We start from the raw sequence: 144,179 nt of genomic DNA on the forward strand, positions 1-144,179 counted from the left end.
GACTTCATTGCTTTTGATGAAGACGAGGCTTCATTGCTTTTGATGAAGACGAGGCTTCATTGCTTTGATGAAGATGAGGTTTCATTACTTGGATGAAGACGAGGCTTCATTACTTGGATGAAGATGTGGCTTCATTGTTTGGATGAAGACGAGGCTTCATTACTTGGATGAAGACGAGGCTTCATTGTTTGGATGAAGACGAGGCTTCATTGTTTGGATGAAGACGAGGCTTCATTATTTGGATGAAGACGAGGCTTCATTGTTTGGATGAAGATGAGGCTTCATTATTTGGAGATGAAGACGAGGCTTCATTATTTGGATGAAGACGAGGCTTCATTGTTTGGATGAAGACGAGGCTTCATTGTTGGGATGAACCCTTTTCTTTCCAGAACCATTTTTACTTATGCATTATATCTTTTAGCAAGTAATTTTCTAGAATCTGGTTTACTTAGGACTTCTCCGATTGTTTAGGGCAGGTGGCCAGCCGTACCCCAATGTGTGAACCTTTTTTGAAGGTTTAAAGCTTTTATTCCTGGTGAGGAAGTTAAGCTGCCCCAGGTGATCGATTGTTTCCTATCTTTGAGGTAAATCGATCCGCCAGTGGGTCTTAATACTCTCCTTTTGAGAAGAATACTTGAGGGGTGTAAAGATCTCACGTCTGAGAAATTTTTAACCCGTCCCTGACGACGATCAATCGTTTCCTATCTTTGAGGTAGATCGTGTTAGTCCCTTATAAGGTTGCAAGTATAGTTCCAAGGGGGGGGGGGGGCGGTTAGGAACTATTTTACCTTTTAAAACGATTAGGGCAGATTTCTTTTCTTTTAGAAAAGATTATATGACAGCGGCGCTGATCAATCGACAAGACACTGGCTTAGTCAACTAGTGACTAGGTCAATTTCGTTGCTTAGATCAGGAAATAGCACTTAGAGTCTATTCCTGACTTAATTCGTTGGCAGCGCACAACTCAGCTTGACCTCTTTTACTTGGTCAGTTTTAGTTTGTTTTAAGCAAGCAATATAAATAAGGAGTTAAGGTTTAGAAATACTTCACTCAGCAGATTTATCCAGGTTCGGCTTCTTCTAAGCCTACGTCCTGTCCCCGGAACACTTCCGAGATTTCAAATCCTCTACTGAGCTCTTTAAAGGTAGAGCCTCAAACCTTTTACAATATCAGCAATTGAGTATGACAAGAGTACCTTCCTCTATACTTCTACTCAATCCTAATCTCTCCGCTGAGTACTTAAAACCGAGTACTCAGCCTCTCCTTTCTATTCCTAGAAATGATTAAGATTTGTCCTAAACAACAATTGCTAGAACACCTTAGATGATTGTTGTTCAATCACTCTAGACTTTTACACAAATGAATAAGCTTGTAGTGTAAGAATTTGCTTTGCTTTTGATGGAGAACTTTTGTACACGTTTGATCAGTGTAACGGCTTTTGCTCAAAGTTCTCTGTGGAATGTGGATTCTGAATGCTCTATTTATAGAGAGCTGTGAGAGCTTCTGGTTATTTCGAATTTCGAAATAACCGTTGGAGGGAAACGGTTACAGGTCGTTTTCACTCAGTCTGTCAGCAGTTCTCTTAGCCAATCAGATTCCAGCATCTTCTGTTCTTCGGTCAGTGTGACAGTATGTTCCTCCATTTTGGGTAACGTCAACCAGACAGCTTGCTGTGTCTTCTGATCTTTACTCGAAGAGGAAATACTTTGTCTGGAAGCTGTCTTGTGGTCAGCGGCTGTCTTGTACGTTTTGTCGAGACAGCTCAGCAGCTTCATACCGAAGTTGTCTACGTGGATCTTCTCGATCCTTCTTTGCTCAGCATGCGTTTCATTACTTCAACGGCAGCGTTTTGGAGATACGCGGGCTGAGTGATCTTGGGCTTGTTTGACTTAGGCCTTGACTTCCATATAGGGCTTGGGCCTTATGATCTTTATGTCTTATAACAATTATAAACTCAACATTGAACAAACACATTAGTAACAATAAATCAAAGCATTTAAACTTAATGTGTTATAGAATATTTAATTTCACTTAATTAATTTTGTCAAATCAAAATCCTGTGGAAAGGTGTTTCAACAAACTCCCCCATTTTGATGTTAGCAAAATTAATCAGCAAGGAACTCAGCTTTGAGCTCCCCCATGATAGTTGACCTTTTTAATTAAGTGAACTCCCCCGTAAGGGCTGAGCTACTGACTTAGTTTTATTCTAAACATTCTAAGGTTTAATTGAATAAGTCTAAGATCAGTTTTCAGGTATAGGTCAGCTTATGGGACATATTCTATTTTACTCAGTATTCAGCGGAAGTAATGTATAGTGACAGAGCATAGCGCTGAGTAATTTATTTGTTCAATGGTTTATATTAGACAAGTCCAAACATTAATTTTTAAACGCAGCATGCATTTCATATAATACTTAGCATTTGAAGGATGGATAACTAATAGTTAAATAGTAATGCAAGTATTCCAAAAGTAACAGAAGTTAGGCATATTGAATTTTTAAAAACAGAAGAGAATAAGGACATGGCATAAAATTAAAATTCTTCTTCCTAACTTCTAACTCTCTAGTTTCTAACTTAGAGTTTCTTCCTAACTTCTAACTCTCTAGTTTCTAACTTAGAGTTCCTTCTCCTTAGTTGCCACTTTTCTCCCCCGTTTTGCCAGCATCAGCAGTAGGCAAATTGACGGTAGGGGCAGGAGACTTGGCTTGTTCTTGCAGCAGACGAATTTGACCCTCCAACGAATTCATGTGATTGACCATAGTCAACATGAGTGCGGTCATCTTGGACATCTGAGCTTGTGTTGGTTGCTGCGTCTGAACCGAAGAGAAGTGGTTGATCATGTCATGGATTTCACGCAGAATTTGGTGAGTTACAGGTGGATGAGAGGACTGGTCATGGTTTGGTGGAGGATGAGCTTGTTCTTGAAGCAGATTGTTAGCTGAGGCAATGACACGCCGTCCTGATTCAGTAGCACCTAAGTGTGCAAATTTGGTAGGAGTGGGCTCGCACTGAGTGCCTTGAGTAGCAGCAGGACTACGGGGTGTGTTGACTTCAGGTGCTGAGTTGCTTTGAGGTGGGAGTTGAGCTTCTTTTGGACTAGCAGGGGTTTTGGCTTGTTTCTCACTTTGAGGAACAGAGGCTTGTTTTTGTGGAGAACCCTTTTGAGTAATGTTGGGCTCAGGGACAGTTTCTTCTTCTGTTCTCATTTTCTTCTGAGCTGACTCAGCTATGTCCTGATCAGCTTTCTTTTTGTTCCTTTCCATTAGCCGTACCTTTCTGGGGACAGTACGAATATCCTTCGAGCAGGCTCCCTTTTTCTTCTTCTTCTCATCTTGAGCAATCTGAGATGGCACGGTAGAAGTATACTCAGTTTGAGCAGTTTCAACCATAACATGAGCTATAGCATCATCCAGATCTGTTAGATTTTCCATTTCTCCAATGGGTTGCTCAGTGTCAGCCATAATATCCTCCTTCTTAGTGCTTCCATTTCCGTCATATCCTTTCAAGGGTTGACTATGTGATAGGCCATTCAGCACTCCTGCAGTGATAACATTTCCTAAGGAACTTATTTCACCTATAGTCTCTATATTCTTGTCCTGAATTATCTTTGTGATGAGATAACCCAAGCGAAGCTTCCTTCCACTTCGTTGAAAAGCTCCGACCAAAAAGACAGGAAGATTGAATGGAGTGCCTGTCAGCATATGCCAGATGAAACATTGTTCAAAGTTGGAGGTGGATGAAGGTGAGCTGAGTTTAGGAAAGATGAAGTTGGTCAGCATGAAATGGACCATCTTCTGATTTTTGCCCATGCAGGTGCTGGGTACTTCTCCTTTGTAGTCTCTGGGTTTACAGAACCCCTTCATCTTTTCTGCGATGGCTTTTGGTATGGGCTCCTTTGTTGTCCTGAACTGTATTCCTGTGTTTGGTATTTCCAGTAGTGTTGCTAGATAATCAGGAGTGATCACTATCTTTTGACCTTTAACTGTGGTCTCTAAGTAGTCGGAGTCATCTGCATCAACGTGCAGGTTGGAGTAGAATTATCTCACTATCGTGGGATAGGTTTGTCCGGAAAGAGAGAAGAGACCTTTCCATTTGTTCTTTTCTATCCATTCACAGAATGGTTTCTCAGAAGAGACGAAGCCAGAAGAAAAGTATCAGCTCCTTAGTACTTCTTGACTCTTGGCCCAAGAGTGTACTTTGATCATCCTTCTTACCATGCTAGTTGAAGGACCAACCTGATCAGTGGATTTTAGGTTTGGAGAGAAGGTACTTCTGTTGAAGGACATTTTTGAAGTTCTGAGGCTCTTAAGTGCTTAAGGAAAATCTGAAGCTTTCTAAATTTCAGTATGCGTGGAGAGTGGTAGTGGGAAAATACCTACTATTTATAGATTTTTAACTTAGGTTTGCGTTTGAATTTAAGTCGGTTTTGCCCTTGGGTTGTCCAATCGGCAGAAAATCTGACATTTATGACACTTTTAAGACGTATTCGGCGCATGCGCAGTACAGGTGTCATTACGCGTGTGGTGGCATTAAATGCTAATAATTACTTTTACTCAGTGTTTGATGATATAAACGTTTCATATTCTGAGTAGTCAGTTTTGTTCAACGGATAGTTGTAGAGGTTTAGTTACTCGGCATGAGATAACTCACTCAGTGTGCATTTATTTCTGGGCATGTGATTTTGACACTTTAAAATACTCAGCATGTTAACATTCATTCAGCATGCATCATATCACATTTTTACTTAGGAATTTAAGACAGTGGATTAAACATACCAATGGCTTCTCTCAGTATGCTAAATTGCTCTCGTGCTAGAGGCTTTGTAAAGATATCAGCAAGTTGCTCATCTGTTGGCACATAAGTCAGCTTAACTTCTTTTTTGAGTACATGATCTCTGATGAAGTGATGCCTTATGCTGACATGCTTCATCCTGCTGTGCTGGATTGGGTTCTTTGAGAGGTCAATTGCACTCTTGTTGTCGCATTTGACTTCAATTGTCTTTGTTTGAACACCATAATCTTCAAGCTGTTGCTTAATCCATAGGACTTGAGCAACACAGTTTCCAGCAGCAATGTACTCGGCTTCAGTTGTGGACAGGGCTACTGACGCCTGCTTCTTACTGAACCAAGATACAAGACAGCTTCCTAGGAAATGGCATCCTCCAGAGGTGCTTTTTCTTTCCAGCTTGTCTCGTCCATAGTCAGCGTCAGTGTATCCAATGAGTGTAAAGTCATGAGTATTTGGATACCACAAACCTGCATTTACTGAGCTTTGCAAATATCTAAGGATCCTTTTTACAGCTATGTAATGGGATTCCTTAGGGTTAGCTTGATATCTAGCACAATAACATACTGAGAACTGAATGTCTAGCCTACTTGCTGTTAAGTAAAGTAAAGAGCCAATCATACCTCGGTATAACTTGCTGTCTACTGACTTACCATTTTCATCAGCACAGAGGACAGTGTCAGTGCCCATAGGAGTGGATATTGGCTTACAATGTTCTAGTTCATATTTCTTCAATATCTCCTTGGCATATTTAGCCTGACTGATGAATATGCCATTCTTTCCTTGTTTAATTTGAAGTCCGAGGAAGAAGTTGAGTTCTCCCATCATTGACATTTCGAATTCAGTCTGCATTTGTTTGCTAAATTCCTTGCACATAGATTCATTAGTAGCACCAAATATAATGTCATCTACATATATTTGTGCCAGCAGGGTATCTTTACCCTTTCTCTTAATGAATAAGGTTGTATCAGCTTGACCCCTGACATAATTTCTAGTCAGTAAGAAGTTGGTCAGCCTCTCATACCAAGCACGTGGTGCTTGCTTGAGGCCATACAGAGCCTTTTTGAGTTTGTAAACGTGGTTTGGGAACTTAGAATCCTCAAACCCTGGAGGCTGATTGACATAGACCTCCTCGTTTATTACTCCATTAAGAAATGCACTTTTAACATCCATTTGAAACAGTTTAAAATTCATATACGATGCATATGCACATAAAATCCTAATTGCTTCTAGCCTTGCCACTGGGGCAAAGGTCTCACCGTAGTCAATACATTCTTGCTGACTGTAGCCCTGAGCTACAAGTCTTGCCTTGTTTCTGACTACGTTTCCTTGTTTATCCAGCTTGTTCCTGAAGACCCATCTCGTTCTAATGGTCTTTTGGCTCCTAGGATGTGGCACTAGTTCCCACACATTATTCCTCCTGAACTGATTGAGTTCCTCTTGCATGGCATTCATCCAGAATTTGTCATCCTCAGCTTCGGCAAAGTTCTTCGGCTCCTGTACTGAGACAAAAGCTACATTGCCGAGATACTTCCTTAGTTGATTTCTTGTCATCAGCGTATTTCCAGCTGAGTCAAGAATTGCATTTTCTGAATGCCCTCTTGGGACTCTTATCTCCTTGGGTAGATTTATGTCTTGTTCTATCTGTGTTTCAACATTCTCTGCAGAAGTAGATTGGTCAGTGAAAGTTATCTTAGGTTCACTCTTACTCTTGGTCAGCCGTTTTGTGAAGGACTCAGTAGCTGGTTCTTGATCAGCAGGTGCTGAGTTTGGTTCATCTTCTATCAGCGGCTGGTATCTTCCTGCAGGGTCAGTTTCATCGAATTGCACATGTATAGATTCTTCTAATACTTGAGTTCTCTTATTAAAAACTCTGTATGCTTTGCTGTTTGTTGAGTAGCCTAGAAAGATAGCCTCATCAGCTTTTGAATCAAATTTGGCTAAGCTATCTTTGGTATTTAAAATAAGCATCTACAGCCAAAGGCACGAAAGTATCCAATGTTGGGCTTTCGTCCTTTCCAAAGTTCATAAGGGGTTTTCTTAAGTATAGGTCTAACTAGAGCCCTATTCAGAATATAGCATGCTGTGTTAACAGCTTCTCCCCAAAAATACTTTGGAAGCCTATGCTCATCCAGCATTGTCCTGGCAATCTCAACCAGAGTTCTGTTCTTCCTTTCAACAACCCCATTTTGCTGAGGCGTTCTAGGAGCAGAGAAATTGTGGTCAATGTCGCTGGCTTCACAGAATTCAACAAACTTTTGGTTTTTCAATTCTCCACCGTTATCACTACGGATATGAGCTAATTTTAGGTCTTTCTCATTTTCAATTTTTCTAACCAAGTTTGAAAATGTCTCAAAGGTCTCGTCCTTACTGGTCAGCAGGATAACCCATATGTACCGAGAGAAATCATCTACAATAACCAAGGAAAACCTTCTTCCACCCAGACTCAACGGCTGGACTGGACCAAAGAGATCCAAGTGTAGCATTTCTAACGAACGCTTAGTTGCGACAATGTTTTTACTGTGAAAAGATTGCTTGGTTTGTTTTCCAGCTTGGCAAGCATGGCATAATTGATCTTTTTGAAATTTAAGTTCAGGCAGTCCCTCAACCAATTGCTTTCTTGCTAATTTGGCCAGGAGGTCCATGCTTACATGACCAAGTCTCTTGTGCCATAGCCAGGAATTTTCTTCCTTTGTTACTAAGCACACAGTTTTTGAAAACTTTTTCTCTAAGTCTAGCATAAAGACATTATCTATCCGAGGGGCAGTTAAAATTAACTCATTAGTTTTACCCTCGTATATTTTACATCCAGTAGCATCAAATATAACTTTTCTCCCATTGTCACATAGCTGAGCTACGCTGAGTAAGTTATATTTGAGTCCGCTGACTAGGGAGACAGATTCAATAGTAGGGTTACCTCCGATGATTCCTGAGCCTACTATCTTACCCTTCTTGTTGTCTCCAAAACTTACACTCCCTCCTCATTTACGTTCAAACGTGATGAACTGAGTTTCATCACCCGTCATATGCCTTGAGCATGCGCTGTCAATATACCACATCTTTGACTTCTCGGCACATCTCAGGCTTACCTGCATTATAACTAGTTACTTTTAGGTACCCAATTCTTTTTGGGTCCTGACTTGTTAGGTGCAACAGGTATAGCATCATATTTTATTTTATGGCGACATACATTGATAGTATGGCCATTCTTTCCACAGAAGTCACAACTGACCTTCTGTTTAGGATTTTTTACTGACTTGTCAGCACCCCAGTGCTGAGCATGCCAGCACACTTTAGTAGTGTGTCCTAACTTCCCACAAAAGTCACATTGGACTTTTCGCTGGGGATTTCGTCTCTGCTGAGTACCTTGGTACTGTGTACCTTGATACTGAGTTCTCAGCGGAAAATTGTTTTTGTTTGGAACCTTTAATTGGTTCTAAATGGTTGTGACATCCTTCCTCAGTTTCTTTGAAAATGACTGGACTTCAGAGACAGACTCATGAATGATTTTCATATTTTCATGCAAAACTGAGTTGTCTTGAAGAAGGTATATGAGGTCACTCAGTTTGACCTCTTCTACTTCATCACACCGCCGGCTGAGTGCTTTAATCTTCCTGTTACACTTTTTAACAAGTGTATAGAGATTACTCAGGGCGTTACCTATTTCATTTCTGAGTTGAGAGAGTGAGATTACCTCATTAGATTGCTCTTCATTATCTGACTCATCAGATTGGTCAGCATGCTCAGAAATGCATGGCTCAGCAAGTTCGTCAGCCATAAAGCATATCTTCGCTGACTCGGTGGCCTCAGTTTCTGTTGATGAAGATTCATCACTATCACTCCAAGTAGCCACCATTGCCTTCTTCCCACTTTTATTGTCTTTCCTCAGCGTGGGGCAGTTTGACTTAATATGGCCATCTTGGTGGCACTCAAAGCATGTAATGGGCTTTGAGCTGTCCTTTCAGTATTTGCTGTCGCTTGAGTCAGCCTTATACTTATCAAACTTTTTGTAAGGCTTTTTAGAATATTTGTCGTTCTTCCTGAACAGCCTCTTCATCTTTCTTGTGAACATAGCCATCTCCTCATCATCAGTTGAACTCCCATCAGTGGAATCAGCCTTCATGACAAGTGACTTCTGCTTCTTATCATCAGATTTTTCCTTCACCTCAAAGTTTTTCATGGATATCTCATGGGTCAGCAATGAACCGATGAGTTCATCATATTTGTAGGTGGTTAAATCCTGAGCTTCCTCAACTGCTGTCTTCTTTGCTTGCCAGTCTTTTGGAAGACTCCTGAGTATCTTTTTGACTTGTTCTTCCTCAGTGAAGATTTTCCCAAGTCTCTTGAGCTCATTAATGATGTTGGTGAACCTTGCGTTCATGTCTGAAATGCCCTCATCATTGTTCATCTCGAACAGCTCGTACAGTCTCATCTGCTGATTCACCTTGGATTCTTTTACTTTGTTTGTTCCCTCGTAGGTGACTTCCAGCTTTTTCCAGATCTCTTGTGCCGACTCACAACCTGAGATTTTGTTATATTCTGCAGCATCGAGTGCACAGTGAAGCATATTGATAGCCGAAGCATGGTTTTAAAGCTTCTTAAGATCATCCTCTGTCCATTCAACCTCAGCTTTAACAACTGACTGGCCAGCAACAACTTTCACAGGTACAAACGGGCCTTGGACTATAGATAGCCACGCACTCATGTTTGTAGCTTGAATGAAGTTCTTCATCCTATTCTTCCAAAAGGTATAGTTTGACCCGAAGAATAGGGGAGGCCTGGTAATGGACAGCCCCTCAGGTAATATCTGAGTTGTCTGGTTTCCAGGGAGAAACCGAGTGCTGTTTTCGCCCATGGTATGGATCAACTCAAGGTTGTTAGACCTTTAGTAATGAGCTTTTAAGCTCTGATACCACTTGTTGGTCCCTTGTAAGGTTGCAAGTATAGTTCCAAGGGGGGGGGGGTTAGGAACTATTTTACCTTTTAAAACGATTAGGGCAGATTTCTTTTCTTTTAGAAAAGATTATATGACAGCGGCGCTGATCAATCGATAAGACACTGGCTTAGTCAACTAGTGACTAGGTCAGTTTCGTTGCTTAGATCAGGAAATAGCACTTAGAGTCTATTCCTGACTTAATTCGTTGGCAACGCACAACTCAGCTTGACCTCTTTTACTTAGTCAGTTTTAGTTTGTTTTAAGTAAGCAATATAAATAAGGAGTTAAGGTTTAGAAATACTTCACTCAGCAGATTTATCCAGGTTCGGCTTCTTCTAAGCCTACGTCCTGTCCCCGGAACACTTCCGAGATTTCAAATCCTCTACTGAGCTCTTTAAAGGTAGAGCCTCAAACCTTTTACAATATCAGCAATTGAGTATGACAAGAGTACCTTCCTCTATACTTCTACTCAATCCTAATCTCTCCGCTGAGTACTTAAAACCGAGTACTCAGCCTCTCCTTTCTATTCCTAGAAATGATTAAGATTTGTCCTAAACAACAATTGCTAGAACACCTTGGATGATTGAGAATCAATCACTCTAGACTTTTACACAAATGAATAAGCTTGTAGTGTAAGAATTTGCTTTGCTTTTGATGGAGAACTTTTGTACATGTTTGATCAGCGTAACGGCTTTTGCTCAAAGTTCTCTGTGGAATGTGGATTCTGAATGCTCTATTTATAGAGAGCTGTGAGAGCTTCTGGTTATTTCGAATTTCGAAATAACCGTTGGAGGGAAACGGCTACAGGTCGTTTTCACTCAGTTTGTCAGCAGTTCTCTTAGCCAATCAGATTCCAGCATCTTCTGTTCTTCGGTCAGTGTGACAGTATGTTCCTCCATTTTGGGTAACGTCAACCAGACAGCTTGCTGTGTCTTCTAATCTTTACTCGAAGAGGAAATACTTTGTCTGGAAGCTGTCTTGTGGTCAACGGCTGTCTTGTACGTTTTGTCGAGACAGCTCAGCAGCTTCATACCGAAGTTGTCTACGTGGATCTTCTCGATCCTTCTTTGCTCAGTATGCGTTTCATTACTTCAACGACAGCGTTTTGGAGATACGCGGGCTGAGTGATCTTGGGCTTGTTTGACTTGGGCCTTGACTTCCATATAGGGCTTGGGCCTTATGATCTTTATGTCTTATAACAATTATAAACTCAACATTGAACAAACACATTAGTAACAATAAATCAAAGCATTTAAACTTAATGTGTTATAGAATATTTAATTTCACTTAATTAATTTTGTCAAATCAAAATCCTGTGGAAAGGTGTTTCAACAGATCGATCCGCCGCTGAGATTATTGTTCTCCTATCTTTGAGGAGAAAGTTTAGGGTGTAATTTTCTCATGTTTGAGATAATTTTAACCCGCTTTTGATGGTGACCAATATTTTTCCTGTCTTTGAGGAGAGAGTTGAGCTCATTTGAAAGCTCTTGAGGGTCTGTGTTTCTTATCTTTGTGGAAAGAGGATCCGCCCGTGATGGGGTCAATTGTCCTATCTTTGAGGTAATTGATCCGCCTGTGGAACTTTTCATTCGCCAGCCACTGGGCGTATATCACCTCTTTGATTACATCTGCCTTCTTCAGCTTTGCTATTTCTTCTTCTATAGAATTTGGAAAGATATAGAACAAAACTAGGCAAATGAATATATAAGAAGTATGGCAAGAAAGAATAAATTATAAAATATAGGATATTATAACAGTTTAATGCACATATAAGAATACGTAAAAATATTGATTTTTAGGCCCATGGTTTCGTCTTTTCTGAGCAACTAGGACCGCATCCTCAATGATGTTTAACTTATGAGTAATCACATCTGGGCTTACTCCTGTACGGATCTCATTCTCCCATGCAAACACACTTTCAGACTCAATGAGAACTTTCGTAACATCCTCATTGATATCAGGTTTTAATCCTTTGGCGATCCGCACCCGCTTTCCATCAGCAATAAGGAACATTCCTATGTCGCCCAAAGCTGTAGTGACAAGTTCATCTTCCTCACCTTCGTCCTCTTTGGATTGTGGGCGGATCGATAGTGACGCCGAGTAGGTCTTTTGAGCCACCTTTTGGTTCCCGCTAATCATTACTCATCCTTTGCTGGTGGGAATGTACAATGCCAGACGACGGATGGAAATTAGGGCTGCATCCTCTGAGATGAACGGCCGCCCAAGAATGATGTTATAAGCTAATTGTCCATCCATAATAGAGAACTCCAGATCACCAATCCACGCTTGATCATTATCCGCCAGCTTGCATTCCAAAGTTACCTGGCCCTTGGTCCGGATAGTGTGACCTGTCACTCCCATGATGTCAACAATGGTTGTTTCTATTTGGATCAGATCAACCTTTAGTTTGGTGAATGCACCTCTGGTGATGACATTGCAAGAACTGCCCGTATCTACCATTACTCGCTTCATTTCATCTCCCATCCTTCAATCGTCAACGCATCTGTATGTGCAGAGATTATTGGACCTGTTTCTGCAAAAGAGGCAATTGAGGGATGTTTTATCCAGAGTGGATATTTTTGCTTTTTTCACGGATGGCTGATACACTGGTCCATCTGCTATGACATTAATGACACTTTTGAATTTCTTTCTGGGATCTGTCTTCTGCTTGTCGTCTTGTTATTTGTTATTCTAGACAAATCTATCTAGTTTTCCAGCTCCCAGCAATCTTCAAAAATGTGGTGGCCATTTCTTCTATGGAACCTGTAATACGCTTTGGCGTTTCTTCCAACGGTTACATACTCCCATCCTTTGGGTTCGGGATATGTAATGTCCCGTTTATATTGCACTCTTCTCCTTTATATTGTGGCAAGTTGGAAGCTTTAAACCTTTTATCCGCCTCGTACCACATGATCCGTGCTGTGAATGGAGAATTCTTGTTAACTAGATGGCGTATCTTTCCGCATTGTTCTTTTGTGTATCTAGAGCGGCATACACTCACCTTTCAATCTCATCGTCTGTGTGTTCAATGTTGAATCATGGTGGTGAAGCCATCTTTTGATCTTGATCTTGATCATATTGGGGTTATGCTTGGAACTATGGTTTAATACGGATGGATGTCGTCACAACCGCCAAAGCCATTTTATCTAGCTTCGAATATCTTGTCTCCGCATCCTTCAACATTTTGCTAACATAATAGATGTCGAACTGTTGACCTTCTTCTTCTTGAATAACCACGGTGCACATAGCTTTATCCATGACAAATTGATACAAATGCAGGTCTCCCCTTCAGATTGGTCTGCTCATCAAGGGTGGTTCTGCTAGGAATTGTTTTATACCTTGATATGATTGTTGACAATCTTTCTAGTACGATGATCCACCCGTTCAACCTCTAGATCTTTCTCACCCATTGTGGAACTTTCATTCAGGCGCTCTTTTCACCTTTTACCTCGTAGGGCTTTTATTTTATCTGGATTTGCTCTAACTCCTTTTTGGCTAATGATGTAGTCAAGGAATTTTTCTGAAGTGACTTCGAATGTACACCTCTCTGGGTTGAGCTTTACTTTTCATGCCAGTGTTTGGCGTTTGTTACAGTATTAGTGATTCCGTTGTACTTATGGGTTAGTACTAAAAGAACTCCAGAAGTGGGGCATATCTTGTCCATTATTAAAAGATTTTGGTAAGGCATAAAAACTATATTCACTTACCTTGGGAATCAATGGCTTGATCCATGGAACTGACTTTATAGTGAAAGACTATTTGCATTGACCTTTGTTGGCAAATATCATGTACGATGCAATGTCTCTTTATGGAATTCTTAGTTCATCTTGGAATCAATTTAGTAATTCCTTTACGCTGGTCCCTGACTCTAGAATGAACTTAGTCAAAGGATAAAACCGAGTAAATATTATATGTCAAACAAATTCATAATAGAATTTTATTCATGATTGTGTTAATAATACCACATATAACGGTCATAACCATAAAGATTACTACTACACATAAATATCATAATGAATTCTCAATAAATAACCATAATGAAAATGGTTTAAGAACAATGTCCTTTTGTATTTCAATGCACATTAATATCCAAGATAGCATATTTATTTTAAACATCATAAAAGTTATGACATTCCATATTGGGTAAGATATCTTACATAGTTGGTATTTACTTGCAATCAATATTGTGCATCCATGCATTAATGGCATTCAGAGATCATTAATACCTTGTTAGGATGAAGTGTAATTAAACTAATATAATTATATGTGAAATTATTCTTATATCATTTCATTTGTATAAATAAAATAAATACAAAGGGTAATTTTGGAAGAAAAATACATGTACCATGATTCTCCTCCAATTTGGGGTGTAAGGAAAATTGTTCAAAATTCATCATCACCTACCTTCATATACAATCATCCAAACAATCTTTAAGGAATTCTTATGTATATCCTAAGAACTTTACATAAATTAATATTCTTATTCAAAACTGACACTTACACTCTTTTGTAGTTAGCTTAGGACATGAAAATTTTGTTTATCCAATTTGGTAATTCATCATCCCAGAATGGCCTTAATAGTTAGGGACAATTACATGATAATCACAAATAGATTCAATATGTTCAAGTCTCTTACGTTGGTAAAAGAAATTCTAACAATGTCAAATAAACAGTTTTTATATGAATAAACACATCCTTGTAAAAAAGGGGATGAAATAACTGTTTGACAAAACAATATTCAAAAATATGAATTTCTGATATTAAAAGTACTATATATGAGAAAAGTCATACATAGATGGTGGTGAATAGATGATGGTGAATTGTACCCTAAAAAACCAAATATGATTTTCTTTGTAATTTCTTCTAATAATTATATGCATGTTCATCCAAAAGACTGATCAGACCTAAGTGATCTGTAATTACACTAGCCTTTTTATGACATTTTAACATCAAATGACAAAATCACCTTGAATGGATGGATTTTTTTTTTGTTTTTTTGTTTTTTTGTAAATCTCAAGATGATGGGTCTTATACATGCATCTTGTACTAATTCAATGATAATGACATATTATACTCGTCATGCATAAAAATATAAGGCATATTGAGCATGCAAGATTTAATGAAAGATTTGTGTCTATTACTTTATCTTTCACAATTTATTAGATTTATCATAATAACATGTAATGATATTCATAGCACTTTATAAGAGTGAGAGATCTCAATTTTCTTTAATTAAAAATGGAATAAGAAATGGGAGGAAACTTATCTTTTTCATCATAAAGTTCCAGATTTAATGTAGAAAACTCTTTCCCACCAATATATGGAGAACTATATCTTTGGATAGATTTGTTGTACTGATTGAGCCAAGGTTTGAGATTGTGATTTCTATTCCGTTGACTCCATTGTTTTGTTCTTTGTGAAACTCTATACAATCAAGATTTTGTGATCTTCTGTTTGTTAGAGATCCACCTTCACCGCACCAATTGATAACTAGTGGAAAAAATCCTTGATCAGAGCACTTCCCTGTGAGGCGCCATTGGGATCGGCCGGGGACACTCCGATGCCAAAGTCAGAAATATTTCTGAGAATAAACTGTAAGCACAAAAGTAGAGAATCAGTAAGTGTACCTCAATAGCTTGGGATGCAAGCTATTTATAGTCATGTAGTTGTAACTCTTGGCAACTAGAAAGTCTCCATTAATGCCTCATTAATGGCGGTTACTGATCTTATTCAAGTATGACCATTAGCTCATTAATGGGTTATTAGTTGCCTTTATTGGGAATCGGCTTAACCGTTCGACGGGCGGATCGAGGCATGATGGCGAGTCTCCCGTAGGCTTGACTACGGATAGCGTGTGGAGGAATCTATGTGATCCGCCACTTTGATGGCTTGTTCGATACGCCATCTGGAGATTCATCGGTGGATCCTTATCCATAAGAGTATTGATGGCGGATCCTTCATTCTTTGTCTAATTATCCTTTTTCCCCATGTATGATATTTGGATGTTATGGAGATGTAGATGAACAGTCATGTCATTACTCATCTTTAATTGCTATCAATTCTCCATTAATCCCATCATTTATCCTTGAAACCCTCAGAGTTGGAGTATTCGAACAGTCAAGTCTTTATTCCCCTTTAATGGCTATTAATTGCCATTTAATTGTATTTATTTCCATTCATGGATGGTAATAAAGACGCCTTTTCGTATTCTTTGATCCGTCAAGGCGTATGTACGCTCTCCTTGAGAGCTATGGCGGGTCCCCATTACTTGCTCTCATCGGGCGTATCTCGTTATGACGTATCTCACGATGGTCCACGTGGTGTGGCATAATGCTAGAAACTCCTTCATTTTCTCCGTTATTTGCATATTCACCCCTACATTAATCCTGCAATAATTGTCATTAATTCCATATTAATCATGCATAAATATCTCTTTTAGAAGGAATAATGGTTTGCCATTATTTCTATTAATTTTCCCTTATTCCTTATTCAAGAATAATTTGGGTTGTGCTTCGTAGTTTACGATTTTTACGGAGCAAAATCACAACCTGCGAACCCATTGAGTTGGATATACCTTCCAAATTTCATTCTCACAAGATGCAGACTAACTAAAAATACATAGAACTATACTATATAAAGGAATTTAAATATGTAAAATCAACAAAATACTTACATGTGTTGGATGTATAGTTTGATATACAGGAATAATATGGAGATAGAGAGAGAGAGAAGTAATAGGCACAATAATATTTGAATCACTTTGAATGGTATTGGCTTTAAGACCTTGTATTTATAGTGAGACAATTGGAGTTTGTATAGGAATACAATATGTAAGTATAGGAATATTGAAACTCTACCTAGCTAGTAATATAGACAAATTGAGACTCTAACTAGATAGGAATCTCTTTACAGGATAATAGGAATATTATCTCTAAGAACATGAAGAGGTTAGATTTTGGATTGATGTATGAAATTGAAATTATATTGCATAATAGATGGGAAGTGAAGTATAAGTAGTATTAAGTGATAATATATATATATAGTAAAAGTATTTCGGAAAAATTATCATAAAAATATTTAATTTAGTAAGATGTTTTATAACAAGTTTTATTTGGTAAGATGTTTTATAATAAGTTTAAGAATGTAAACCGCCTGTCAATTAGGTCAGTTTTATAATTAACCCACATTGATTTTGTTGAGGGTAAAAAAAGAAGATTCCGCGTCCGCGATGGAAGCCGTTTCGAAGTTGGCTGCGTGTTAAAATTAATAGTATTAAGTTCAATAATGTAGTTAATAATTTAAACAAAAAAGAGCAGGGAGGGATCAATATTTATCGGAATCAAAAAGGAAAGTGAATAATAGCCGTAGATCAGATCCTATAAAGCTAACCAAAACATAGTTTGTTAATCAACGGAGCAGTTTAACGCTAAACCACACTCTCTTCTCTTCTGTTCTCTCTCTCCTTCCTGCTTTCTTTTCTGTTCTCCATACTCTCCGCCTTTCTATATTTAGTTCCTAATACCTTGGTATAAATAGTTCTATTCTACTTTTTATTTTTTCAATTTCCTCCATTCTACGGACACGGTATTTTCTGGACTCAGAATCTCGTGGTGAGTTCCTATGCTTATTTCAATAAAATTGTTTAATCGCCTTTTTTTTTTCAATGTTATGTGTAACAATTTTAATGGGGTTTCACGATTCGTTGTTTTTTTTAAAAAAAAATTGATTGATTTGTTTGCTTCCGATGTTTTCTTGTGCGTCAGAAATCGGAAAAGGGCTGAGAAAGTTTATTAGATTCAACAACTTGTTTCTTTTTCATGGTTTCGTAAAAGAGGCTTTTGTTGCATGTGTTTATAAATTATAATCTTTGAATATACCAATGAACATGACCATGCAGATTTTATTGAAGGAATTACCGATTACTGATTTTGTTTTGGTCTGTTCTTGTCTGCGAAATTTGGGATTGTTTGTAATTTGCAAGGTTAAGATGGTTTTGGTGATAAATTGTAGTAGGCGAAGGGCTGAGGAGTAGGATCAGAGTCCAGTGTTGGCCGTGGCTGTGATTTCTTCCTTCATCACCAGTAAATGGGCTGCTTTAGTTCTAAAGTAGCTAGACAATTTCCTGGACACGAGGACCCAATTGCTCTTGCTTCTCAAACAGCATGTGAGTATTTCTTCTACTGTTTTGTTCACTAATTTTGAATCCAGATTGTTACTGTAAGAAGAATCAGTTACAATCTTTAATGATTTTTTAATAATAATAATAAGGTTTTATTTGGGGTTTCTTGGATCCTTCAAACTAGATTTCTGTGCTCAGCTATCCAACGTTGATAGTCATTGACCCCTTTTCTTTGAGCCCCTCTTGTCCCCTTTTCTGTTTAATACGTGTACTTTAATGTTTATATTGCTCTAAAGGTCTATAAAAAAGGCTGAGAAAAATATTTCATTTTTATTTTGAAAATCTTAAGCATCAAAATATTTTTTTTCCATCTATATTTGGTGGTTTTCTGAGGGCGAGCCTTGGCGCAACGGTAAACGTTGTTGTCGTGTGACCAAGAGGTCACGGGTTCGAGTCTTAGGAGCGGCCTCTTGCCAAATAAATTGGCAGGGCCCCAGTACACCCTTGTGGTGGGACCCCTCCCCGGACCCTCGCTCAGTGGGGACGCGTAATGCGACCGGGCCGCCCTTTTTTTTTTTTTTTTTTTTTTATATTTGGTGGTTTTCTGATCCTATTAATCTTCGATCACACTTGTCTGAAGAAAGTTGAGTTACAAGGTGTTTGGTTAACATTGAATCTATGTTGCACGGAAAAACGGGGAAACATTATTTCTAAGAAAAATTAGCTAGGAACCGTAATGGAAACGGACAACGGACACGAAACGCAGAACCTAATGAAGAAGAATTTCCGTGCAACATAGCATTTAATTTAACCTCAAATTGATTTCAAGCTAGATCTGTGTGGTTGAAAAACTGAATTCTCAAATTTTCATTCCTATCATGCTTTTGATCTCCCATCATTTGTGTGCTTCAATGGGTAGTCTCTCTAACTATTTTCCTTTTCTTTTTTTCCCACTCAGTTAGTGTTAGTGAAGTGGAAGCACTTTTTGAGCTATTTAAGAGCATTAGCAGTTCTGTTGTTGATGATGGGTTAATAAACAAGGTACGATGCAATAATGATCCAATCTCGGACTTCTTTTTTTCTTCTTTGTGTCAGGGGCTTTTATAATAGAGATTGTAGTGCTTTTCCCCTATGTTTCTACTCAATTTTTCGATATGGAAATTAGGCTTAAATTCTTTGGAAAATGTATTGGAATGGTTTATGATATGCATTCGTTAATGTTTACTTAATTGATGGAAGGTGTTGAGGGAATTGGCAACATGGTAGTATGTCGGATTTAACTGTTGATTATTATTTCAATGATTTTTTTTTATTGTTGCTCTGGTTCTATTCTATTTTTATGCTGATTGTAGTTTGTTCTATCAACATTTACTGAAGTTAAGTGCCCCGCTTTACAGCAGGGGTATGATACTTGTGCTTAAATGATTGGAATAAGACTTATCTTTCAATGTCCATGTGGACTACAAAGACAGCATTAACATGAAAATGTCTGTTTGAATGTTGCCTTAAACGGGTTTTCCTTGTGTTTGTAGGAGGAATTTCAATTGGCTATATTCAAGAACAGAAAGAGAGAGAATCTGTTTGCTAACAGGGTATTCTTCTTACCCTTTGTATTCTCTTTATTTAATTTAAAACCTGGTGGAAAAGGATACAAATCTAATATATGCACTAATTTTCCTTTTTCCACACTGATGTTGCCTAAAATACTATGATCAGTCATGACATAGTAAAAAGTTAAAATGCCTTGTAATTTTTGTTTTCTTAGTATAGACTTTGAGGTAAATATTATTTTCATGCAGATCTTTGATCTCTTCGATGTTAAGCACAAAGGGGTAATTGACTTTGGTGATTTTGTTAGAGCACTCAGTGTGTTCCATCCAAATGCCCCCCAGGAAGACAAGATAGATTGTAAGTTCAACAAATATATGTGATGAATTTCAGTTGCACAGCTGCATTTTTGTCTTCCACTGTTATTTATATCAATTCTTGCACAGTTTTCTTAAACTTAAATTTATTGTTTGTAATCACTTTGCAGTTTCATTTAGGCTTTATGATTTGGACAATACTGGATTTATTGAGCGCCAAGAGGTATGATGACAGTTATTTTTATTTTCCTCTGTAACTTGACATTGCCTTCTTGCCATACAAGTATGAAACAATTGGCTTCAGAAAACAAAAATATCATATTGTTTGAGGGCATATTTCTAAAGGAAGCTTGGTTGTATCCCAGAAGGCCGCCATGCATATTAAAATGGTCTCATGCCCAGATGTAGTTTTCCCCAATATCTGACATCCTGAAATATAATTGCAGTACTGAAAATCATGACAAAACTTAACTAGGGCACACCTTTTGATGAGAGTAATGTAGGATTTTTTGTTCTTTTAGTTGTAGGTAGATTAAGACACTAAAGAGTTGGTGTCGGAGCAGGTTTATGTTCAGTTTTTACTTGTTGGAGGTTGGTAAAACGTTAGATTATGACATTATGTATCTTTATTATAAAAGTGGCAGTGTCTGTCAATTTCTGTATGCTTTACGGTTACTTGTGTGCCAGTTCATAATGCCTGTTTCGCCAATGTATTTTCTCTTATAATCATGCCATTGATTAGATCGTCACTTCATGGCTTGCTGTGTCCAGAAACAGTCAGATTTTTTTCTTATGTGATTAGATAGGAGATTGTTTACTTTTTCAAGAGACAAAAAGAATAAGTTCTTTCGCTGTGGTAATTTAACTTTCATCAGAAAACCTATTTATGCATATCAGTGTAGCAACTAACTTCAGAAGTGTGGTTTCTGAGGTCATAATGAATTGAATTCCTTGTCATCAATTGAATGTCTTGGAATATGTTTTTAAAATGTTCTTTTGATGTCTCTTCCTAAAATATAAATGAATCTTTCTCTATGTTAAATAAGTATTTACAAACACACGTTTATTATACGAAAAAAATGAAACAAAGAATTTTGACATGTCTCATTTAGGTGATGATTTGCTTTACTTAAAATTCTTTGTAGGCATCTTCATTGTATTTTATTTTGGCAGGTTAAACAAATGCTGATTGCACTTCTTTGTGAGTCGGAAATGAAGTTGGCTGATGAGACAATTGAGATAATTCTTGATAAGGTCAGTTCAATTTTTGTCTTTGGATATAAACTACTTATGTTCTCCTCTGTGGACTCTGGTCCTTGACGACATCCATTTTATAGCTTGGTTGTCCATTAATCATTTGAATGGAAGCTGGGATGTCAACCAAAGCCATATTTAAGAATTATAGATGGTTTACAGTGAACTAATGAACAATTAAGTTCAAAATTAAGTTAGATCCCTGCAGGTTGTTATGTTGTTTATGGGTCATGCTATATTGGAACAATCAAACATAGTTTCAATGGATGGTGATGAACTTTGATAATCATTTCCTACGCATGGATCACCTGTGTTATATATGACTAAACACCTATTCAATCAGCAAACAAATTATGTTACTTGTTACCTGTGTTACTTGACTTTTTCAAGTATGAAATGAGGAAGGGTAGTTATTAGTAAGTCTATGAATCAGATTATCCATTTTTCTGAACTGTTCAAATTTCGACTAATCTGACAACGTTCAAGTCTATATATTCGAGTATCCTTATTTCACATGGAATTTTTGAATTTTTTGACAGACATTCTTAGAGGCAGATGTTGACAATGATGGGAAGATAGACATTGCTGAATGGAAAAACTTTGTATGTAAAAATCCATCCTTGTTAAAGATCATGACTCTTCCCTACCTGAGGTAATACAATCCACTCTGCCTCTGGATTACTTTGGGTCTGCATTTTTCATGTTGTATTGTATTTTTTTTGGGTTATCTTTTAACTTCTTTTTCTTGTAAAATAATTGCAGGGATATCACAACGACATTTCCTAGTTTTGTTTTCAACTCAGAGGTGGATGAAATTGCAACTTGAAAGAGATGAGTAACTTCATAAAAGCTTAAATGAAAAAACGGGTTGGATTTTTCGCTGAGAAAAAGAAAAAAGAAAAAAAAATCCGTTACTGTAAAGTACCATTATTCAAATTAACTAACATCACTCCATCTTTCATTCATGTAAACAGTAGCTTTTTTTACAGTGAGAATTAGAGTTTTTTTTTACCAAAAAAGAAAGAGAAGTGAGTTTTTTCTCTTTTTTTTTGTTTTTTTTAATGTAGTTGTAGGAATTTCTGTGTGGTTTTATGGGTGGTTATACTACAATTGAAATCATGTATGCAGAAGGATATAGTGGAATTTTATGTTAGATTTTTCTGACTGGAAGTGTATCATATTGTATTATATGCCTGAGAAACTCCAAAATTCAGGAGGGTTAAACGTTCACCCCTCATAAAATTTTGTAATAATTTAATTTTTTGTTCTATAATAGATAATTTATTGATTGCAATTATACGAGTCATTTTTTAATGCAGGTTAAAATTCACCCATAATTCCAAAATTCCTTTTCCAAATTCATTGCTTTTCCAGTAAGTTTTATGTAGGTATGAAGTAGGAAAATATAACATGATATAAAAGAATGGAATTATATACTTGATATAATTATTAGACCCATATAAATGCCAAAGGATGTAAAATTGCAGCAATTAATCCTAACATCAGGCAATTATGACTTAGCAATACTTATAAGACTAAATTTTCAACCTCCACAAGTGGGGCAGTTGTCAAGGTAATTGAAAATAAATCAGCAAAATTTAGTGTAAAATCTAGAATTAAGTTTCAGAATAGTTGTTTGAATCTAGGATAAAGTTTCAGAATAGTTGCCACAAACAAAGCATGAGAAATTGGATAAGAGAAAACATGGGAGAACTTTAAGATTTCTTGACATTGATTGTAACCTTTTGAATTTCTATGTATTCTCTGAAAGACTTTTATCTTTGAATTCAGTGTCATGTATTTTCATCTAAACATTGATTGTAACCAAACAATCAAGAGAGAAGAATATTTCCTTAATAGTTTATACTATAGAAACATGAATCAATTGAACAAAAAAATAATTGATCAATTAAATGTCTCAACATTAATGTACAAGAGGAAAACTTTCACAGCTCTGTAGCTGAGCAACTCAATCAGCTGCACCAATTTGACAATGTACTCCTTGTTCCAGTATATGTATCAACTAAAAATGATGTGCAGACTGCAAAGGAAAGGATCCATTTCATCATTTTTGAATCCTGCGATCCTTGCGCGCAGTGAACTGATATGTAGACTTGCACTCGCTTCGATTCTCAAAACAGTCACAGGCGCTTTAAAAAGTTTACATCCAGATCCCGTGTCTCAGTTGCCTCGTAGGATGCAAGGTCTGACTACATCCACAAGGACCACAACATTAAAATTCTGCATTTTCAAATCATCCCATTTTTATAGGTCCAGAGCTACCACCAGTGTGATGCATAATACATTAAGCAAATAAAAACTGCAAAAAACTGAATATATATCATGGGAAAGTAAAAGTTCAAACAATTAAATTGATGTCATACCTGTATTCCTTGCTTATTTGTATTTATAGTTTCCGCATCACAGTCTCAATTTTCTCAGCAGCATCATACATATGATTTAGCTTCACTTTGTCCAAAAGCAAACGACAAGTCTGGTATTTAGGTGTCATATCTTTACCAACCATTTCCTCAAAGAGACAATAAGCCCACTCAATTTTGTTTACTTTACAGAGTCCGTGGATCAAGAGTTTGTATGCTGAGACATCAAGACTCAGATTATGCTTTTTCACCATCTCAACCAACAACTGCCTCAACATATTATCTGCCTGTCCTCTTCTAAGGCATGCCTTAAGCAACGGATAGTAAGTCTGAACGTCCGGCTTGCAAATCATCGAGCCTTCCATCTTTTTAAGAAGATTCAACGCCTTCAATTCTTCACCTTGGTGACATAACATAGCAATCATTGAATTATAAGTAGATGTATTAGGTGAAATTCCAGCATTTGACATCTCTACTTCGAAAACATGAATAGCTTCGTCTGATTTACCAGCTCTCCCTAGTGAATGGATCAAAGAATTGTAAAAAAGCGTATCAGGTTTACATCCTATTGTCTTCATTCTCACTGCTATTCCTATAGCTTGTTCATACTTTTCTGACTTGGCTAGAGCACTCATCACAGAAGTATAAGTAACAACATTTGGTATGCACCCTTGGGCTTCCATTTCATCAAGGAGCTCATAAACCTTGACAAAGTCGGATCTACAGCAATAGAACTTAATTATGGTGGAATAGCTTATAACACAAGGGGGAAAACCTTGTCCTTTCATTTCCTGGATGGTCCAGCATGCTTCTTCAACTCTATTTATTTTACACCAACCATGAATAAAAATGTTGAATGTGTTAGCATCTGGAGAAATGTGCGATTTCAGCACCGAGAAGATCTCACGGGCCAGCTCAACCTTGCGTTCTTTACAAAGTGTGTCGAGCAACAAGTTCATAGACTCCGTGTTCCTCTCTAACTGAAAAGTCCCTAACTTGTCAAACAACCTAACTGCTTCTTCCCATTTTCCAGCTCCAGAAAACCTTCTCATAGCCTTACCTACTGTCTTAAGTGTAACAAGACCTCCTTTCTGCATTTCCTCTAAGAATGCCTTCAGCTCATCCATTTGTTTCATTTTCCCCAATATATCAACCATGGAATCGTAAGCTTCTGGTGTATGTTCATAGCCGGTTCGTGATTCTGCCCATCTAAAGACACCAAATGCAGATTTCCAATCATCCTTAAACCGGAAAAGCAATTTTTCAACAAGATCATGTGAAATCTGTATGCGATTACACGCTTGATCATCCATAAGAGATAGGAAAATCTCATTATAACTGACCCCAACTCGAATTTTCTTTACCAGAATATCTATGTCAGATTGGCTAGCTATTGCTGAGTGTTGATTTTGTTCTTGACGATCAAATTTAGGTTTCTCAAATTGGGAAGTTTCTACTGTTTCCACAGGGGAAGAATCAAACAAAGAAGAAAGAGCAGAAGAATAATTCAAGGAAGCATGGTGAAGGGCACAAGAAAATGATGGGTCAAAAAGGAACCCTCTGGTTCTAAGACAGCTACGAATAAGGGATACCATGGAAAACTGCAAAGGAACACCTGCATCCCAAGTGAATTAGAGCATGATTGGTGTTTAATTAGGTGATTTTCAAATATACTGATTGAATTTAACCCAAGTAACTTGGCCAAGATTTCCAATTTTCATGAAGCGACCACTCATCTTAAACTCAAAATCTAGGAAATGAAGTAATTTTCAGATTAAAAAAAGAAGATAGCTTTCACAAAAATTCAGTAATAAGAAAACACTGCAAAAGTGTAGAACAAAATAGCATCCGAAGCCATACCTGATGAATAAGAGACGGAAGCTGGAAGTGGGTTTAAGGGGAAACGGTTGGTGGTTTTGGGGCTGAATCATGCGTTCAAGAAGGGAACCTAAAATGTCACATTTAGATTTTTTTTTTTTTTTTTTTTTTGGAATAAGATAAACTTTATTCACTAAGATAAAAAACGATAAAATCAAAAATAATCGGTGGTGGATAGGCTCACTCACCATGAACAGATCTAGATGTAACAGTCTTAGCTAAGCTATGAGCTGCTAAATTCGCTGAACGTTTTACATATGAGACTGAACATGAGTTCAAGGCTCTTAACAAATCACAACAATCATTCACTACATCCGATAAATAAGATAATTGACGTTTTTGCTGATGTATGGAACTAATAACCACGAGACAATCTGATTGGACCTCCACATGGCTGAGGTTAAAATCCTTAATCCAGGACAAAGCCTCTCTTACCGCCATTGCCTCTGCCAACGGGGGGTCCGTGACATCCGCAAGGTGCCCCATTTTAGCAGCAAAACATCTACCCTGATGATCCCTCAGCAGACACCCATAGGAGCTGAATTTATTCTGGTCATCCACACCTGCATCAATATTGCACACATAGCTTCCTTCCGACGGTTTCTTCCATTTTGCAATTACGATCGACTGTGGCTGGGGGTGTTTTAGATTGACGATTTGAGCTTCTCTCCAGTCGCGCAATTCCGATAAGGCCATACGGTGGATTTCCTCTGGTGTCTGTTCCCTGTTATTCCAAACCTTATCGTTCCGCGCTTTCCAAATACTCCAGCAAAGCATCGCTACTTCATTTCCCGTCCCTGACGCCCCTCCGATGCAATTTGAAAGCCAGAAGATGAGATCTGTGACCGTCGATACCTTATTGTCCTGAAAGAAGATTTGCCACACTCTGTAGGCTCGCGGACAGCTGATAAACACATGAAGATCGTCTTCCCCATAAGCGTTGCATATTGGACAACAGTTTGGGAGGGAGCTTCGCCGGGAAGCCAGGTTACTCATAGTCGGTAAGCAGCTTGTGCAGATCCTCCATAAACAGTTTTTAACTTTTGGGGCCACCTGTAAATTCCAGATTAAGTTCCAGTCAATCATAGAGAGATTTGTCGTGTTAGAAGGGTGGGATCCAAGTGCTTTGAGATAACCACTCTTTACTGAGTAATTACCGGACTTTTCGTCAGGCCAGAACCAGTCATCCTCACGCTGCCTCCTTCGCGCCGGAATTGAACAGATCAATTGGACATCCCTTCTATTAAAGATTCTACTGATGAGATCAAGGTTCCAAGCGCCATTTTCATTTAGCAGATCCTTCACCAGACCAGTAGGTAGTGTGGTATCGAGAGGGCTGGTAGGGAGAGGGAGGGAATCATCAAGAAGCCACGGGGAGCTCCAGATTGCGCTTGTTTCACCATTCCCAATTTTCATTCGGAGACCCATCACAAGCAATTCACGTCCCGCCAGGATGCTCCTCCACATAAAGGAAGGGTTATGACCCAAAGGAGCCTGCAAAAAATCAGAGTTAGGAAAATACCGAGCCTTAAGTATTTGAGTCGCCAGTGAATCCGGATTCTGCAATATCCTCCAACTTTGTTTTGCAAGTAAGGCAAGGTTGAATAGGTGGGTATTTCTGAACCCGAGTCCTCCGCTTGATTTAGGCCAACAAAGGTTCTCCCAAGATTTTCAATGAAGCCCAGAAGATGATGATCCTGATGAGTTCCACCAAAACCTGTTCAGCATTTTATTGAAGTCGTCACAGAATTCCTTTGGCATGAGGAAGATGCTCATCAGATAGGTTGGGATCGATTGAAGCACAGATTTGATGAGGACTTCCTTTCCGGCACGTGACAGGTATTTCTCTTTCCAATTATTAATGCGTTTCCATGCTCTATCTTTTAAGAAGCCAAATGTTTGCAGTTTGCTTCTTCCTACAACAATCGGTGCTCCTAGATAAAAGCCCATGTCATTGACTTCAGAGACTCCAAGTTCATTACACACCGCTGATCTAGCATCAATCTTCGTATTGTCACATTTAGATTTTGAATTTATGTGTGCAAACTATATCTATTAATGGGCTGTGCCGGACCGAATCTAATCGAGTTTTACACTAGTGTACTCTATCTTCGAGTACAATTCAATTCGTATTATATTTATATCGGACTTAATCAGATTGGACCAAGATAAGAAAACTAATTCCTAAAGTCAACCGGCTAGCCCACCCAACTAATATATATTTATGAGATAATGTGCAAAAATACCTATAACATTTATGGTTAGGAGCAATTTTATCTCTAACATCTAAAATGGTGCAATTTTATCCTTAACTTTGACGGTTAAGAACAATTTTACCCCTAACATTGACAAGTTGGATCAATTTGAAAAATTATTCATCAAATTGTCTTCTCAATCATGAATCTTGTTATCTATATTTCATATGTGCATCATTTTATCACTCCTTAATAACATATCACAATTGCTTTGCTTTGGGCTATTTGGGAAAATAGAAACATGACTATTTGGAATTGCCAAGATGAAGGCGTTGAGGGGGTGGTTCGACGGGCATATGTGACGGTGGCGGAATGGCAGGCGGCCAACACTAGAGTCGGCAGGAAGAGGAGGAGACATGGAAGTGCGATTGAGGGTCAATGGCAGGGGCCGCCGGTAGGATTTGCTAAGTGCAACGTGGATGCATTTTTGTTCGCATACGTGGAGCGGTATGGCGCAAGGGCAGTCCTTAGAGATCATTCGGGTAAGTTTTTGGCTTGCTTTAGTAGTGTTGGGGCGGGTGTTATTTCTGTCCCTCTTGCTGAAGCTATTGCAATTAAGAGTGCTTTGGATTGCTGTGAGTCTAAGCACTTTAGTAATGTAATCTTTGAGAGTAATGCGAAGGTGGTTACAGACAAATTACTTAGTACTGCTTCAGATCGCTCAGAGGTGGGAGTGGTTATTGATGATATCAGACATATTCTACTTAGACGTCCAGATTATTCTGTGACCTTCATCTCGAGATTAGCGAACGAAGCGGCTCATGATATGGCTAGGCATGCACGGTCCAATGCTAGTTTCTTTAGTGATTTTTCTATCCCTGATTTCTTGGTTTCTATAGTTTGTAATTAATCTTCTTTGATTTCTTCATACCATTTTGTTTGGTTTCAAAAAAAAAAAACATATCACAAACATATAATTAGTGTGACATTTAAAAAAAATTAAAAAAATATACTGTCTTTTGTACGAGTTTGACAAAAAAAATTCAAAAATTTCATCAAATTTATAAATATTAATCTCCAATTTTATTGTTAAATCACAAAAAATAAGAAATATTTTTTTAGAACCAACTCATATGCAATTGGTGCAAAATAAGAAACAAAATATATGTGTTTTATAATAATATCTGAAATCGATCTAACTTGTAAACGTTAGAGTAAAATTGCTCCTTGCTGTAAACGTTAGAAGTATTTTTGCACCTTAACCCTATATTTATATTAAAAAATTTAATTAAACATAATATTAAACTATAAATATGAACAACAAAAATACAACAAATTAAAATTTTAGTTAATTAATTCAATAAAACTTAACAAAGATAATCTTATGTAAGAAAAGATATTTAACAAAGTAATAAAAATTAAACAGAGGTAATAAAAACATTTATAAAATGTATATAATATAACCGCTGGTCGAGCCAGGTTATGTTCTTACTTTCAAAACAAATCTTAAAGTCACCCCAATCAATGTGCGAACTTGAGCGAGTTCGAACTGAGCCAAATCAATTTTCAAATATACATGTCTAAGCTTAACCCATGAGATGCGGATTTGGACAGGTTGAGTTCGGGCAAATCCCAAGCCCAACCCATTTTATATGCATGCTTGAGCGTGTTTGGACTAAACTCAACCAATTTTCAAATATACATATCTAAACTCAACCCATGAGAGGCAAGTTTGGGCGAGCTGGGAGATAGCGGGCTTATGAACAAGTCTACTGCAAACTAATTTTATTTTGTAAAGTTGCGTCTTAAGTTTATTCTGCAACTTAAATCGTTGCAACCGGAGTTCGTATGAAAAAGTTTTTATCAAAATACGAATGGTTGTCCAATTTGTTGACAATTATGAACAAGAATAAGAAAATCGAGTTCAACCCTTAACTCCAATGGCCACCAAATTAGACCAAAATGAAATCAAACAAAATTAATGGTATAAAACTTCTTAATGTTGGTTGAATTTTTATATAAAATGATTAGAAAAACAAGAAAAATAATAAAAGAAAAAAAGAAGAACAATTTTTAAAAACGTATAGAACGTGAGATTCTTTTTCCCTTTTCCTCTGAGGTTAAATGTCATAAAACCCTTTATTTTATTTGCTGTAATTTTTTAATGAAAGTTAGCAAAATATCCATCTTTTAAAATATTTAAAATAATTTATATTATTCTAAAAATTTGTGGATGTTATATGCACACAATTATTATTGGATTTTGTGGAGGTTTTTCATCACGGAAATGATGATTTATATATAAAACTACAAAGATATCATCGCTTTGCTTCGGGTAAGAAAATAACTCAAAAAATAATTAAATAATATGGTAGCAAAAAAAGTAAATTTTTTATAATAGAATTTTTCATAAAAATTACCTAACAAAATTAAAAAGAAAAAACTCGATAAATGAAATGTATGATTCTCGTCCGTATCAAATATGTCATTATAACGTCATCATATTGTTATCATTCTGCCCTGATATGTGTATATATCAAAACGTTGTCGTACAACAATCATCACCAACTCTAAAACTCCAACATTATATAATGTCACTTATATATCTCCCTCTCCACACGGCTCCGTTAACCAAATTGCATATTCACCACTCTTTGTCTCTCTTCGTCTACACATTTTAACTACTTAGATTCAATTTTTTTTTAAAAAAAAATCTGCGCAATGCGCTTACATTAAGAAGAAAGAAAAATCCCCACCAGATCCGAGTGTGATTCGAACCCATGACCTCCTAAGGCATAGGTAAGCTCTCAACCTTTGCCCTACTTAGATTCAATTATACTATATAAAATATTGTTAATTTATTCATAACATTTTAAATCAATATAATTTTGTTCCTAAGTTACCAAAGATTTAAACAACTCCTTGACGTATTGAACCTTCAAAATAAATTTATCAAAAAAATTAAAGTAGTTCAACACATTTTATATGAGTAATAAATATTTTAATCATTTCACAAATCTAATCTCGTGATAATTTATGTGTCAAATTTAATTGTTGTCATTTATAAATGTTTTTTGCAACTGTATTGACAAAACTGTATTAACAAAACTATGGATATTTTGTTGATCGGACTGGCCGAGATTCGGCTAGAATGATCAGTATCTAGCTCAGTTTTCTCTCTCGCTTTCTTGCTTTCGCTTTTGTTTTCTGTTTGCTTGTCCGGGCTTGTAAGCCTTCCATTCTTACCAAAAAAACTATGGATATTTTAAAAATAATTAATATTTAAAATGTACATGTTAAAAAAATATTTAAAAGGTACAATATAACAGCTTAATAAAAAACAAATACATCCATTAATTTTTTTTTGTTACATTGATAGAAAACTAATATTGAATGAAAACGTTAAAGTTAAATTTACCATCATTTTATACATTAAAATCAATTTTGAACGTATATAAATAAATATATATATCTTATTAATAAATTTGAAACAGATATACAATAAAAAGTCCTATAGTAAGAAGACCTTTTTACATTTGTTGATCTTCTAAAAATAAATTACCCATATTTTTGCACATAAGATATTCATATCTATTCATACTAACTTTTCTATCAATGAATTTTTTTTTATGTCTATCAACTTAATATCACTATGGTTCAAATTTACTATATACATGCACCTATATAACACTATTGTTGATTTTTTTTTTTTGTCCATTTGAGCCTTCAATCACAAACCTGTCTTTTTCCTACAAAATGAAAAAAAGGAAATTACATGGAGAATTAAGTTATTATATACTAACAACTTGCACCTATTTTACATTCACATTGTCAAGTCAAACCGTTCTTAAATAAAAAAAACTTGAAATTAAAATAACATGGCCATTCGAAAATATGAACTCATGAGATCTGAGTAGGATGTATGAAAAACTGCAGAATTAAAAAAAAACAAATGATTTATTAAAAAAGAGATTAAAAGAAAATAAATGGAGTGATCAATGTAGCAAACTTGTCAAGATGTAGAATTAACAGTTAGTTTGTTAGCAACTGATTAGAAATAGGAACAGTATACTTCCCCTTTTACCCTTCCTCTGTTTTAGCTATTATAAATAAACAGCTTGCAACTGTAACCTAATTCAATTTGATTTTAATGAATTCATCTTCTTCTCCATAATCTCTCTTTAGTTTTACATGGTATCAGAGCTTTGTGTAACTGATTCAAGACTTTAATCTCAAAACTTTTCCGCAAAATTTTTAAACCCAAGAGAGCATTCAACAATGGTGAAGAAGGATCATAATCGAAGAAGATTGAGGAATAGTGATTACCTCAATGATGAAGAAGATATCTCTGATTTTCAACATGAATTTGAAGATCGTTACCAACCTCAAGATCCTCAGACCATGAATTATCGGCGTGCTCTTGATCATCCAGAATCAAGCACTCGCCAGAATGATGAACTAAGAACAGAGGCTGAGAATGGCAAAAACACCAGGTCAACCGAAGAACAAAAATCAGGTGTCGCAAGAGAGAGAAATCTCAGATCTGAAGTTAGAACAGACGGATTGCGACCTGAAGTCGAAAGAGAGAGGAATTACCGGGAGAATGAAGATTTCCAGTTTGCAGACATAATGCAACTGCAAAATGGAGACACTTTGGGAGCTTCACTGGTAAGCATCCCTCTCACCACCACTAATTACCTTTCTTGGCTTCGTGCTGTTAAAACAGGCCTGGCTGTTAAAGACAAATTAGATTTTGTCTTGAGAGATGATATCAAACCTCCTCCATTTTCCGTGTTTTACAACAAATGGAAGAAGTGTGATAATATGGTGTTATCCTGGTTGATTGGTTCAATGTCAAAAGAATTATGTGAATCTTTTCTCTATTGCAAAACTGCTAGGGAATTATGGACTGAGATACAACAGCGTTTTGGTGAGTCTAATGGCCCTTTAATCTACCAATTAAAGAAGGAATTAAGTTTGTTAAAACAAGGCAATATGAATGTTTGCTTGTATTTCACCAAAATGAAGAAACTATGGGAAGATTTGGCTGAATTGAACCCTCTTCCAGTCTGTTATTGTCCAGAAAATGGAAACAAGCTTGCATTAATGGTTGAAGCAGATCATTTAATGCAATTTCTGATGGGTCTTGATGACTTGTATGATGCTACAAGAGACCAAATCTTGATGATGGATCCACTTCCATCCATCAACAAAGCTTATTCTTACATCCAGAAAATGGAGAAACAGAAACAAAATGTCACTGCTTCATCTCATAAGATAGAGATTGCAAATGCAGTAGTAAGTAGTGGAACAAAGGAAGGGGATAAAAAGAAGGAAGATCTTTTCTGCACTCATTGCAAGATGAGCAAGCATGTCAAAGAAAATTGTTTTCAATTGGTTGGATACCCAGAATGGTATAAACCTAAAAAGAAAGGGGTCAAGAAACACAACCAGGCACATATGATAAAAGTTGATGATGATTCCTCGGATAATGAAGATAAACAATTAGAAAAATTCTCACAGATGTTTCAGAAGGAATTCCAGAAGTTCATGAAAAAGCAGAATCAAGATGAGTCTGCCAATTTTGCACAGTTTTCTGGTTTTGCAAGTAAGCATTTCTCTCTTACTGCATCTATTTTTTCACAAACTAGCAGTGAAGATTCCTGGATTATAGACTCAGGGGCAACTTCTCATATGAGTAGTAAAATCTCACTTTTTAGTGATTATAAGAATGTTTCATGCTTGAGAAATGTTCATTTACCAGATGGCAGCATTCAACAGGTAAAAAACATAGGCACAGTGAATTTTCAGGATGTTTTGGTATTAAGTAATGTGTTACACATTCCCACTTTTCAGTATAACTTGATTTCTGTGGGGCAGTTGTTACAAGAGGGACAAGTCAGAGTGGTTTTTTATGCACAACATTGTTTGTTACAGGACCTGAAGACTGAAAAAGGTGATTGGAGTTGGATTTTACCATGAAGGTCTATACAAAATCACTCAGAAATCTTTTCAACAGTCCGTCATTTTAGATTTTTGTTCTAATTGTGTTAGTCAAAGTCAGGTTCAGCAGAGTAGCACTGATTGTAATAGCTTGCTGTGGCATTTCAGATTAGGCCACTCTTCTTTTGAAAAGATGAAACATGTTTCAGCAATTGATTTTAAAGAAATAAAAGATCATTGTTCTATATGCCCTCTTGCAAAACAACACAGATTGGTTTTTCCCACTAGTACCACAACAACCAAGAAAATTTTTGAACTACTACACCTAGATGTATGGGGTCCTTATCAACAGCCGTCTATGACAGGAGCCAAATACTTTTTAACCATAGTTGATGACTTCTCAAGAGCTTTATGGGTTGTTTTATTGAAATCTAAGTCAGAGGTTTATGAATCAGTGAAGCAATTTCTTCATATGGCACAGAATCAGTTTGAAGCACATGTCAAAACAGTGAGAAGTGATAATGGCAAGGAGTTTGTCAACACACCATGTGCTACTTTGTTTTCATCTCTTGGCATCCTGCACCAGACTAGTTGTGCCTATACTCCTTAGCAGAATGGCATTGCAGAGAGGAAACACAAGCACATTTTGGAGATAGCAAGATCATTGCTATTTCAATACATTTTGGAGATAGCAAGATCATTGCTATTTCAATCTAATACGCCTCTTGTTTTCTGGGGAGAAGCTATACTAGCAGCTACTCATATCATCAACTTGCTACCAGTCAAATCCTTGAACTGGGCAACTCCTTTTGAAAGGTTATATGGCAGAGTTCCAAAATATGACAATTTGAAGGTTTTTGGTTGCCTCTGCTACATCACAAACACATACCCCCACAAAGATAAATTTGATGCAAGAGCATTCAAATGTGTCTTCCTTGGCTACAAGCAAGGTCAAAAGGGTTTTTTGGTTTACAATACTGAGACTGAAACTATGACAGTTTCCAGAGATATTATTTTTCATGAAAATGTTTTTCCTTTCAAAGAAATAACACCAACAGATACACCTGACCCTAATATTACTCCTTTACCAACCCCTCCTATTCTCTCAGACAATATCCCATCTATCACAACAGATACTCCCATTTCACTGTTGAAACACCTTTCCACAGGATTTTGATTTGACAAAATTAATTAAGTGAAATTAAATATTCTATAACACATTAAGTTTAAATGCTTTGATTTATTGTTACTAATGTGTTTGTTCAATGTTGAGTTTATAATTGTTATAAGACATAAAGATCATAAGGCCCAAGCCCTATATGGAAGTCAAGGCCCAAGTCAAACAAGCCCAAGATCACTCAGCCCGCGTATCTCCAAAACGCTGCCGTTGAAGTAATGAAACGCATGCTGAGCAAAGAAGGATCGAGAAGATCCACGTAGACAACTTCGGTATGAAGCTGCTGAGCTGTCTCGACAAAACGTACAAGACAGCCGCTGACCACAAGACAGCTTCCAGACAAAGTATTTCCTCTTCGAGTAAAGATCAGAAGACACAGCAAGCTGTCTGGTTGACGTTACCCAAAATGGAGGAACATACTGTCATACTGACCGAAGAACAGAAGATGCTGGAATCTGATTGGCTAAGAGAACTGCTGACAGACTGAGTGAAAATGACCTGTAGCCGTTTCCCTCCAACGGTTATTTCGAAATTCGAAATAACCAGAAGCTCTCACAGCTCTCTATAAATAGAGCATTCAGAATCCACATTCCATAGAGAACTTTGAGAAAAAGCCGTTATGCTGATCAAACGTGTACAAAAGTTCTCCATCAAAAGCAAAGCAAATTCTTACACTACAAGCTTATTCATTTGTGTAAAAGTCTAGAGTGATTGATCCTCAATCATCTAAGGTGTTCTAGAAATTGTTGTTTAGGACAAATCTTAATCATTTCTAGGAATAGAAAGGAGAGGCTGAGTACTCGGTTTTAAGTACTCAGCGGAGAGATTAGGATTGAGTAGAAGTATAGAGGAAGGTACTCTTGTCATACTCAATTGCTGATATTGTAAAAGGTTTGAGGCTCTACCTTTAAAGAGCTCAGTAGAGGATTTGAAATCTCGGAAGTGTTCCGGGGACAGGACGTAGGCTTAGAAGAAGCCGAACCTGGATAAATCTGCTGAGTGAAGTATTTCTAAACCTTAACTCCTTATTTATATTGCTTGCTTAAAACAAACTAAAACTGACCAAGTAAAAGAGGTCAAGCTGAGTTGTGCGCTGCCAACGAATTAAGTCAGGAATAGACTCTGAGTGCTATTTCCTGACCTAAGCAACGAAACTGACCTAGTCACTAGTTGACTAAGCCAGTGTCTTGTCGATTGATCAGCGCCGCTGTCATATAATCTTTTCTAAAAGAAAAGAAATCTGCCCTAATCGTTTTAAAAGGTAAAATAGTTCCTAACCCCCCCTTGGAACTATACTTGCAACCTTACAAGGGACCAACAAGTGGTATCAGAGCTTAAAAGCTCATTACTAAAGGTCTAACAACCTTGAGTTGATCCATACCATGGGCGAAAACAGCACTCGATTTCTCCCTGGAAACCAGACAACCCAGATATTACCTGAGTGGCTGTCCATTACCAGGCCTCCCCTATTCTTCGGGTCAAACTATACCTTTTGGAAGAATAGGATGAAGAACTTCATTCAAGCTACAAACATGAGTGCCTGGCTATCTATAGTCCAAGGCCCGTTTGTACCTGTGAAAGTTGTTGCTGGCCAGTCAGTTGTTAAAGCTGAGGTTGAATGCACAGAGGATGATCTTAAGAAGCTTCAAAACCATGCTTCGGCTATCAATATGCTTCACTGTGCGCTCGATGCTGCAGAATATAACAAAATCTCAAGTTGTGAGTCGGCACAAGAGATCTGGAAAAAGCTGGAAGTCACCTACGAGGGAACAAACAAAGTAAAAGAATCCAAAGTGAATCAGCAGATGAGACTGTACGAGCTGTTCGAGATGAACAATGATGAGGGCATTTCAGACATGAACGCAAGGTTCACCAACATCATTAATGAGCTCAAGAGACTTGGGAAAATCTTCACTGAGGAAGAACAAGTCAAAAAGATACTCAGGAGTCTTCCAAAAGACTGGCAAGCAAAGAAGACAGCAGTTGAGGAAGCTCAGGATTTAACCACTTACAAATATGACGAACTCATCGGTTCATTGCTGACCCATGAGATATCCATGAAAAACTTTGAGGTGAAGGAAAAATCTGATGACAAGAAGCAGAAGTCACTTGTCATGAAGGCTGACTCCACTGACGGGAGTTCAACTGATGATGAGGAGATGGCTATGTTCACAAGAAAGATGAAGAGGCTGTTCAGGAAGAACGACAAATATTCTAAAAAGCCTTACAAAAAGTTTGATAAGTATAAGGCTGACTCAAGCGACAACAAATACAGAAAGGACAGCTCAAAGCCCATTACATGCTTTGAGTGCCACCAAGATGGCCATATTAAGTCAAACTGCCCCACGCTGAGGAAAGACAAGAAAAGTGGGAAGAAGGCAATGGTGGCTACTTGGAGTGACAGTGATGAATCTTCATCAACAGAAACTGAGGCCACCGAGTCAGCGAAGATATGCTTTATGGCTGACGAACTTGTTGAGCCATGCATTTCTGAGCATGCTGACCAATCTGATGAGTCAGATAATGAAGAGCAATCTAATGAGGTAATCTCACTCTCTCAACTCAGAAATGAAATGGGTAACGCCCTGAGTGATCTCTATACACTTGTTAAAAAGTGTAACAGGAAGATTAAAGCACTCAGCCGGCGCTGTGATGAAGTAGAAGAGGTCAAACTGAGTGACCTCAGATACCTTCTTCAAGATAACTCAGTTTTGCATGAAAATATGAAAATCATTCATGAGTCTGTCTCTGAAGTCCAGTCAGTTTCAAAAAAACTGAGGAAGGATGTCACAACCATTCAGAACCAATTAAAGGTTCCAAACAAAAACAATTTTCCGCTGAGAACTCAGTATCAAGGTACACAGTACCAAGGTACTCAGCAGAGACGAAATCCCCAGCGAAAAGTCCAATGTGACTTTTGTGGGAAGTTAGGACACACTACTAAAGTGTGCTGGCACGCTCAGCACTGGGGTGCTGACAAGTCAGTAAAAAATCCTAAACAGAAGGTCAGTTGTGACTTCTGTGGAAAGAATGGCCATACTATCAATGTATGTCGCCATAAAATAAAATATGATGCTATACCTGTTGCACCTAACAAGTCAGGACCCAAAAAGAATTGGGTACCTAAAAGTAACTAGTTACAATGCAGGTAAGCCTGAGATGTGCCGAGAAGTCAAAGATGTGGTATATTGACAGCGCATGCTCAAGGCATATGACGGGTGATGAAACTCAGTTCATCACGTTTGAACGTAAACGAGGAGGGAGTGTAAGTTTTGGAGACAACAAGAAGGGTAAGATAGTAGGCTCAGGAATCATCGGAGGAAGATACCAGCCGCTGATAGAAGATGAACCAAACTCAGCACCTGCTGATCAAGAACCAGCTACTGAGTCCTTCACAAAACGGCTAACCAAGAGTAAGAGTGAACCTAAGATTACTTTCACTGACCAATCTACTTCTGCAGAGAATGTTGAAACACAGATAGAACAAGACATAAATCTACCCAAGGAGATAAGATTCCCAAGCGGGCATTCAGAAAATGCAATTCTTGACTCAGCTGGAAATACGCTGATGACAAGAAATCAACTAAGGAAGTATCTCGGCAATGTAGCTTTCGTCTCAGTACAGGAGCCGAAGAACTTTGCCGAAGCTGAGGATGACGAATTCTGGATGAATGCCATGCAAGAGGAACTCAATCAGTTCAGGAGGAATAATGTGTGGGAACTAGTGCCACATCCTAGGAGCCAAAAGACCATTGGAACGAGATGGGTCTTCAGGAACAAGCTGGATGAACAAGGAAACGTAGTCAGAAACAAGGCAAGACTTGTAGCTCAGGGCTACAGTCAGCAAGAATGTATTGACTACGGTGAGACCTTTGCCCTAGTGGCAAGGCTAGAAGCAATTAGGATTTTATGTGCATATGCATCGTATATGAATTTTAAACTGTTTCAAATGGATGTTAAAAGTGCATTTCTTAATGGAGTAATAAACGAGGAGGTCTATGTCAATCAGCCTCCAGGGTTTGAGGATTCTAAGTTCCCAAACCACGTTTACAAACTCAAAAAGGCTCTGTATGGCCTCAAGCAAGCACCACGTGCTTGGTATGAGAGGCTGACCAACTTCTTACTGACTAGAAATTATGTCAGGGGTCAAGCTGATACAACCTTATTCATTAAGAGAAAGGGTAAAGATACCCTGCTGGCACAAATATATGTAGATGACATTATATTTGGTGCTACTAATGAATCTATGTGCAAGGAATTTAGCAAACAAATGCAGACTGAATTCGAAATGTCAATGATGGGAGAACTCAACTTCTTCCTCGGACTTCAAATTAAACAAGGAAAGAATGGCATATTCATCAGTCAGGCTAAATATGCCAAGGAGATATTGAAGAAATATGAACTAGAACATTGTAAGCCAATATCCACTCCTATGGGCACTGACACTGTCCTCTGTGCTGATGAAAATGGTAAGTCAGTAGACAGCAAGTTATACCGAGGTATGATTGGCTCTTTACTTTACTTAACAGCAAGTAGGCCAGACATTCAGTTCTCAGTATGTTATTGTGCTAGATATCAAGTTAACCCTAAGGAATCCCATTACATAGCTGTAAAAAGGATCCTTAGATATTTGCAAAGCTCAGTAAATGCAGGTTTGTGGTATCCAAATACTCATGACTTTACACTCATTGGATACACTGACGCTGACTATGGACGAGACAAGCTGGAAAGAAAAAGCACCTCTGGAGGATGCCATTTCCTAGGAAGTTGTCTTGTATCTTGGTTCAGCAAGAAGCAGGCGTCAGTAGCCCTGTCCACAACTGAAGCTGAGTACATTGCTGCTGGAAACTGTGTTGCTCAAGTCCTATGGATTAAGCAACAGCTTGAAGATTATGGTGTTCAAACAAAGACAATTGAAGTCAAATGCGACAACAAGAGTGCAATTGACCTCTCAAAGAACCCAATCCAGCACAGCAGGATGAAGCATGTCAGCATAAGGCATCACTTCATCAGAGATCATGTACTCAAGAAAGAAATTAAGCTGACTTATGTGCCAACAGATGAGCAGCTTGCTGATATCTTTACAAAGCCTCTAGCACGAGAGCAATTTAGCATACTGAGAGAAGCCATTGGTATGTTTAATCCACTGTCTTAAATTCCTAAGTAAAAATGTGATATGATGCATGCTGAATGAATGTTAACATGCTGAGTATTTTAAAGAGTATCTGTCAAAATCACATGCCCAGAAATAAATGCACACTGAGTGAGTTATCTCATGCCGAGTAACTAAACCTCTACAACTATCCGTTGAACAAAACTGACTACTCAGAATACGAAACGTTTATATCATCAAACACTGAGTAAAAGTAATTATTAGCATTTAATGCCACCACACGCGTAATGACACCTGTACTGCGCATGCGCCGAATACGTCTTAAAAGTGTCATTAATGTCAGATTTTCTGCCGATTGGAAAACCCAAGGGCAAAACCGACTTAAATTCAAACGCAAACCTAAGTTAAAAATCTATAAATAGTAGGTATTTTCCCACTACCACTCTCCACGCATACTGAAATTTAGAAAGCTTCAGATTTTCCTTAAGCACTTAAGAGCCTCAGAACTTCAAAAATGTCCTTCAACAGAAGTACCTTCTCTCCAAACCTAAAATCCACTGATCAGGCTGGTCCTTCAACTAGCATGGTAAGAAGGATGATGAAAGTACACTCTTGGGCCAAGAGTCAAGAAGTACTAAGGAGCCGATACTTTTCTTCTGGCTTCGTCTCTTCTGAGAAACCATTCTGTGAATGGATAGAAAAGAACAAATGGAAAGGTCTCTTCTCTCTTTCCGGACAAACCTATCCCACGATAGTGAGAGAATTCTACTCCAACCTGCACGTTGATGCAGATGACTCCGACTACTTAGAGACCACAGTTAAAGGTCAAAAGATAGTGATCACTCCTGATTATCTAGCAACACTACTGGAAATACCAAACACAGGAATACAGTTCAGGACAACAAAGGAGCCCATACCAAAAGCCATCGCAGAAAAGATGAAGGGGTTCTGTAAACCCAGAGACTACAAAGGAGAAGTACCCAGCACCTGCATGGGCAAAAATCAGAAGATGGTCCATTTCATGCTGACCAACTTCATCTTTCCTAAACTCAGCTCACCTTCATCCGCCTCCAACTTTGAACAATGTTTCATCTGGCATATGCTGACAGGCACTCCATTCAATCTTCCTGTCTTTTTGGTCGGAGCTTTTCAATGAAGTGGAAGGAAGCTTCGCTTGGGTTATCTCATCACAAAGATAATTCAGGACAAGAATATAGAGACTATAGGTGAAATAAGTTCCTCAGGAAATGTTATCACTGCAGGAGTGCTGAATGGCCTATCACATAGTCAACCCTTGAAAGGATATGACGGAAATGGGAGCACTGAGAAGGAGGATATTATGGCTGACACTGAGCAACCCATTGGAGAAATGGAAAATCTAACAGATCTGGATGATGCTATAGCTCATGTTATGGCTGAAACTGCTCAAACTGAGTATACTTCTACTGTGCCATCTGAGATTGCTCAAGATGAGAAGAAGAAGAAAAAGGGAGCCTGCTCGAAGGATATTCGTACTGTCCCCAGAAAGGTACGGCTAATGGAAAGGAACAAAAAGAAAGCTGATCAGGACATAGCTGAGTCAGCTCAGAAGAAAATGAGAACAGAAGAAGAAACTGTCCCTGAGCCCAACATTACTCAAAAGGGTTCTCCACAAAAATAAGCCTCTGTTCCTCAAAGTGAGAAACAAGCCAAAACCCCTGCTAGTCCAAAAGAAGCTCAACTCTCACCTCAAAGCAACTCAGCACCTGAAGTCAACACACCCCGTAGTCCTGCTGCTACTCAAGGCACTCAGTGCGAGCCCACTCCTGCCAAATTTGCACACTTAGGTGCTACTGAATCAGGACGGCGTGTCATTGCCTCAGCTAACAATCTGCTTCAAGAACAAGCTCATCCTCCACCAAACCATGACCAATCCTCTCATCCACCTGTAACTCACCAAATTCTGCGTGAAATCCATGACATGATCAACCACTTCTCTTCGGTTCAGACGCAGCAACCAACACAAGCTCAGATGTCCAAGATGACCGCACTCATGTTGACTATGGTCAATCACATGAATTCGTTGGAGGGTCAAATTCATCTCCTGCAAGAACAAGCCAAGTCTCCTGCCCCTACCGTCAATTTGCCTACTGCTGATGCTGGCAAAATGGGGGAGAAAAGTGGCAACTAAGGAGAAGGAACTCTAAGTTAGAAACTAGAGAGTTAGAAGTTAGGAAGAAACTCTAAGTTAGAAACTAGAGAGTTAGAAGTTAGGAAGAAGAATTTTAATTTTATGCCTTGTCCTTATTCTCTTCTGTTTTTAAAAATTCAATATGCCTAACTTCTGTTACTTTTGGAATACTTGCATTACTATTTAACTATTAGTTATCCGTCCTTCAAATGCTAAGTATTATATGAAATGCATGCTGCGTATAAATGTTTGAACTTGTCAAATATAAACCATTGAACAAATAAATTACTCAGCGCTATGCTCTGTCACTATACATTACTTCCGCTGAATACTGAGTAAAATAGAATATGTCCCATAAGCTGACCTATACCTGAAAACTGATCTTAGACTTATTCAATTAAACCTTAGAATGTTTAGAATAAAACTAAGTCAGTAGCTCAGCCCTTACGGGGGAGTTCACTTAATTAAAAAGGTCAACTATCATGGGGGAGCTCAAAGCTGAGTTCCTTGCTGATTAGTTTTGCCAACATCAAAATGGGGGAGTTTGTTGAAACACCTTTCCACAGAATTTTGATTTGACAAAATTAATTAAGTGAAATTAAATATTCTATAACACATTAAGTTTAAATGCTTTGATTTATTGTTACTAATGTGTTTGTTCAATGTTGAGTTTATAATTGTTATAAGACATAAAGATCATAAGGCCCAAGCCCTATATGGAAGTCAAGGCCCAAGTCAAACAAGCCCAAGATCACTCAGCCCGCGTATCTCCAAAACGCTGCCGTTGCAGTAATGAAACGCATGCTGAGCAAAGAAGGATCGAGAAGATCCACGTAGACAACTTCGGTATGAAGCTGCTGAGCTGTCTCGACAAAACGTACAAGACAGCCGCTGACCACAAGACAGCTTCCAGACAAAGTATTTCCTCTTCGAGTAAAGATCAGAAGACACAGCAAGCTGTCTGGTTGACGTTACCCAAAATGGAGGAACATACTGTCACACTGACCGAAGAACAGAAGATGCTGGAATCTGATTGGCTAAGAGAACTGCTGACAGACTGAGTGAAAACGACCTGTAGCCGTTTCCCTCCAACGGTTATTTCGAAATTCGAAATAACCAGAAGCTCTCACAGCTCTCTATAAATAGAGCATTCAGAATCCACATTCCATAGAGAACTTTGAGAAAAAGCCGTTACGCTGATCAAACGTGTACAAAAGTTCTCCATCAAAAGCAAAGCAAATTCTTACACTACAAGCTTATTCATTTGTGTAAAAGTCTAGAGTGATTGATCCTCAATCATCTAAGGTGTTCTAGCAATTGTTGTTTAGGACAAATCTTAATCATTTCTAGGAATAGAAAGGAGAGGCTGAGTACTCGGTTTTAAGTACTCAGCGGAGAGATTAGGATTGAGTAGAAGTATAGAGGAAGGTACTCTTGTCATACTCAATTGCTGATATTGTAAAAGGTTTGAGGCTCTACCTTTAAAGAGCTCAGTAGAGGATTTGAAATCTCGGAAGTGTTCCGGGGACAGGACGTAGGCTTAGAAGAAGCCGAACCTGGATAAATCTGCTGAGTGAAGTATTTCTAAACCTTAACTCCTTATTTATATTGCTTGCTTAAAACAAACTAAAACTGACCAAGTAAAAGAGGTCAAACTGAGTTGTGCGCTGCCAACGAATTAAGTCAGGAATAGACTCTGAGTGCTATTTCCTGACCTAAGCAACGAAACTGACCTAGTCACTAGTTGACTAAGCCAGTGTCTTGTCGATTGATCAGCGCCGCTGTCATATAATCTTTTCTAAAAGAAAAGAAATCTGCCCTAATCGTTTTAAAAGGTAAAATAGTTCCTAACCCCCCCCCCCCTTGGAACTATACTTGCAACCTTACAAGGGACCAACATTCACATCCATAAACTATTGATTTATCATCACATCTTCATGCTCAGCCAGTCACTAGAACAGGCAAATCAATTCATAAACCACAATGGCTCACAGATTTTGTTTCCATAGTTCAAACCCCAGGTCAAACCAGTACCACTTCATATGTTCCCGATTTTCACAAACATCACATGGCATTTTTGGCCAAAATTGTTGAGGAACATGAACCAAAGTCTTACAAAGAAGCCATTAAAGATCCCAGGTGGGTGAGTGCTATGAAATCAGAAATTCAGGCACTAGAAGAGAACAAAACCTGGACCCTAACAACTCTTCCACAAGGGAAAAAGGTAATAGCTTCTAGGTGGGTTTTTAGAGTTAAATATAATGCTGATGGCTCAGTTAACAAGTTCAAAGCCAGACTTGTGGCTAAGGGATACAATCAACTCTTTGGGATAGATTACACAGATAGCTTTTCACCTGTAGCTAAAGGGGTTACTGTAAAGATATTCTTGGCACTTGCAGCATCAAAAGGATGGCCTATTCACCAAATAGACATCAACAATGCCTATATTCATGGATACATTGATGAAGATTTGTACATGACCATTCCATAAGGATATGAAGTTCCTGATCAGACCATGGTTTGTAAACTTGTTAAATCAATCTACGGTTTGAAACAAGCAGGTAGACAATGGAATAAGGAGATGTTTTCTGCCTTAATGGAAATAGGCTTCAAAAGATCACCTCATGATCATTGCTTGTATACCAAGCACACTGAGAATGACTTTTTAACAATAGTGTTATATGTTGATGATTTGTTGATCTCAGGCACTTCTGAAGTACTTATTCAACAAGTGAAGCAATTTCTTCATATAAGATTCACTATAAAGGATCTAGGTTATGTCAAGTATTTCTTGGGAATAGAAATAGCAAGATCAGAAGTGGGTTTACTAGTGTCACAAACAAAGTACATCCAGGATCTTCTCAGAGATTCTAAGCTAATGGAAGCACAGCTAGCTGTTTCACCATTACCCTCTGGATTTCAGTTTCATGTTAAAACTGAGAAACTAGCTTCACTAGATGTATTTCGAAGATTGGTTGGCAGACTTTTGTACCTGGGATTCACCAGGCCAGACATTAGTTTTGCTACACAACTCTTAAGTCAAGCTATGTCTCAGCCATGCCAACATCACCTTGATGCAGCACTACATGTTTTAAGATACCTAAAAGGAACCTTAAACAAAGCTCTCCTCTACCCCAAACAACTTGATTTAACTCTGTCAGGGTATTGTGACTCAGACTGGGCAGTATCCAAAACAACAAGGAGATCAGTGACTGGTTATTGCATCTTCATTGGCAAAGCCCTCATTTCTTGGAAAACCAAAAAACAAGCTACAGTTAGTAGATCCTCAGCAGAAGCTGAATACAGAAGTTTAGCTGTAACAGCTTGTGAATTGAAGTGGATTTCCTACATTTTACAAGATCTTCTCATCTCTGTGCCTTTACCAATTTTACTACATTGTGACAACACATCTGCCATTGCCATAGCAGCTAATCCTATAGACCATGATCGAACAAAGCATTTCGACATAGATGTTCATTTCATCCGGGATTATGTTGAGCAAGGATTCCTGATCACTCCTCATATCAGTACAGAAGATCAACCTGCAGATCTCCTTACTAAGCCTTGGACAGGCTCACAATTTACAGAATTCTCATCCAAGGTTGGAATTGTCTCTTCACCACTTCCAACTTGAGGGGAGGATGTAGAATTAACAGTTAGTTTGTTAGCAACTGATTAGAAATAGGAACAGTATACTTCCCCTTTTACCCTTCCTCTGTTTTAGCTATTATAAATAAACAACTTGCAACTGTAACCTAATTCAATTTGATTTTAATGAATTCATCTTCTTCTCCATAATCTCTCTTTAGTTTTACACAAGAGTTATCAATGTACACCTAAGGATATTAACTACAAAAACTTTAGCTTTGCAAGTTTCATCTATGCCCATTCATGACTTGAATCAAAGCCAAAGGACCTTTGACAACAATTTGGGAAAAAACTAACACACCTCAAATGTAAGAATAAGAGAAAAGCAAAGATAGTAATAAAGATCGTTCAGCAAACAACCAAACTCTCATCTTGATTTTATTACATCCTGGACAACATAATGAAAAAAAAAATATGTTTAAAACATTTTGTTTTAGGGGTGACAATAATATAATTTATAGAAACAACTCGACTAACCCGACATGGTTATAGTACTTCTTGCATCCTCTCCTCTTTCTCTATTATCTATTTATCTGTGGCTGGTCGTGGCTGCCGACATCGATCCCATCTTTCTACTAAATACTACTTCCAGTTCAACATTAAATACATTTCTCTAATTACGACTATTCCTCTCCTCCCACCTTGGTGAGCCCCTCCATAGCTCCTACTATTCAAACTTAATTTCCTCTTCTTTAAACAAAAAAAAAAAAAAACTGCTAGCTTATTCACTTAATCTGTTGGTTATTTTTCAACCTTAATTAAGTTGTCTAGCTAAACTTTAAGCTATACTTCATATATGGAAGCATGATCAGTTGATCCATTTCCTTGTTCACACTTGCTCATTTAATTTATCAAGCTTCCTACTTGTCAAAATGAAGCAATATCCTAATTCCAGAGAGATCAAAGGTTGAGATATAATTAAATTACATAAAAATGTAGAAAGTAGTGTATATAGATTATCCTACCCGAAGTTAATCTCATCAAAAGGATGTCGTATTTATGATGCTTAGTGCATCAAAAAGCAACATGTATCTCTTCTCATTACTTCACTCTTTTTGTCGTTCTTACAATTGCCTTTGCTTGTATCGCATAATTCAACTGAGTATGTTTCTAATCTCTTTAATGTCTGCATATAAATTGCAAGCAACCCATGAAAGATATAGATAACGATTCAAATACCACAAATATTTGACATGGAAAAAAAAAGAAAAAAAAGGAATTACCGATTGAGAAATCGAAAAAAATATAATCCTATAAAAAGGCATAAACGATCACATATAACAAATCTGAAAATATTATTTCATGCCTAATATAGATTTTGGAAATGTTATTTAAATCTTAATATAACATATCTAGAAATAAAACACATCACAAACAGAGCTAAGAAATTTCAAAAGAATGAAAAACCTTAAACATATGTTTTCTTAATCTCACTTTCTTTGATGTTTGCTCAATCACTTGGCAATCAAACAAAAGCTATGAAATTGAGTCCAAAAAGAAATGAAAACCAAACTTCCAAATTATCAAAAGGAAACTCTCAAAGAAAATTAAATAAAACGAGTTGACATTCCTAATAATGAAATGGGTGAATTCATTTATGATTTTCCAGTTGTAACCAAACACGAAAAGATCGCTAATTGTCCTTATAACGACGATGTGCACATTTCTGTAAAAACCAATGCTTCTTTTTCCATCAAGATATTCTATCATCTACTTAATCCCTCTTGGATAGATTTTAATTCAAAAAATTTAAGCGGAAGGAGATAAAGATAAAGCAATAGGGAGTATTTAATGATATGTATATGATGGCATATAATTTATTTTAATTCATTTCTCTTAGTTATATTTGAAGTGGAATTACTTAATGATATTTTCTAATTCTAAGAGGAGTGACCAGTTGCAGGAAAAAGGAGTTTGGCTACAGCCATCTGAGAGTCAAGAAAATGGTAGGGAAACATATAGAAATAAAATGAGAAACCAAGAGTAAGATTGAACTAAATAAATATAGAGAGAATAGGATGGGGATTCAAAGGTGAACCCTGAAGTAATTACAAAATATAAAAAATGCAGAAGTTAGATAAATTGAATCCAATTCTTCAACATATGAAACTGAAAAATGTCTTGCTTGGTAGGCCCAAGCATTATCAAATCCCTCAATTTACAACAGTTTATTAACATCTAAATGCAACACATGTGGAATTCAAGCCAAACCAAAATTCAAATTCACAACTCCAAGATCCAATCTGAAACCAACATTAACAAAATCCAAAGTTATACTGCATATCATAAACTTATACTGCAGAATCATGTTATATAATTGTCAATAGTATAAAATATTAATATATGAAACAAAAAACTGGCATAAAAAAGAATTAAAAGAAAAAGTAAAATCTAGGGGCAGAAAATGTAGAACTACAAAGCTAGAAATAATTACCTCTTTAAAAGTCCACATATCCAAAGAGGGGAACGAAGTGAAAGGGTACAGACCTGCAAAAACAGTAAAACAATGAATGCTATGAAAGATCCAAGAACTGATAGAGTTTGGTTGTCTAAATGAAAAAAGATAGTAATCGTTGTTTTGCATGTTGGATAGTCCAAATTCCTGGATTTACAATGAAAGAAGCTTACAGGGCAACCCAAACAATAAATTCTAAGCATTTGAAACATCTAATTCAGTTCAAATTGAAAACCCTAAAATCTGCAATTGAAAAAAGAGTCCCAAAATTGAACACGCAAGACCAAAAAGAAACGCTCTTAAGAGTCAACATAAGGAACTTTACCTGTTGAGATTGTGAATTTCTGAACCACATCAACAAATTAGAATCAACAAAAGAGAATGTCTAAGATATGCCAAGGCAATAGCAAGAGGAAAAAAATAGTAGCATAAAAAAGCATAGATTTAAGGTAACCTTCTGCTTCTATAAATTGATCAAGATATATCCCAGCTAATCTTTTGCCACTACGAATCAATCAGGATATATCAAACAATCCTTCTTCTACCATGAAACAATAAGGTACACCAAAGAACTCTGTTAGAGACAACAAAAAAATAGATGAAAAAACTTAGAAGAAAAAAATTAACCTACAACTCCATGAATCCCTACAAATCTTCATCTGCAGTAACCCATAAAAAAACAGAACCCATTGAATTCTGGAGAAGAAAGAAGTCGGTAAGAAAGAGCAATTGAGAGATGGATTAGGAATGAGAGAGAGAGCGGTGGAAGAAGAATAGCTAGGAATCAGAGGATAGGAACCTTGGTGAAAGGACAGAAACGTCCTGAAGAGACGGCGTCGTTTTGGAATGCACTGAAAGCAGAATGAAAGGTCATAATAAAATGACAAAAAAGGACAGCTAAAGTGAAAGAAATAGAAGGAATAAGGGGTGTAATTGAAAAAATTTGACAAAATTATTCAATTGTACTGTATAACCTATTCACTTTTATAGTATATATATAATTATATAGATACCTCAATTATGAATAGGTATTATGTAAAAAGTTGCAAGAAAAATATTTCTACCACTGTATCTTAAGGCCTTTTCAATTTTTGAAGACTATTCAGATTTGTTGTTATCTTATGTATATACTGGTAAATCTTACAAAATTCCATTTTGCGCTGTAAGTGTGGAAGGTTTTCCTCATCAGTTAGTAAAATATTGGCAAATCGCAAGTCTTATATCGCAAGCAGAGCATCAAACACACATAAAGTTCCTTGAAGTGAGGTTTTTTACGAAATAAATGCTTGTGGTTGTGGTAGTCCATAACTAATAGATATGATGAGCCAGAACATTATGACGTGCCATAGCCAATACCATAAAGACAAGTCTTTCTAACTTAGTTATTAGTCCGGTTCGACTTCCGATCTGGTTTTTAAAACATTATTTATTCCCATCAAATACTTATTGTCTGTATTTAAAATATTTGAATTTTTTTACATTGAAATTCCCTTTTAAAAACTTATTTATAGTTATGTCAAGTCATATGTCAAACTAATAAAATCATTTTTTTTATTATATTTTAAGAATTAAAGTATATAAATTAAATGTCTAAAATATATTATTTAGGAATTAGAATTTATGGAGGTTCAGAATTTTTAAATTAATATATAAAAATATATTCTATTTATAATATAAAAAAATTAATAATTAAGTTTAATAATATGATTGTTTCAGAAACAAAATTTGATAATATGATTCCTATTGGTATCAAAAGCCCAAAATATTTTATGTGCTTCCTGGCCAAAGCCCATACCGCTTTCAGACCAACACAAAACCCGAATCATATAAATATCGAGAGAGAAGAAAGAAATACTAGGAAAAGAAAAATGCAGGAAACACTGAAGAAAGAAGCTATGGATAGCATGGTGGAGAGACTTTCGACGATTGAAAATCTCTACTTTCCTCGCGCTCTTCAATCCAACGCTGTCAATCCCTCTCAGCGGAAGTCTCTCCTTCTTGACCTCCTCTCTCGTGATACCGCCGTTTTCTTAGGTACTTCTTTTTTTTATCAATTTGCCTCATCGAAACCCTAAAAGTTTCTGCTTGGATGCCATGAGAATCGAGTTAAGTAGAAATTTCTATCAATTTATCTAGGTTTTCTTAATTAATGCGATTGTCATATTTGCTGATTCAGAGCGATATGGGTCGCAATTGAATTTTGAAGAGCTTCGGGAATTTGATATGCTAAACAATGATTACGAGATAAATTGGCATCTAAAGAATCTCAGAAGCAAGGTGAGTCCGACTTCTGAAGAGTTGAAATCAAGGTCGGTGAAGGTTAAGAATAGGAGGCTGGCTTATTTGAATAAATTGATACGTGATGGTAGTTATTTTTCCGAGGACTCAATGAGAGAAAGAGAGCCATACTTGCATCATGAGTTTGTGGGCAAGTTTCAGGATCAGAGTGCCAGGGGTATGGCCAGGCCAGGAGAGCGGTGGTCGGAGACATTAATGAGAAGGTGCGAGGAAGCTATTTTGATTTCAAAGATTAGGGACGAGCAACAGAGATTGGGTGTGGCTGAGAGGGATTGGGTTGGTCAACCTAACCGACAAGTGGAAGAGCAGGAAGAAGAGGAAGAGGAAGAAGAGGAAGAGGAAGAGGAGGAAGAGGGAGAGGGAGAGGGGGAGGGAGAGGAGGAGGAGGAGGAGAACGAAGCAGTGAAGAAAATTGATGGTGTTGTGAACTCAAATGAGGTAGAATATTTTCTTTTTTCTTGCTTTATCCAATTATTTAGGTGTGACATTCACACTCTTTTTGTGTGTGTGTATTATAATCTCATGATCAAACCTTTTTTGTCCACTACTTTTACTAAGTTAGAACTCATGGTTTCATAAAAGAAGTGAATTCGAGGATGAAATTAAACCTAGCGAGGATTTAGTCTTATTTCTTGTTCTTTTTTAGTTAGAACTCATGGTTTCATAAACTGCAAGACTTGATGAATCATGTTCACGGTTTGAATGTAATATTACTATATTAAAGTCTAATACTTTTATGCTGTGTCTTTCATGGAATACCTAAAAGAATACAGCTCATATCTGACTCTGCTTTTGTTGCTTTGATATTTGTCTACTGACTTATGTCAATTTGATCCTTTGGGTGAATATTTTGCCTTTTTTACTGATAGGATGCACAAAATTAATAATGTTATTCTTGAGGAAAAAACAAAAAAACACAAGAGCTCTGTTTTGCTGCAATGTGGTTTCAATCTGTATGTGCATACTGCATAATATTGCGTCTCTGATTGATATTCTCTGTAACTCATAACTCTCCTCAGATAATGTTGTGAAGATATTTGATTTGAATGCTATATATTTGTTGTGTAGAACTCTAATGGTATACAATGTAAAGAAAATTGTATAATCTATAAGCAGATTTTAACATTTATCACCTCCAGATGCGAAATGATGCCAATGGTGGCCAATCGAGCAGAGAGCAGCAAAATGAGGAAGCAACTATATCAGTAGAAGAGAAAGAAGATTTGATGAATCAGTTTACATACATGATGCACCAGAAGTTTCTTTCCGGGGAAGACACTCAGCATTTAGATTACTCAAAAATAGATGATGATGAGACCTTAGATGATCACTGGCTTAGAGAAGCCAACCATGATGCTGAGGATAAGTATTTTGCCATGGATGAAGATGATTAGGATCAGGTATAAGCTGCATCGACGGCTTTTGTTTCCATTTCTGTAACCTTTTTCTGACATATTCATTTTGTTTCCAAATAGAAGCTTATGTATATAGTATTTTCTTTTTGTTTGGAGTACTCAAAGTACATTATGTTGTAGCCATTTTCTATGTCTAAATGCTTAGTGAAACATGTGGTTGGAAGATGAAGCTTGAAATTGTTACTGCCTATGGATTAGAGTCATTTGACTGAGCTGAAAAGAATACCTTCCTTTTTTACTGAAGGTAAGTAACTGAACTAAACTAAAGCTACTTAACTGAATGCTGAATAGATATAATTATAATAAGGGAAAATTACAAAAATGAGTCAAATGGGAGGTTTATTTACATATTTAATCCATTTACTCACCCTACTACATATCTAGACTGATTTTGTGTGACTTTCCTATAATACCCTCAATATTTACGCGTGTCTTCCTCCCTCCCGTCTGACTCCGCAGATTCGCTATTATGTGAAGCTAATGTTTGGGTTTACTTGATGAATTTAATTAGCATATGCGAAACCTGCGAAGCTAATGTTTGGTTTACTTGATGAATTTAATTAGCATATGCGAAGCCTGAATGTGTTTTGAAGCTAATTCGCGAAATGGTATATAACAAAAAATGTCAAACAACAACGGATTCTAACATTAAAATCATAACATTATCAAAATTTACAACAGATTGCCACAATAACAACATTAAAATCATATCATTATCAAAATTTACAACAAGATTGCCACAATAAACTCCTAACAAATCACTTCAAAGTGAACCTGACTAATCTGGTACCAATTTTGAAGCGGATGAGTAATCTCTCTCTACAGGAAGTCCAAACCTTTTGGGATGAGGAATGGAAGTCCAGACCTTTTGGGATGGACGTGTTCCATGGTGCACACCAAGATTGGCACAATCTCTCCTAACCAATCATTTTAAAGTGAGTGTGTCAATCTTGAGGGAAATTTCTCCATATACTGGAAGGAAAGTCATCTCCCTTGCAGTCCAATACGCCGCCTTCTAGAAAGGAATGTTATGTAATCAACAACCTTCAGGAAAAATTAATCGTGTTAGGCAGAGAAAAAGACGATTTTGGGTTCGCGAAATGAGGATTAGCGAAGCATGCGAATGTAAATGTGCAGGGAAAGAGGTGATTTTACTTCGCTAATCGATGTTTTCGCGAGGTATGCGAGGTCTGAAACGTGACGATCTACGTCGCATATCGATGCTTTCGCGAAGTCTGCGAGGGAAATCATGAACTTTTCTACTCGCAGACTTCGTGAACTAATCGATTCACGAAGTAGATCGTCACGTTTCAGGCTCTTTTTCTTCGCAGATCTTCGCGCAATCATCGACTACGCGAAGTGTATTAATGAAAAAACGCAGAAAAAACAGCAGATACTTACATTTTTCGCGCCTTTCACCCTTAAAAGCGATGATAAACTGGGAAAAAAGATGGAAATAACGTAGAATAACCTTTTTTTTTTATGGTAACAAGAAGAAAGAAACCAAGTAACGAGCAGGAACAGGAAGATGAAGAACCATGGCTTCGTTTTCTAGGATTAGGAAGTTGCAGAATCAAGAGATGAAGAGAGGAAAAAGAGAAATTCATTGTGATTTGGCGAAAAGGTGCAAATTTCGTCCAATTTAAAGGAAGATAGGAAGATCAAAAGTCTTCATCATTAATGGAGGAGCCAACAGCCGTTCGCACACCCAAGGCGAAGAGGGGAGAGAACGTTCGCGTAAGGGGAAGTGGGAAGATTAGGGGTATTATGGGAAAGTCACACAAAATTAGTCTAGATATGTAGTAGGTTGAGTAAATGGGTTAAATATATAAATGGACCTCCTATTTGACCTAGTTTTGTAATTTACCCTTATAATAAATAATAAATAACGATGAATAATATATAAATAATACTAAATTATAAATTATATATATTATAATAAATAATAGTAATAAATTATATATGGATAATTATAATTATAATTGTTATCCCAAAATAAATAAATTTTATTTTCATTTATATAGAAAGCTTATATCTAATTTTAGGGTATAGTTTCCATTTTTCTAAATAAAAGAAATAAAAATGATGAAAAATATGAAAAATTAAAATAATAAATATATATAAAAACTAACCTCCAGCTCGGCGAGCTAGAGGTCAGTCCTCGCCCGGAGCCCGTTTTCGGTCACCGACTTCTCCAAAAGCACCCGGACACAACCACGAGCTAACCTACGAAGCCTAGCCCATCCCCACACCTAGGTCCAAGCCTTAAAAGTCTCTCTAACCACAAGGTAGTGGGGTGATGTGGCATGGAAGTTAGTGGCGGTTTGTGGAGGTTGAGGAAGTTAGTGAGGTGGCAAGTTAGTGGTCAAAATTAGAGAGAAAAATAAGGGTTAGTTGGTGATTAATTACTCAAATTGCCCTCTCAAAATGCTATAAATAGACCCTTCATTCTTCATAATTATTCACTCATTCAACACACAAAACCCTCTCTCAAAGCTCCAGTGCTTAATTCCTAGTTTTTGTTCTTTGTTCTTCAAGTTCTTAGTTCTCCTTTCCTTTTTCTAGCTCTTTTAGTGTGCTTTAGCTTTAATTCAAGCCTCTTTTTAAGTTTTTTAATTCAATTTAGCATTGCTAAGCCTTTAGTTTACTCAATTCCTTAGCTAGAATTATTTTCCAAATTAATTTTCCAGATTCGTCCAATTATTTTCAAAGCCCGATTTCGTCCATTTAAAGTCAGTTTTTGCTTTAAATCCCCTCAACAAAGTTGTTCCTGACGTCCTGAGGTTCAATCTAGTATATTTATTTTTCCAATTCCGTGCTCAGAAACTATAGTTACAAGCCAATCTTTACAACCCAAATTCTTGTAGATATTCTGTTTCCAGAATTTTCCAGATTCAACCAGTTATTTTCAACTCCCAATTTCATCTATTTAGAGTCCGTTTTAGCCTTCGGTTCCTATAGAAGTTTGTTCCTCACTTTCTGAAATTAAGTTTAGTCTGTTTACTCGTCCAATTCCGTGTTCTTAAGTACTTAATTAAGTCCACCAAAGTCAAGGGTTAAATCTGCCCCATTTGCCTACCACACGTTTTGATATTGCCAAGATCGTATACCATACGGGCCCAACCGACCGTGGTGCATCCAAGGATTTCAAGCCGACATCAAAGTTCAACGTCCAGCCGAGATAGCTATTGTGGCTCCGAGTTTGTCGTTGAATTTCAACTTTATTTTAATTGCATTTCAATTCCTTGTATTGATTTGTTTTTTTCAATTTAATTGATTGTTTATATGTTTAGTATAGAAATCTTTCAATTGTAATTCATTTTCAATTTCATGCTTTTTGAACATATGTATTTAAACCTTGATCAAATCAATAAAATACAAATTTTTTTCACCAAATCTCGTGTCAATTTCACACCTTTAATTTTTTTATTTTACCTGTCTTCAATTTATACGCTTAGCTTAAATCAAAATAATTAATCTAGCAAAGTTTTTATAACGGCGCTAGAGACCCAAGAGGGAATTTTTCAATCCTTGCGTCCCTCGCCAATCGCTTCGATTAGAATTCATGTTTTCGGCGCATAATTTCACAAACTTAACCGTCTTTAATAATTGAGAAATAATTTCTCTGGCACCCCCGCACCCTAACCACACGTGACAAGGTTGAAATTAGCATATTTCGAAAATATCGCTAACAATTTTTGGCACGCCCAGTGGGACATTTTTATTTTTTTTAGCTTAGCCATAAATTTTAAAACCTTTTTTTAAGCTTGTTATTCATGTTTTACTTTATTATTGCATTAATAAGTAGTTATTTATTTGTCAATGTTCTTGCTTAATTCCAATTACTAATTCAATTTCATCATTTTTTTACCGTTATTCACGGAGAATGCCTCTGAATATCAATAGGTGCAAAACAATCAAACCATGACGAGGACAACGTATGAAGATGCAAGGGATGCTACGATACCAGTGTATTTTGGTGGTTTCAATCGAGATCGACATTTTACAATAAGTGCAACTGGATTGTGGGTCCATTGGTACACCGTCTTTAGATGCTACAACAATGGCTATATTCAGTTCATTCATAGTGACGAACATAATATTGACTACAAGTGATATGCTTATGTTCAAACTACGTCATTCTATGATGATCGATATGGTTGTTATATGGAGCAAGTCCAGGAGTCCCATAAAAATCCACATGGTCCTGATTATGTTGAAGTATGGGAGCATCTACGGATGAGTAATCCTTATTGCCGAAATAGTTATATTTGCAATTATAGGGATGAAAACCTCCATTCTCATCGTCCTTTTCAGCAATCTTGCTTTGAAAGAAGTACGGTCATGGCTCCAATCGAGCATAAGACATATGAAAATGTTGTGTGCTCTAAAATAAGCTACGACCAAAACTCTCTCGAGGATTCTAGTCATGTGGCAAAGATGGAAGCAGTCCAAGTTGTTGAGGATGATGGAGAAATCGAATCATTACTTATGGAGGAGGAACAATCAGCGGATGATGAATATCATCAAAGAATGGATCAACTCGAGAAACAAGCGGCTAATGTAGCAGCTTCATTAAGAGCCTGCATTGAAAGCTATTGGATGGGCATCCAAAAGGGAGAATTTCATCATAGTACGAAGTTAGAGGCATCTCCCACATGCCCAACTCCTCCAAAAACAAAGATTCCTAACGGTGAGACGACAATAGAAAGTCAAGAGGATGAAGACGACTCCTACGATTATGATTCTGAGTCCATGCAAGAGGATGATGTTGTTTCCAAGGATCTTGATTCGGGGGGTATCCATGAAGCACCTACGAAAATTCAAGAAGACGAAGGAGGTGTTTTTAGGAGCTACATTTTAGAATCCAACGAAAAGGACAATGTCGTGTCTCGTGATCTTGATTCGGGGGGCAATAAAGAGGAAACAATTCAGCAAGAACCCACTCTAGAAGCATTGCCCATAGATGCAAAACCCCCAAAGTCCATAGAATTTCCAGGGAGTCCTGACGTGAACAAGAAGATAGTTGTACAAGCCCAGGAAGAGGAGGAAAATATATCTCATAACCTCAATTCGGATTTTAGTCGGGAGGGTGACGATGCATCAAGCACTTCTAACTCGGAGGGAATCCACGAAGGACCTGTAGGAATTCAAGAAGATGAGGAAGACGTTTCTTGGAGCTATGATTCAGAATCTAGTCAAGAGGATGAGGTATCCAACCCAGGGGGCATCCAACTGGAAGAGGTGCAAGAATTTATTCTAGAAGAATCTCTCATTCTTGTGAAGTCTTTAAAATCAGAAGATTTTATGAAAAGTTGTGATATCAAAGAAGAAGCGGCTTCAGAAACTCAGGAAAATAAGGAACATATTTTCTACGACTGTAATTCGCAACTCAGTCAGGATGAAGAAAACTTCTATGATCATGGTTTGGGGGGCAGTCAATATCAAGAGATTAGTCGAGAATCCACCCCAGAAATACCTCTAATGATTCTTCCAACAACTCATGTTTTTCCAGAGCCTATGATCACTATGAAGTTTGTTAACTCAAACAGGGGACCAAGTTTGCAGACCATGATTCTTCTTTTTGCCAGTCTACTTCAACTTTCCTACCATCCGGACAAGTCACGAGGTTTCTACTTCTTAACCTTGTTTATTTATGTAGACTCTAGTTTACAATTATACTTTATTATGCAGAAAGAAAGTCATAAAAATAAGATCATCGACATGGAAACTCGCATCCCTCTTCTAGAAATATTATTGGGCATCTTATTATATGAGGCTATAACATGATTTTGTACTTACAACATAGCCCATAAGACCATTCATGGCCAAAATAAGTTGGCGTTTTGCCAGCACCAAAAAAAAAAGAATCATAATATATATATATATATATATATATATATATATATATATATATATTTCAGTTTTCAAAATAAATTATTTATGTTCATGTTTCCATTTGGTTCATATTTTCTACTTTTGTTTTCGCATCTTCTTCATTTGCTTCAAACTCTAACTCACAAACCGGAACGTTCAATTATTACCATTTCTAAATCGTATTTGTAATCTATTAGTTGATTCCGGTTAATTAAAATACCCAGAACCAAGCTTTTGGTAATTATTGATCTCAAAATCATAATTTCCATCAAACAACTGTTCAGGTTAGCTATTTTTTTCCCAAAATTGATTTCATCCGCTATAAGCTACATTTTCCTTCAAAACCAATCTCAATCTTTTCATTGATATCCAAATTATAACTCTCAACTTTTGTTTTGTTCAAAACGATTTCCAATAACCTCAATTTTCTCACTTGAAATCACCCCATTGTCATTTGATTTTTCTTACATCAGATAACTCGTGTATTTATTTTTCAATTAATTGACAAAATTTCATTTGAGTCCCTCAAATTTTAAAATCATTCCGACACGTCCAATTTCTACGTCCAATTCAACAAATTCCAATCTGATTATTCTAGAAGTCCATTTAACTTAGATAAACATTATACATTCCTCAATTCAAGGCAATTGTGTCCAAATTAATTTTCATCATCATCATAGCTTCAAGTTATTTTTTCATTAACCTGGAATCCTTCAAGCCATTTCCATATCATTTTCAGAAGCAATCTCTGATTCTAAAGTATCAATTATCTCAGAACCAAGCTTTTGGTATTTATTTGATCTGAATCAAATTTAATCCCATCAAACAACTGTTCTGAACAACCGTTTTGATCTCAACCCATTCATCGGTCACGAGGTCAAGTTTGTTATTATTTATTTATTTTTGCACAATTATCTCCATTAATTTCGTCGTACATATTGCTTTGTAATTTTCCTGCTTTATTTCTCACATTTTCACAAAAAAAAATCATGAGCTCAAACGAGGCTCTTATAAAAAAACGAAGCAAAATTTAAAAAAAAAAAAGAAAGAAAAAAAAATTGGTTCAAAAAATCCTAAATACATTCTTTTGTGTACAAATTTTCAATCATAGTCAATTTATACACAAAAGAGGGAGGCAATTGTTGGCCCAAAATAAATAAATTTTATTTTCATTTATATAGAAAGCTTATATCTAATTTTAGGGTATGGTTTCCATTTTTCTAAATAAAAGAAATAAAAATGATGAAAAATGTGAAAAATTAAAATAATAAATATATATAAAAACTAACCTCCAGCTCGGCGAGCTAGAGGTCGGTCCTCGCCTGGAGCCCGTTTTCGGTCACCGACTTCTCCAAAAGCACCCGGACACAACCACGAGCTAACCTACAAAGCCTAGCCCATCCTCACACCTAGGCCCAAGCCTTAAAAGTCTCTCTAACCACAAGGTAGTGGGGTGATGTGACATGGAAGTTAGTGGTAGTTTGTGGAGGTTGAGGAAGTTAGTGAGGTGGCTAGTGGTCAAAATTAGAGAGAAAAATAAGGGTTAGTTGGTGATTAATTACTCAAATTGCCCTCTCAAAATGCTATAAATAGACCCTTCATTCTTCATAATTATTCACCCATTCAACACACAAAACCCTCTCTCAAAGCTCCAATGCTTAATTCCTAGTTTTTGTTCTTTGTTCTTCAAGTTCTTAGTTCTCCTTTCCTTTTTCTAGCTCTTTTAGTATGCTTTAGCTTTAATTCAAGCCTCTTTTCAAGTTTTTTAATTCAATTTAGCATTCCTAAGCCTTTAGTTTACTTAATTCCTTAGCTAGAATTATTTTCCAAATTAATTTTCCAGATTCGTCCAATTATTTTGAAAGCCCGATTTCGTCCATTTAAAGTCAGTTTTTGCTTTCAATCCCTTCAACAAAGTTGTTTCTGACGTCCTGAGGTTCAATCTAGTATATTTATTTTTCCAATTCCGTGCTCAGAAACTATAGTTACAAGCCAATCTTTACAGCCCAAATTCTTGTAGATATTCTGTTTCCAGAATTTTTCAGATTCGACCAGTTATTTAACTCCCAATTTCGTCTATTTAGAGTCCGTTTTAGCCTTCGGTTCCTATAGAAGTTTGTTCCTCATTTTCTGAAATTAAGTTTAGCCTGTTTACTCGTCCAATTCCGTGTACTTAAGTACTCAATTAAGTCCACCAAAGTCAAGGGTTAAATCTGCCCCATTTTCCTACCACACATTTTGATATTGCCAAGATCGTATACCATACGGGCCCAACCGACCGTGGTGCATCCGAGGATTTCAAGCCGACATCAAAATTCAACGTCCAGCCGAGATAGCTATTGTGGCTCCGAGTTTGTCGTTGAATTTCAACTTTATTTTAATTGCATTTCAATTCCTTGTATTGATTTGGTTTTTCCAATTCAATTGATTGTCTATATGTTTAGTATAGAAATCTTTCAATTGTAATTCATTTTCAATTTCATGCTTTTTGAACATATGTATTCAAACCTTGATCAAATCAATAAAATACCAATTTTTTCACCAAATCTCGTGTCAATTTCACACCTTTAATTTCTTTATTTTACCCGTCTTCAATTTATACGCTTAGCTTAAATCAAAATAATTAATCTAGCAAAATTTTTATAATGGCGCTAGAGACCAAGAGGGACTTTTTCAATCCTTGCGTCCCTCGCCAATCGCTTTGATTAGAATTCATGTTTTCGGCGCATAATTTCACAAACTTAACCGTCTTTAATAATTGAGAAATAATTTCTCTGGCACGCCCGCACCCTAACCACACGTGACAAGGTTGAAATTAGCATATTTCGAAAATATCGCTAACAATAATAAATAATGATAAATTACTGAATGTTGAACTGAACTGATATTACTGAAATTAAGTGATAAAGAACAGTGCTTTATAAGTTGGTTCTCCATTGGAACACTTGCACATTGCTTAATAACTTTCTAAATTACTTACATTGATTGGAACAACATTATTTCAGGATGATTTGTAACTTTACTTCTTCCAAATAAAAAAGTTGGATGGAATTAGTATCAAAATGAAAGTTTTCAGACAAGCTTACACTCCCAGTTATCAGAACCAGACCGTATTGGCCGGATCAACCCCGTTCAATCGAATTCAGTCACTATTTCAATAAACTTAAGGTTAGAAATTTCTATCTTTGAAAATCGGTCAGTAGTACAACCAGATGGGTTAACCGTGAAATACTTGACCTAGTTCTGGTTTGTGACCTAGTTCCAATTAGGTGTGGAACTAGTTTGGTGTTGTTAGTTCTAACTCCTAATCCACATTTAATTTAAAAAATATATGTGTAGTAAGTGGATAATCTATCAATTATATAAATATAAACCATAAAATGTGTGGCACAAACACGAATCATACACCAAATTTCATGTCCTAAGACTCCTCAATAAAATGGTAGGGTGGAGAGGAAGCATCAAGAATTCATGAACACGACTATGACACTAATGTTACAAGGTTCAATGCCTAAGAACTTTTGGTCAGAAGCTAAAGTACACGCATTCTATCTCCTGAAAGGTTATCACACTTATACAAAATTAAACTCCGACTATGGTCATTAGGATGTCTAACATACGCTTTTACTGTTGACATACACAAGGAAAAATTCATAAACATGGTGATTAGATGTGTCTTTCTAGACTACATGAATGAGATTAAAGGTTTCAAACTATTCAATCTAACTATGAATGCAATTTTATTTTCCATGCATGTGAGATTTTTTTAAGATCACTTTCCATATGCAAACAACTTCCTCTTCCGAATACAGAGACTGAAAATACTGAAACACCATCAAAGAAATTCTAGCCTTATCCCAATGCCAAATGCTTGATTATCCTGAAGACCTCCCATCTTATTTTGTCTACGACGAATCAAGGTGGACATATGAAAAAATAAGTATTTTGATCATCCAAGTTTAGCCAACTTACTCGACACTTTTGGAATCAGATAGTTTCCTCTTGCTCTAGAATAGAATGAAGTTCCATGAGGAGCTGTTTTTCCAGACGTAGTAGCCCAGAAAATGACTGGATTACAAGCGCACACTGAGTTCCTTCAAGCGACGATAAACACTCGCCTTCCACACTTGAAGACTGCAAAAAAGAATAGAGTTCCAATTCTTAAAAGCGGGTGTTAGGGTCTCGAGACCATCACAGATAGGAACTTGCAGGTTCCATGTTTCCTCAAAAAAAATTTGGAATTCCCCATGTTGAATCCAAGCTGTCTGGAAACGTAATGGCTGAGAGACTAGAATAGTATCTATACCCGTGACATTCAGAAGGATTGGAGTATGATTTGAGCGGTTTTGTAGAAGATGCCGGATGAAAGCCTCCGGGAAGCAGGCCCGCCAGGAAAGAGAGCAAAGAGTGTTAGTCCCTTGTGATATGAGAATAAGTTCATAAGGGGGGGGGGGGTTAAAGGAACTATTTAAAATTTTAAGTATTTGAGGCAGAATTGTTAACGTTGTGAGTTATAATTTTTCACACAGATTAATAGCACAATGATATTGAGTGTGGTCAGAGGCAGCTTTAGTTGGTCAGCAACTAAAGTTGTTTCTAACGTTGATTCAGGAAATAGCACTTAGAAGTCTATTCCTGAACTTAGCACCAGATCACACAACTCAGTAGGCTTAAGTTAAACGTTTACTTGGCCAAAATAAAAGCAAGCAGATAAAGAGATAAGGGATAGAAAATGTTACTCAGCAGGTTATCCTGGTTTGGCCTCCTGCCTACATCCAGTCCCTAAAATTCCTTTTCCGAGCTTTAATCCACTACTGAGCTCTTTTAGGTAGAGCACAAACCCCTTACAATAGTCAGCGAGCAGTTACAGAGTACCTTCCTCTATAAACGTATACTCAGCACTATCTAACTCTGAGTGCTAAATACCAAGCAACTCAAAGTCTCCTAACAATTTAGTGATTGATAAAGTTTTGTTCTATAACAAAGAACACTTGAAAGATCTAATCTATTGGTTTACACACAAAAAATAAGAGTTTGTGTAAATGTCTTTGCTTTGCTTTCAGAGGGAACTTCAAGTATGAATTTGCTCAGAGTTTCGGCTTGTTGAAGATCAAGTTCCAATGAAGCAAATGCCTTTTATAGTGACACTTCAAGGCATCAGCCATTTCAAATTTCAAAATAACCGTTGGAGGGAAACGGCTCTGCTGTCCCTTTCATCCTCAGCGCTCGGTGTCACAGCCAATAAGAACGAAGTCTTCTCTGTCGTTGATCAGTGCTTCAGATTCTTTACTCAGTAAGCGTCAGATTGTCTCTCCATTTTAGGCAAAGATTCATGGACAACACATCGACAACTCTTCTATTGCGTCTGAACCTTTCCTCAATTGGATAGCCTTTGTCTGCAAGTTAGGAAGTCAACTTTCGTCTTGTCTCCTTTCCTTTTTGTCCTTCTAACTCAGTAGCTTCGTGTTGAAGGAGTTGGCCTTTCTTCTGGATCCTTCTTCCTGCCGGGCTGAGTGGATCAAAAACCTTTGATCGTTTGACTTTCTTCTTGGCTTTCTTTGGGCATTGACTTAGCTTATGGACTTGGGCTTTGTCTTTAATATCTTTTTGCACTTATAATTACTCCAGAAACACTCAACAAACACATTAGTGATAATAAATCAAAGAATTTAAATTTAATGTGTTGGGAATTTATCTTAGGGTTTTAATTCTAATTTAAATAAATTTGTCAAATCAAAATCAATGTGGAAATGTGTTTCAACAAAGAGCACGATCCAAATGACACACAACCCGAGTCCGATTTGAAGACCCATTGTACCAAGTAAACCTAGGGCTCTGAAATCCAAGATCCACAAGCCCCATTCTGTTAATCCTGTTAGCAAAAAAAGAGCATAGTTCCAAGGTCCTCACTGAGCCCCATTGCTTCTCCTCCCGAGCTTTGATACAATTAAAATCTCCAATAATAAGCCATGGTCTTGACACGGTCTGCTTTAATTCAATCATGTCACTCATGAACTAACATTTGAAAACCATTTGGGGACGAACATAGACAAAAGTTGCATCAAAACATCCATCTCGCTTAGAACTGTCAATGCAGCTAATTTTAGTATGAAGATATTGAGGGTTGCTCATTTTCACTTCCACATCAACCCGCTCAGTATGCTAGAAGACCCAAATGCCTCCACTAAAACCATTTGTTTCCACAATTTCCACCCTCGAAAATTTCCATTTCCTACATAAATCCAAAGCTTTAACGCAAGGTAAACGAGTCTCCAATAATACAAAAATGTCGCGTCGCTCTGAAAAAAGGCGTGCACTGAAACAATTCTAAGAGATGATTTTCATTAGAAAAATGAGAAGCATAGAACAACCTAACCAGGCAAGACTACAAGCGGAAATTAGCAGACGCAGTCAATCCTTCTGTGCCCCTAACCCGATTTGTCACAGCTTCTAACATTGTCCGACCACCGGAAGAGTCAATAGACTTTCCATCAATAGAAATGTGTTTATCTGAACACTGTTTGGTACCATCTAAATTATTCTGGTTCAGTATCTCCAAACGGCTTCATTTTCCTCGATTTTGAAAAGTTGGAGCATCATCTCCAAACACCATATTTTCCACTGGATCTGAATTTAGAACAACAAAGGAGTTAGCAACTAAAGTTGCCTTAGGTCGAGTTATACGTAGATGGTTATCTCGTTGTCCCCCTCTCGCGGGCTTGTGTTTTGATGCAAAAAATATAAGCTCGGCCTTGGAATTATTGTCTCGCTCCAACACACAAGTGACTGCATTTGATGTTCTTGCTCCCATGTCCAAAGTTTGTATTCGAACTCCAGTATCGCTACTGATTTGCTGATCCAATACCTCTTTGAGCATCAATAGTTTACCCTTGTTAACAAATTTCTTACGTGCCACCATCATCCACGACCCATACTCGGGTTCTGCCACACCCATAACTTCCACGGATCCCACATTCAATGGTACTTCAGGAGGGTCTACTTGATTAACGGTAGTCGGGGCCGATGCTTGGTGAATTACATTTCAATCTTAAATGACCATACTTTCCACAATTCGTACATGCCACGTGTAATCCCTCATATTCAATATGGTACAACTTGCCATTGACTTCGAACTCTGGCGAACCTTCCTATGAAGGCCTTAATTGTGACCTTCCCCAATGAGTTAGCAATGGTGCGTATAAACTCTTCGTTATAGAACTGAACTGGCAAATCTGGGAAGCGAGCCCAAACCATCGTGGACACAATAGTAGCACTGTGAGCTGCAAAATATCCAACCAGGTTCTAACCGTGAGATAGTGACCATGCACAATCCATGGTCCCTCCTGAATCACCCTCGCTCTATCCTCCATTTATCAAATTTGACCCGATGGAACCCATATCCGATGTCCAAAATATCAACACTATTCTTCGATTTTCAAATTTTCATGGCTCGCTTCTGAAGAGCAATAAATCCTATATTTCTACCCAAGATTTTTACAATCAGAGCATCCCTCTAAGATTTACCCCATTTTGCCATCAACTCCGGACCAACCATGAATTTAGGTTTTAGCGGATTGTCTAGAGAAACCTGCAATAGGCGATAAGCTTGTAAACCGATTGATTGCGATTCCGCAGCTACTTGCATATCTCCAACAACAGAACCATGATACGAACAAGGTTCTTCATTGTCAACGAACATTGGTGTTCCATCGCCTCCGATGGATTCTTAGCAATTCAGGCATAGGTGACCGCAACGAGTTTGGTTAATTAAATTTAATCTAATTATTAAATATTATGTTTTTAATTCTTCATCATGATGGCGATTTTTTTTTTTTTTTTTTTTTTATGATTTTTGCGACACTTTCTAAATTTATCATTCTTCTCTTTTTATACAGACTATGGAATGTGTGAGACTTCAACTAGTTTTTGCTTTTTATCTAAGCAATTATTGTAGCTTATTCATTTTCTCCCATATTTGCAACTGTACCCCTCGCTTTCAACTATTTTCGAAATCACAATGATACATACAGAAATATTTGCGACTCTGGCCCTCATTTTCTTCTAAATTTCTAAATGGACCCAAGCCCAATCAAGAGATATTTTTTTAAAATTGAGAATAGCTTAAAGCTCACAGTCCTATCTCTCTCTCTCTCATCCTTCACCGAAAGGAAACCCATAGATTTTGGGTTATTGCATCGTTAATTTCGCACCGGACGTCATCATCGTCGTCGATTGAAGAATCGCCGACACCGTCGCCGTCTTCATGTATAGAGACCGAGGGCTTGGTGGGTCCAAAATGGAGGTTGGTCCCGATCGGAAACGAATTAACGATGCTCTTGATAAGCATCTCGAACGATCCTCTCCCTCTACTTCTAGAGCAATTAATGGCAAGGATTTTTCCTCGCAGTCTCTTATGGGGAAGCAGCAAGCTGATCATAAGGATCTCCTTTCCAAAACCAAGGCTTCCGATGGTATTTTTCTTTTACAACGGTTTTGTTATATGCATTATTTTGCTTCTACTGTGATATTTTTATTTGTTTTGTTTGGTCATTGCTGAATTTTTAATCTCATCAACATCTTTCTGCTTTTTGAAAATATATATACAAGTATTTATAGTATTTTGGATAATTTTCTGTTATTTTTTATTATGTAACGGTGTTCTTCGGTTTGAGAAATTTTAATTGCTACTGTTATTAGTATGGTACTAACAGGAACAAATTTTTTGGTTGACTGTTGAATCTAAAATTGCTAAAGAGAGTACTCATTATTGCTATCGTTTGAGGCTGATTTGCATTTTCTTAGCTAGATAACATGTTAATGACTACCATAATCATTAGTCCTCAGAGAACTCTTTTGAGTTTATACTTCTTTTAAAGTTACCAGGACACCTTTGATTTGGACTTTAGAGTGTTTTTAATTTCTCTTTTTCCAATTGGGAGAAAAAAAAAAGTTTGTGCTGCTGGGAGTTACTTTGCTGAATGAAACGATGGTTGATGTTTATTTAATAATGTTTTTCTGCAGTCTTAATCGTGAGGCTATATTAACTCACATGGAAATGAAGTATGTGTATATTACATGAGACTGCAAGTGCAAACGATGAATTTTCAAAACAAATCATTGCTGGATTTATTTCCTGAAAAGGATAAGAACTTAATTATAATACTTGAACTTTGTAACTACATATGTTTATTGTATCACTGAAACAAATTAAGCACTCTACGGTCAGATACTTTGTAGAGAGTCATACCTTGAGGCTTGAAGTTCTTGATTGTTACTTCTTAAAGTTTTCTTCCTTCAGCCTACCATGCGAAGGCCGACAAGTGATGTATTATAATATTTTTCATGTGTAAAAATTAAAATACCTACCCTATGTTGCACTGAAACGGAAACGGATACGGAAACTGAAACAGAAACAGAAACGGATACTGGGAAACGTAATTTCTGGAAAACATAGGAAACGGAAACATGGGGGAAACGTGTAAATATTAAAAACATATGGGCATATTTATAAATATTAAAAATATAATAATGCATTAAAAAAAAGATTGAAGAACAAGAGGAAGAAAGTCCAAGCTCAATCGAGATTCAAGAGACAAAGATTATAGGAGAAAGAAATATGGGTAAGTTTCTTAAATTGAAGGATACAAAGAAGGAATTATCTCTCAAATAGGAAGTTTCAATTTTCCTAATCTTAGATTGAATAGAAATTGCAAAATAGAAAGTTTGAATTTCCAGAATTTTAACCGAAATAGGTAGTGAAAATTGTTTAAAAATTAAGAGATGCGTTTCATATTTTGGATAATTACGGAAATGTGCCCGGAAACGTTTCGTATCAGTTTCCGAGAGTTTCCGTGCCCACATCTTCCAGAAACGGAGAAATGCATGTCATGAAGAGTTTCCGTGCTTCATAGTACCTACCTAAGACAAAAAAACATCTCGAGGCCCTTGATTTTTCATTTTTTGGTGCATTAAGCTCCTCAACTTTCAGTTGGACACATCAAACCCCCGAATGTTTATTTTTGGTTGTTAAAGAACCTCAACCATAGTTGTCAAATCGAGATTCGACTCGTGAATTGGAATCCTCATTTTGTGACTCGTGAATCAACTCAAATTGTAAGATTCAGTTCAAATTCATAATACTATAAAAAAAATAAAATATTGATCACCTTCAAAATTTTGGACTTAAAATATTATAAAAATTAGTCCAGAAATGCAATTTTGATTTGTCAAGAAAGAAGTCATATCAACCAAGTACTTTGAATTCAAATTTAACAAGTATCAATATGCAATCTCAGAGGAGAGTTTGAGTTTCTGACTCTGTGTTTTTGCCTTGTTGTTGTTGATAACTTGATAATGATGGAACTAGTTCGAGTTGCTTAATGCTTAGTGAAGGAGGAGAGTGAGTTGCTTAGTATTTAGTATTTAGTGTCGTGGTGGAGAATTTGAGAATCTGTATTCTGTTGATCTTTTTGATGAACGATGATGAAGAAAATTTGTTTCTGATCATCTGATGCATCCATGACATGGAAAGAACAAAAGACGTTGATGGAATGGGATTTTTTAATTTTCTGATTGGTTCTTTTGCCATTAATTTATCTCCTTCCTTAATTGTTCTAGTTTTCCTAAAAATGATCTGCTGCAGTAATTATTTTAGGTTTATTTAACTTATTTCCAGAATCGGTGGAATCAGCTGACTCAACCGATTCGGCCGATTCACCACCGATTTGGACGATTCATAGCCGATCCATTACCAATTTCGATTCACACTATAGAGCCCGCTCGAAATAGAGCTGGCTCGACTTGTACGATTGTAATCGCGAGTCGTACTATTTTTATAACAGTGCCCTCAGCTAACAGAACAAGCAGCTGTGTGATGCACCTCTCGTCAATGGTGCGTGAGTCATCATGCTGTCAATTTTTGACATTTCATACCAATAGATCGTGACAGATGGCGATGAGAGACCAAAAATTTCTCTTCCTCTTCGAGCCAAGCCCGTGAAATCAGATTCATTTGGCTATCTGTGTTTTTGAACGAAGCCACCTCTACCAAGCGATTTCTCATCTTTGTCGTTCTTCCCCTCTTTCGTCTTCCTTCCCTTTTTTCTATTTTGTTTCTAAAAACAAAGTAACTTTGAAAAAGCTGAAATTCTTTCAAACATCCATAAATGCCAATCAGTCAAAACCACCATTTTGAAATAATGAAATTATCTGAAATCGATTAATGTTAATTACAAGAATTAATTAGTCCATATCTATTTATTCTTGCCCTTAGCTGTTGAAGAGCTGTGGGACAACCTTGCAAAAAGTAGATAGCTAAAGCTATGGCTACTGATGAAGTTTCATGGCCAGAAAAAATGAAGCTCAATACCAAATCAAGAATTTGCTCTGTAGAAAAATTGGAATTCTTCAAAACACATCCAAGAAGATCGTCTTCCTCTGCTAATGATCCTTTGTTTTTTTTTTTCAATTCTCTCCATTTTCTGCTCTAGAACTTCAAAATGGTCGATCAAGACTACAATCTGAGTTAGGAAATTAATTAATTTAATGCTTGTTTTCTTTTACCTGTACGGCCCTTCTATAAGCGGTTCCAGGCATTTATTGATTCAGTAAGTCAAGAAAATGCAAAAAATTATTCCTGGTTTCAGCAATTCTGTGAAATTGCTGAAGGAAGAAGAAAGACCAAAAGAGGGGAATGAATTTGATTTCAGGCGCTTGGCTTGGAGAGGAAGAGGAAATTTTTTGGTCCCTCTTATTTCCACATGTCGCAAAATTATTGGTCCTAAAAAGTAAAAAACTGGCGTTATGACTCACTTGCCATTTGACGGGAGTTGTATCACACAGCAGCTTAATCTGTTAGTTGAAGGCTTGAAACCACTAATAATAAATGATCAAGGGTTTAGTGTGTCTAAATGAAAGTTGAGGGGCTTAGTGCACCACAAAATGAGAGTTCAAGGGGCTCGGGATGCTTTTTTCAAATACCTAATGTGGTATTACCATTTGATGGGAGTTGTATCACACAGCAGCTTAATCTGTTAGTTGAAGGCTTGAAACCACTAATAATAAATGATCAAGGGTTTAGTGTGTCTAAATGAAAGTTGAGGGGCTTAGTGCACCACAAAATGAGAGTTCAAGGGCCTCAGGATGCTTTTTGCCAATACCTAATGTGGTATTCTCTGAGCAGTTGCAAATTATTTCTTTTTATTTTTCAGAACATTTCTTCATTAGATTTTGGAGCTGTATTTTCCTCCTCTTTTAGTGGGTTTCGACTCCATAGGACTCCCCTTCTTCTGTGGGGGTTTGGATAAATTTTTGTCTTATTGTTCGTTCTGTTTATTTGATGGATTTTTATCTTTTGCTTATTAGCATCAGCAATTAATTTTGTGCATTGGCTGATACACTGCAGAGGAATCTGAAACAGATGCTGAGGAGTCAGATGTAAGTGGTTCTGATGGGGAGGACAATTCTTGGATCTCATGGTTTTGCAATCTGCGAGGAAATGAATTCTTTTGTGAAGTTGATGAGGACTACATTCAAGATGATTTTAACCTGTGCGGGTTAAGCAGTCAAGTTCCTTATTATGATTATGCACTTGATTTGATATTGGATGTAGAATCCTCTCATGGTAAGCATGATATATTTCGGTGGATTGTCATTTTCATATTGACATGTGATTTAATTATAAATGCTCTCTCATCGCAAAGCTTGTGTTGACTATTGAGGAGTGTGATGTAGTCATGCAGATTCTGCAGTTCATTTATTCATCCTTCATATTATTTTGTTTATTTAGGCACAATGCAATTATATTGACTCTATATCTACAGCCTAGCAGAGTGTTACATTATCTCCATGAAGATTTTATAAAAATCCTTAAGTCCTGGACCTTGGCAGTATATGTATTTATGTTGGAGTTGCATGTTTGTGGCCTTGGTCACTTATTCGATTGTTTCTTGCAATTGATTGGGATAGGGGATATGTTTACAGAGGAACAGCATGAATTGGTTGAATCAGCAGCAGAGATGCTTTATGGTATGATTCATGCCCGATACATATTGACTAGCAAAGGGATGGCAGCGATGGTAAGATTTCGTGATTAAGATTTTTTGATATTGTTATAATTGGGTAACTTCAATATTGAGGAACCTGCTACACTACTGTTGTTATTTCTATAGCTGGACAAGTTTAAGAACTGTGACTTCGGAAGATGCCCAAGAGTTTACTGCTGTGGGCAACCATGCCTTCCAGTCGGTCAGTCAGACATCCCTCGGTCAAGCACTGTCAAAATATGTTGCCCTAGATGTGAGGATATATACTACCCGCGATCCAAATACCAAGGTAGTATCCTTTTTTGGTCAGGTCATCTTTTAACAGCTACTGTTATAAATTTGCTTTTCTTAAACTACTTTAGTTTTCACTTTGGTCTATATATGTGTGCTTTCTAGCTGAAGTGAACTTACTTATAGGGGTTAAGAATGTATTTTCAAGTTTACTCATTCATTTGCTCGTATTCTAGTTTTACCCATTGAGTTGCTTTCTTCTTGGAATTGGTGAATGCTCTTCTAGATTGCACTTCAAAGGTCAATAATGCATTAGTCTAAGCTGCTTTTATATGCATCATATATATGGTTCTGTGGTTTTAAAATTACCAATTCTAGTACAAATCTCTCTTAACCTTGTAATATATTTCTCTTTTATGTATGCATCATTAGTCTAGCTTGTAAGAACACAATTTTGCTGATTTGCCAGCTGACTTCAAAATCAAACATGGGCTCATTTGTTATAGTCTATGTTGCATGGACACTTCTCTTTAGTAGCATTTTCATGTCTGTTTTTTTAAGGCTATTTTATGAAGGTTATGGTTTAGAAATAATGCCGTGTCTGTATCTGTATTTGTTCCCGTGTCCATGCAACATAGGTTATAGTGCTTGATATGAGCTTTACCTGCAACATTGTTCAAGCTTACATACTACAGTTATCTATACTTACTCAATGTAGTTATAGCCATGCTTACATTACACAAGACATGCACCTTGAATATACTAATTTCAACCAATACTTAGCTGCATGTTCCTACCTGCCATGCTTGTGGATATTGTGACATTGGGTTTTGAGGTATACTTTAGGCAATAATGACACAACACATTGCTTATGCAGTGGAAGGTATTTAAAATTTCACGGTTAAACTTTGTTTAGCAACTGAGATGATAAATGTTTTAATGTGCGTACGTCTTGGCTGTTTGAATATTTCTTAATTTTCCTTAACTCTCTTAGACGTTGATGGAGCTTACTTCGGAACAACATTTCCTCACCTATTTCTGATGACATATGGGCACCTGAAGCCGCAAAAGCCCTCGCAGATGTATGTTCCAAGAGTATTTGGTTACAAATTGCACAGACCATGACATTGAAAGTTGAAGCTCCTTTGATTGAGAGTTGGCAGAGGTGTTACTGATGCAGCGTGCTAGAAATCCTCTAGTCTTGACCCTATAATCTGCAACTGGAAAAAGATGGAATGAGCCGGACTCCAAGATTCAAGGAAGCACTAGAAAGAAACATACACAGGCATGTTCACTGGATAGTCTTTAAGTCTTAGCTTTTCTAATTAGTTAGCTTATTCATTTTGTTGCAACTTGCCGAGTTGCAAATTAGCAAGTTCGGTTTTCTTGGTAAACGAATTTATGACTTGCCTACGGTGACTTATACTTCCTTAATTAGCATCGGCATCAGCTTGACAAACTTGGAACTTTGTCCTTAAATTTCATAATTTTTGCTTATGCATTTTTATTATTCATTTTAACCATATGGATTTTATTGCCCAAATTTATATATATTTGAATGAGATGACATGCTCAGCACTTCCCAGATTATCATCTTCTGAAGATATGATAACTGTAGAATGTAGAGATAACAAGTAGATCATGAAGGATTTATTTCCTCTCTCAAATAGTTTTGGTTTGACCAACAACTCGGTTCAAGATGCTGGATTTGTTTACCAGCTACACTGTTTTAACTTGGTTCAAAATGTTGTTGTTTTATACCTTTATTTCAGTTAAACCGAATAGAACTCCGGTGAATAATTTAGGTACCGGAAAAAAAACTTTTATGGTTAACCAATTTAAATAGAGATGAAATTTTCCATTGTGTGCTGTATCAAATCAAAATGGAGAAATTTTCTCTGGACAATTAAATTTGATGTCATGACAATGAGTATTTTCATTTAAAATTTATATATATATAGTAATTCTTTCTTTCTCTCTTTTTCATCCCCATCCTCTCTTTTTTCTTTCTGGCTCTAATCTCACTCTGAGTTTCGATTATTTTTAATTGATTTTTTTTTTTTGTTGCTTTATGATCCGTTCATTTATTGAAAAATGTTGTGTTTTGAAAAATAGTAGGCAAGGAAAATTTTACTATTTTCAGTGTTTTTCTCTTTGCATAATAGCAAGGAGGAATAGGATATGATTCCAAAACTTAGGAAAATGTAAAGAGATACATTTTCCTAACTTTATTCGTAAATTTTCTTATGGACTTGTCTTCACTTTTCATTGATTTATTTTCTAAGCAAATAAATGGTGAAAAATTAGGAAAAAAATCCGGTGGCAAACAAATGTGCTCTAGTTTCAGTTTTTAATTTTTAACATGATCTCTCAAGTTAGTTTGAAAGGATCCAAACCCTTATTATTTTAAGGATTAAGCCCATATTTGATCACGTGGTATTTAAAATGTTGCTATTTGTTTCTTTGTAATATCATTTAGTAATTTTGCCCTATTAAAGTATTTTTAAAGTGACATTTAAATCCATTTTAGATGTAATATTAGCCGATTCCATTTTTTGACATGTAAATATAACTAATTTTTAATATAAATTTAATATGTGAATAAATAAATAAATATTAAAGGGTTAATTTTAAATATAATCTCTGTGGTTTCAAGTTTTGACAAATAAATACTCGTGATTTGATTTCGAGCAAATAAATATCTGTGGTATGCTTCGTTTTTAAAAAAGCGGGAACGGTAAAGACACCGTCTATATGCTGACGTGGCTAAGGGTAATTTAGTCAATAAGAGTTAATTTCAAATAAATTGTTGTGGTTTGCATGTTTTTTGCAAAAAGGTACACGTGGTTTGCATATTTTTGCAAATAGATATCCGTGGTTTGGATATTTTTGCAAATAGGTATCTGTGGTATAACAAACCATAAACAAATGTTTAATTTAGGCAAATATTGTGGTTTGTTATACCATGGGTACCTATTTGCCTAAATTAAGCGTTTTTTTTATGGTTTGTTATACCACAAGTATTTGTCTAAATTAAGCTTTTGTTTATGGTTTGTTATACCAAATGTATCTATTTGCAAAAACATACAAACCACGTGTACCTATTTGCAAAAATATCCAAACCACATGTATCTATTTGCAAAAAAAACACGCAAACCACAACAATTTATTTGAAATTAACTCTTATTGACTAAATTACCCTCGGCCACGTCAGCATATAGACGGCGTCATCATCCGTTTCCGCGTTTTTGAAAAATGGAGCATACCACATGTATTTATTTGCTCGAAATCAAATCACAGGTATTTATTTGCTAAAACTTGAAACCACAGGGGTTATAGTTAAAATTAATCTAATATTAAATCCTTATTTATCTTAAAATTAAATCTATATGATAAAAAAAAAGTCAATTGTCACATATAAGGATTTATTTATTTTTATTTATTCACATATTAAATCTATATTAAAAAAATATTAAAAATTAGTTATATCACGTGTCAATAATTGTGTTATATGGTGATTTTTTTAACAAATTTATTTGTTTTATGTTGAAAATGAATTAAATGTCACCTGTAAAAATATTTAAAGTACCAAATGTTATCAAATAATAATAACAAAATTTTAGATAACACAGAATATGAGTTTAATCCTTATTTTAAAGACCATAGCTTTGTATTTTTCTTCCATTTTCATCTTTTCCATTTCCATGTTCTGCAATTTCATGTCTTCTTCATGTTGTTTCATCCATAAACAATTTCTCATAGCTACCAATGTAACCAAATTCTGATTTGGATTATTACGAACCATATTTTGGGTTCGATTATTATCAACCAATGTATTATTACGCCAAATGGAGAAGTCAATTTGACCAAACAAAAGTCGAACCCAAAATTTCTCAATTGCAAAAATAAATAAAAAAGAATGAATTTTGGTTGATTTTAATTTGTGGATTAAAAATCTCTTGCTTTTCTCTCGAAGATATTGGATTAGTCTACAGAATTAGGCTGAACTGGACTTTTTTCTAACGAACTGGACGATTGAATTTACTGATATCTTATCCATAAAGGATAGCTAAATAAATCCTACAATTTTTGTTTTATTTTACAATTTAGTGTACTACATTTAATTTTGCATTAAAAAATTATACAATTTTTTTTAGTGATTTCTCACTAAAGTGTACGACCGGTAATTTTGACTGATCAACACGAATTCAACGCGTCACGTTAGCAATTTTACTTTTCTAAAAGCCAAAAGTTGACCGGTCAACACGAAATTAACGCGCCACGTCAGCAATTTTGACTTTTAGGGAGGGCAAATTGCTGACATGGTGCATTGACTTTGTATTGACCGGTTATAATTACCGGTTGTACATTTTAATGGAAGGTAACCAAAAGGTTGTAGAGTTTTGTGTGCAAAATTGAAGATTGTACACTAAATTATGAAAAATGACAAAAATTATATATCACGTATGTAATTTACTCCAAATAAATCGAACAAATTACAAAGTGATAACCTTGATCAAAGAAATTATCAATTTATTTGGTATGAGTATTATATTATATAGTTTTCTTTTGTCTTACATAAGTTTGTCACGGAGGTTCAAACTGAGTCAAAGAAACTTAGAAAGGATGTCACAACCTTACAGAACCAAATAAAAGGTTCAACTAAGAATAAACCACATGCTGAGTACTGGTCAGCATAAACAGTTTACTCAATGTAGCTGTTGTGGGAAGAAAGGACACACAAAAGCTGTGTGCTGGCATAACAAACAGACTGTCTAATGTGACTTCTGTGGTAAGAAAGGTCATACTACCAAGGTATGCTAGCATGATCAGCACAACAATGCTGACCACACTAAACATCACCCTCAAAGGGTAACTCAGTGTGGCTTTTGTGGTAAAAGTGGCCATACTACAAAAGTATGTCGTCACAAGTTAAAATATGACTTTGCACCTGTTTACACTAACAAGAAAGGACCCAAAAAGAATACCTAAAAACGAATAGTTTAAAATGCAGGTCAGCTTGATATGCGTGGAGAAATCAAAACTTTGGTATATAGACAGCGCATGCTCAAGACACATGACAGGTGATGAAACTCAGTTCATCACACTAGAACTTAAACGAGGAGGTAGTGTAAGCTTTGGAGACAACAAGAAGGGAAATATAGTTGGCTCAGGAACTATCGGAGGTAACCCTAAAATTGAGTCAGTCTCCTTAGTTAAAGGTCTCAAATATAATCTTCTAAGCGTAGCTCAGCTTTGCAAGAGTGGAAGGAAGGTTATATTTGATTATACTAAGTGTCAAATACTCGAGGGAAAAACAAATGATTTGATTTTAACAGCCCCTCGTGTAGAAAAAGTTTACATCTTGAGTTTGGAAAAACAATTTTCAAAAAGTATATGCTTGGTGTCTAAAGAGGACAACTCCTGGCTATGGCATAGGAGACTTGGGCATGTCAGCATGGACCTCCTTGCCAAACTAGCTAGAAAGCAATTAGTTGAGGGATTACCCAAATTAAAGTACGAAAAAGATCAACTTTGTAATGCTTGTCAGCAAGGTAAACAAACCAAAAAGTCTTTTCATAGCAAAAAGGTTGTCTCAACCAAAAGACCATTGGAATTACTACATTTGGATCTTTTCGGACCTATCCAGCCACTCAGCATGGGAGGTAAGAAATTTTCCTTAGTTATTGTAGATGATTTCTCTAGGTACACTTGGGTCATCTTGTTGAGCAGCAAAGATGAAACATTTGAGATGTTTACTACATTAGTGAAAAAGCTTGAAAATGACAAAGACCTAAAAGTAGCTCACATTAGAAGTGATAATGGTGGAGAATTCAAAAACCAATTGTTTGATGAATTCTGTGAAACTAATGGTATTGACCACAATTTCTTTGCCCCTAGAACTCCTCAACAGAATGGAGTTGTTGAAAGGAAGAATAGGACAATAGTAGAAATTGTTAGGACAATGCTGAGTGAAAATAGGCTTCCAAAGTATTTTTGGGGAGAAGCTGTCAATACAGCATGTTACATATTGAATAGGGCCTTGGTAAGACCTATATTAAAGAAAACTCCTTATGAACTTTGGAAAGGACGAAAGCCCAATATTGGATACTTTCGTACCTTTGGGTGTAAATGTTTTATACTCAACACTAAGGATAATTTGGCAAAGTTTGATGCCAAAGCTGACGAAGCAATCTTCTTAGGGTACTCAACAAACAGCAAAGCATATAGAGTTTATAATAAAAGAACCCAAGTTGTAGAAGAGTCAGTCCATGTAGATTTCGATGAAACTGACCCTGCAGGTAAGACAACTCAATCCATGGAGGACGAGCCAAACTCAGCTCATACTGACCAAAGTCGAGGTGCTGAGCCATCAGCACAAGAGCTGACCAAAGGTAAAATCAAAACTGAAATTACCTTTGCTGACCAGTCTGTCCCTACAGAGATTGTAGAAACACCTGTTCTAAACAACTCAACATTGCCAAAGGAAATAAGGATTCCAAGAGGACACACAGAAAAGTCCATCCTTGATGCGGTCAACAACAAGTTGATGACCAGAGATCAGCTTAGGAAATACCTCGGGAATGTTGCCTTCATCTCAATGCATGAGCCAAAGAACTTTGCTGATGCTGAGCAATATGAGTATTGGATCAATGCCATGTAAGAAGAACTTGACCAATTCACCAGAAATGAGGTATGGGATCTAGTACCTAGACCTAGGAATCAAAAACCCATAGGAACCAAGTGGGTCTTTAGAAATAAACTAGATGAGCATGGAAATGTAATTAGAAACAAAGCTCGACTTGTAGCCCAAGGCTATAGTCAGCAAGAGGGTATAGACTATGGAGAAACGTTTGCACCAGTTGCTAGGCTAGAAGCTATACGTATATTGTGTGCCTATGCTAGTTTTATGAATTTTAAACTATACCAAATGGATGTAAAAAGTGCATTTCTTAATGGTCTTATAAACGAAGAGGTATATGTTAATCAACCTCCCGGGTTTGAAGATTCAAAGTTTCCAAACCACGTTTATAAACTCAAAAAGGCCATGTACGGCCTAAAGCAAGCTCCAAGAGCTTGGTATGAGAGGTTGACCAATTTCCTGCTGACCAGGAACTATGTCAGAGGAAAAGCTGACACAACCTTGTTCATTAAGAAAAATGCCAAACATACCCTACTTGCACAGATATATGTAGATGATATAATATTTGGTGCTACTGACGAATCTTTGTGCAAAGAATTTAGCCAACAGATGCAAACTGAGTTTGAGATGTCCATGATGGGTGAACTCAACTTCTTCCTTGGACTTCAAATTAAGCAAGGTAAGAATGGCATCTTTATAAGTCAGTCTAAGTACACCAAAGAAATGTTAAAGAAATTCAGCATGGTAGATTGCAAACCCATATCAACCCCCATGGGTACTGATACTATCCTATGCAAAGATGAGAAGAGTAAGTCAATTGATAGTAAACTCTATCGAGGTATGATAGGCTCCTTACTTTATCTCACATCTAGTAGACCTGATATACAGTACTCAGTATGTTATTGTGCAAGATATCAAGCTGACCCAAGGGAATCTCACCTAATTGCTGTAAAAAGAATTTTTAGATACTTGCAGAGCTCACTTGATGCAGGTCTATGGTATCCAACTTCAAATGACTTCACACTCATTGGATATACTGATGCTGACTATGGACGAGATAAACTAGAACGAAAGAGTACTTCGGGAGGATGTCATTTCCTCAGAAGCTGTCTAGTATCTTGGTTCAGTAAGAAGCAATCATCCGTAGCCTTGTCTACAACCGAAGCTGAGTACGTGGCTGCTGGAAGCTGTGTTGCACAAGTCCTATGGATAAAGCAACAGCTTGAGGATTATGGAGTTAAAACAAAGACAATAGAGATCAGATGTGACAACAAAAGTTCCATTGATCTGTCTAAGAATCCAGTCCAACACAGCAGGATGAAGCATGTTAGCATAAGACATCACTTTATCAGAGATCACGTACTAAAGGATGAGATCAAGCTGACCTATGTGCCAACAAATGAACAGCTTGCAGATATCTTCACTAAGCCCTTGGCACGAGAACAATTCAATATACTAAGGGAAGCCATCGGTATGTCAAATCCACTATAAATAAATCTATATGAAAAATTGAATGTTGAGTGATTGCCATGTCGAGTGGAATTTGAATGATTGTGCAAATGCCATGCTGAGTAAATTAACAATAAGAAACTTCTACTCACCAAGCTTGAAATATCACCCTATGCTGAGTTGACTTATACATTGAGTGATTATACTGAGTAGGTACAAATGTTGAGTAAATATCCTGTGCTGAGTAGATAAACATATTGAGTAATCACCTTATGCTGAGTAGATGTACATGCTGAGTGATGAACGTATGTTGAGTTGATGGGTTATAGAAAATCCATCTACGTAGAATTAAACACTCAGTATCGTAAACGACTCATATTCTGGTAAACTGAGTAAAAGCCCACTTGCACCGATAAACAATGACACGTGTAACAAATCATGCCTAGAAAAACGCAAGTAATAATGAATACCCATGCGCCGAACCTGTCATAAATGGCAGAATTTTTGTCGATTAAAGTCCCAAGATGAAAACGGCTAGTTCATTAATGACCTAAAACTCTATAAATTGTGGAAGGATTCCCACTCATTACTCTTTACGCCTACAAACTTCTGAAATCGAATTCTCCTTTCTCTCTAAACCTTAAAACCTTCATCTGTAACAATGGCTTCCAGCAAGAACGAAATCCCTAACCTCACCACTCAGCTTGGCCAAACCTCTGGCAAACCTACTCAAGCTGACCCCGCTGGTTCTTCGAAGCAAATCGAAAGGAATATGATCAAGGTCCATAAAAAGGTCAACAACTTGGAAGTACTGAAATGCAGATGGTTTTCTCCAGGATTCGTCACTTTTGAGAAACCATTCTGTGACTGGATCGAGAAGAACAAATGGACCGGTCTCTTCTCACTCGCCGGAAAAACATACCCCAGGCTGGTCAGAGAATTTTATTCTAACATGCTTGTTGATGAAGAAGATGCTGACTATTTGGAGACTACAGTCAAAGGTCAGAAAATCACCATAACCCCTGCCTATCTAGCTACTTTGCTTGATTTACCAGACGAAGGAATAGAATTTAGGACAACAAAAGAAAAGGTACCTAAGGAAAAGCTTGACAAGATCAAGGGGTTCTGCAAACCCAAAGATCACAAGGGAGAAATACCCAGCACGTGTATGGGGCAAGACCAGAAGATGGCACACTACATACTGACCAACTTCATATTCCCCAAACTCAACTCAGCTTCATCTGCTTCCAACTTTGAGCAGTGCTTCATATGGCACATGCTGACCTACACTCCTCTCAACCTTCCAGTCTTTCTAGTTGGAGCTCTTGAACGCAGTGGAAAGAATCTCAGGCTGGGTTCTCTGATCACCAAGATCCTCGAAGATAAGCAAATCGAGACCATAAATGAAATTGATACCTTGGGAAATGAGATCACAACAGCTCTGCTAGTTGGATTACTGTACAATCAGCCTTTGAAAGGATATGAAGAAGTGGAAGAAGTTGAGGACAATGATGAAGCTGAACAGGAAGAGGTGCCTGAAAATGAGCCTGAGAAAGAAGTGGAGGCTCCTGCTGAGTCCCCTAAGGAAAAGAAGAAGAAGAAGAGAAAGGCCATTGAAACATGCTCCAAAGACATCAATGATGTCCCAAAGAAAGTGAGACTAGTGTCTCAAGAAAAAGTTAAGGCTGACCAGGCTAAGGAGAAAGCTGAGTTGGCAGAGAAGAGAAAGAGGCCAGAAGAGCCTGAGGATGAAGAAGAGGGAACTCTAGAATCCCCCTTGATGAAAAGGAAGAAGGTTAATACCTTAACGACAGTTGAAGCTGATCCCCTAGATTGGGTTGTATCTTCCAAAGGTCATGGAACTGACCTAGAAAAGGAAGTTGAGAAAGAAACTGAGCAACAAGCTGAGAAAACAAATGTTGAAGTAGAAAGGGAAACTGACAAAGAAACCTTTGTTGAGGAAGACGTCCATACTGAGCAGGAAGAACCTGCTGATGTTGAGCAACCTCAGGGTAATGCTGAGCAAAGAGTTGAGGAAGAAGAAACTGTTGTTGTTGGGGATCATGTTGAGCAACATGAGCATCCAACTATGGTAGAAGAGACAGTTGATACTGATGAGGAGAACATTCATGCTGACCCATCTCCTGCTAAAGAAACAAAGTTCAAGCGGCTTAAGAAGAAAGCCCATAAAACTCAAGTTATTAATCTCCTTGCAGACTCTCCTCCTCAAGATACTGATGCCGAACTCTCCAAAATTCAGTTGAAGTATTTCTCTCATGATGCTGAGCCTGAGTCTCCTCAAACGGATCTTGTGCAAAACCAAGCCTCTGTTACTCATATTGAGGAACAAGCCAAGACTCCGGAGAATCCAAAGCATACTCAAGATGATACAAATCCTGCTTCAACTTCACCTACTCAGGATGAGCAGATCAACATGATTAACCAAACTCCACCTCCAACTCAGCATGTTGACAACTCAGCTTCTGAAGCTAATCTGCATCAAAGTCCAGTCACCAATCAGGGTGATCAATCTGGTAAACAGCCAACTCCTCCACCCTCAAGCTCAATTCCAGCCTCTGAGACAAATGCGGCTCAATTCACCTACTTGAATGCCACTGAGTCAGGCCGACGCATCATTGCCTCTGCTCAGTCCTTGCTTCAAGAATTGAACCCTCCTCAAGCTGATGTTGCTACATCTTCTCATACTGAGTCCTCTCAACTGCCTGGAATCACTCAGCTTCTCAATGAACTAAGAGGACTCAAGGATCTAGTAAGTGTTATGACCACCATTCAAACTCAGCATCCAAGGCAAGACCAAATAACAAAGCTGACTGAATTGGTTCTCACAATGGTGAACCATCTGAACTCGCTTGAAGGTAAAATCCAACAATCATCAGAAGTTAATCCAGGGTATGCCACTTCCGCTGAACTTCAAGGATATTTTGCTAAGTTAACTGCAGAACTGACCAAATCAAGCGCACCTGGCAATGCTGAGTTTGCCACCTCTGCTGAACTTCAAGAATGCTTTCCCAAGCTTAATTCTGAGATGACCAGTACGCGTGACTTAGTATCTTCATCCTCTCAGTGTATAATTGACCAACTAAGTGAAGCATTCAGCCTACTCAACATCAACAAAGCACAGATGGATGTTGATCCAGTCTCCAACAGTGAACTCTTGAGCTTTTCCCAGGCGATTATGAAGGCAATGCACATCAACAATGCTCAGCGCATGTTTTATGACTCTGCCTTGCTTAAGATGTACCACCAATCTTTTGGTCAGCTCACCAGCGTGCACACCTGGCTTAGCAAATCACATGAATGCCTCCTCAGCATGATTAGCAGTTCTCTGCGGGTTCCTCGCCATGTCCAAGATGACAGTGTTCTTATCATTGATGGCTTGCGTGAAAGCACAAAACGGCTCCAGCACTACTCAACTCACCTCTCCACCCATGCTCGCAACGATACCTTCCTTTATAAACCCGATGATGGCAAAACGGGGGAGAAAAGCCAAGAGGGAACTCAGAGCCACGGAGGAACTCAGCTTGCAGGAAATGCCTCAGGAAGTAAAGGCAAAGGAGTAGCTCGAGATGTTTAGAACTAGATATAGTCTAGTCAATGTCTAGGACTTAGCATAAGAATCCTTCTTCATATGTTTTTTTTGTTTAATCTATGACAAGTACTATTTCCTCAAATTGGTCGATAAAATTGAACAAACAAATTAAGAAGTAAACTATACTCAGTATACATTAACACCAAAATACTTATGTAATAAACTGAGTAACAACATACTTCTAATATTTTTGAAAGCTGACTTAAATCCAATTAGCTCAGATCTTGAAAAATCTAACATTAAACTAAGTCAGTATACACAAATGTCTTAAGGTTAATTCAGTTAAATCTTGGAAGGTTTAGAATTAAGTTAAGACACTATGTGCAACCCTTACGGGGGAGTTATTTCAAAAATCAATCAATCATGGGGTAACTTATAACTGAGTTCCATAATTATGTATTTTGCCAACATCAAAATGGGGGAGTTTGTTGAAACACCTTTCCACAAGATTTTGATTTGACAAAATCATCCATGATTAAGAGGCAATTAAATTTAAATGCTTTGATTTAATTGTACTAATGTGTTTGTTCAATATTGAGTGCAAAAATATATATATAAAGTTAGACAGGTTAAAAGTCAGCATAAGCCAAAGCTGAGTGGAACGGAACTCAGCATGAAAGAATAGAAGCTGAAGTGGAACTCAGCATCAGAAGCTTCCTTCAAAGTTGCCGGAACGAAGCTGACTAAATTAGAAGACTCCTTCAGAATTGAATAAACCGAACAGAGCTGACTAAGAAGGAACTCAGCATGGAAGTTGAAAATTCGAAGATAACGAATGAAGCTGAATGACAGTCAGGACAGCATGAAGGATCCGTTCACTAAAGGACAAAGTCTGCCAATCTTTTGCACCAATAATTGAAGCCTCGAAAATACACAGAAGACTAATTCCAAGAAACATGGGTCAATGGATTATTGGTAAAAGACAACTGGCACAAAAAGACAAGTCTGATGCAAGAAGACAAAACCTGACGCCTGAAGAAAACAGAGGAAGGGAATGGCGGAACAGTCTGAAGCTGACCTGAAGATGTTCCCCAAAAGAGCCGTTTTGGTGTTAACGGCTAAAACAATTCAAATGATCCATTTGCAGATTTCCATCTATAAAAGGACAATCAAGAACCTTGGATCATTGCCGAAGCATCAAAAGAAAAATACAAGAGAGAAAATCTTGAAAGCACTCAAATACAAAAAGATCTTACACCAACTTTTCTATTCTCTGTGTAAATGCTAGATTGATTGTAATCATCTAAGGTGTTCTTTACTTGAAAAAGAACAAGTGTGTAATCAATAGGAATATTGAGAGTGTTGAGCTGAGTACTTGGTTGTAAGTATTCAGTGGTAGAAAAATCTAAGTGTTGGGTTGTAGTACTTAGTAGGAGCTGAGTAGACGAATAGAGGACGTACTCTTGCATACTCACTGCCTTGTAAAGGGTTTGTGCTCTACCTTAAAAAAGCTAAGTATTGGATTGAAAATCCCAGGAGGAACTGGGGACTGGACGTAGGCAGAGAGGCCGAACCAGGATAAGTCGTGCTGAGTAACTTCTAAACTCTTTCTCTCAATATATATATATATATATATATATATATATATATATATATATGTGTGTGTGTGTGTGTGTGTGTGTGTGTGTGTGCATGTGCATGTGTTGCATGTGAAATTTACTCAGCTTATAAATTGTTAAAACTGAAACTGAGTAAATCTGAGTGCTGAGTTGGAAGCTGACCTTTCAAGCGTCAATTCCCAACTCTCAGGTCAAGCAGTCTTAGTCAGCATAGAACTAAAACTGTCTGACTAATCAATTGGTTGTGCGGACCAACACGCTGAGTTATCAAACTCTTAAAATAACATTAAGTCAGCATAATTAAAAGCGAAAAAGTTACATTAGTTCCTAACCCCCCCCCCCTTGGAACTAATTACTAGGGACCAACAATAACTTCTGGTTCTCCTTCTTCCGAGCCTTCAAAAGGTACAAAGCAAAAGTCCTCACTCTTCCATTGTTCCAGGAGTATAGGAGCTAAAAAGGAAATTTGATAAGGTGGAGACCTCGAAGGAATAATAGATTTAGGTCAAAAGGTCAAAGGATGTTGTTGCTGAGAAACCTAAGTCCCTGATGAAAGGCTCGTCTGTTTCTCTGGGACTGAATGGTAAGATTTTTCTTTCTTCAATGAGTATGAAACTATGAAATTAAACCTTTTATCTCAACATTTCTCAATTCAACTTATCTTTTTATTGTCAACTTATTGATATTTCCTCAACTTTGGGAGCATCAATATGGTTCGAACATTACCCTCGGGAACCCAAATTTGGCATATAAATTAGGTCATCATGTTTTAGTTCTCGAAGAACAGGTTCAAATTGAGAAGCCGGGGGTTCAGAAGTTTACAAACTTGACCATTACTTGCACTGCTTAGGTATCCCCTCCTTTTCTTGTCTTATTGTTGTTTTTACAAATCTTATTTTTCTACAACCTAGTTCTTCACCGAGACTTTTTTTCCATAGTGGAGGCTTGCCACCAACTTCAAAGTGTAGACCAATGCTCTCAAAATTAGAAGAAAAAATTGGCAGCCCAAGGTTAAGCTATGTCGTTGTCTAATGATCATCTGGCTCTGCTTCATAAGGATTGGGAAAAGGTTAAGGCTAAGCTCGTCAAAGGTCATGTCGTTGATGCCCAAGCTAAGAAGAATGAAGCAGAGGCCTTAAAAAAGGCAAGGCAAGCTAGTACTAGTCTAGTGAAAAAAAAGATTTAGAGGACACCAACAATACTATGAAGGAAAGGGATACCACCATCTAGGCAAACCAAGCCCTTGTTGGTCCCGTGTGATTAGTTCCAATGGGGGGGGAGGTTAGGAACTAATGTAACTTTTTCTCTAATTAATCTTGCTGACTTGATAATTTTGGTGAGTTTATTAACTCAGCTTTGGTCAGCTTGGCCAATCTTAGTGTAAGACAGCTTTAGTCAGATGTTGACTAAGACTGTTTCACTTGTGAGTTGGGAATTGACACTTTTATGGTCAGCTTCCAACTCAGCACTCTAATTTACCCAGTGTCAGCTTTAAACAGTTTATATGCTGAGTAAATATAACAAGCAACACATGCACATATATATTTTAAGAGAGTTAGAAATTACTCAGTATCACTTATCCTGGTTCGGCCTCTCCGCCTATGTCCAGTCCCCAGACTCCTCCGGGCTTTTAGAATCCAATACTGAGCTCTTTAAAGGTAGAGCACAAACCGGTTACAAGGCAGTTGAATATGCAAGAGTACCTTCCTCTATTCGTCTACTCAACTCCTACTAAGTGCTACAACCTAGCACATAGATTTCTCTACCACTGAGTATTTACAACCAAATACTCAGCACAACTCTCAATTCACAATTGATACAATTTGCTCTTTTTCAGATAAAGAACACTTTAGATGATTACAAAACAATCAATCTAGCATTTACACAGGAATAGAAAGTTGGTGTAAGATTTCTTTCTTGTTTTTTAGTGCTTTGAGCTTGTATTTTTCTCTCTTGTATATTCTGTAATTCGGCAATGATCCAAGAGGATTGCTTGTCCTTTTATAGTTGTATTTTGAGGATCAAATGATTTGAATTTGATTTGTCCGTTGAATCCAAAACAGCTCTTTTGGGGGACAACCTTCTGGTCAGCTTCAGATGTGCAGACCAATCTTGTTTTCTGATTTCTTCAGATGCCAGGCTTGTCTTCTTCCTCCAGGCTTTATCTTCTTGTGGCAGTTTTGTCTTATAGCAACGAACAGTTGACCCATGCATTTTGGAATTTGGCTTTTGCATAATTCCAAGGCTTCAATTATTGGTGCAGACAGTTGTCAGATTTGTCTTTTAGCTAACGGATCATTCATGCTGTCCTGAAGATCACTCAGCTTCACTTCGATAGTCCTTATCTTTGATTGTCACCAAATCTCATATTGAGTTCTTTTTTACTCAGCTTCCACGGTCAGCTTCGTACTGCAAGATCTAGTTCTGAAGCAGAAATCTTTTATGCTGAGCTTCGTTCCACTCAGCTGCTTTGATCAGCTTCATTCTTAAGCTGTTGTTTTGAAGATGACTTATCTTCTCTTGTGCTGAGTTGCTCTTCACCCAGCTTGTGTTTTGTTCTCATACTGACTTTGTCATGTCTTAATTTTTATTTCCTTTTGCATTTATGTTTATACTCAATATTGAACAAACGGATTAGTACAATTAAATCAAAGCACTTAAATTTAATTGTCTCTTAATCATGGATTAAACTTAAATGATTTTGTCAAATCAAAATCTTATGGAAAAGTGTTTCAACAGCCCTTCTTTCAAAGAAGGATGGTGAAATTCACAGCCTTCACAAAGAAGTATTAAAAGAGTGCAATTTTGCATCTTTTTATTCTGATGATGCGAAGGTTGCTAAGGAAAAGTTGTTGTATGTTGAGTGAGAGTGATATGAGCTCGAAAAACGTGAATTTGAGTTAAAGAAATTTAAGAAGGAAGTTTGTTCTCTAAGGGCTTATGAAGCTGGGCTTAAAATGAGTGTCATTCACCTAGAGAATAAGAGTGATAATTTGGTTGTCAATTCTTAATTGTAAAAAACTAAGGCAGATGTGAAAACAGCGGATCACCTATTCATTTCCTACTCTTTTTCACGGCAGATTTGATGCGGGGTTAGCTCCCTCTTTGGTCGACATGTCTACACAGAGTCTTTGGTATCTCTGCTGGTGTAAGAGGCAGCAAAACAACGCTTCAGCTCTCAAATCACGGCTTTATGGTCATCTACCATAGTCAACGTCATCTGGGTGTTGTGGTATACCAGAAATATGGCAATCTTTGAAATGAAAAGCCTAGTGTTTTCCTCACATTTCGCCGCATTTGGCACTCGGTTCGTTAAGCTGATCGCTTGGAGTATGTTGGGGTTTAGTGTCCTATAGACAATTGTTGCAGGATACAAACTTAATGTAAATGAATTGTTCTTTATATCATTTGTTTTAATGAGATGTATGTTTTATAACTATATAAAGGCAATCCCTTTAAGCACTAAATAAAGTCTAATAAAAGGAAATCCGTAAGTTTGTTTAAAGTGATTATAAAGTGTTCATACAAGCATGAAGTGAGACAAAACTTTATAATAAACTAATAAACTTAAAACCACCCCAAGTCAAGTGATATGTTTAGGATTGATATATCACTGTTGAGACTTGTATGTAACAATGTCTTCTGTCCGACAGAAAGCTGATCTCACAAGCTTCATATATATAGATATCTGGACAGTTACATAGATCCGATGAAACGTCGTTCATTAGGATTGGGGACCCGACTTGAGATAACAGGATGGATGGATTTATCCCTGTCACCTATTCATCACATTGGTATTAATAGGTATAAGTAATCCTCAGACTCAAAGGATTGTTAATTAGTGATTCTGGATTATGGAATGTGATACTTTGACTCTGTTCAAACACGATCCATAACAGAGATGACTCTGGGGTGTGTGCGGGCAGGCGTTGGGTACCATAGGAAGTAATTGCAGGATAGTTAACATTGGATTGAGCATTTGTCACTCCTGATAAATGGGAGATACGTCCAAGGATCGCTTGTGGAAGACTTGACTCTAAATCCTTGCAAGGTGATAGCTTAAGACTTGAAATGCAGATTTCACTTAACCTATCTAATTGGAGTTAACTCGGCCTGTACAAGTAAAACGAACGTCTCGCTATATATGACTTGACATTATCCATAGTCATAAGATTCTGTTCAAGGATGTAGTTGATAAAGGATCAAATTATAATGTAACTAATACGGAAAGGTCAACGACGGAATCAACCTGTCTTCTTATAACTCCGGGGGAATGTTTACGATTCTGCCTATCACAGTCCTCGCACTCATTCCGTTATACAAAGATTAAAATTAACTTTGGGAAATTAATTTAATGGTTGTATACGGCTAGTAGTAATAAGAACCTAATGGGTCACACATAAGACTTGGAACCAAAAGAGGAATGGATGTTAATTAATAGATGGAAGCCCAATATAAAGGCCCAAATAGAAAAAGGGGAAATACATGTATTATATATATATACATATGAGAATTAATTTATTTTAGTCAATTATGATTAGATTATAATTATTGAATAATTAAGTTAGAAGGTTTAAAATGGTTAAATGCTTCTAAATATTATTTTACCAAACAACCTAATGTTATCTTTATATTTAGATATAACTTTAGATAATATTTATGAAGTTTTATTTTAGAATAAAACTATAAAGAAGTTATCTAAAACTGTGGGTAATATTTATGAAGTTTTATTTTAGAATAAAACTATAAAGAAGTTATCTAAAAACCATAGATAATATTTATGAAGTTTTATTTTAGAATAAAACTCAAAAGAAGTAACCTAATTCTATCTAACTAAGGTTTTAGATACAAGAGGCTATATATATCCCCCCTTATAGGTATATTGGGTTAATCCGGAACAGAGAGAGAATTTCGACCAGTCTATTGTAGAGGAAGAAATTGCTCCGTCGCTTCCATTCTATTGATTTCATCTCTTTCTCTTTATCCTTGATCTTGTGTTGACTTGTTAGAGGCAATCTATTTTGGTTGCTATTCATTGGTTGAGATTCTAACTTGTTTGATCTTGTCTTTTGGTTTGTGCTCGTGAACTCGGAACTAGAGTTGAGGGCACTTCGCTAGCAACTGTAGATAGTTCTTCAAAAAGGTATTTCCTTCTATCCTTCCTTGTATGAAATAACGATTAACGGATCTTGGTTTAAGGAAATAGGTTAAAATTTTTATATTTCCGCTGCCAAACATTTGCCTATTTTCCTTCAGTGGTATCAGAGACATCGTTAAATCCGTTATTTCATATATGAAAATTTAGAAGTTTTTCAATAGGATTGAATAAATATTTATGGTTAGGTTAATTGATAAATAAGTTTTGATTAATTAATCCTAATGATAAATAAGTTTTAATTAATTGTTAATTAAAATAGATTATGCATATGTTCCTAATTATTTTGGTTGATAATCATGATAACGAAATATATTAGTTTTATAGTTAGATTGATAAAATCAGTTTTATTAATTCTAAAGATAAAACGGAAATCTATAGTAGTTTTTCCTATTTTCTGAAAATCGTTTTAAAACCGTTTTAGAACTGATATATATATATATATTTAAAATCGTTTTTATATTTAAATATATATGTTTCAGAAATTGATAGTTTTCTGTTTTGATTATCGAATGAAAATTTGTTTAAAAGTTTGTTTTACCAATTTGTAAATCAAAATGTTAAATGAATTAAAATCAAAATAAATGGGACGTGCATAATTAACGTTTTGTATAGTTATATTAATCTAAGGATTAATATAAAAGATACGAAACTATTAGAAGTAAAATTGGATGAAAGTTAATTTGATAAGTTAATGTGATTAACATAAATATTACATAAGATAGTTATGTAATCAACCAATTAAATTTATTTAATTGAGTCTATGCATGTTTGGAGTTATGGACATATTTGGACCCTCTCTTTAGTCTTTTGGTATTTTTGAAATAGGTCCTGCGCGTCCTGCCTTTCTACTATCTATTGTAATTTCTCCTCTCATCTAATTCCCTTCAATTCAATTGAAGTTTTCTTTTAGTAGTATAGAAATTAATATGTAATTTCAAGGCGCCATGGAGAAGACGGAGGACCTAAAGAGAAATATGTAATAGTTAGTATTTCCTTAGGTTTGGCCTTTTATTCCGTCTCTGGCTCGACGGAATAATTTAGATGATATGTCCATAACGCCAATGTATGTATGTATGTGTGTCTGATGTATGCTAAAGCAAATCAAGACTAAGTTAGATTATGAGACTTAAATAAAAATCCCTCATTAAAAAGTTAAGTAAATAAGCAAGTTATTAAAATCGGTTGCCCCTCCCTAATATTATAATTCAGCCGGCAGTACTGGGGGCCTTTGGGTTGTTGGCTAAAGTCAAGCTCGGGGTCTTATGGTAACACCTGGATTATCGAAAATCGTTCTTTCATGAATATGGGGTAGTACTTAAATTAGAGTATGATAATTGGATGGGCAAACTCATGTTGTCATAAACTAATGGGCAAGATGGTTGGGATTAATATGAATAACATATTAGTTACTAATGTGGTTAGTAACCCAATAACCTGGGAATCACATTCGAGATGTGATTGATTGCATGAATCTACCTAACAAATGGGACTAGCTTGTTGGCTAAAGTCAAGGCGAAATCTCAGGAGTTAGGATCTTAGCTCACTAAAGGATATGTGAAATTCTTCGAATTAATATGGAGGGTTATTAATTTGGCAAAATAGTGGGAGCAATCTGAAATAAATTAAAAGGCCTATAATTTTAGATTGATATACTTTAAAGCAAATGAATAACATACGTCTACTCTTTCTCACTTTCAAGTTTAATTAAACACTCTTAAAATCATGACTAACACCAATCTGCAAAATATACTTACCGATAACAAGTTGAATAGTTCAAACTTCACCGACTGGTTTCGTAACCTCAAAATCATTTTGAAGTTCGATAAAATAGGGTATGTATTTGATACATCGATACCCCCTATCCCTGAGGATGATGCTTCCAATCGATGCTTACCAGAAGCACAAGGCTGATGACGATCATGCCGGATGCATCATACGTGCATCGATGACATCGGAATTACAAAGGCAACTATGCCTGTTCCATCATCATGCACCTAAAGGAACTGTTTGGGAAACAGACCAGGTGCGAACGCTACGAGATATCCAAGTTGCTATATCGTTGCAAGATGCAAAAGGGCACATCTGTAATGACACATTGTGTCAAGATGATTGGCTACATTACCAAACTTTCTAGTATTGGATTCGCGATGGATAACGAACTAAGTGTAGACTTAATTCTTCAATCCCTCCCAAAGAGTTATTCATAGTTCATCATGAACTATCAGATGAATGACTTGCAAACCTCTCTTGAAGAGCTTGCAAATATGCTCAAGTCAGTTGAGCCCAATATGAAGAAAGACAAGGAAATACCGGCTATTGTCACAGAGGGATCAAAGAAGTGGAAAGGGAATTCTCCCAATCCTAAACATCCCAAGAAAGGTAAGAAAGCCATGCCCACTAAAGTTAAGGGAAAGGAAGTGAAGAAGCCTAAAAGAAAGTGCCACTATTATGGTGACGTGGGGCATTGGAAGAGAAATTGTTCTTTGTACCGAGCTACCCTTCAGAAGGGAAAAGCCGGTACTCCAACATATGGTATGTTCTGTAAAGAACAAACATTGCAATTTTTATAGAGATTCGATTTTCTATTTCTCAGGAATATCACAAAATGGGATTTATGTGTTGATTTCTGTTTTTCGCAATTGATACCAAAAGACATAAGCTAGATAATTCAACTTACTTGTGGCATTATCATATAAACAAGAGACGCATGCTAAAGCTACATTCAGATGGGCTTATAGATCCAATCGATTCCGAATCATTGGAAACATGCGAATCATGTTTAAAAGGTAAAATGACAAAGACACCCTTTAGCAATAAAGGTGAGCGTGTATCAGACACTCTAGGACTCATTCATTCAGATGTATGCGGTCCTATATCGGTCCAAGAAAGAGGAGGATTCAGATACTTCATTAGCTTCATAGATGACCATACTCGATATGGTTATATCTACTTGATGAGGCACAAATCAGAAGCCTTTGACAAATTCAAATGCTTCAAGAATGAAGTGGAAAATCAATTAGGAAGGAAAATAAAGACGCTTCGATCTGATCGAGGTGGCGAATATCTTTCTGATGATTTTCTGAATTATCTAACTGAATGTGGGATATGCTCACAATGGACACCTCCCTATACACCACAACACAATGGTGTATCCGAGAGGAGAAACCGTACCCTATTAGATATGGTACGATCCATGATGAGCATGGCCTTACTTCCAAAGACGTTCTGGGGGTATGCCTTAGAAACTGCCCTCTTCACCCTGAACCGAGTACCAACTAAATTCGCTAGTTCCACACCATATGAATTATTCGTTGGTAGGAAACCTGTGTTCTCATTTATGAGAGTATGGGGTTGTTCAGCATATGTCAAACGCATAGCGTCCGACAAGTTAGATTCTAAATCTGATAAATGTTTCTTCATTGGATATCCCAAAGAAACCATTGGGCATTACTTCTATCATCCAGATGATCAGAAAGTAATAGTATCCAGATACGCAACCTTCTTAGAGAAAGAGTTTCTTGAAGAAACACAAAAGGGAAACGTGATTGAACTCGACGAAGTTCAAAAGGAAGAAACACCGACTGAAACAACTGAAGCGGTTGAGGTACCCGAAGAAGTCCCATTAGATGAGACTCCAGTGGCACCTATTCGTAGATCACAAAGAGTTCGTGAACTCCCAGTTAGATATGGTTTTCTAGTGGGAGATGATAACGAGGTTCCCGTGTTAGACGACGAACCCGAAAACTACGAAGAGGCTCTTACTAGTCCAGATTCTAAAGCATGGCTTGAGGCCATGGATTCTGAAATGGATTCCATGTATACTAACCAAGTGTGGACTTTGGTTGATCCACCCGAAGGGATAATTCCTATTGGATGCAGGTGGATCTTCAAAAGGAAGACTGACATGGATGGAAAGGTTAGCACCTACAAGGCTAGGCTGGTAGCGAAAGGATATCGTCAGAAACAAGGTGTTGATTATGACGAAACCTTCTCTCCTGTTGCTATGTCCAAATCAATCAGAATCATGCTTGCTATTGCCGCTCACTACGATTATGAGATTTGGCAAATGGATGTGAAAATAGCTTTCCTAAACGGAAACCTGCTTGAGGATGTATACATGATGCAGCCTGAAGGTTTCATATCAAAGGATGCAAATAAAGTTTGCAAACTTCAGAGATCCATTTATGGACTCAAGCAAGCGTCTAGAAGCTGGAGTAAGCGTTTTGACGAAACCATAAAACAATTTGGTTTCAAACAAAATTGCAAAGAAGCTTGCATTTACAAGAAAGCAAGTGGGAGCTCTATAGCATTTCTCATACTATATGTGGACGATATACTGTTAATGGGAAATGACATTGCTCTATTACAGTCGGTAAAAGTATGGTTATCCGGTAACTTCTCAATGAAAGACCTTGGTGAAGCAGCTTATATACTTGGTATAAAGATCTATAGAGATAGATCGAGAAGACTGCTTGGTCTTTCATAGGCTACATACATTGAAAAGGTGCTAAATCGGTTTAGCATGCTTGAATCGAAACGAGGTAACTTACCCATGCTACATGGAATAAAGTTAAACAATCATCAATGTCCTAAAACTGATGATGACAAACGACGCATGGCTGTAGTCCCGTACGCCAGCGCGATCGGTTCGATTATGTATGCTATGCTATGCACTAGACCTGACGTAGCGTTCGCGTTATCTGTAACGAGTCGTTACCAAGGGAATCCGGGAGACGAGCATTGGATTGCCGTCAAGAACATTCTTAAGTACTTGAGAAGGACTAAAGATATGTTCCTAGTGTACGGAGAAGGAGATCTAAAAATTGAAGGGTTTTCAGACGCTAGTCATCTCACAGATGAAAATGATTTTAAATCCCAATCAGGATACCTGTTTATCTTGAATGGGGGCGCGGTCAGTTGGAAAAGTTCCAAGCAGGGAAGCGTAGCTTTCTCTACGACCGAGTCAGAGTACATCGCTGCTGCGGAAGCAGCAAAGGAAGCAGTTTGGATTAGAAAGTTCATTACAGAACTAGGTGTGGTGCCTGACATTGTCAATCCCATTACTCTGTACTGTGATAACAATGGAGCCATTGCGCAAGCAAAGGAACCACGGTCTCATAATGCATCCAAGCACTACCTAAAGCGATACCACATCATAAGAGAGATTGTGGCTAGAGGAGATGTGAGAATAGAAAGAGTACCTACAGAGGACAACGTTGCAGATCCGTTGACAAAGCCTTTAACCCAGAAAGTACATGATCGTCATTTAGCTTCTACTGGGATAAGTTTTAGAAACAATTGGCTTTAGTCCAAGTGGGAGTATGTTGGGGTTTAGTGTCCTATAGACAATTGTTGCAGGATACAAACTTAATGTAAATGAATTGTTCTTTATATCATTTGTTTTAATGAGATATATGTTTTATAACTATATAAAGGCAATCCCCTTAAGCACTAAATAAAGTCTAATAAAAGGAAATTCGTAAGTTTGTTTAAAGTGATTATAAAGTGTTCATACAAGCATGAAGTGAGACAAAACTTTATAATAAACTAATAAACTTAAAACCACCCCAAGTCAAGTGATATGTTTAGGATTGATATATCACTGTTGAGACTTGTATGTAACAATGTCTTCTGTCCGACAGAAAGCTGATCTCACAAGCTTCATATATATAGATATCTGGACAGTTACATAGATCCGATGAAACGTCGTTCATTAGGATTGGGGACCCGACTTGAGATAACAGGATGGATGGATTTATCCCTGTCACCTATTCATCACATTGGTATTAATAGGTATAAGTAATCCTCAGACTCAAAGGATTGTTAATTAGTGATTCTGGATTATGGAATGTGATACTTTGACTCTGTTCAAACACGATCCATAACAGAGATGACTCTGGGGTGTGTGCGGGCAGGCGTTGGGTACCATAGGAAGTAATTGCAGGATAGTTAACATTGGATTGAGCATTTGTCACTCCTGATAAATGGGAGATACGTCCAAGGATCGCTTGTGGAAGACTTGACTCTAAATCCTTGCAAGGTGATAGCTTAAGACTTGAAATGCATATTTCACTTAACCTATCTAATTGGAGTTAACTCGGCCTGTACAAGTAAAACGAACGTCTCGCTATATATGACTTGACATTATCCATAGTCATAAGATTCTGTTCAAGGATGTAGTTGATAAAGGATCAAATTATACTGTAACTAATACGGAAAGGTCAACGACGGAATCAACCTGTCTTCTTATAACTCTGGGGGAATGTTTACGATTCTGCCTATCACAGTCCTCGCACTCATTCCGTTATACAAAGATTAAAATTAACTTTGAAAAATTAATTTAATGGTTGTATACGGCTAGTAGTAATAAGAACCTAATGGGTCACACATAAGACTTGGAACCAAAAGAGGAATAGATGTTAATTAATAGATGGAAGCCCAATATAAAGGCCCAAATAGAAAAAGGGGAAATACATGTATTATATATATATACATATGAGAATTAATTTATTTTAGTCAATTATGATTAGATTATAATTATTGAATAATTAAGTTAGAAGGTTTAAAATGGTTAAATGCTTCTAAATATTATTTTACCAAACAACCTAATGTTATCTTTATATTTAGATATAACTTTAGATAATATTTATGAAATTTTATTTTAGAATAAAACTATAAAGAAGTTATCTAAAACTGTGGATAATATTTATGAGGTTTTATTTTAGAATAAAACTATAAAGAAGTTATCTAAAAACCATAGATAATATTTATGAAGTTTTATTTTAGAATAAAACTCAAAAGAAGTAACCTAATTCTATCTAACTAAGGTTTTAGATACAAGAGGCTATATATATCCCCCCTTATAGGTATATTGGGTTAATCCGGAACAGAGAAAGAATTTCGACCAGTCTATTGTAGAGGAAGAAATTGCTCCGCTCGCTTCCATTCTATTGATTTCATCTCTTTCTCTTTATCCTTGATCTTGTGTTGACTTGTTAGAGGCAATCTATTTTGGTTGCTATTCATTGGTTGAGATTCTAACTTGTTTGATCTTGTCTTTTGGTTTGTGCTCGTGAACTCGGAACTAGAGTTGAGGGCACTTCGCTAGCAACTGTAGATAGTTCTTCAAAAAGGTATTTCCTTCTATCATTCCTTGTATGAAATAACGATTAACGGATCTTGGTTTAAGGAAATAGGTTAAAATTTTTATATTTCCGCTGCCAAACATTTGCCTATTTTCCTTCAGTGGTATCAGAGACATCGTTAAATCCGTTATTTCATATATGAAAATTTAGAAGTTTTTCAATAGGATTGAATAAATATTTATGGTTAGGTTAATTGATAAATAAGATTTGATTAATTAATCCTAATGATAAATAAGTTTTAATTAATTGTTAATTAAAATAGATTATGCATATGTTCCTAATTATTTTGGTTGATAATCATGATAACGAAATCTATTAGTTTTATAGTTAGATTGATAAAATCAGTTTTATTAATTCTAAAGATAAAACGGAAATCTATAGTAGTTTTTCCTATTTTCTGAAAATCGTTTTAAAACCGTTTTAGAACTGATATATATATATATATATTTAAAATCGTTTTTATATTTAAATATATATGTTTCAGAAATTGATAGTTTTCTGTTTTGATTATCGAATGAAAATTTGTTTAAAAGTTTGTTTTACCAATTTGTAAATCAAAATGTTAAATGAATTAAAATCAAAATAAATGGGACGTGCATAATTAACGTTTTGTATAGTTATATTAATCTAAGGATTAATATAAAAGATACGAAACTATTAGAAGTAAAATTGGATGAAAGTTAATTTGATAAGTTAATGTGATTAACATAAATATTACATAAGATAGTTATGTAATCAACCAATTAAATTTATTTAATTGAGTCTATGCATGTTTGGAGTTATGGACATATTTGGACCCTCTCTTTAGTCTTTTGATATTTTTGAAATAGGGCCTGCGCGTCCTGCCTTTCTACTATCTATTGTAATTTCTCCTCTCATCTAATTCCCTTCAATTCAATTGAAGTTTTCTTTTAGTAGTATAGAAATTAATATGTAATTTCAAGGCGCCATGGAGAAGACGGAGGACCTAAAGAGAAATATGTAATAGTTAGTATTTCCTTAGGTTTGGCCTTTTATTCCGTCTCTGGCTCGATGGAATAATTTAGATGATATGTCCATAACGTCAATGTATGTATGTATGTGTGTCTGATGTATGCTAAAGCAAATCAAGACTAAGTTAGATTATGAGACTTAAATAAAAATCCCTCATTAAAAAGTTAAGTAAATAAGCAAGTTATTAAAATCGGTTGCCCCTCCCTAATATTATAATTCAGCCGGCGGTACTGGGGGCCTTTGGGTTGTTGGCTAAAGTCAAGCTCGGGGTCTTATGGTAACACCTGGATTAGCTCACGTGTTTGATCCGTTTGAGTTCCATGCCTTTGGTTGTCTCATATGTCTATAGAGAGGGGAATCAGGTTGCAGACCTTTTTGCTAATTTTGGTAGAACGGCTTCTCAGTTTACATGGTGGGATACCGTTCCTTCCTTTTTGCTCTTCAGTTTTCTTATGTAATCCTAGTGGTCGGTGTGTTTACCGATTTGCCTAAACTGTTTTTATGACTTGTGTTCTTTTCTCTCTTTTTTTAATAATAATAGTTTTGGGATTGTGTATTGACGGGGGTACAACCTAGTTAGGAAGTCTGTCTACCATTGTTTCTCACTGCCAATTTCTAATTAAAAAACTAAGGGTTTGTTTGGTTCGCGGAATAGAGAGGGAATAGAATAGCTATTCCTAAGGAATAGATATTCCCACCTTTGGTTCAATGTTTTTTTTTATGGAATAGCTATTCCATGGAATCCCTATTCCTTGTTTTCATGGAATGGTTATTCTTTAATCAAAGAAATAGGCTATTCCTAATTTTGTATTTCTATAATTTACAAAATTACCCTCCATTAAATCATCTAGCCCATTTCTCAAATCCTATATATTTTGGCGAATCCATAATTTATATCATAAAAAAACGTGAAAAATGAAAAAATGAGAAAAACGGTTAAAAAAATATAAAAATACGAAAAATATGAAACACAAAAATGTGAATAATGTAAAAAGTTACAAACATGAGAATATGCAAAAAAAAACGAAAACGTGAACAAACGGAAAAAAACAAGAAAACGCAAAAAAAAGCAAACACATGAATAACGCGAAAAAGTGACAAAACACGAAATATACTAAAAACGTAAAAAAATACGAACAACATGAAAATGTGAAAAAATACGAAAAACAAGAAAACGTAAAAAATGCTAAAACACAAAAATGTGACAATACGTGAAAAACGCGATGAACATAAAAATGCAAAAAACGCAAACAAAACACGAAAACATGAAAAAATATGAAAAACATGAAAAAACGTGAATAACACGAAAAAGTAACAAAATACGAAAAATACAAAAACGCGAAAAACCAAAAAACTAAAACGTGAAAATGTGAAAAAACAAAAAAATGCAAAAAAATACAATAACGTGAATAACACGAAAAGGTGACAAAACACGAAAAATATGAAAATGTGAACAAACAAAAAAAACTTGAAAAACATGAAAAAAGCGTAAAACAAATACAAAAAAAAACATGAAAATATGAAAAAACGTAATAAACGCATTTTTCATATGCTTTTCTGTTTTTAATATTTTTTTTTTATTTTTGTGATTTTCAAAAACTTTCACTTTTTGTGTTTTCACGTTTTTTTGCATTTTTTTCACGTTTTTCTGTTTTCCATATTTTTCATATTTTCGTGTTTTTAACATTTTCATATTTTCATAGCTTTCCACGTCTCTATAATCATTTTTTTGTTTGTTTTTTCATTTTTAAAATTTTTCTTGTTTTTTTTCCGTCTTTCATGTTTTTATTTTTTCTTTTATATATTTTTTAAAATAATATATATTAAATATTGGGTTAAGGTGCAAAAATACCCCTAAAGTTTTGGGTCAAGAGCAAATTTACCCCTAACGTCTATAATGGTGCAATTTTACCCCTAATGTTTGTAACCAAGAGCAATTTTACCCCTAACGTTAATAAATTGGATCAATTTCAGACACTATTATAAAATACAGTCATTTTTTTCTTTATTTTGCACCAATTGCATATCAATTTGTTCTAAACAAAGGATATAATGTTTTTTTTAATTTAATAATAAAATTGGAGATTAATATTTATAAATTCGGTGAATTTTTTGAATTTTTTTGTCTAATTCGTACAAAAGACATTATATTTTTAATATTTTTTTCTTATTTTTTTCACATCGCAACATATGTTTGTAATTTGTTACTGATAAAATAACGCATGTGTGAAGTGTAGATAACAAGATTCATGACCAAGAAGACAGTTTGATGAATTATTTCTCAAATTGACCCAATTTATCAACGTTAGGGGTAAAATTGCCCTTGACTTCCAACATTAGGGATAAAATTGCACCATTTTAGACGTTAGGGGTAAAATTACTCCTGATCCAAAACGTTAGGGGTATTTTTGCACTTTAACCCTTAAATATTTGAACAATTTATAGTAATAATTAAAATTTTAAAATAAATAAGACATTATATTTTAGGGTAATATTGTCTTTTGAATAAAAAAAACTATATATTCTATTCTATTCTACCAACCAAATATAAGAATAATTATTCCTAGATATTTTTATTCCATTTTTTGTTATTCTATTCCATTTGAAGAATTATTTTATTCTATTCTATTCCATTCCATTCCATTCCATTTTGTAAACCAAACGGCACCTAATAATAAGATAAATTAAATACAACATAGCAGATAAACCAGACGGCACATATGTAAATCCCTTAAATAAAAATAAATAAACTCTTTTTTGAATGAAATCATTAAGTGAAAGAATGTCCTGATTCCAATAATGAAACAAATAGATCCCAAATCCATCACTTTCGATTCTCATGTTTCTAATTTTCATTTTATTTTTCCAATATTTGCATCCAAAACCAAAAATGAATGGAGACCCAAAAGGGAAAATCCAAAGGTTGTTACTATAATTATGGCACTTTCTCATATTCCATACATGTGATGTGATATAGCATCCATCCTGTTGTAGAAATAAATAATAGAAAATAAAGATAAGGTTTTTCCCAGTCGAAAAAAAAGCAAAAGAGAATAATCATTATTAATATTGTTATTGGATAAGACCAGAATAAAGCCACCTATTTTCATACTCATCATCATATCTACACATGTGGACCCTTCCATTTTAATCTTTCAATAATAAAAAGGGTAAAGTTCAAAGAAAATCCCTGTGTTTTCACTAATTTTTAGATAAAGGATCGTGGTTTACTTTTTTTCAAAACAAGGATTAAGGTTTCAAACTTGGATTAATGCTATTAAAATCATCTTTAACGACCTTAAAATGAAAATTTTCAAGAATTAAAGTTGTTCAATGTCATATTTTCCATGGAACTACATTTTCGATTTTCGAAAATCATCATTTTTAGAACTTTCTCTCTCTAAACATTAACTTTCTCTCTCTTTACCAAACATCATCTAAACAATCTCAAAATAAAAAAGTTGAAGAATTAAAGTTGTTTAGAATATTAGTAGTTCTTAAAATATGTCATTTTTGAAGTCGTCAAAAATGATTTTAATAGTATCAATTGAAAAAGTCCTTATTTTGTTAAAGTTAAAAACCTCAATCCTCGTTTTGACAAAAAGTAAACCACGGTCCTTTATCTGAAAATTAGTGAAACTACATGGGTTTTATTTGAACTTTACCCTAATAATAATATACTCAAACTTCAGTTTCATTCAGATAGATAACACTCACCACAAGGTTGACTCAATATATTTACCTTATTTTTAGCTTACCAATCAATTAAATAAATAGAAAACTATGTTTTCAGTATATTTTCAAAATAACCCAAATATAATCTTATTTTAACTTTATGATATGAACTCATATCTTTTTACACAAGAAAACATAAAAAAAAATCTGAAATTAAACTCAAAATCAGAATTGAATGACAATAAATTATTTCTTTCAAGTATGTGTAAATATAAATACACTGATCATAATTTACTGAGAAAATTATTTGTTGTTTTCATATTTCGAAATTTTTTAATTCAAAACAATAGAGAGAAAATATTTGGTAAAATTAAAATAAATGTTTGAATTAAAAAATATCAACTAATATATATTCTTTATCATTAAGGCTTAAAGTATTATTTGGCCCCTCACCTATCCAAAATTTTATCATTTGGCCACTAACCTATTATTTGGTCATATTTGGCCCCTGACCTATCCCATTTGGTGAAATTTCACCCAATTTGTATTCAAACTTTAACCAAATCGTTATCTCATTGACAATTAACAATATTTTGACACATGAACTTGAAACGTGATATTTATTAAAGTGTTTTTGCCACGTTATGTGAAAATAATTAATTAGATTAAAAAAGAAGAAAAAAGGAAAAACAAATCCTAATTAATATCTATTACATTCAAGTGTTAAAATATTGTTACTTATCAATGAGATAACGATTCGGTTTAAATTTGAATATACATTGGGTGAAATTTCAGCAATTGAGATAGATCAATGACCAAACGTGACCAAATAATAGGTCAAGGGCCAAATAACAAAATTTTGGATAGAACATGGGCCAAATAGTGCTTTAAGCCTATCATTAATAATAAACATCAAATAACATCGACATCTGCAAATAAGTATTTTATATTTACTATTTGATAAATACATTAGTAGGAAAGGTTAATGAGAATTTCTAAGATTATTTCAATAAAAATATATGCAGTTCATAAAAATAAAATAAAAAAGGACAACTATTATAAGAGATTGATGCATAGTCAAACACATTAATGATCAATATTTAGTAAAAACAACAATTTTCTTGTTTTTTTTTAATATACAACTCAAGCAAGCAGATTTGAGAAAAAAAAAATTAATAATTAGTAAACTTCTATTTAATTTTGAGTTGGGGTTAAACTAAAAAAAAATGTAGTATAGAGTATAGATTCTAGAATATAGGGAGTTAGATCATGTCCATGTAATCATTTGACTTCAAATTGTTCTATTCTAACATCCTATTTCTATTATTATTAATATTATACTGTACAACATGAACAGAACAGCTGTATTTTATGTAATAATACTAATTATAAATTTGTGGTAGTATTACACAGATTGTTCTGGTCTAATTGTTTGCAAAAATTAAGGCGAAAGATCAACGATGGCATTTTCGTAACTAAATATCAACTTAAGGGTTAACCTGGGAAAAGACCCCTTCCCATCATAATAGTTTGCTGTCTTGTCTTCTTCTTCTCCCTGTTTCATTAGAGAAAAACATCATACGCACACGTTGAATTCATTGTCGCTTCTCAATTGAAAAGGGATTAAATTCAATTCAAGAACAAGAATTTGTCATTTCTGAATTTAAATGCGTATAAAGAAACAAGAATTTCATATCAGAGAAGAAACTGAAGGTGAAAGAAGAGTAAGAAGCAAAGAAACAACCATGGCTTCTTCTTCTTCTTCTTCCTTGTCCCGTTCCGCTACACTCTCCAATTTCAATCCAAAATCAAAATTGAATACTAATTATCATGTTCCGATTTCAATCAAAACCTTAGCTTGCAAAATCCGATACCATTTAGGGCGTGTGCGTTTGTTTTGTGTACATTTACGGGTCCTGGTTATCATGTCTCTACCTTGTATTTACTTGTTCATATCATATCCTGGACGTTTCTTTATCCTCAATTTGTTTTCTATGCTTGCTTTCTCAATTACCCTTGTGGTGTCTATCAATCTCGCTCTCCCCCGCTTGCCCTGTATTGGTCTCTTTCTTGGTCGTTCTCTGGCAAGTGTTGATGGTTTGAAAGAATCAAAACCTGTAATTTGGTCAATTGGGTCTAAGGCGGAAACAGAAAAGAAGCAAAATTCGGGGTGTTGGGTTCAAGCTTACAGAAATGGTGATGTGTATGAGGGTGAATTTCATAAGGGGAAGTGTTCAGGAAGTGGAGTGTATTACTATTCAATGAGTGGAAGATACGAGGGTGATTGGATTGATGATAAGTATGATGGGTTCGGTGTGGAAACATGGGCTAAAGGTAGCCGGTACAGAGGTCAATATAGAGAAGGTTTAAGGCATGGAATTGGAGTTTACAGGTTTTATGCAGGCCATGTTTATTCTGGTGAATGGTCTAATGGATACTGCCATGGTACTGGAATTTATACATGTGAGGATGGAAGTAAATATGTTGGTCACTTCAAGACGGGTCTCAAACATGGCTTTGGCCATTATCATTTCAGGTACATTTCATTTTCTTGCAATAGCTTCCGCAGAAAAAGTAAAATCTTGTTTGCTTCTGCTGTGACAGAGAAAAGTTATGTTTGAGTCTTTTATGTTGGTGTCTAAAAAACATCCAAAGTAGATACATTTTGTTTACCTTTCTAAGGTAGAGGATTTAGATAAACAATTGAATACAATGAGTAATCCTTAGACAGTAATTTGCATTGCTAATTACAACTTTAAGTATGATTATTCTGAATTATGCGTGGTTTATATATGTAGAAACGGAGACACATATGCTGGGGAATATTTTGCAGACAAGATGCATGGTTTCGGAGTTTATCAGTTCGGGAATGGGCACCGCTATGAAGGAGCATGGCATGAGGGAAAAAGGCAAGGCCTTGGTATGTACACTTTCCGGAACGGGGAACTACAGTCTGGTCATTGGCAAAATGGTATTCTTGACAATCCTACTGCAAACAAAACCCAGTCTGGATTTCCATTTGCTGTTACCGGTTCCAAACTTCTTAATTCTGTCCAGGTAACTGCTTCTGCTTGTTCAACAATCATCTGCCTTGTGTGACTTTTCGTTGATTTCATAGAAATACATCATTTTACAATGAGTAATAACTAACCTTGACCATAAACATACTCTTTCTGTTGTTATGATTGGATTAAGGAATGAACTTGTGTGATTAATTTATCGGTTACTATGCCATGAGCAGGAAGCAAGGCGAGCTGCGGAGAAAGCATACGAAGTGACAAGAGTAGAGGAAAGGGTGAACAGAACAGTTGCTGGAGCTAACAAAGCAGCCACTGCTGCAAGAGTCTCGGCAGTAAAAGCAGTGCAGAGAACAATGACTCATAACTAACAGTTATGATGCAGAGAATATTTTTGTCTGATCTCCCAACTCTGAGGGCTTCTATAACAGTCATAATTATGACTATGGAGTTTTAAGTCCTCTGGTTTTGAGTTGTTATATGATCATCCTTGGAACACCTCAAGATAACGTTGATTGAGGAGCAAGAAGAATCCAAACCCTTTTTTGGCCCTAAATGTAATTAGTTTGAGTTTTACAGGTTTTGAGAGGTGGGGGTATAGCTTATAAATGTAATTAGATTTTTTTAATATCTTAGAGAGTAGGTTATGCACACAGTTTTAACTGAATTCTGGGAACATTTTTTTGGTCTTTCCTGTACAGCTAGAATCAATAGCTCTAACAGGGGGCCTTTTTGTTTTACTAATTTGAGATTCATGCTATTTTTGTTAATGCCAAGTGTTGATAAATGTTAAACCAATTATGCCAGTTTAAAAGAAAAGGAACACCTGTAACACCTTTACTAGAGTAATTTGGTAATTTAAAGGGATAAAATTTAAATTTATATCTATCGTTTTTGAGAAAGTACGCGATGCAGCCTTGCCGATTTCTTCTTCTCTATATGCTATTTCCTCGCCTCGATCCATTTCTTTTCAATGATTTTCTGATAAGCAATTCATGCATAATTCAATTCTTTCTATGCTCGGTTTAAACGAGAGACCCCAAACCAAGCAAGAAGACAGGCAATCTTCTCGTAGACTGAGCACTATTAGCTGTATATTATTCTGTACATAATGTTCCTTTTTTTTAACATACCATGTATAAAAAAGATCTCCTAGGGCACTCTTGGTGGTCTCTATCTCAGTCGCCGGGAGATCGCCATGAAACTCGGCGTATAAAAAAAATTATATGGAATAATCTTAGATTCATGAAACTCGGCGTATAAAAAAAAAAATCATATGGAATAATCTTAGATTCATGGAACTCAGCGTATCCCCAGGTCTACCCTTCCATATTTATCTAAAAGGTACTGAAATTGATTGCACACTCAGCGAATGAGAAGTTCATCTTAGTGTCATTTTGATTTAGCTAAGAGACAAAAACTCAACCCATATAGCCCTCCACTAAGATTTTAAAATAAGCGTCAACTTATCACCCACATTCACTGAGATTTCAACAATTTTGATAACTCAAAGCAAAGGCAAATGAAAAGCTTAAAAACAGCATCGTTTGGATTTAGACAGAAGAAAATAAACTCAACCCATATAGCACTAAGATTTTAAAACAAGTGCTAACTTATCAACCATATTGAAATGGAAATGCTACCGAAAAATAGATCAAGGGCAAAAAGTACACAAAGATCAAGTGCTTTAAGCCCATTTTAATACTTCAATTCTTTGTATCAGTGAACAGTAAAAGAAAGCGGGTATCTGAGTAAGTAGAAAAGATAAATTTGATACGCAGAACTATTTCTAAAAACCAGACCCTGCATGCAATTAAAGTCGAGGCTCGTTTCCAGTGCCACAAAACATCATCACATCTTCAGAACACAAAAATGCATTAGCTTCAACTAACCAATATAAAATAGATTTTAACATTCTCAAAACATTTTCTAGTCTTGTGTCTACTAAAACAAACAATCCAAAAATTCTGAATAACAGTTAAAATAGGGACTGAAACTAGCAAGCTCAGCTCTCAGTTTGTTCCCTCAACCTCCGAATTGTGCTCCTAACGGTCACGGCACTAGCAGTGCTGTCACATAAACAAAACAATAGTCAATTCACAGCATCCACACATTTAGCCTCCAGGGGCAAAGCATTCAATTACAGTTTTGAGCAAAATTGAAAAGGTGTATTAAGGGTATTTACTTCAAAGTGTAGGCACCGCCTGCTTTCACTTTCCCGCAGTCCTTGCATCCCCAAATTCCAACAGCCTTTCTCTTGACAGCATACTATAGAGCCACAGAAGATAAAGCAACATGTAAACAAAGCAGAACACTATAATCACATTTGCTTGAACCATATAAAGGATCTATCTACCATAGCGGAAGCTTACCTTCCCGCAGAATTCACAGAAAAATTTGCTATGCTGACTAACTTCCATCTTCTTAATCTGCTTCCGCAGACTGGCACCATATCGGGTACCTAATTAGAAACAAAACTTAAACTAATGAATAAAGTTCTTTAGATTAAAAAGACTAACAGTGCACTTGTAAAGATACTCAATTAAAATTTAGATCAATAACAAAATAGACATAGGATTGACTATTCAAAAAAGGATAACACTGAAAAGTTAGCAAGACTCCACATAATTAGATTCACATACCATATTTTCCAATGATACCAGCCTTCTTTGTTCGCTTGGTCTGCATCAGATAAAAATTTGCATCAATTTTATGTTCAATATTGCACATCAAAATTAAGATCGTAAAGCTCATTTGCACAATAAATCCAAAAGCATGCTCATTCAATAACTACACTACAAATGAAAAACACAACTATCACAACGCCATGATAACATTTTTCTTGTCAATTAATTCCCATGCTCAAGACACCTGAGCATCTTCAAAGTACAACAGAATATCATCATAAAACCTCATAAATCAATAATTTGCAGAGGCAACGCAAAGATAGCTAGACAAAACAGTTCTTCAAATATGTTTACCACCAAAGAGAAGCGACAAACAACAAACATGAAACAATATCAGTTGGAGAAGATGAGCGTTCTGTTTAACCCTTAATGGAATAACTTTGAAACGCCCACGCACAAAACTTTTGAGAGGTATAAACATAATTTATAATAAATTTTCTATAAATCAAACTATAAACCATTCATCACAAAAAATCAATAAATCGCAAGAGGTAAATCTGAACACAAGATAAAAGATACTCATTTCAGCATACTAATGACTGGATTATTTGGAGATCAACACCAAATTTTCAGTAGAAAGTCTATAAATATATAGCATAGCAACCAATTACTATAACAAATGAAGAAACATGAAAAATATATAATTACGAGTATATTCAAACACTAATATTAGGAAGAAAAACAAGGTGTGTACCATTGTTGTTGCGCTTCAAGGATCTCTGGTTCAGGAAGCAGCGGCAACAGAAAGCAGAGATAGGGAAACACCTAGGGTTTCTTAAGGTTTTTATAGAAACCTTGAAATGGTAAAACGGATCGATGCAATTGGGCCTGGTCTCAAATGGGCCGATCCACTTGTCTCTGTTCTAATATTTTTTCTTAGCAAAATTTAAGCTTCAATTTTTGTATGAACCCTCTAATCAATTTTTACACATATTAAACATTTTACTAACAGCTAAGTGAGATGTTTAATACGTATCAAAATTAAAGATTATGATTACTCTTTAAAACCCTAAAATTTTAGGGGGATAAATCTAAAGAAATAAATAATTAGAAGTTTAATTTTTTTTTTTTTTGAAGTAAGAAGTTTAATTTTTAAAAGTGTAAAATTAAAAAGTTCAATTATGAATAATTATAATTAGTAGTTAATAATTATTTAATGGATGTCCATCATATTAAATGAATGTCTATCCTCAATGGATGATGATGATGGTTTCCACAGTTTCATATAAAGTATTGCATGACGGTAGAGAGATTGGACCGATTATTCCTCAGCAAGGTTTGAGGCAGGGGGATCCATTATCACCTTTCCTATTCCTGATCTGTGCTGAAGGCCTATCATCGTTGCTATCAGCTAGAGAACGGATGGGATTGATTCATGGAGTTCAGGTGGCTCGCAATGCTCCAAAAGTTTCCCACTTATTCTTTACTGACGACAGTTACCTGTTCTTTCGGGCAAATAAAAGAGAAGCCGATGAGGTTCAATCATGTTTGAGGTGTTACGAGCAAGCATCTGGTAAATGCGTGAATTTTCTAAAGTCGTCTATATTTTTTAGCGGCAATACGACAGTTGAGGCTCGCTCTGATGTTTGTAATGAACTCGGGGTTGGAGAAGTTGAGGATATGGGTTTCTATTTGGGGGCGCCTATTGTAACATCTGTGTCTAAAATTTTATTTTTCGAAATAGATAATGTGAATTATTTATGAATTTAAATATATTATAGGGTTCAATTTAATGTTTTTAAGTATAAATTAAATATTTTTGGATAAGTTTTATAAAAATGTATAAATTAAAAGAATCAAAATTGATATTTGCCAATCTCCAAATCATATATACGAAATTATACTTAAATTTCATATTATTTTGTAAATAATAATAAAATGTTAAGTTAATGTGTGAATATTAAAGATAAGTTTTAACTAAAAAGAAAGATAAGTTTTAATTAAATATTATATAGTTTATTGTGAAGTGTTATATGACTGATAAAAAAAATAAATTAATTAAACAAAAAAATATAAAAATAATAAGAAAAACGTGGCAACTATGGGAAGTGTAAAAAAAGACACTTGTTAAGTATTTAATTCAAGTTGAATTAAATGATGACACCTTGGTGTTAATTATTTAGATAATTTTAACTTAATATATAACCATAGTGTTAACTAAATAATCACAACTTGAGAGAATTTTATAATAATAAAAAAAAAAGGAATATATCAAGTTTGGATTAAGGGGTTTGAGGAGGAAAAACGTTTAATTTTGGTGATCGATGACGACGTTCAGCTGTCAACGGATCACACCGATTAATTTGTGGTGACCGATAACGATATTTCACTGAACGTCAACGGATCACACCGATTAATTTGTGGTGACCGATGACGATATTTCGGTAACTGTGTTTTATATCTAAATTATTTATAAAGTGTTTTAGGCATGAGTTTGAGTAAGTTTAGTTTCGATAGTTTCATCAAATTTTAACAGGTTTACGAATAATGATTTATCAAGTCTATATTTTACTAATAAAAATATAAAATTTAGACAATTGTCTTTTAGATTTATCGAAATGAAAGTTCGATTCGGTATTAAGGCTTTTAGCAGCGTCATAAGTTTAAACATACAATCGGTCGGAATTAACGATGTCAGTTTAAATAGTCATAATTCGAATATTTATAGATTTGGACAATTACAACGAATTTGAAGATAAAAATTAGTAATGATAAACTCCTATGAGTATCACGAGTCTAACTGAACCTTAAGTCGGAATTAACGATAACGTTTAGTGTTACGTGTTACAATTTTAGCGACAAACATAGATAGTCTCATATGGTGACAAACATAAATAGTTTCATAAAAGTGTTTGGTTTAAAATTTAGTTTTATATAATAATTAAGTGAGTTTAATTTGTCGAATTAAAATAAGAAGGACTAATACCAATATTTTCCAATTAGAGTCGGTATAAAGTTAAATATAAAATTAGGACGAATATACTCTTAGTAGTTTAATGTGGTTTAATGAGTCTAATAGTATTTATAGTTCGAATCAATTATTCAGTTTAGAATTTTTGTTTCGGTAACCGAAATTAGTCCGATAGGAATATTTACTTTTAAACGATATTAAATTTTCTCGATATAATATTTGAGCTATAATATTTTTGAAGTTGGGTTAAATTATGAATCGGTATTTTATACGAGTTTTTAATAATTTTACTTATATTAAAAGAATATTTAATCGTAAGAGATTTTGATATTTTGTTTGTAGCTATTTTGAATAATTGTTTACGAAATAGTTATAATTGAAGGCAAATGGTTTATAGTTATGAGATTATTTGGAAATTTGATTGTTTTAAAGATAGTTGAGCATATTGTGATTTTATGAGTTTTATATCCATCTAGAGTAATCCGGACCGGTGGTTATATATTTGAAGACCATTGTTCAGTGAGGGACATGATCTATGTACACAGTGTAAAGACCTAGTCGGGTATCGGCAGCGAAGTGTGGGGTAAGACCAATACGGGATTAGGCAAGGTTAAAGAGACGTCTCGACTATATGAAAAATGTGGTTATGGATTGATACATAAGGGGAGAAACTCTATGATGGATATAAGGTCTTATGTTTTCGGTTATGAGTTGATTTTGATATAAAGTTTTATGTTTGATTGATTACGAGTTTGATTAATTACGAGTTTGATTGATTACGGATTTGGTTTGATAAAACATTTTATTAATTACGAGTTGGTTTGATAAACCATTTGATTGATTACGAGTTGGTTCGATAAAACGTTTGATTGATTACAAATTGGTTTGATAAAACGTTTGATTGATTTACGGTTGGTTTGATAAAATGCCGATATAAAGATATCGATATTTATTTATGATTTGATTTAATTTGATAATCTGATTTTTTTAAAAATTTAAAGTTTCGTATTGTTGAATCGATAAAGTATTCGCGTATATATAATAAATAAATTTATGATGGTCTGAATAAGCGTTTTTGGTCTATTTCGTAATTAAGTTAAGTTATAATGAAATTAAATTAAGTTTCTAAAGGGTTATAAATCGACAAGTCGAAATCGTAGATCGGGATGCTAAATATATTATGAATAGTAGTAGCGATAAAATGAAATCTATTAATTTCATCAGTGTGTAAATAAGTTAAAGAGAACTACCTAATATAGGTAGAACTACGTGGCTTTGATTCTCGGTTTAAATATTAAAAGAGGTTCGGGATACTTAGGAAGCTCGATAGAATTATCGAGTCCAAGCCAAATAATTAAATAAAACTTTAGGTAGTCCAAATAAATTTTTATATATTAGAAATATGTTGGGCTTTTAGACTGTTAAAAGTTCGTTACCTTGTTTTCCATTCATACCCGATGCCGTTTTGGGTCGGGTGTGACACCTATAGTTGTTGGTAGAAGTAAGATGCAAGCCTTTGGTTTTTTAAAAGACAGAATCTGGAAACGTATCAATAGTTGGAAAGAAAAATACTTGTCTCAAGCAGGGAAGGAGATTCTCATTAAATCTGTGCTACAATCAATTCCCACCTACATAATGAGCATTTTTCTTATGCCAAATGAGTTCTGTAATGATGTTAATAATATGTTGAACAGGTTCTGGTGGAATTCATCGGGCTCTACATCAAGTGGAATTCATTGGAAGGCTTGAGATAAGTTGTGTTGGCCAAAATCAAATGGAGGACTGGGCTTCCGTGACATTCACAAATTTAATCTTGCACTGTTGGCTAAGCAAAGTTGGCGGCTTGTTCGACATCCGAATTCGTTGGTTGCTCAATTACTGAAAGCATGTTATTTTCCTAATGTTGATTTCTTACAGGCTTCCTTAGGGTATAACCCTTCTTTCATATGGCGTAGCATCATGGTGGGTCGTGATTTATTGATTGAGGGGCTGAGACGGAAGATTGGTAATGGAGAGTTCAGTTCCATCTGGAATAGCCCATGGCTTCCTGACGATCAGAATTCTTATCCCACGAGTTCGGTTGCTGCATCATTACAAACAGGCCTTGTGAAAGACTTAATGAATGATTATGGGGGATGGAATGAAGAGATCATCAACAATAATTTTAATAGGCGAGATGTTGCGCTTATTCGTTCCATTCCTATCAGACGTAAGAGGGCAGAAGATGGATGGTTCTAACCGAAGGATAAATCTGGAGCGTACATAGTAAGAAGTGGATACTTTCAAGCATTGGGGCCAATACCGATGTCTCTGATAAATACAAATCGAATCAACTGGAATTTAATTTGGAACCTGAAGGTAGCACCGAAAATTAAGAATTGTCTATGGAGAATATTTACTAACTGTTTACCAACGCTAAACAACCTTGCATCCCGCCATAGCTCTCTTTCTAATTGTTGCCCCATTTGTGGCGCATTTGGAGAAAATTAATTTCATGTTTTCATCGGGTGTCCGCGGGCGTATCAGGTTTGGCAATTTTTTTTCCAAGATAATCGAATGGATCAGATTACCAGCTTCATTCAGTGGTTTATCAATCTCCTTGAAGATGCAACGAGCGATTGTAATCGTATCGTAATGATATGTTGGCAATTATAAAAGGCGCGACATCACAAAGTATGGAACGATAAACTTCGCACCCCTGAGGAAATATGTGATTCAGCAACAACAGAACTTGTGGCTTGGCAGGCTGCACAGAATTGTCATCCGAGTCAGGCTACTCCATATTCATATGCACAGAGTAATTGGAAAAAGCCCAGCGTCGGTAACTTCATATGCAATGTTGACGCAGACATTGATAGCCAAAATAATTTCTGTTCATATGGTTTTCTTCTATGAGATCACCAAGGGCGATGTTTTGCGGCTCGTATGGGCTATCTTGCAGATACAGTTAATCCTCCCTTGGCAGAGGCTATGGCGATCCGCGAAGCGTTATCATGGGTCAAGGATTTCAATCTAGGACACGTCGAATTTCAATCTGATTGTTTGGTGGTGGTTCGGGATATTCAACATCAAAACATTCGATTATCATATTTGTCTGATGTTATTTGTGAGTGTTGTGATTTATTACGAAATTTGAGCACTTGTTCTATCTCTTTTGTGAAATGATCAGCGAATTTAGCAGCCCATAGTCTTGCTAAGGCTGTTACTTCTAGTTCTGTTCGTGGTGAGTGGGCTTGTCCACCATCGTTTATACTTGATGTTCTTTCTTCTGATTTAAGATAATAATAAATTATGTTTTATTCAAAAAAAAAAAAAATGAATGTCTATCCAATTAAATTGATATCCACCAATAACTAAACATGTATTAAATATATACATGTTATACTCAAAGATAAGTGTAATTATGACCATTCATTTTGTAAGCCTACTACTATAAATAGGCTTATATCCCCATTTGTAATACACAAAAAGATTAAGCTTTTATACTATTATAATCTTTCTCTCAATCTAAGTTCTTCATTATAATATATTAATCTCTATATATATATTTACACATATTTACTAATCTACATATAAGTGTGTGGTTATAATCACACTATAATTCGCTAATTTTATAACACGTTATCAACACGAGTTTGTTCAATCGATTAATTTCAAATTTTCTTCCAATTAATCTCAAGTAAGTGCTATTAATTTTATTTGTTACATATTATAATTTTGTTTCTAATACAATTCTTTGTATTATATTGTCCATATACCTCGTATACATACACCGTATATATACATTGTTTACATATTCTTTAGATGTATCAAATACAGCATTATAATGTCAGCATATCGTCATCATTCTACCCTAATATATGTATATATCAAATATGTCGTCGTACCATATTTAACCTTAAAAATGACACACTATATAATGACACCTATATATCTCCTTATCCACGCCTCCATTAACCCATCTGCATATTCACCATCTCCCATCCTCTTTTTGTCCACTCCAAAAGAAAAAAATGACGAATCAGATAGAGCGAGAACCTATGGATGAAATCGGTTACCTCCTACTCACATAGATAATTCTTCTTATTGTCCTCCTTATAATATTCGCCTATTTCCTTCCCGAGATCATCCTCGGTCCTCGATAGGGAGGAAGGAAATAATATAAGTAGGTAAAATAAAATAAAATTTATTTTTTTTAAGTTGTCAAGTATGTTGTAATAAAGGGATTATGTAAGTTGTCAAGTATGTTCTAGTAAGTTGTCAGATCCTAAGAACTTACTAGAACCAGGCGCAATTATCTCAGAATTAAAGTTGTGATAGACATTCAAAAACCTATCAAACATGGACAAAAACTAAAACATAGTGGTAGCGAGTGGTTTTGGGTCATTTTTTGATATGAGAGATTGCTAGGATTCTTTTTTTTTTTTTTTTGTGGAATCATAGGTCATTCAAACAAATTTTATATTTCATTGTTTGATAATCTGACAACAATCAGTGAAAGACAATATAACAGTTTATTATGTGCTACACTATGCAGGAATGGATGTCAGTTAAAGCGAGAATGGCTCAGAGAATCTGTGGAGGAAAAAATGAGGGAAATTTGGTATTTACACGTCGAACAAAAGAGTTAGTAACACAAAGGGAACTACCTATGATCTTTGAAAGGTGGGGCTGTTTCGAAATAGAGAGGACATTATTACAAAAAAAAATAACAATGCAACAAGTTTAGTGAATAATCCATTAGTTAGTTATGGATTAAATATTAACAACATTCAAAGGCTTATCTAAGGCCTTAAATGTCATAGAACCGATGAGATGGAGATGGAAGTCGATTCTAGCATAGTGCCAAAAAACAGATTTCAGGTGTGCTCTAATAATCAGGCCCCTGGCCCAATGAATGTTCTTAGTTGGAATTGTTGGGATTTTTTTAGAAGAATACAGAAGAAAATAAGAAAATGGTGCTAACAATTTTATTCAATTTGTCAATGTTCTGCACAAATGAAAGATACAGATTTATACCTTTTATAGACTTATAATGCAACAATAAAGGAGATTTTAAAGCAAACAATAAAATCTCCACTAATTATCTCACTAACAAATAAAGACTCATTAAAACTAACTTAGTCAAATAACAAACTTTGAATCAGAAAAATCATAATCTCAACAGGAATTGTCATGGGTTGGGAACCCATGAACAGTTAATGTGTTACTGGACTTGGACAAAGTCCACGAGCCTATGGTTGTTTTTTGATTGGAGACTATGATAAAACACGACAAGGTTATCAGTGTGAGTAAGAAGCTTGAAGCTTGGTTATAGTGGATATTTCATTATGAATGACTCGTTTAGCTTTATTGTGGAAGGAAACTATCTCAATTACTATTTGTTATTCTTTTGTAAATTTCATCAACATTATTATCTCTTTTTATAATATTCGTTCATATAGGATCACATGTTTTTATGGTTTCTAGAAAGGCATCGAAATAGAGCTTCTTGAGATTTTCTGCATCCCTCAAAGACCCAAAAGGATTGGCCTATTATTGTATACAAGATTTTAATGATATTTTAAGCTTGCATGAAAAGCAATGGGGGGGACAAAGACAGTCCCACTGGCCGATTGAAGGATTCAAAGAAACAATATAAGACTATGATCTTTGTAATCTTCCTATGAAGGGGCATTGTTTACATGAGAAGCTGGAAGAGGTGCAAATCAATGGATGAAACAAAAACTTGACCCTACTCTAGTTAATACCAAATGGAATGAAATATTTTCTGATTCCAAGCTTAAAAATCTCATAATTATTTCCTCCTACCATTTGGCTGTTCTGTTGGAGACTAAAGTCTGGATTCGATGTCATTTGGTTAAATTTTTTAAGTTTGAAAATTCTTGGCTTCATGAAGCTAACCATGTAAATTTTATTTCCAAGACCTAGAACTCAATTAGGGCAGATTCTTCTTTGTAAAAATATCACCTTGTTTGGAGTAGACCTATTCATGGGCTGGGTTGGGGCCGGGCCAATTCGGGTTTTCAAAATAAATCCTAAGCCCAACCCATTTTATATGCGGGCTTATGCGAGTTCGGGTCGGGCCAGATGAAATGATGAATATACATGTCCAAGCCCAACCCATGATAGACGGGCTTGGATGGGCTGGGCGGGCCAACGGGTCTATGAACAGCTTTAGTTTGGAGGCTTTGAAAAGTGGAGTTCCAATCTAGAAGCTAACTTCAAGCAATCACTAGACATTTTGCTGTCTGAAATAAAAGTTTTCAAATAGCCTTGATCCTTATAGTCTAGAACAATTTTGGCAGGCCTCCCTGGAAACAGTGAGCGAAGCCATTTTGGCTCAGGGACGGTGACTCAAATTCTAAACATTTTTATTCCTACACGATTGACAGAAAGAGAAAGAATAGCTTCTTAGAGCATCTCCGATAAAGGGTGCTTGGAAGAGTGCTTGATAATGTGGCAATGACTTTGGCAACTTTTCAAGAGTGTTATCTATTGAAGTGATGGTGAGCGCTTGAAATTTTCAAGCAAGCTTGCCACTTTTTTGCAACCTTCTAGCATGGGTGCTTAACTTTTTTTAATATAAAAAATGATTTAGTTGTCTATTATTGGTCCATTTTTATGGCAACATTTATAATGAAAATAAATTATATATAAAGTAATGGTTTGTGGGGTCAATGTGGCAACTTTTAAAGTTGCTTACCATTGTAGTGTTTTTTAACAAAAATTGCCAAAAGTGATATGGATGAGTTAGAAAATAAAATATTATATTTTAGTATGATGTGTTAATTTAGGGCAATCTTTATAGCAACCTCTATTGGAGATGCTCTTAAAGACTAAAGACACAAATGGTGACTGGTGTTCATGGAGGGAATGGCTTATAAAACATTTTGACACATTACTTCAACAATATTTTTTCAAGAAAAGAAAACGAAGATGTTGAACTTCTATAATTTATCCGGCCACGAGTTACACCTTCGCATAATGATTTCTCTTACTCGCCTATTCACAACAGATGATGTTAATGAGGCTTATTTCTCTATACATCTTAATAGAAGTCCGGGAACATGAACCCGACATTTTTAGCACTTCTATGGTATTGTAGGACCCGATGTATGTGAGGTATGTTTCTCTATTCTTTGGTATGGTCGGCTTCTTATAAACCTAAATGGCACTTTGATTGTCCTTATTCCTAAGAAAAGTAGGGTGGAAACTGTCTCTGACCTTCAACCTATTGCGTTATGTAATCTGGTTTTTAAATTTATGTCAAAAATGTTGGCGAACCGTTTCAAATTGGTCCTTTAATTATTTCTACTAGTCAAAGTGAATTCATTTCAAGAAGATTGAGTTCAGACTATACCATAGTTGCTTATGAAATCATTCATAAGTTAAAAGGGCCGAGACAAGGTAAAAATAGGGTTACATATCTGGAATTGGTTATGAGCAAGGCGTATGATCATATTGAATGGGATTTCCCTGAGAATATGCTTCGGAAATTGGGCTTCACTTCGAAGTGGATCAAATGGATTATGTTTTACGTGTCTACTATTTCATACAAAATTTCCAATGAGGATCGAGAGCTAGGTTTTATTTTATCGCAACAAGGCCTAAAATAAGGTGATCCACTGTCACATTTCGATCCTCAAAAAGGACAAATTTAATTGGCAAAATTTTACTGACTCGGCTCAGAATATGAGGCTAGTCAAGCCGCATAGGGCCTCCTTCGCCTGATCTAAGAGCTATGGTATAGTTCTATCCAAGAACAAAAGGAGTACATCCTTAATAAAGCCATCCCTAACTTGCAAAAGCAATTCATGGATCAACAATCATTCAAGATAATGGTCAATCTCAATGAGATGTTCCAAGAACTTATGTGTCAAGGGAGATTCTTAATAATCAAGGCTCTAAATTCTTACAAGATGGCAGTAGGTGATCCAGTTAGCACCAATGTCCTAGAGATGAAAGGGTATATAGATACCCTTGAGAAGTTTAGTCTCCCATTTTAAGGGACTAGCTGTTGGCATCATTCTCAGGTCCCTACCAAAAACTTATGATTAATTCACCCTGAACTATAACATGCTTAGGATGGAGAAGACTGTGGCTAAGTTGCATGGGATGCTTAAGATAGCTGAATAGTTGATCAAGAAGCCACCTCTGGTATTTCTTGTTCATAAGGGAAATGCTCCCCGGTCTAAGTGCAAGCACAAGGTTCTACCCAAGAAGGTTAATAAGCCATTCCAACCTTCTAGAGAGGTCGAGAAGCCAACTTCTAGGCCTAAGGGTAAGCCCAAGGAGGATAAGAGTTGTTTCCATTGCTTTGAGATACGACACTGAAGAAAGACTGCATAGTCTTCCTGTAAGAGATAAAGAGAAATGAAGGTCCATCTTCTAAATCAAGTATTTCTTTATAAATTGTATTATCTTTCTTATATAATAGTATTAGATACTTTGAATTGCAACTGGCATTTTAGTATAAATATGCATGGATCGAGAAGTGAGAGCATAAGAACAACAACCAAGATAGAGTCTCATGAGGATGTGTACCGTTGGAGGGTTATTATGTTTTATCTTAGTACATTTCAGGATTGTTTTATACTTCAGTGAGTTATTTATATTTTGGGGTCCTATTTTAGATTAGGACGCCTCATTTATTTATTGGATATTCATAAATATTAAGTTCAAAATTTATTTAGAATATTTTTTAATGTCATAAATACATTCTTCATATAGTACTAATGAAAGAATGGCCTTAACAATCCAAATTTAGAAAAAAAAATAATGGTTTTAAAATTCTAAGGATATTTACCTATATTGTCATATCATCTAAAGAAATATATAAACTGATAACACATATGGAACTCAAAAGGTAAAGTGCTCAGTTCCCTAGTTTTGGACACGTATGAGAAATATCGTTTTCAATCTATAAGTTTTAAATGAATTGTAAATTTAATTAACAAGTATGTTAATCGAATTATAATACTAAATAAAGAAAATACATTGCATGTATTAAGGTTCATTAAGTAAACAAAGTATTTCTAATATGATTGGATCAAGAGGATAAAAAGTAGGCACCACTGGTTTAATCAATCACCCAAAGACACCATATTAGATATGAGTGTTCTTATCCATGTGATATCTTAAAGGAAGTAGAGGACATTATTCTTTGTTGTCCTAGTGAGAACAAATGGTTTTTTTGGTTAGATAACAGTTTTGAAATGAGTACTCCCCGTTTCAAGAAAGTTAGAGGGAGTGGACTTTGAAATTGGATGTTCAAAAGAAATTTTCTTGATTATATCTAATTTACTGGGTAGTGAAGGTAGCTATAATAAAATAACATCTATTTTGATTAAATAGTCATAATAACTTATTAATAAAATTGAGATGAGACTTGCTCTTGTAAGAAAGTTAGTGGAAGCATAAAAAAATTTGTGTAGAGAAAGATTTATTTAATTAGGTTGTTAGAACATAAATTCTTGAATTCATTTTCTTAGAGAAATTAAGGATTGACAGATTGATAGTTTCACCGTAATAAATGCTAAATGCATAAAATATGTAATAAATGTGTTAGTCTCTTTATAAGTTCTAAACAACACATCATTATTGATCTACTTAAAATAGGGAAAAGTACAAAAATAAACCTTGTGGTTATACCTATTTTCGATCAATACCCGTGTGGTTTAAAATTTTACAAAATGGTACCTTGAGATTCATTCTGTTAGTAAACACATACCAAATTGACTAATGATGTTAAAAGTCAAAGAAAAAAGAGTTAATTTGGTCCGTATATTTATTTATTTTATAAATTAACCCCCTTATTATCTAATTATCATAAACAAATACAAAAACAATAACAAAGCCTTAGTCCCGAAATGATTCGGGGTCGGCTAACATGAACCATCATATAAAACCGTGAAAATCAAGTTGTGTCAGCGACACAGATTCGCTCCCTCCACTCCGTCCTATCCACTACCATATTTTCCTCAATTCCCAATAAACTCATATCACTCTCGATCACCCTCCTCCAAGTTTGCTTAGGTCTTCCCCTACCCCTCACCACTACATCCCGTTGCCACACTTTGATTCTCCTAACCGGCGCATCAAGCGCTCTACGTCTCACATGGCCAAACCACCTTAGTCGGTTTTCTCTCATTTTATTCTCAATAGGTGTGACCCCTACTTTTGTCCTAATTATTTCATTACGCACCCGATCCTTTCTCGTATGACTACACATCCATCTTAACATACGCATCTCCGTCACCGACATCTTATGGATGTGGCAGTGTTTCACTGCCCAACACTCCGTACCATATAACAATGCTGGTCTAATTGCCGTCCGGTAGAATTTTCCCTTCAATCTCTTAGGCATGCCGGGATCACAAAGGAAACCCGTAGCACTCTTCCACTTCGACCAACCAGCTTTAATCCTATGAGCAATATCTCCATCTACTTCTCCATCCGTTTGGATAATAGATCCTAAATACCGGAAGCAATCCGAGGCCTGAACAACTCTCCCATCTAGGGTGATTGTCCCTGCCTCCCTACTCCGACGGCCGCTAAACTTACACTCTAAATATTCTGTCTTACTTCGACTCAACTTAAAGCCTCTAGATTCTAGAGTTTGTCTCCATAGTTCCAACTTTCTCTCCACTCCTTCTTTCGTCTCATCAACCAAGACAATATCATCTACCATGGTATATCTATTTCTCATTAATTTCTTATTTTTCTTCTAGTTTCTCTCTCTTCTCTTTATTAATTTTTCTCTCTCTAGAATCAATTCAACATAACCCAAAATCTAAATCTCCTGTTACGCCTTCTTCATCTTCTTCTATGCCTTTTTCTACGAGCTAAAAAAGACCCGATCTTTTCCTCATCATGGTTGGATTCTACTTTACTAAGCTGTCTACCCCGATTTATCTGGTGGATTTCACGTGTTATAAACCAGAGGATGAATGGAAAAAGTTGATGGAGTCGTTCATTAATCATGCATTCAACTTGTAAGAAATAAAATGAGATTGTGAAGCCATTTCCATTTCTAATTTCTGATTCAAAATAGGATTGCTTCCTCCTTCGTGATGTGCTTTGGTGATCTAGAATTGAGATGATCTGTTTTTATGACCGTGAACACATCTTTTCTGACTAGTTTCCATTTAAATGGAGGTTTTCTGTTGATAAAATTGTGATTTCTAGATTTCTGGATGATGATTCCATTAATTAATTAATTAGGAAATTTAATTAAGAAATAAGTTGAAATTGATAAGAATAATCTGGATGTGAGAAATTGGGAAGATAAGATGTGGTTATATATAAGGAAGCATATCGGAGAAAAAGAAGTTTGCGAGAAAAGAGAGAGAAAGACTATGGATGTTCAAACTAATTTCAAATCCAATTAATTTTAGAGAGAAATTAACAAACTAATTTCCAAAAAAACATATTTTGTTTCTTTTGTTAATTCAATTGATTTTAGAGAGAGAAAAAATTAACAAATATGAGAGAAAAAAGAGAGAAAAAACAAAAACAAAAAAGAAATTAAAGAGAGATGGAAAAGATGGTGTGATTGATTTTTATTTTTTATTTTGGGGTTTGTTTGTGATAATTAGATAATAAAGAGGATTAATTTATAAAATAAATAAATATAAGGACCAAATTAACTCTTTTTCCTTTGACTTTTAACACCGTTAGTCAATTTGTTATGTGTTTGCTAACGGAATAAACCTCAATGTACCATTTTGCAAACTTTTAAACCATATGGGTGTTGATCGAAAACAGGTGTAACCACAAGGTTTATTTTTGTACTTTTCCCCTTAAAATATTGAGTATGTGAATGCATTGAATGCAACAAGACAATTTGGATCTTGGAGCAATTTGTTGAGTTGGGAACAAAAATTTACCATTTGTGGCTTTTTCTTTCTAGTCACGATAGATCTCTTCAAGTGATGGAAATGGGACACCGACACAAGCTTAGAAGTCTCAGTCACAACAGCTAAAAATCCGAACACATACTTAAGGGGTTATGTCTAAATCGAGGGGAGTCGATTAAAATGTAAAAACCAACAAACATGAGTCGGGTAATATTGAGGATCTAATAGTGAACTTATTAGATCAGCATAACATAATGGTCATCTTAGGTCAACGAGGATAAGATCTTGCTTAGTCAAAACTAGTGCAAGTTAGAGATTATTGGAGTATGATACGCCTTAGTCCCGATATATTATATATAGACAATGCCCTTACTTGTAAGGAAATAATTTGTCATGTTAATTCACTTGTGCAAACTAACTTAATATAGTGTCATTGATTAGTGATCTGCTTACGTTTAACGAGTTTATGACCCGGACAAGTGAAACCGGGAGGCAGTAAGATACTAATATAGATATTCCTAGTCTATTGTTATAGTGGGAATGATAACGGATTAAAGACCAGTATGTGTTTTGGTTGTGATGATGTTTCACCGGTTACAAACATTGGATGTTAGACCAATGGCATGTGACAGTAAACCCTAGATGATCCACTATGAGAACACCATATGGTAACAAAACCACAAGCGGTTCTCATATAATGCCCATACATGAGTCCCTAGACCTAAACTCGCTATGTGGCCTAGATGAGACACAACATGTTTTTGTAATTGCCTAGTGGGCCAGTAAATTAGTGTCAAGCATTGGTTAGCCAGGTATTTCTGAATCATGATGAGGGACCATGAGTGAAGTGCGGAGATTTCCACTCTCATACGAGAGAGCATATATCACACTGGACACTTGATTAGTGAACTTAATAAGCATGTGATCACATCCGAATGAAGCAATTAGATTGTTTATTCTAACTTATCAGTTCACCAGGAGATCAAGAAACATCCAAACATCATATGAGGGTGACATGACAGTGCCTCATTATAGGTATCAAGTCTCACCCGATGAACCCGAGGGGATGATACCGTTGACGACAACGATGTGATTGGCGCCGAAAGCAACCAAACTGGGAATGAAGCTACTCAGCAGGATCGGAGCTCGGAGTTGGAAGAGTCGTCACCCACGAATGGGAAATGAACACCAGATTCCTTGCGGGAGACTGGTCGGGTTTGGAAAATTGGGTACGAGCCGAGAAGGCTAGCTCCTTTCCGAAGAAAGGCTACTAGGCATCTCGATGTCGCCCAGTCTTGAACCACTGGCCTCCTACTTAACACTACTTGGCATTAACAGTCTAATCACGTATTTCTTTAAGTTTTAAATTCATTTTAAACCTTTTCTTTCTTGTTTTGAACCCCGTTTTCAGCACCTCAATAAAAGCCATTTGAATTTAAAAGAAACACCCATTTTAAGAATTAGAGTATGTAGAAGAGGGAAGGGGATAGAGGAATGAATCGGAAATGTTAACTTACAACACGAAATATATACTTAACTATACACAATATGTCTAAACTAAACTCTCTCCCAAAACCATTTATTTACATGGTTCGTGCTAAATCGTCGTTGGAACAATCTAGGCACGTTTTAAAACCCGTTAATTTACATGTTTTTTAATTAAGTCGTTGTTGGAATGACTTAAGCACTTTTAAAACGTGAAGTGAAAATCTTTTGATTTTTTAAAAAAATGTGGTTAGGCATACAAGTCGATTATTTTATACAAAATCATTTTCGAAAGAAAATCGACTTAAAACTCTTTTATTTGCACTTAAAAAGACATTCAAAAGGGCTTTATTTACAAAAATTCTTTTAATTTATATGTTCGCCTAAATCTATCATTCAAACAGATTAGAACGTTAAAACGTGAAATTTTGGAAACCGTTTGAAGAATGTGACGTCAAAACATTTCATTTACATTTGAAAACGTATGAATATCTATTAATTAAGAAACAGAATTAAAACCTCTTTTGTGATTTAATTTTCTACTTTCACCAAACTAACCCATACATTCACTTAATCATTAACCATAATTACAACATGTAACACTTTAAGTCAAAAAATCACCCATCCCAATCTACTTAAATATATACACATATATCCAAATAATGAACAAAAATGAATAAGTACATATATACATAATGAAAATAACTATCCTAGCTTTTATAAATAAATAAGGAAAATGAATGTGAAAATAATATTGTATATATATACATATATAACTAAAAAATTGAAATGAAATCATATAGTATAGTTTATATTAAAAATAGTGAATAAAATATACATAGAGAGTTAAAATAGAAAATCAAATTATATATACATATATATTGATAAATAACCTATATTATATGTATAGTTCCCTAATTTTATACTATCTAAAATAAATGACCAAAAAATAGATAAAGAACAAAAAGCATAAAAAAACACTATATTTAATATCCTATATATCCGTATACATATCTAACCATTAGGTCAAATTTTAAATACACTTATAAACTAAATAAATATAAATAATACCCTAAAATAAATAAATAAATAAATATACATTAAATAATTAATAATCATATAATAATTATTCAATAAAATACACAACTAGTATATATATATATATAATCCCAAATATCCAATCAAAAAAGTGAAAAAGGCTTAAAAATGGCATTTTTAAAATTCCACCAGATTTATGACGGAAAATCCGTCAAAACTGCTTTTAGTGACAGAGTAGGTAGAAATACAGAAACAGTCCCTAAATTTTCCAGATTTATTAAAACTTATTAGATCTACTATATTCTATCGTTTTCAACCAAACTACCCAAATCGGGTCACGGTTTGTAACGGGGGATTCTAAAACGACGTTTTATTAAAGATAATGTTTCAAAACATTTAGAAATCTCGAATCTATGATATTTTACTCCCGAACTACACTTAAATCGGGTCATGGTTCGTATTAGGAGTTAAAACGAAGTTTTTATTCAAAAACCAAAACTAAATATTTATTTAAATACAAAGCGGAAATTAAATAAATAAATTCGAATAATAAAAAATGTAAAAGCGAGAATGAAAAAAATTAAACGAGTCTAGTCCTCAGATTAATATCTCTTGATCGGTATTGGCAATTGAATTCCGTTGATTCCACGTGTTTTGGTATTTTTAGTGCATTTTTTATCCAAAATATCCTCGAGTCTCCAAAAAATCCTCCCTTATAAATGCATTGGGATCCGTGTCTTTTTTTATAGGCACGGATTCCCCTGGGTAGACACCCATTGCTTGGGTTACACTCGGCCTTTGGGTGTACACCCGTGCTTAGGTGTAAGCCCAAGGATGGGCGTACGCCTAGTGCTGGCTGGGGGTATGGCCAGCCTCGCTGGGCGCTACGCCCAGCCTTGCTGGGTGTACACCCAATGATGTGTTGGGTGTACACCCAACGATGTGCTGGGTGTACGCCTAATGTCAGTGAGGCGTTGGCTCCGCGCTGGGTGTATGCCCAGCATCCGGGCGTGACATTCGGACTTAGGGGCCTCTCGTATAAAAATGGGAGGGATACCCACTGAAGACAAACCGAAAAAGAAATTCGAAGAAAAAAGAAAAGATTTGTTCGTGGGACTTGCAAACGTTGGTTCCCCGCGGGCGTTTTTCGATTTTATCTTTTGACGTATATTGATTTTTACGAATTTTATTTTTAGCGGAATCAAGCAGTTCAATTGCTTAATGTGGGTTTTCTTCATAGGTCATCTGATTTAGTGTCACACTCATACTTGACTTGATATCGAATAACAAATGATCATTTTCAGATTACGATTAGGTCCTCAGTATTGATACATGGGATAACTATTTAAGTTAGGAAGTCATAATGACTTGCTAGAATGCATCTGTGCCTTGTGAGATGAAACTCAATTTCGGTAAAACTGTCAATATTAGATAGACCTATAGAATCACACACTTTAAAATGGAATATTTAGAACTAGGCTTAGGATAACTTAAGATACGAATAATGGTTATATGTTTTTTTTAATAAAGTGCTTATATATTTAAGCATATAAGAATCAGTGTATGTGAATCCGGGTGAACAAGGGATTTCAATAGGATTGAAATCAATTCAACTTAAACCTAATTGACAAATAAACGAAGGCAAAACAGTCCATATAAGAATTAAGTTTTAATAGTTAAAATGTGAATTCAATCCAGATAATCAGATAATTAAAAAGGTTATATATATATATATATATATATATATATATATATATATATATATATATATAATGATTTAAATGTATAATATTGGATATTATAATTTATATCAATAAATATACCGATTAAGGTTGACTTGAGTGGTTAAGGGCCTCAAGTCCCTTAACCTAGATCTCGATTTCGAGTCTTAGCGTACGTAGGAAGCTTTAATTAGGAAAGGATCCACCTAAAGGTAACTCATTTATTATTTTCCTAACCTAAGAAAAATAGACTCTCCATCTTCCTCCCTTGTGAGTCGGCTTCCCTTGGTCTGAGTTATAGGTGCTAGCACACGAGGTGTTCTAGCTATTGTTTATGCATGTCTGATGTGAAAGGACTGCCAGTTATAGTCCTATATCTTAATCAAAGGGAACAACTCTGGGTAAACTACACCAATGGTACCTGAACTTTACATAGTTTACACTTTAGTACCTAGATTACATTTTGTCCCAAAAATATACCTGAAGTAATGATGACCGGACAATTTAGTATATTTTTACCGGTTATGACCGTTCAACGCGAGTTTCATGAGTTAATTACATTAATGGTACCAGAACTTTATCATAATTCACACTTTGGTACATGGATTTTATTTTATCCTAAAAATATAACACAAGTAAAGGTGACTGAAAGGTTTAGTTCATTTGATCGGTTAGTGACCGGGTAACATGAACTAAACATTGAGACTCACCATACACTCAATTAACATAAAATTATAATATTATCATTTATGAGCTAAATGACAGTATTATAATTTTATGTTAATTGAGTGTATAATTAGTCTCAATTTTTAATTTAAAATGGTCAAACTCGGGTTGATCAATCACTGATCGTTCAAATATACTAAAATATTGAGTCATCTTTACTTGAAGTGTATTTTTTGGACAAAATGAAATCTAGGTACCAAAATATGAATTCGGATAAAATTCAGGTATCATCAGTGTAATTAACTCATCAAAATCGCATTGATCGGCCATTAACTGGTAAAATATACTTAATTGTCCGGTCATCATTACTTCGGGTATATTTTTGAGACAAAATGTAATCTAGGTACCAAAGTGTGAATTAGAGTAAAGTTCAGGTACCGTTGGTGTAATTTACTCGAACAACTCTCTACCTTGGTAATTAAATTCTTAACTTAATCTACATGATTGATCTTGTGAACAACTCTCCACCTTTTTAACTTGTGCAATGTATTAATTGAAAGAGTATCCAAGTATAGTGATCTGCACATGTTTAGAGGGTTGAGGACCCGGACAAGTGAAACCATGTGGTAATAAGATACTATACTAAATCATCCACAGTCTGTCATCATCGTGGGAACGATGATAAACAAAAGATTAGTATGTGTCTTGGTAGTGATGGTGTTTCACCGGTCATAGACATGGAGGGCCAAACTAAGAACACGAGAGCTTATAGGATGGTAAGCACTGGATTGATCCACTTATGAGAACATCACATGGTCGAGTGTCATAGATGGTTCTCATGTAACGCTTATAGTGGATTCCTTAGACCTGAAATCACTATGGAACATAGATAAGACACAACATACTTTTATTATCATCTGACAGGTTAGTAATTTGGTGCCACGTATGGGTTAGCCATGTATGTTCTGAATCATGTTGAGGGACCATGAGTGAAGTGAAGGGATTACTACCCTCATAACCTAAGAGAGGATATCACATGCCACTTGATAGGTGAGACTGAAAAGTATACGACCGTACCCAAATGAGACAATTTGGCAACTGTTCATTTGAAGCTTACCAGTTAACTAGGGATCAAGGAATGTATTAGCAAATAGAGAGGGTGACAAGGATCGTGCCTCTTGCTAATTAGATATCCATTAGTAAAGAAACACAATAAGGTTGCTATTAGGTTCTCGTAACCAAACGAGTTATACTATTCAATCTGGATGATCCAAATAACTTGATAGAATGCATTTTGATTTATGGGATAACAGATGGAATCAGAGCCATTACTAGTTTTGAATAGACCTATATGATCGCACACTAAAGGAAATATGATTGAATCAATATGGGAAATTCGGAAATAAATATAATAGTAATATTTATTCTAAATATAAGTTTGTGCAATAGGATGTGCCTGATGTAATTGGATTAAAGTCAGGCCAAACTCGTTCTAGTTGGACTGGATTAAAGGACCGCATAATCAATATAAATTAATATTAGATATTAATTAGTATAAATTAATTTTAACATATAGTTTTACATATGTAAGATTAATTTTTATTATGTTAATTTAATTTTGTATTATGAATATAAATTAATTAGATTAATTTTATATTTGTCTACAAAATTATTTATTTGAAAAAGGAAAGATAATGGGTAGTTATTTTGAAAGAAATAACTACCCACTCTCCCCTTTTAATATTCAATTTTCACCCTCCTATATCTGTCCTTGAATTTTGCTCTTCCATTAAAACAATGCAAATAAGAAAAAAGATATAGAGAGTTAGAAAGCTTGGAGCTTTTTGAACAAATCATTCCCAAAGATCACGGTGATCATTGCTAGCACATCAAATGACTCAATTGTTGTTCCTGTGTGTGAAATGGTAGAGGATATTCACTCTTCGAGTCCTCAAACTCGCATCAAAGGGATCGATCTTGTTCTGTTGCGAGATTTCCGCAAGTGCACGATATCGCATGTAGTAATAAAAAGATATCGATCCCACATGGAATGTTTTGATAATAAAAATTTATAATTCTGATTAAATTCGTTTTCTTGATGTTAAATAGAAAAATCGTTAAATGGTTTTAAAAGGATTTCTGATTCAAATTTTGGTTATAATTAAGATTACAATTTATAGAAATTATGTTTAGATTAAAGTTAATTCCAAGACTTATTTACACTAAGTGAAAACACAACTTATAACTTTGATTTGTTTAAAAAGATATAACAAATTATCAATTAATTCAATTTAAAGGAATTGAACTGTAATCAATCTATACCTTTCGGCGTAAGACTGAAAACCTTAATCAAATTCGGAATCTAAACCCGATTATTTGAATTACCGCAATGACCAAATATAAATCCGAATTTGCTTAAGTGTCCAACAAAGTTTGCATGAGAAAATACCAAATTTCTTTCTAAATATTTTTGCATGAAAACACCAATTAGATTTACTTAAAGAATACCGTTAGATCCAACTTTAAATAAAACAATAGTGAAAATGGAATTGTATTAAAAAAGATATTTATTAGTTTGAATTGAAACATAACAAGTTAATACAGAAGAAGAAGTTTGAACGACATTTGACTATATTGAGTTCCGGGTTGTCAATCCTTTACTCAACTTCGTCGGTTTGTCAGACCGTGGTTCGCCTCCAATACTGGTTCTTCCTGCTGAATCCTCGAAATAGCACCTTTCGGTCAACTATAGAGTATAAACTCGACTTCGAAGAAAACTCTAATGTAAACTATAAAATCTGTATCTTGTATCTATAACTATTTGTAACTCGTATAACAAGTTTGTCTCTAACAAAATTATGAACTAGAACAACATTGATACTCTGAATTTTTCCTCTATTTATAATTGTCCAATAGGTGTGTTGAAGAGACGTATCCGTTGGTGAAGAGTCGCCTCTATCCGGATGAAAGGATGTGTTGTTTGGAAATTAAAACATGTTAATTGTGCTTAATTCCTTTGCTGTTTCTATAGAGATTTCAGGAATCTCTGCCGCGATATAGGGAAGAGGAAGGAGTGGATGGAATCATACGTTGCTAGCTTCACTAGGCATGTCGCGATCGAGATTTTCATAATCTTGATTGCGATAGAGACTTGTTCTTCACTTCCTTATTTGTGTGCTGAATCTCTGACGCGACTTTTGATTCTCGTACGCATCTTTCACTGAAAACTTGATTTCTTACTCATTTCTACTCCATTTTAGCTCCTATTTGGATTTTTCCAAATAATTAACACCTTGCACACAAGTAACAAATACCAACGTAAAATCTTTCCAAAATAATATAATTGATATATTTTTACATGAAATTGATATATTTATGCATGTTATTTTAGGTACATTTTGGGCTTATCACGTTCCATGGTGTTTGGTAATTAATCTAATTCCCCTTTTAAGATACATGACTGTTTAATCATAGATTAGTTTTTTTTGCTACGTTTTCTATGGTTAAAACTTCATCGGTGATATCAGAGCTTAGTTGTATGCTTTTAATGGGATTAAAAGTTTTCGTTTCTATTCATCAATGAGTTTGTTTAAATTGATTTTGGATTTCTTTTTTTAATTCTATTTTAATCTTATGTTTGGAATATACAGATTAAATTCATGGTAGAATTCACTACAACAAATTGAACTTTTAGTGGGGAAATAGTAGTGGGGAAATTAAAGTTGCCACTAAATATAATACATCTGTGGGGGTAATATATTTCGCCTCAAATAGTTATTCTTTAGTGGGGGTTTTCATTTTCGCCACATAAAATAATGTATTAGTGTGGAATAATGAATTTTGCCACTGATTAGTTCCTTTATTGTGAGGATTAAAAAATTCCCCACGATTGTAATTAATTTTAATGGGGAGACTACTGAAATCGCCACAAGAAACCCAAAAAAAAGAGCGCTCTTATCTAGTGCCAAAAATTTCAAAGTGAATTTTTTATAATAATAATTTATTTATTTTTCAAAATCTTTATTTTTTCACTCTTCCCTTCGGCTTTCCTTCTCTCTCATTCATTCCATTTTTCTCTCTCCAAGCAGAGGAAAACCTAAAATTGAGAAATTTTGTTTAGTTGAGGATTTCCACTTGGAGTTCCTTCTAATGGATGTTTTAATTTTTCTGGAGAGTGATGTCCGATTGAAGGCTGCGCTGAGCTGATATGAGGTATTTTTTATGGTTTTGACTGTTCAGAATTTGCTTGTCTTTGATTTGATTTTGGAATACATTGGGTTTTCTATTTGATAATCTTTCGTCTTTACAATCGATTTTATTCTATTTTCTTTTTATGTTGTTGTATCTTTGTGTTTTAGATCTAGGCGTCTCTTTGGTCCTTTTTATGTGGATTCATTGTTACTTTGATCCTTTGGTATGTGAATTTAGTTGTACTTTGATTTTGATTTTCAATTAGATTCGTATTAGTATTGAAAAAAACCCTAACATCCTCAACGCAGATTAAGAGTTCTATCGACTGAAATTTCAGAAAACAAAACCCTAATTGATTTTTATTTTCAATTAGGTGCACTGTGTATGTATTTTGGTAGATGGGTTGCGAAAATCCTGTCTGTGCTAGATTAAGAGTTCTGTCGACTGAAATTTCAGAACTAGTTTCACTGTAATATCTTGATATCCAATTTGGGATTGTTGGATCCCATTTCATTCTTTGTACATCCAGTGTAGAAGAATTGGAAGCTTGAAAGCCTTAAGCGTCTTATTGTATGTGGGGCTTTGGTCCTTTTTTTGTGTACTTTGATATTGATTTTCAATTTCTAGTACTGAATTCAACTTAGATGTCGTAGATGGGTGGAGAAATCCTGTCTGAATTGATGGCTTTAAAAAACATAGAACCTCCAAATCAGTTCCTGCAATAAAAGTAACCCCTTTAAGTTGATCTTACCCCCACTCTTACTTTTATTTCCTGTAATTTTTTCACTGTCACCAAATGAACTGATAAGTTTTATGAATTGTGGCTTTTAAGCAATCGAAGAAAACCTGAATATACTGAAATCACGAATGGGCAGACTACTGGAACTAAAAAAAGACTTAAAAGCGTGAAACCATGGTACTTGGAGCTAAGATGAGGCACTATTACACCATTTGTTGTTGGTTGTGCAGGTCGAACTTCGTTATAGATGAGGTTGAGAATCTTTTAGCTGAAATCAACCATAAAATGAGCCCTTTAGGTTCTGGCGGATTCAGTTTCACCAAAGTGTTTTAGATGATCAAATTTGGGAAGCTGGTGTTGGAAAAACTGAAAGAAGTGGAGTATTTAATTTATACGTGTGATTTTGACACCTCTGTGACATCAACATTGGTTGAGTATCATCCACAAAGAGGTATTTCTGGTTCTTGATACAATACAAGTTACATTTTGATGTATATTTATTCTCATATCACAAGGGCTTATAAGGGTTTTCAAAATCCCAAATATGAACAAGAACTTCTCATTTATTTATTGATTTCATATACATAGGGGCTTATATTTATTAGCTGATTAATTGGTTTTAGGATTCGGTGCATTAGATATTATGAAGATGCATTTGGGTTTTTTCACACAATTCCAATTAGTCTTATGATGAAGTTCTGTCCCACCTTACACATAATCTCTCAGGGATAATTTTGCCATAAATTAAAGTATTAGTTGGACTTTAGTTTTATATTTGTGACATTTACTGCTAACAATGCAGATATTAGACCAAAATTTTCACATTTATGAGTTAGATGACTTTATGGAACAATGGATAAAGGTAGGTGTTAGACGAGGTGCCGCGGCCTAATCTCCCGGGCGGACCGGGGGGTGGACAACCTCATGGCGACGTAAGCGGTGATTGGCGCCGAAAGCAACCAATCGTGGGATCAAGCTGCTCGGCAGGACCGGAGCTCGGAGATATGGAAGAGTCGCCACCCACGAATGGGAAAATGAACACCGATCCCTTGCGGGAGACCGGTGTGGGTTCGGGAAACTTAGGTACGAGCCGAGAAGGCTAGCTCCTTTCCGGAGAAAGGCTACTAGGCACCCCGACATCGCCCGGTTATGAACCACCGGCCTCCTACTCAACATGTTAGGCGATAACGGACTAATCGTATACTTCTTTAAGTTTAAAATTCATTTGAAACATTTTCTTTCTCTTTTTAAAAACTGTTTTGAGCATATATTATCGAAAAGCCACTTTAGTAAAGAATCACCCATTTTGCATAAATTTGTAAGAGAAAGAGAGGGAGGAGAAAGAATTGACTTATTTACAACGTGATTTATGCTTCGTGTTACATACTAATTCTATACTAACTCACTTCCCAAAAACGAGTTTATTTACACGGTTCGTACCTTAATCACCATTGGAACAATTTAGTTACGTTTCAAGACCCCGTTTAATGACGTTCACTCGAATCGCCGTTGGAACGACTCGAGCGTTTGAAAATGTTGAGATAAAAACCTTTAATGAGAAAACGTGGTTAAGCATACAAGTCAATTTTACTTTGTACAAATCATTTAAGAAAACGATTCAAAACTCCTTATTTACAATGAAAACGATTTTAATTACAAGGTTCGCTTAATCCGTCGTTGGAACGGATTAAGGTTTCAACACGTGATGTTTTGAAAATGGTTTAAAAATGACAAAAAAAAGAGTTATTTACACTTTAGGAATATCTAGAAAAACTTTTAATTTAAACAAACAACTTGAAATCTCTTTTTGTCTTTTATTTTCCCCTTTTCACTCAATTAACATTTACTTGAATATATTTACAAGAATGAACCATTTAAATCCCCAAAATTCACCAAATAAAATAAATTTGAAATATATACATATAAAGGTCAAAAAGTGAAGTGAATATATATATATATATATATATATTTTTATCTAAAAATAAGGATATATCTATAGATTAAAAGAAATAAGTAAAAGATACTAAATATATGTATAATAATGATAATGAAAAATACTAAGTATAATACACTTTTATCCTAATTAAAAAACATGTAAAGCAATGAACAAAGTTCATTAAGAATAAGAAAATAAACCTTATATCCCAAAATAACTATTATAATAAATATATAGAAAATAACCTTCCCCAAATATACATTAAACATCAAAATAACATCTAATTATCCCCAAAACGTCTACTAATTAATTACCCCAAAATGCCCAAGTAAATAACCCTCTAAAATAATACCCAATATAGTTTAAATGAGTTAAAAGAAAATATATACATATAGTTTTGCAAAATCAAATTAATGAAAAGAATACCCAAATGTACAAAATAAATAAATACATAATAAGTAATTATTAGTTATATACCTCAAAAATAATTTAAAAAAACATATTGCATAATTATACATATACATATACAAGAATAAATGTCAAAAAAGATGAGAAAAATGTTGAAAAAGGAGTTTTTTTAAGTTCCAGCAGCTTTACCGACGGAAATTCCGTCACTAAACTGCCTTTACCGACAGAAACGGAAGAATTACAGAAACAGCTCCTATATTTTCCAGATTTATTAAAAACTTTAGATCTGATCTAATCTATCATTTTGGCCACCGAACTACCCAAATCGGGTCATAGTCTATAACGGAGCATCCCAAAACGATGTTTTATTTCAAAAGATTAATCAAAAACATTTTTAAATTTTAGATCTACAACGTTTTAGTCCCGAACTACCCTTAAATCGGATCACGGTTCGTATTGGGACTTAAAACGAGGTTTTCCGTTTCAAATCAAAACCAAAGATTTATTTAATGAAAACTGAAAATTAATTCAACAAATCTAAACAATAAAAGTGCAAAAACAAATAAATAAATAGATCTAAACAACAAAAAGAGATGAATAAATAAACGGGTCTAGTTCCTCGGATTATTACCTCCCAATTGGTAATAGGAATGCCAAATCAAGTCGATTGATAGTGTTTTGAGTCGGATTTCTTTTGTGTTTTTGCTTTGTTCGGGTCTCGGGGAATTTTTTCAGAGGTTCGGGGTTTTTTTTTTCTCCCCTCAATGCATTAGGCTCCATCCTATTTATAGAAATGGAGCCTTAACAATTAAGATTGCTTTGGCTTGGAGCTTAAAGGTAGGCTCCAAGCAAAGCTAAATTAGCTTACTCTTGACTTGGAGCCAAGGGTAAGCTAATTTGGCTTAATGATATATTATTATAATTATATGTATTATTATTATTATTATTATTATTATTTTTTAATAATAAATCCTATGTAACATTCACTTGGCATTGGCCAAGTGCACCAAAATGCACTTGGCCGAATGCCAAGTGCAAGGGCTGGGCCTGAGTGGCCCAGTCCCCGTCACGGGCCGTCCAACGGCCCGTGACGTAAATACCGGCCCCGTTAGGGGCCGCATTTAAACCTATATTGGAAAATAAATATAAAATACTCCTAAAATTAACCAAAACTAAAAAATGATTTTTATCAAAAATATTTTTACCAAAACCGATTTTATAAAATTAGCTTTTATAAAATTGGTCTTTTTACAAAACTCTCTTTTTATTTTTCGAGTTTTAAAACAAAACCCTTATTGACCCGAAATTTTATCAATAATAGAATTGATAAGAAAATGACACGAAATACCCCGAACTTGGCAAGACGGTTTAAGATTTCATTCGCGGAACCGATTCGCCCGTCATCTCGATTCGATTTCCGAATTCGATCAAGCCGGTCTCCACGGTTCCTTTGAACAACGTTTTTTTTATTTATTATTTTTATTGACTCATCATTTATTTTAATCGACTGATTCGGATCCCTTTTTATAATTTTTCTTCATCGGTCCTCCGACCCCGGTGTCTACAATTGCCCCTACTTTTCTATTTTGACAGTGACGTGTGTGCTTTTTCGAAAACCTTTTTCATGAATACAACACATGCAATGTAAAACATATTAAAGTAAAAGACACATATAGTGGGAGGAGAAATACCCGATCTCCATGTCGCAAGTTCCTTCTTCGTCTTCGATCTTTACCTTGGCTGTGCTGTCTTTGCCTCTAAATCGGCCGCGGACGGACGCTCTTTCTGGGGAACCTAGTCTCTAAATCGACTGCAGGTAAAGTGGCTCGATAGCAACCTTGGTCTCTAAATCGACCGCAGGTAAAACGGCTCAAAAGCAACCCTGATCTCTAAATCGACCGCGGGTAAAAATGGCTCAAAAGCAACCCTGGTCAACGACCGCGTGTAAAGATGGCTCAAAAGAAACCCTGGTCAACGACCATGGGTAAAATGGCTCAAAAGCAACCCTGGTCCACGACCGTGGGTAAAATGGCTCAAAAGCAACCCTGGTCCACGACCATGGGTAAAATGGCTCAAAAGCAACCCTGGTCCACGACCGCGGGAAAAAATGGCTCAAAAGCAACCCTGGTCTCTAAATCGACCGCAGGCAAAATGGCTCGAAAGCAACCCTGGTCCACGACCGCGGGTAAAATGGATCAAAAGCAACCCTGGTCCACGACCGCGGGTAAAATGGCTCAAAAGCAACCCTGGTCTCTAAATCGACCGCAGGCAAAATGGCTCAAAAGCAACCCTGGTCCACGACCGCGGGTAAAATGGCTCAAAAGCAACCCTGGTCCACGACCGCGGGTAAAATGGCTCAAAAGCAACCTTGGTCTCTAAATCGACCGCAGGCAAGATGGCTCAAAAGCAACCCTGGTCCACGACCGCGGGTAAAATGGCTCAAAAGAACCCTGGTCTCTAAATCGACCGCAGGCAAAATGGCTCAATAGCAACCCTGGTCTCTAAATCGACCGTAGGTAAAATGGCTCTTTCTAGCGATCCTAGTCTCTAAATCGACTACAGGCGTGTAGTGATGCATATAGATGGGTGAATGTAGCCTAGTCTATGGATGCATGTAAACACCTATGTGTGTGTGTGTGCAGGTGAACGTGCGTGTGTTTGAATGTGCATAAGTGTGGCTTATGTGTTTTGCTTTATGCGGATGTATGGACATGTGTGTATGCAAACTATGTATGTGTGGATGAGATGGTCGAATGGATTCCCTTTTCATAGGCTGGAGGATTTCGGTAGCTTTAGATCGATAAATGATGCTTCGGGCCATCCCCAAGGTGTGCAAGGACGAGGGTGAGGATAAGTTTGAAACCAAGGGTTATAAGGACGGGAATTTGGTTTCGATGAGCTTGTGTCAAGGAAAGGTATGTGGCGATGCATAGAGATGGGTGGATGTAGCCTAATCTATGGATGCATGTAAACACTTATATGTGCGTATGCAGGTGACCGTGCGTGTGTTTGAATGTGCGCACGTGTGGCCTATGTGCTTTGCTTTATATGGATGTATGGACATGTGGGAATGCAAACTATGTACATGTGGATGAGATACTCGGATGGATTCCCTTTTCATAGGCTTGGAGGATTTTCGTAGCTTCAGATCGAGAAATGATGGTTCGGGCCGTCCCCAAGGAGTGCGAGGATGAGGGCGAGGTTAAGTTTGAAACCAAGGGTTGTAAGGATGAGGATTTGGTCTTGATGAGCTCGTGTCAAAGGGGCTCTCGCTTTTAACCAGAGTTTGACGTATTCATTTTCTCCCTAATTTTTGCTTGAGCTGTCCTTTTTGGGTTTTCAACTCAACGGGATCTCTCCGATATTCTCTATCTCTCCTTTTGCATGAACTGCCCCTAGGGGTTTTCAATTCATCTTTTCTATATCTCACTGATTTTCTCTATCTCTCCTTTTGCTTGGATCGCCTCTTTTGAGGTTTTCAATCCAACCTTTTTGTTCAATTTTTCTTCTCCTTTTCTTTCTTTCTTGATTGTGAATGATACCGGATAGCACAGGGGGCTTATATCCACGGGCCATTTCTATGCTAATCATTTGACGATGAGTTCATGACCGATGCCTTCGTTAATGGAGAAACTTCCGAAGTGAGATGGACGTTGATCTGATTGTAGGGCCGTGCCCCCGATTAAAGTTACCGTCTTGGCGTAGGTTAGAAGTTGATGCTAGCGTATGCCCCTGCCAACTCGAGGTGAGATTTCATGTGCGCCAAACTAGGGATACTGCCGTTGGGAGTAGCTATGGAGGAGAGACGCTTGACCCTTGAGAGGACCACATAGGAGCAGAGGAACCAGACTTCATGGAGCATGAGAGAGAGGAATAGTCTTCTTTTTTTTTAGTTTTTCTTTTTTATAGATTTTGGATTGGTTTATGGGTGTTGGGGTGATTTCAGTTGAGATGGGGTGTCTATTGATGCGGGTGTTTTCATTACAAATGCAACCGTCTAGCTTAAATAAAGCACCTGGCAAAGATACATTGAATTGTTTACTGCTCAGTTTATTAACCACTGTCACCAAAGCATGCCCTTTCGGGTTTTCACACTTCAGTTATTTTAACTCTCTCCTTTTACCCCGGAATTTTCAAATAAGCGCCCCGTGGGGTTTTCACTTATTGGGGTGTCCCTTATTGTTGCATAGGCCGTCCTTTGCGGATTTTCAACCTATCGGGATTTTCTTTCTTTCTTTTTTTTTTTCATGAGAAGGATTCCTCGGTTCCCTCGAGATTGATTAAAGTTCTGAACTTTGTTGCTGCCTTCGGCTTCCCTTGACTACGCATTTGATCTTTCTTCGTTACAGTGAGCTTTTCTCGTACATTTTATTACACATTTGTTGGACAATGTCAACCGCTCTTGCCACCTTGACGCCTCTCGGCTGATCACGTCAGCTTTTGATTTATTTTCTTTTACTTCCGATTGACTTGACTTTGCCCCAGGGCCTTTTTAGCATCATTTTTTTTCTTTTTTCTTCTTCCTTTGTTTAACTTTGAGTCATCATAGGTCTAAACCCTTTCGTTGATCCTGGAACAAAATACTTTATCGCTGATAGGTTAGTTGCCCCCGCCTCATTCTAAATGGCGCACTCCTGTACTTGTGTCCCCCTTTGGGGGGAGAAATCTTTGTCGGTGCCTCAGTGTAAGTATGGCTCTGAGGGCTTGTTGCTTGCTCCATATTTTCTTTTCTTTTTCTCTCTTTTGGACTTTGTTGATTGTCGCTCAATCTTCTTTCTGCCAAAAGCCGGTGAGAACCCTTCGTTTGATGGGTCTACGCTCGACTTATCATCGTAGAGTCAGGGAATCGTTTCTCATGATTTATTTTGCTTTTTTTTTTTTTACTCTCTTAATTTTCTCTCTTCAGTGGTTAAGTACTGAGTAATAAGTATATTCTAGAGCTTACGTCCGTGCCATGATAGAAGCGGGAATATCTCAATTGAGTAGATATCAAATATAAGTACGTATGTTTAGGATAAATTTGCGGAAACGAAATTTCATTGAATTCAAAAGGAGGTTAATAACATCTTGTGGAATAGAAGATAAAATAAAAGACAATGATAAAGACTACAAGTGCACTCCTTTCTCTCATGCTATTTCAAGAAGCTTCAGATTCTCCCACTTCATAAGTGTCCTCAATCTCGGGAACTTCTTCTTTAGATTATCCTGATCCATTGTAGACTTCGCCATTCAAGGAACAAGTCGAAGGCTTCATCTGTTGAGAAGGATCTGGATCACTTATCTTTCCAGTTTCGATGAGATCTTGGATTTCATGCTTCAACCTTATGCAAGTGCTTGTTTCGTGACCATATTTCTGGTGGAAGTGGCAGTAGCCCCTGCGTTTGACTAATTCAATGGTTTGACCTCCCGTGGCTGGTAGAGGGTGAAGTATGTCATGCATTCGTAGACCCTCCAACACTTCAAACAAGGGTTGAGTGAAAGTGGAGAATTCCCTTCCCTCCCTTCTATACTGAGTGGGCGACGGAGGGCGAACAACCCTAGTAATCTCATCTCCCCGATGGTGTGGATCTTGTTGTGTTCGTGAAATATGGTGTGAGACTACCCTTGGTGGAGTGAATGTTTGTGGATTAACTTGTGACGCGAGCTGGAACATAGGTTTCTCCACAGCAGCTTTCGGGATTTCCGCAACCAGTGACTCTCTCAGGACCTCCCTGACCAACCTTTTCAGCTCTATCTTGAATTCATCTGAAGCAAGGATATCGGGAAGAACTCGCTCGATTTCTGCTCTGAGATTGAAATCTCCTATCATCTCTTGGGAATTTTCAACCCCCTCATGCTTAGTATTCTCCGGATCATTAAGAGCACGTTTGAACTCATTAGAAAAGATGTATTTGGCTAAAGCCCTTTGCACACGGCTCTCAAGATTGTGGTTTGAATTGCTGGACTGGGCCATGAGTTGGGTTTCTAACAAGGAAAGAAAATGGATCGGTGAGTGGAGCTTTTTAGGCATTATGAATTTTGATGATGCAATGCACGTGCGATGCGAATGCTAAAGCTATCTACTTGTGCCTCCTATAGATGGATGTATGATTTATGCATGATTCGTGGTCTGCGCTTTATTTCTTACAACATAAACATGATTTGACTGGAGCTAAACCCCTTCTTTTTTTTCTTTTTCTTTTTTACCAGAGTCGTCGGTAGCACTTCGGTCGTCTGTGCTAACTTACCTGTTTGGAAGTGCGAATGCCTTAAACCATTTCAACTGTTATGCACACATTAGTACGAACCCTACGAGTTTACCTCGTAATGCTTCACAAGCTGTATAATGTTAAATGACGCTTGACACGACTGAGACTTGTGAGATTGAGACGACCCTCCTGATGAGTAAAATTCCCTAGGACGCTAGGTAGATGAGAGTGTACCCTGATGATATCCGTGACGTGTAGATACATTCGAGGGGTAGCGACATGAGTGGGGGGAATGACATACTTGGTACATCGACATGACTCACGATCTAAAAAAACAACATAAGCGACTATGTATGAGGTGTATGTTAGGGATTGTCATCATCGGTTGTAATGACGTACTTTGAAGATACGGGGCGTTACACGGGCTGATGTGACGCTCATGGTATGTCCGAGACCTAAACAGACCATGATGGAGACGTGTGGGGCATGTGTCCATAGTTTACCTGGTAACGATACTGATAGCAGGGAACCGGCTTTCTAGGAAACACAAGTTTCCTGAAACAAATCGACATAGAGGGTGTGTCCTAAACTAGAAGCAAGCGGGATGAGACCACCACATATGGGGCGTGGGTCAATGGTTAGTTTAAACCCAAGATACAAATACGTAGACGTACCAACGGAACCTTGGCGTGCTATGCAGAAAATGGTAACACACAGGGTGTGCCTCAAACAGGTTAAGGCATAAGGAAGACACGAGTGACATACGTGATGTGCGCCAGTTGCCAGCTCGAAAAGCAACTATTACAATGATGGGTATCATTTGATGGGACAATGAACACGGAATACCTGATACTCGAGGTCCGAATAGGATGCATATGTCAACATACGATGTATGTGCCAATTATTAACTCCTACGGTATGTCTTAGAGGTAGCCAAAAGGCATGATGGGAGTCACATTTGATGTGCCCCCACGATTGAATCATACACAACTCACGAATGAAATGATGGCTCGATTTCGGGATTTCGACCGTGGTGGGGGAAATCCGACATGCTGGGTACGGGACACGGATAGGGTACACATACGACACACGTGTTAACTGACCAACTTGGGCATAGATGACGCACAGAGATGACTCAAGAGGTATCTCCTACAACATTGGAGGTGTCAGCTAGACACAATACCGACACGCAGGGTGCAGTCTAAGGATTAACTCAAGCTAGAGACACAAATACCTCGATGAATTTGCGGACATCGGTGCATCTGGTAGAATGAGAGGGCCTTAACCCGATCGAGGTACCAACGAGACGGAAACAATGACTTACCTAGTATATGTCAAAGGTTAATTTGTTTCATAGCGCAAACCTGACGATGACATGTTTTATGAGAACTCCTAACGATCTTACGTGGATACTTATGACGTATTTAGTCCATCACCGATATTTGAGATACCAGCAATGACACACAAGGTAGACGTCGATAGTTCGACTGGAACCTATCACTAATGAACAATTTGAGGAGCACCGAAGGTGCAAACCAAGACCTTAGAGTTAAGTGCCAAACGTTGGACTTAGACGCGGTACGAACAACTCGATACTACTGATACGAGTGAGACCCCAATAGCGACTATAGGGCATATGTCTCAGACTCGTGAATAAGGCAATTCGGAGTTTGGGGGCGCATGGACAACGGTAGCAATGATGTAGGGGGAGCGTGTCGAGGGTTTGACAATATAAACAAACCACTGTTTGAGGCGTACTCAAGACATGAGTGACGATTTATAGGGCGTTTGTCAAGAGTTTGATAGGAACCTCACGACATGAACGACTCAGCGTGTCAAGGTATGAGCGGGACACTCGAGACGGCCCGTAGGGTACATGCCTAATGGTATGACTTGGACTCGATGACATGAATCACTCTATATGACAGGTACGTGCCAAAAGTTCAACTTGAACTTGTCGATACAAATGACTCGACATTGGCGATGTAAGCAATATGCACGTGAGGACATATATGAACTTGCCCCAGATTCGACTTGAACTCAATGACATGAGTGACTCGACGTTTGATGTGCGAACCGGACGTACCAAACCGCGTATGGGGGTGTGTGCCACAAGCTTAACCCTGACTGGATGGTATAAACGACTCAGTTCTTGACATGTGAGTAAGGTGCGAGGGATGACATACGGAACGCGCGTCAAAGGTCGGTCCAGAATTGGATAGCCTAATGACATATTCGTGGACTGCAAATATTACCGATGACAAGGCGACATGTAGGGCACGTTTTGACAAGGCCCAACGTATGACTAAAGCGCAAGCGGTGACATATGGGATATGCACCGAAAGCTGATACGTGTTCGAAGCACTAGTGTCACATGTTTTGGAATACTGACGTGTTACGATATACGGTGACACACCTGGTACGTCTCATATCGATTTGGGTATTTTGAAGATGCGACGGGGTGTCTCAAGAAGACCAAGGATGCGCGGGTTACTTTAGTACAATGACGTGTCGATATACAAGGTACGGCCGAGAGTACCAATGGGGCATGAGGATGACTTACTAGCTAAGAGGTTAGTGCAATGGATTTATTAGATGTGACGAGGTGACATATAAGGTGCCAGTTAAAACGCGGATGTGACACCATGACTTCGTGTGAAGCGTGCGTCAGAGGGTCAATGCGAACCTGGGGTCCGGACAGTGGGATGGTGTAATTATGACGACCCACATAGCGCACCTAAAGGTACAAATGGGAAGCGTGGACAACATACCAGTCAAGGGTTCGTTTCGAAGCTCAAGGTATTGCCCATAATTTTGAAATACGGAGGTGCTACGTATGGACTACCTCCCCAGATGCGAATGACGACAGGTAAACGAGATTTGTGTGAAACAGTTCACCCGAACCTAAGGTTTCGATCTTACAACCACGTAACTTTGGAGTATAGGTGCATGGCGCACCGACACACGTGGCATGTCTTAGCGTGCGAGGGTCATGATGGCAACCTACGAGGTGAGGGGCATGGATAATACAACAACGTAATTTGGAATCACTTAGTCATTGTGTATAGTGTGGCGACATCCGTGGGTATGTCTTGAGATACGAAAGGGAGGTGACGACGACCCGTGAGATTATGGTTCTATTTGAGATCAAGGTGCCAGTCATAATCTTGAGATGTGTTGGCTAAGGCGTAGCGACATACATGGTATGTCTTGAGGCGTAAGTAGGACGTGTATGAGGTGTGTGATGAATGGTTAATTCGAGTCTCGAAGGAACCGACGTCGTGATAATTTTTTTTTTTTTTTTTTGAACAACCGATATGTTGTCGGTGACATGGCGACACACCTAGTATGTCTTGAGTTGACCGTGCAGACAGTATACGGGACCTGCCCCATGATGCGAATGTCAGGATAAGCGGGGTATGACCACCAAACAAGTCCTAACCATGATAGAAGGATGCGGGTGTATGTCTCCGGATGACGTAAACACCATGGTGAAGGCGCATGTGACATGTCACGATGCACCAGGTACACTCTTTAATGGTATGAACAGGATGATAAAGATATGTGCGGTGTATCCCCCACAAAGTATAACATAGCGAAGACATAGGGAATACCTTAGGGTCTAAAGGTGCTCCCCCGGACTAATATATGAGACGCATCATAACATGCGGGGTAGACCTTTTGATAGGCATACGAGACATGGTAAAGACGCGCGAGATACATTGAGATATATGGGGTATGTCTTCCGTTAGGCACCTAGCAAGGCGAGAACTCAAGTCATGATATACGGGGTATGGCTCTAGACTAACGTATCCGACATGGAAAACGCATATGCGACTTATCGCGATGTACGACTTTGACAATGCCCGGATGTACGCGGTGCACGGCGGCGCATCGAGTACACGTCTTGACTAGCGTATAGCTGACGTGATGGAGACGCATAGGACACTCCACGATATGGAAGATAGGATGGGGTAAGGACGTATTGGCTACGTCACAGCCCAAACGGTATTCCTTTCATCTAACGTACATAACATGGTGAACAAGCACCTGATATGCCCTGACATATGGGGCATGCAACTCATGCCCCTTGCTTGGCGCAAGGAATGAGGCGAAGATGTACATGATGCGTTATGACACACATGGTACCCCTTCTGACCGGTGTGTAATGACGTGGTAGAGACACAAGGAATGGATCATAATATACGAGGCACAACAGGGAAAGGACATGTGGTATATGTCATAGCATAATGGGTACGCCCCTTGATTGGTGTCTGAATGATTAATGAAAAATGCATGGGGGTGCGTTACGTCCTC

The 144,179-nt window shown here is 36.2% G+C and overlaps 6 protein-coding genes and 1 long non-coding RNA gene across 18 annotated transcripts; 4 read left to right on the plus strand and 3 right to left on the minus strand.

The window, feature by feature from the left end:
• The first annotated feature begins 17,037 nt into the window (after positions 1 to 17,037).
• LOC136232508 (calcineurin B-like protein 1) lies at positions 17,038 to 22,122 on the plus strand. 4 transcript variants are annotated; one of them, XM_066021705.1, is made up of 9 exons: positions 17,038 to 17,330; positions 17,702 to 17,884; positions 18,798 to 18,880; positions 19,372 to 19,431; positions 19,639 to 19,747; positions 19,875 to 19,927; positions 20,878 to 20,958; positions 21,498 to 21,610; positions 21,721 to 22,122. In XM_066021705.1, exons 2-9 carry the CDS (start codon positions 17,806 to 17,808, stop codon positions 21,782 to 21,784), a joined length of 642 nt encoding a protein of 213 aa, XP_065877777.1. In that variant the 5' UTR covers positions 17,038 to 17,330; positions 17,702 to 17,805; the 3' UTR covers positions 21,785 to 22,122. The 4 variants fall into 4 exon arrangements, with proteins under 4 accessions (XP_065877777.1, XP_065877778.1, XP_065877776.1 ...); XM_066021706.1 differs by having other exon boundaries at positions 17,708 to 17,884; XM_066021704.1 differs by having other exon boundaries at positions 17,731 to 17,884.
• Positions 22,123 to 22,796: 674 nt separating this feature from the next.
• Positions 22,797 to 25,292, minus strand: LOC136233875 (pentatricopeptide repeat-containing protein At3g04130, mitochondrial). Of its 3 annotated transcripts, XM_066023599.1 has the most exons (3): positions 25,200 to 25,292; positions 23,343 to 24,954; positions 22,797 to 23,168 (listed from the first exon to the last, which is right to left on the minus strand). In XM_066023599.1, exon 2 carries the CDS (start codon positions 24,932 to 24,934, stop codon positions 23,366 to 23,368), a length of 1,569 nt encoding a protein of 522 aa, XP_065879671.1. In that variant the 5' UTR covers positions 24,935 to 24,954; positions 25,200 to 25,292; the 3' UTR covers positions 22,797 to 23,168; positions 23,343 to 23,365. The 3 variants fall into 3 exon arrangements, with proteins under 3 accessions (XP_065879671.1, XP_065879672.1, XP_065879670.1); XM_066023600.1 differs by having other exon boundaries at positions 22,797 to 23,164; positions 23,343 to 25,254; XM_066023598.1 differs by having other exon boundaries at positions 22,797 to 23,199; positions 23,343 to 25,254.
• Positions 25,293 to 30,986: 5,694 nt separating this feature from the next.
• On the minus strand, positions 30,987 to 48,909 carry LOC136233084 (uncharacterized). 4 transcript variants are annotated; one of them, XR_010690679.1, is made up of 3 exons: positions 47,898 to 48,772; positions 46,429 to 46,589; positions 30,987 to 31,161 (listed from the first exon to the last, which is right to left on the minus strand). It is a non-coding gene; the product is annotated as an uncharacterized lncRNA (long non-coding RNA). The 4 variants fall into 4 exon arrangements; XR_010690678.1 differs by lacking the exon at positions 30,987 to 31,161 and adding an exon at positions 45,817 to 46,348; XR_010690677.1 differs by lacking the exon at positions 30,987 to 31,161 and having other exon boundaries at positions 45,817 to 46,589; positions 47,898 to 48,909.
• An 846-nt stretch (positions 48,910 to 49,755) lies between these two features.
• On the plus strand, positions 49,756 to 51,808 carry LOC136231935 (uncharacterized). The gene is made up of 3 exons (XM_066020961.1): positions 49,756 to 49,952; positions 50,095 to 50,654; positions 51,356 to 51,808. Exons 1-3 carry the CDS (start codon positions 49,787 to 49,789, stop codon positions 51,608 to 51,610), a joined length of 981 nt encoding a protein of 326 aa, XP_065877033.1. The 5' UTR covers positions 49,756 to 49,786; the 3' UTR covers positions 51,611 to 51,808.
• Positions 51,809 to 65,632: 13,824 nt separating this feature from the next.
• Positions 65,633 to 72,279, plus strand: LOC136232746 (casein kinase II subunit beta-1-like). 3 transcript variants are annotated; one of them, XM_066022130.1, is made up of 5 exons: positions 65,633 to 65,979; positions 69,912 to 70,130; positions 70,490 to 70,584; positions 70,678 to 70,843; positions 71,777 to 72,279. In XM_066022130.1, exons 1-5 carry the CDS (start codon positions 65,772 to 65,774, stop codon positions 71,905 to 71,907), a joined length of 819 nt encoding a protein of 272 aa, XP_065878202.1. In that variant the 5' UTR covers positions 65,633 to 65,771; the 3' UTR covers positions 71,908 to 72,279. The 3 variants fall into 3 exon arrangements, with proteins under 3 accessions (XP_065878202.1, XP_065878200.1, XP_065878201.1); XM_066022128.1 differs by having other exon boundaries at positions 65,634 to 65,979; positions 70,475 to 70,584; XM_066022129.1 differs by having other exon boundaries at positions 65,635 to 65,979; positions 70,475 to 70,584; positions 70,678 to 70,840.
• A 30,283-nt stretch (positions 72,280 to 102,562) lies between these two features.
• Positions 102,563 to 104,861, plus strand: LOC136233059 (phosphatidylinositol 4-phosphate 5-kinase 5-like). The gene is made up of 3 exons (XM_066022600.1): positions 102,563 to 103,550; positions 103,813 to 104,071; positions 104,256 to 104,861. Exons 1-3 carry the CDS (start codon positions 102,682 to 102,684, stop codon positions 104,400 to 104,402), a joined length of 1,275 nt encoding a protein of 424 aa, XP_065878672.1. The 5' UTR covers positions 102,563 to 102,681; the 3' UTR covers positions 104,403 to 104,861.
• Positions 104,862 to 105,887: 1,026 nt separating this feature from the next.
• Positions 105,888 to 107,521, minus strand: LOC136231921 (large ribosomal subunit protein eL43). 2 transcript variants are annotated; one of them, XM_066020948.1, is made up of 5 exons: positions 107,413 to 107,521; positions 106,674 to 106,713; positions 106,404 to 106,492; positions 106,217 to 106,299; positions 105,888 to 106,100 (listed from the first exon to the last, which is right to left on the minus strand). In XM_066020948.1, exons 1-5 carry the CDS (start codon positions 107,413 to 107,415, stop codon positions 106,037 to 106,039), a joined length of 279 nt encoding a protein of 92 aa, XP_065877020.1. In that variant the 5' UTR covers positions 107,416 to 107,521; the 3' UTR covers positions 105,888 to 106,036. The 2 variants fall into 2 exon arrangements, with proteins under 2 accessions (XP_065877020.1, XP_065877019.1); XM_066020947.1 differs by lacking the exon at positions 107,413 to 107,521 and having other exon boundaries at positions 106,674 to 106,719.
• Between the last annotated feature and the right edge of the window lie 36,658 nt (positions 107,522 to 144,179).

This window comes from Euphorbia lathyris, chromosome 6 (genome assembly GCF_963576675.1).
Source record: "Euphorbia lathyris chromosome 6, ddEupLath1.1, whole genome shotgun sequence".
Taxonomy (NCBI): Eukaryota; Viridiplantae; Streptophyta; class Magnoliopsida; order Malpighiales; family Euphorbiaceae; genus Euphorbia; species Euphorbia lathyris.

What these genes read in the sequence shown, in the direction of transcription:
- LOC136232508 (XM_066021705.1), top strand. Translation starts at nt 17,806, where the DNA reads ATGGGCTGCTTTAGTTCTAAAGTAGCTAGACAATTTCCTGGACACGAG. An exon ending in TCTTGCTTCTCAAACAGCAT is followed by an intron (nt 17,885 to 18,797) that starts GTGAGTATTTCT and finishes TTTCCCACTCAG; the next exon opens with TTAGTGTTAGTGAAGTGGAA. An exon ending in GATTTATTGAGCGCCAAGAG is followed by an intron (nt 19,928 to 20,877) that starts GTATGATGACAG and finishes TTATTTTGGCAG; the next exon opens with GTTAAACAAATGCTGATTGC.
- LOC136233875 (XM_066023599.1), bottom strand. Translation starts at nt 24,934, where the DNA reads ATGGTATCCCTTATTCGTAGCTGTCTTAGAACCAGAGGGTTCCTTTTT.
- LOC136231935 (XM_066020961.1), top strand. Translation starts at nt 49,787, where the DNA reads ATGCAGGAAACACTGAAGAAAGAAGCTATGGATAGCATGGTGGAGAGA. An exon ending in TGATACCGCCGTTTTCTTAG is followed by an intron (nt 49,953 to 50,094) that starts GTACTTCTTTTT and finishes TTGCTGATTCAG; the next exon opens with AGCGATATGGGTCGCAATTG. An exon ending in GTGTTGTGAACTCAAATGAG is followed by an intron (nt 50,655 to 51,355) that starts GTAGAATATTTT and finishes TATCACCTCCAG; the next exon opens with ATGCGAAATGATGCCAATGG.
- LOC136232746 (XM_066022128.1), top strand. Translation starts at nt 65,772, where the DNA reads ATGTATAGAGACCGAGGGCTTGGTGGGTCCAAAATGGAGGTTGGTCCC. An exon ending in GGATGTAGAATCCTCTCATG is followed by an intron (nt 70,131 to 70,474) that starts GTAAGCATGATA and finishes TGATTGGGATAG; the next exon opens with GGGATATGTTTACAGAGGAA. An exon ending in GCAAAGGGATGGCAGCGATG is followed by an intron (nt 70,585 to 70,677) that starts GTAAGATTTCGT and finishes TTATTTCTATAG; the next exon opens with CTGGACAAGTTTAAGAACTG.
- LOC136233059 (XM_066022600.1), top strand. Translation starts at nt 102,682, where the DNA reads ATGCGTATAAAGAAACAAGAATTTCATATCAGAGAAGAAACTGAAGGT. An exon ending in TTTGGCCATTATCATTTCAG is followed by an intron (nt 103,551 to 103,812) that starts GTACATTTCATT and finishes TTATATATGTAG; the next exon opens with AAACGGAGACACATATGCTG. An exon ending in AACTTCTTAATTCTGTCCAG is followed by an intron (nt 104,072 to 104,255) that starts GTAACTGCTTCT and finishes TGCCATGAGCAG; the next exon opens with GAAGCAAGGCGAGCTGCGGA.
- LOC136231921 (XM_066020947.1), bottom strand. Translation starts at nt 106,719, where the DNA reads ATGCAGACCAAGCGAACAAAGAAGGCTGGTATCATTGGAAAATATG. An exon ending in TCTGTGAATTCTGCGGGAAG is followed by an intron (nt 106,300 to 106,403) that starts GTAAGCTTCCGC and finishes GTGGCTCTATAG; the next exon opens with TATGCTGTCAAGAGAAAGGC. An exon ending in GGCGGTGCCTACACTTTGAA is followed by an intron (nt 106,101 to 106,216) that starts GTAAATACCCTT and finishes TTTATGTGACAG; the next exon opens with CACTGCTAGTGCCGTGACCG.